At 36.6% G+C, this 144,179-nt stretch overlaps 1 protein-coding gene across 2 annotated transcripts; it reads left to right on the top strand.

Moving 5' to 3' along the window:
• The first annotated feature begins 74,287 nt into the window (after window positions 1-74,287).
• On the top strand, window positions 74,288-140,399 carry PHF6 (PHD finger protein 6). Of its 2 annotated transcripts, none has more exons than XM_077145911.1 (11): window positions 74,288-74,461; window positions 78,695-78,878; window positions 79,112-79,213; window positions 92,830-92,963; window positions 93,222-93,265; window positions 116,398-116,564; window positions 116,735-116,878; window positions 117,805-117,909; window positions 120,621-120,754; window positions 136,783-136,915; window positions 137,235-140,399. In XM_077145911.1, the coding sequence occupies exons 2-10, from the start codon at window positions 78,741-78,743 to the stop codon at window positions 136,913-136,915; spliced, it is 1,101 nt and encodes a 366-aa protein (XP_077002026.1). In that variant the 5' UTR covers window positions 74,288-74,461; window positions 78,695-78,740; the 3' UTR covers window positions 137,235-140,399. The 2 variants fall into 2 exon arrangements, with proteins under 2 accessions (XP_077002026.1, XP_077002025.1); XM_077145910.1 differs by having other exon boundaries at window positions 116,395-116,564.
• Window positions 140,400-144,179: the final 3,780 nt, after the last annotated feature.

The following is a 144,179-nucleotide window of genomic DNA, read 5'->3' as shown; positions in this document are numbered from 1 at the left end:
TAAGCCTCTAGCCAATTCAATTAATGGGACGCATTGTGGAAGGCACCCCCCTTAGCTGGCTGCAGATGTAACCAGCAACAGCTGAGCTTCACATACCATTGGCTCATGTCCACAGCACCATCACCTAGCCAAGCTGACACCTGAACCTAACTACCACAAGTGGTATTTACCACAGTTTACCTACATCTTCCTCCTGCTGTTCCCTCAATACTGCACAGTGTTCTACTGGACTTGAGTTTTGAAATAGTTGAGTCAGACAGTTCTGCCTGTTTAATAGTTGTTCTGGCAGAGCAACTGAATCTTGGAACTCCCTACTCTGCCATTTTCCTATAGTCTAGCATAATATTTTCTAAGTTCATCCATGTTGTGGCTGTATCAATACTTCATTAATTTATATGATGTAATATTCCATTGTATGTGCATTATGGTAACTTTCCAGAAACCTACAACCTCCAGATGGGTCCCTGGACCAGATAAGTCCTGAAACTCAGAGGGGCCACCTCTCCAGAACATCAGCTAATTCTACCCCCCTATCCCATATGAGTGACAGCCCCTACCAAATGAAAAAGTTAGAATAGGCATAGCCTAAATACCCCTAAAGACTGGGAGAAAAATCAAAGGAGAAGGTGGAGTTATAAGAGGGAAGATAAGATTTCACAAATGAATATGACTGTTGAATCATACTGATATTTCTTTTAGTCTCCAGTGTCTTGGGACAAACAGAAGGAAAAACCAAAAATTGTGGAATGTAACCCATACTGTTCTAGGTTGCTAGCTGCTGGAATGCAACACACCAGAGATGGATTGGCTTTCAATAAATTTCAGGGACTCATCCTCTCTATGCATATGGGTGGGTCCACTCTCCTGGCCAAGGTTTCCTGGCTTCAGACCTGAGCTTCCATGTTCTCACTCTGCAAACTCCAATTTGTCCCTTTTGTGTCCCCCTTTGTCTAGATTGGCAGTGATTCTGTTTACACCATCAGTCTCTTCAAGCACTCCAAGACTTCTCCATCATTCTCTTCTCAGTTCCTCCAAAATCTTCCCCTTATCCATCCAAAAATCCGTTCCAACATCTGGTATTTTCAAACAGCAGCAGCACTCCACTTCTCAGGTACAAAATCTGTTGTAGTTTGCTAGCTGCCAGAATGCAACACACCAGAGATGGATTGGCTTTTAATAAAAGGAGATTTATTTAGTTAACATATATTTCTTCAGAGGAAAGGCAGCTAACTTTCAACTGAGTTTCTTTCTTACATGGGAAGGTACATGGCGTTCTCTGCTGGCCTTCTCTCCAGGCCTCTGGGTTCCCACGTGCCCTGGGGTGATTCATTTCTGCATCTCCAAAGGCCTGGGCTGAGCTGCAAGTGCTGAGATGAGGTATGCTGAGCTGCTTTAGCTATGCTACGTTGAGCTTTCTCATTTAAGCACCAACCAATTAAATCAAACATCATTCACTTCAGCAGGCATACCTCCTAGCTGATGGCAGATGTAATCAGCAACAGATGAACTTCACATGCCATTGGCTCATGTCCACAGCAACAGAACTAGGTACCTTCATCTAGCCAAGCTGACACCTGAACTACCACATGTCCACCCCTTGTCAACTTGGCAACTACACGCATTACCTTAAACAATATTAAAGTGCAAAAATTTCTCTTCTGGCTGAGGACCTATGAATCTCAAAACAAGTTATCTGGTGCCAATATGCAAAAGAGGGACAGTCACAGGATCCATAAGGAGAAATTGGAAGGAAAACCTGCAGGGCAAACACCACTGGATTTCAAAGTCTGAAAGTCATTTATCCTTCAGCTTTAGAAAGTGGTAGTACCACCCTTTCCAAGGGCCTATGCAGTGGCCCGCCTCTTTCTGAATCAAACTCGGAGGACATTGAGGAGACCACCTTTTTCTCGGCTCCACCCTCTCTAGGTATCAGGGCCACACCTGGGCTCTCTGTCATTTCTGGGGCACATGCTCAACCTCTCCACGTGGTGGCAGCCAGGCTCTCCCCAGTCCCCAAGGAGTGTGCTGTACCTTTTCCAAGGCCTGAGGCGGCACAACTCTTCCACTGCAATGAGGTGGGAGACTCATCCTTTCTATGCATATGGGTGGGTCCGTTCTCTTGGCCGAGGTTTCCTGGCTTCAGACCCGAGCTTCCATGGTTTTCACTCTGCAAACTCCAATTTGTCCCTTTTGTGTCCCCCTTTGTCCAGATTGGCAGTGATTCCATTTACACCAACAGTCTCTTCAAACACTCCAAGACTTCTCCATCATTCTCTTCTCGGTTCCTCCAAAATCTTCCCCTTATCCATCCAAAAATCCGTTCCAACATCTGGTATTTTCAAACCACAGCAGCACCCTACTTCTCAGGTACCAAATCTGTTCTAGTTTGCTAGCTGCCAGAATGCAACACACCAGAGATGGATTGGCTTTTAATAGAAGGGGATTTATTTAGTTAACATATAGTTCTTCAGAGGAAAGACAGCTAACTTTCAACTGAGGTTCTTTCTTACACGGGAAGGCACATGGCATTCTCTGCTGGCCTTCTCTCCAGGCCTCTGGGTTCCAACAACTTTCCCTGGGGTGATTCATTTCTGCATCTCCAAAGGCCTGGGCTGAACTGCAAGTGCTGAGATGAGATATGCTGAGCTGCTTGGGCTGTGCTACGTTGAGCTCTCTCATTTAAGCATCTACCCAATTAAATCAAACATCATTCATTGCAGCAGACATGCCTCCTAGCCGACTGCAGATGTAAGCAGCGACAGATGAGCTTCACATGCCATTGGCTCATGTCCATAGCAATAGAACTAGGCACCTTCACCTAGCCAAATTGACACCTGAACCTAACTACCACACATACCAAACTCTGAAATCTGTTCTATAACTAATTGTTGTGGTATTCTTTGAAAGTTATTGTGCTTTTTGAATATGTTATTTTCACAACAAAAAAAGAATATATTAAATATTCCATTGTATGGATATACATCATAGTTATCCATTCAATAATTGATGTACATTTGGATTATTATTTCCACTTTATATGAACATTCATGTACACATTTTTGAGTGGACATATGTTTTAATTATCTATAGTATATACTTGGGAGTGGAATTGCTGGATCATATGGTAACTCTATGCTTAGCTAGTTGAGGAACTGCCAAGCTGTTTCCCAAAGCATCTGCACCATTTTATTTTACTGGACCAATGTATAAGGGTTCAAATTTCTCCACATCCTCATTAACACTTATTATCTCCTTTCCATTCTAGCCATCCTAGTGGTGGTGAAGTGATATCTCATTTTGGTTTTGATTTGCAATTCCTTGATGTCTAGTTGTGTTGAGCATCTTTCATGTGCTTATTCGACTTTTGTACATCTTCTTTGGGGTCATGTATATTCAGATACATTGTCAATGTTTTAATTGGTTTATTTGCATTTTATTGAGTTGTAAGGGTTCTTTACATATTGCAGATACAATGCCTTTATCAGATATATGGTTAGTCAAAAATTTGTTCCCATTCTGTGGGTTGTCTTTTCACTTTCTTGGTAGTGTTCTTTCAAGCACAAAAATCACTGTGTAATGGATGAGAATTGATCCTTTCTTTACAGATAAATTTTACTACATAAAACTTGCAAAGTTACTGGCAATATTTTCCATATAACTTTCACCTCATTTCCTCTAATGTTAACTTTTCACATTACCATGGTACAGTCATGAAAACTAAGAAATTACATTGGTCTATAACTACCAACTAAACTACGAACTTCTTTTAGCCATTCATCCATAGGATACATTACATTAAATGTATTTAACCAAAAGATTGCCTTCTAAAATCAATTAAATAAATTTTTTTCTGTGTAGTTATAGATATAAATATCACAAATGATATTTATATAGTAATTTTCCTTTGTTTCAGTTTTTCTTTTAGTTTTTAGGGACTGAATTTTTCTCTTTTTGATTTATTTTAAAATTTTGAGTATGTTAAAACATTTATATGAAAATATATGAAGAAGCAAAGAGGAGGTTCAAGTTCCAGGTAAGATGGATTAAGCATTTGGCACCCTTTCTATACCATGGAACACTATAAAATTTAGAAAGAATGTATGGAACAGCTATTTGGGAACTCTGGCAAGTAAGTGGAATAAGGTATTTCAGGGGGAAAAAAGCTATTATAATTAGAAGTACTGCCAAAGCAGCAGTGACTTTACCACTTTTTCTTCTCTGGTAACCACTGCACTGAATTTAACTCAATAGAAACATAGAAGTGAAGCACTATTGTGCAGAGATAGAGCCAGGACAAATGCTCTAGTTTTGGCTTAAAGAAATATAAGGAAACTCTTAAAGCTCACAGAGAACAGGGTATATCCACTGTTTGTTTGTTCGTTTGTTTTTCTCCATTCTCTCAAACCCCAGAACTCAGGAAGTCCTTCGGAAGCAGCAATAGCAGTGACAGTGGCAGCAGTGGATACTGCACAACACAAAACACTGAAGTATGAGATGCTTTTTCTCCACTCGGTGGAGTTGAGGCTCCAAGATGTCCAGTCCAAACCCTATTGTTCTTTTTTTTCTTGGTCCTCCTACTTCTTGGCCCAGACATTGCAGAATTGTGGAAGTGGTTGGTTTATTTCTCTTGCCTCTTCTTAATAATTATCAGCTTTATTGTAATATAAATCACATACCATAAAGTTTGCTCTGTTAAAGTGGACAATTTGGTGGTTTTCAGTATTGTCACAGAGATGTGCATCAAACATAGCTATCTAATTCCAGAACATTTTTATCACCCAAAAAAAGAAACTTTGCATACATTAGCAATCAATCCCCGGTTTTTCTTGCTCCTAGTCTCTGGTAAAGAACTTAAATTCTGTTTCTATGGATTTACCCATTCTGGACACTTCATACAAATAGAATTGTAAAATAATTGACCTTTTGTGTTTGGCTTATTTAACTTAGCATGACTTTGACAAGGTTCAATTATATTGTAGCAGGAATCAATAGTTCATTCCTTTTGGGGCCTAAATTATATTCCATCAATACCACGTTTTTAAGATCTATTCATCAGGTGATGACATTTGGGTTGTTTCCACTTTGGGGCTATTAAGAATAATGTAGCTATGAATATTATATACAAATTTCTGTATAAACATGTTTTCTTTTCTCTTGAATATATACCTAGGAGTGGAATTGCTAGGCTATATGGTAATTCTATGTTTCAGGGGTTTTTTTCAGGAACTGACAGACCGTTTTTCAAAGCAGCTGCACAATTTTATATTCTCACCAGCAATGTCTGAGGTTTCCAGTTTCTCCACATCCTCACCAATAATTGATACAGACATTTTTTTTTTATTTTACTCATTTCAGTGGATTTGAAGTGGTACCTCATTGTGGCTTTGATTTGCATTTCCTTAATGACTAATGATGTTCAACATCTTTGAATGTGCTTATTGGCCATTTGTATATCTTCTTTGGGGACATACTATTAAAATCCTTTGCCCATTGGGTATTTCTCTTTTTATTGCAGAATTGTAAGACTTCCTTATATATTCTAGACAACAAGTCCTTCATCAAATAAGTAACTTGAAAATATCTTCTCATTCTATGAGCTGTCTTTTCACTTTATTCATGGTATCCTTTGAAGCAAAAAAAAATTAATTCCAATGAAATCTGATTTTTTCCATTTATTCAATTTGTGGTTTTGGTGCCATATATAAGAAAGCATTGCCTAATCCAAGGTCATAAAGCTATTCTCCTAGGTTTTCTCATAAGAATTTTATAGTTTTAGCTCTTACATTTAGGCTTCTCACCCATTTTGATTATTTTTGTATTTGATAGGGGATTGCCATCATTCTTTTGTATATGTTTATCTGGTTATTCCAGCACCATTTGATGGAAATACTATTCTTCCACCATTAATTTGTATTGGCACCATTGTCAAAATGGGCAGTTTCTAGCTGGAGGACCAAAAAGGATTGTCATAGGCAATGGAATATACCAGGGATATGGTGGAGAAATAAGAGGTTGGGAAAGTACACCATAAAATGTTTATGAACTGCCAAGTAAAGCCTCAACTTGCACATTCATGTGTCTGATCATTTTTTAATCACACCAAAGACTTCAAGTACTGAAGTAATAGATAGATCCTCCCCTAGGTTTCAGACTGGCCACTGGGTGATACACACATAGGACAAATTTAAATAAGACTAAAAATGCTTTTAAAACTTAACTGACAGGGTGTCCAATTGTAGTTCAGTGGTAGAATTCTTGCCTGCCATGTGGGAGACCTAGGTTCGATTCCTGGTACATGCACTTCTGAAAAAAACAAAGAAACCAACAAAAACAAACAAAAAATTCAACAAATGGTGCTGCAATAACAGGATACTCACAAAGAAAAAGAATGAAATGTGACCTGAAATGTGACCCTGCCATACAGCATACAAAAAAAAAAAAAGACTTAGCTGACATTGTAATCACAGCATGCAGTAGATGGGGTGCAACTTGTGGCCTGAGCCTAACCAGGTCATTTTCTCCTAAAAGAAAGATGTCAACATTTCCCGCTGGATTTAAACAAACAAAAGCCTCAAACATAATATTCAGAATTTTTCAAGATACAGACCCAAATTTCTCAGCATATGGAGTCACAAAAATCTGCTTGCATGGGAAGGACAATCAACAGATGGCAACGCCAAAATGATATCAATGTTGCAATTAACTTACAAAGACTTTAAAGAAACTATTATAAACATGCTCAATAAATCACAGACACTCTTAAAACAAATATTAAGATAGAAAGCATCAACAAATAAATAGAAAATATAAAGAATAACCAAATACAAGATTTCTCTCTTCCTCCGTTTGGTCAAGAAGTTTTTCTCAATCCCTTGAAGCTGAATCCTAGCTCATCCCAAGATTTCTCTCCCACATTGTCAGGGAGGTTTACACCCCCTGAGAGTCATGTCCCACATAGAGTTTAGCATCACTTTTAATGGAATTATCAACATGCAGCTTACCCAGTTGAATTTGGACTTGCCAGCCCCCATAGTTGCAGAAGCCACTCAATAGTCTTAAAAGCAGAATGGAAAAGACAGAGAAAATAGTCAGTGAATGTGAAATTAGATAAATAAAAATTACCCTTTCTCAATCTGAAAAATTGCCAAAAAATGGAAACAAACTGAGTATCCATCAACAAATGAATATACAAACAAAATGTGATATATATGCTCAATGGAATATTCAGACACAAAAAGGTATGACGTTCAGATTCTTGCTACAGCATGGGTGAATCTTGAATACTTTATGTTAAATGAAATAAGTAAGACACAGATAGGCAAATATTGTATGATTCCACTTATGTGAAATATCTAGAATAGGCACATTCATAGACAGAAACTAGATTAGCATTTACCAGTGGCTGGGGAGAGGAGGGAATGAGGAGTTATTACTTAATGTGTTATATATTAGTCAGGGTTCTCCAGAAAAACAGGGCCAATAGTATATATGCATGTGTGTGCATGTTTGTATGTATGTATTTTAAAAGATTTGTTAAAAGGAACTGGCTTATGCAACCATGGGGGCTGGCAAGTCCAAATTCCATTGGGTAAACTGTATGTTGATAACTCCATTAAAGGTGATGCTAAACTCTACTTGGGACATGACTCCCAGGGGTGTAAACCTCCCTGGCAATATGAGAGAGAAATCTTTGGATGAGCTGGGACTCAGCATCAAGGGATTGAAGAAAGGAAGAGAGAAATGGGACAAAATAAGGTGTCAGTGGCCGAGAGATTTCAAACAGAATTAAGAGATTATCCTGGAGGTTATTCTTATGTATCATATAGAAAGCCCCTTTTTAGTTTATGGTATATTGAAGTGGCTAGAGGAAAGTACCTGAAACTATGGAGCTGTGTTCCAGTAGCCACGTTTCTTGAAGATGACTGTATAATGTATAGCTCTTACAACGTGACTGTGTGAATGTGAAAAGCATGTGTCCGATACTCCTTTTGTCTAGGGTATGGAAAGATGAGTAAAAAATATGGACAAAAATTAAATAAAAGGGGGAACAAAAGTTAAAGTAAATTGAGTAGATTGAAATATTAGTGGTCAATGAGAGAGAGTGGTAAGGGGTATGGCATGTATGAGTTTTTTCTTTCTTTTGCTGGAGAGTTGCAAATGTTCAAAAAATGATCATGGTGATGAATACACAACTATGTGATGATATTGTGAGCCATTGATTATGCAACATGTATAGAATGTTTGTATGTCAAGAATCTTTGTATGTTTGTTTACATACAAACAAAATATTTATTTTTAAAAAATTTTTTAAAAAGATGATGCTAAAGTCCTTAGTCTGAATTTCCCAGGAGAAACTGACTGGCTGGAAATTCCAGCATGAACCAATGTTGAAATAAAATCGGAATTTTTTCTTTCTGACCTCTGAATTCCTTAGCTCTTGTTTTTAAGATCATTAATTGACCGGATGATGAGCATCTCCACATACCTTAGGGCAATCTAGTTTGGTGATTTTAGATGCAATCCATGGTAGATGCAGCCAACTGATTACATCTATGGAATAAACTCACAAGTAGGTCAGTGCTTGTGGTAGTTAGGTTCAGGTGTCAACTTGGCTGGGTGAAGGTGCCTAGTTCTGTTGTTGTGGGCATGGCCCAAATGGTATGTGAAGCTCATCTGTTGCTGGTTACATCTGCAGTCGGCTAGGAGGTGTGCCTGCTGCAATGAATGATGTTTTATTTGATTGGCTGGTGCTTAAATGAGAGAGCGCAACATAGCACAGCAAAAGCAGCTCAGCATACCTCATCTGAGCACTCGCAGCTCAGCCCAGGCTTTTGGAGATACAGAAAGAAATCAATCTGGGGAAAGTTATTGGAACCCAGAGACCTGGACAGAAGGCGAGCAGAAATCATCCTGTACCTTCCCACGTAAGAAAGAACCTCAGCTGCCTTTCCTCTGAAGAACTACATGTTTTTAACAAAATAAATCCTCTTTTATTAAAAGCAAATCCATCTCTGGTGCGTTGCATTCTGGCAGCTAGCAAACTAGAACAGTGCTCAAACAAACAGCTGCACACCATAACCTAGCCAAGGTAATATATGAGATTAATCATCACAGGCACAGAGTTTCTGTTTGGGGAGATGAAACATTTCAGAAATAGAAGGTGGTGATGGTTTCACACAATTGCGACTGTAATTAATGCCTCTAAAGTATACTTAAAAGGGTTAAACTGGCAAATTTTATGTTCTCTATATTTTTTATCATTAGCAAACTTGTACGTTTACAAAAAAATCATACAGAAAATTCTGAGTTCCCATAAATACCAGCCTCACACACTCAGATTTCACTACTATTAACAATTTTCACTAGTGTGGTGGATTATTTATAATTAATGAGCCAATATTATTATAATTGTACTATTAACTCTAGTCCATAGTTTACATTGGCATTCGCTGTGTTGTACATTCCTCTGTTTTTTTTTAAAAAAATTATTCTAGTAAAATATATATAACCTAAAATTTACCCCTTTAACCAAATTCAAACAGATAATCCAAGAGTGTTATTGCATTCACAATGCTGTGCCAATGTCACCACTGTTCATTACCATCACCCCAAAGAAAAATGCTGAACCAATTAAGAATTAGCTCTTCATTCCTTATCCCTGCCCAACTCCTGGTAACCAGTATTCTAGTTTCTGACTCTATGAATTTGCCAATTCTAATGATTTCATTTCAGAATAATCATACAATAGTTGTCATTTTGTGCTGGCTTATTTCACTCAATATGATGCCTTCAAGTTTCATCTATGTTGTCACATGTTTCAGAAATTCATTTTTTTAATTGTGAAAAAAACATATATACAAAAAAGCAAGAAATTCTCAAAGCACACTGTGACAATTGGTTATAGAACAAATTTCAGAGTTTGGTATGGATTACAGCTCCACAATTTTAGGTTTTTCATTCTTGTTGCTCCAAAACCTGAAAACAAACCGAAATATCAATATAATGATTCAGCATTCATATTCATTTGTTAAATCCTATCTTCTCTGTTATAACTCCACTTCTCCTTTGATCTTTCTTCCAATCTTTAGTGTTATTTAGGCTATGCCCATTCTAACTTTTTCTGTTGGTTTTTTTTCTTAAGAATCAGTGGTTCACAATATCATCATATAGCTGTGTATTTATCATCATAATTGATTTTTTCTTCTTTTTTGTGAAAAATAAAATATATTTTAAAAAGCAATAAATTTCAAAGTACATCACAACAATTAGTTATAGAACAGATTTCAGAGTTGGTATGGGTTACAATTCCACAATTTTAGGTTTTTACTTGTAGCTGTGCTAAGATACTGGAGACTAAAAAAAAAAATAGCAATATAATGATTCAGTACTCATACGCATTTGTTAAACCCTACCTTCTCTGTATAACTCCACCATCACCTTTGGTCTTCCTCACACTCTTTAGGGGTATGTGGGATTTACCCATTCCAAATTTTTCATGTTGGAAGGGGCTGCCAATAATATGGGGTGGGGAGATGAAATGAGCTGATACTCTGGAGGGGCTGGCCCCTTTGCATTTCAGGACTTATCTGGTCCAGGGACACATCTGGAGGTTGTAGGTTTCTGGAAAGTTACACTAGTGCATGGAACCTTTGTAGAATCTTATATATTGCCATAGGTGCTCTTTAGGATTGGCTGGAATGCTTTTGGTTGGGGGTTGTCAAGTTATGTTAGGTAGCAATGTCTAACTGCAGCTTGCATAAGAGTGACTTCCAGAGTAGCCTCTTGACTCTATTTGAACTCTCTCAGCCACTAATATCTTTTTGTTATAAGAAGCTCATTCATTTTTACCACTGAGTAATATTCCGTTCTGACTATATATCACATTTTAAATGCATTTTATTAAGATACATTCACATAGCATAGAAACCATCTGAAGTATATAATCACAAGTTCACAGTATCATCACATGGTTGTGCATACAGTCCCATGATCAAAGAACATTAGAACATTTTCATTACTCCACAAAATAAATAAAAATAGAAAGGATACCCTAATCCTCCCATAATCCTTATCCACCCATATCACTGACCCACAGTGGTACATTTGCTACTGTTGATGAAAGAGTATTAAGATATTACTGTTAACCATAGTCCACAGTTTGCAATAGGTGCATTTTCCCCTATGTTCCCCTCTCTAATTATCTCCTTTAATCGTGTTTTACATCTGCTCTAGTTCATGAGATAACTTTTTTTCTGTATGTACAGTTAATCACGGACATTGACCACCATAAGATTCACTGTGTTACATGTTCCCATGTTTTAACCTCCAAATTTCCTTCTGGTGACATACATGGCTGTAAAAGTCCCTTTTCCACCACCCTCACACACCACTCAGCACTGTTAGTTATTCTCAGTAATGCGCTACCATCACCTCTGTCCATTTCCAAAAGTTTAATTTCACCCTAGTTAAACATTGTGCACATATTAAGCAATTGTTCTGCATTCTTTAGCCTCATTCTATATCCTAGTAACCTATGTTCTATATTTTATGTCTAAGAGTTTACATATCATAATTAGTTCATATCAGTGAGATCATGAAATATTTGTCCTTTTGTATCTGACTTTTTTCACTTAACATAATATCCTCAAAGCTTCATCCATGTTTTCAGATGCTTCATGACTTCAATCCTTCTTACTGCTGAATAATATTCCATCACGTGTATATACCAAATTTTGTTCATCCACTCATTATTAATGGATACTTGGGTTACTTCCATCTTTTGGCAAGTTTCCAAATATCTGTTTGTATCCCTGCTTTCAGATATTCCAGGTATATCCCGAGTAGCAGGATTATGGGGTTTTAATGCAAACTGTATTTAGCTTCCTGAGAAACTGCCAAAACATCCTCCACAATGGCTGTACCATTTTTACATTCCTATAAGCTGTGAATGAGTGTTCTAATTTCTTCATATCTTCTCCAGCACTTGTAGCTGCTTGTTTGTCTAATAGTGGCCATTCTAGCCAGAAACAAAAGAGCAAATGTTGTGTGGTCTCATTTGAAAATAATTATAATAAAATTGGGGCCTATGTTGTAAACTCTTATAGCAGTCATATTTAGTCCAGAGTGGTAATTGTTATTTCTAGATTTTGAGGGGCTGTGCTATATATGTATAACCTGGTATTTAGAGATAAGAATGAAGCCAATCAGGTTGGGATTAAGGTAATGCAGAATACAGGGGTAAGGAAGATATTGTCTATATTTTAGAACTTCACCTACTTTATGAGCCCTAAGAAAGGTTTGTTTTGCCCAGAACCTAAACTTTCTGTGGCACATAGTCTAGTGCAATCTGTCTGGACAGATCACTTAAACAACCCAAACATGGGGAGCCCAGAATGGGGATGAGGGCTTGTAATCCTGGATACCTTGATATAATGCCTGGATACATCCCAGAGTATGTTAAGCTGATAATCAAAACATATTGGCAGATTCCCTTGAGGAATGGGAGAAAAAATATGGAACTATTAAACTTTATCACTGCAGGAAACCCCTGATACTGTGTCAAACATTAGAGACACCCAAAGCAATAGGCCAAGCCCTTGAACTTGAGGCTTGCTCTTGTGAAGCTTATGCATGTAGCAGAAAATCTTAGCCTACCTATGGTTATGCCTAAGAGCTACTTCCAGAGGACCTCTTTTGTTGCTCAGACATAGCCTCTCTATCTCTAGGCCCAACTCTGCAAATGAAATCATTGCCTTCCCCTCTGTTTTGGACATAACATCTAGGGGTAAAAGTCTCTCTGGCAATATAGGTTATGACTCCTGGGGAGGAACCTGGCCCTGGCACTATGGGGTTGACAATGACATCCTGACCAAAAGGGGAAAAAGAAGTGTAACAAACAATGTAGCAGTAACTGAGAAAGTACAAATAGAGTCAAGAGACTACTCTGGAGGCTAATCTTATGCAAGGTTCAGCTAAACATTGCTACCTATTATAACTTCTGAGCCAATGTCTAATATTCCCTGAAATATCTGATCGTTTCCTTTTCCCCAATGCAGTTACCCTGGTAACTCTTTGGGGACAGCTAGAACAAAGATTAACAGCATAAATATTTGGCAGTGTGGCAGGGTCTTTCTCTAAGGGGATCTAGCCTTTCTTTCATTTAAGGAGCTCTGGGAATTGATTAAGGGGCTGTTCAAGTCTCTGCTGTTTTGTAATTAAAGTTAGAGTTTTCTCACTTAATTTAATATCCATCCTCACACATATTCCCTTGATTTCTGTTTATATAAATTGTAAAATTCTCTTGGAATATACTGCATCTTCTCAGGGGTCATGTTTCATACCTCACGATTTGGGGCCTGTTGGGACTTCAGTCGAGTAATAGGTCTGGAAGTAAAAAGGGTCATGAAAATTATTAAAAGTGCCTTGGGATGACATAACCGTTATTCATAGTACAAATGTAAAAAATTTTCTTCCATGAATTAGAATAAACAATTCATGAATTAGAATACAAACCTATTACAAGAAGTTAATAGTAGGATGGTATATGGTGAAAAATGCACCTATTGCAAACTATGGACTATATTTAACAGAATATTTTAATATTCTTTCATCACAGTAACAAATGTACCACACTAATTCTAAGAGTCAATGATTGGGGACATAAGGGTTATGGAACATTTTGGATTTTCTCAAGGTTTTTTCCCCTAAAGTAATGAAAATGTTCTAAAATTGATTGTGGTGATGAATGCACAGCTATGTGATGACACTGTGATCCATTAATTGTATACTTTGGGTGTATTGTATGGTGTGTGAATATATCTCAATAAAATTGCATTAAAAAAAGAAAAAAAATTTAAAGTGTCTTGGGAGCCAGCTTCCTCAGGGCATTCCATTGCAGTTTCATCTGGTGAAGCAGAATTAACTTCTTCAGACAGAGGAGTGAAGACTGTTTGTTCAGGGGAGGTGGCTACAGGTTTATCATGTTCTGCAGGCTTAATCTGTTTAGGTGAAGGTTGGATAGCAGATTCTTCAGGGAATCCTGGAGGTTGGGAGGCTCATTCCTCAGGGCAAATTGGAGGCCAGATTGCAAGTTCCTCGGGGCACACCATTATAGGTTTGTCTGGCAAAGAGTAAGCAGAATCTAGGGTTGTAATGTCCCCATTGCCATTGTTATCAACCCATATGTCCCCATTCCAATTTTCAGGATCATCCCTTTCCAAAAAAAACCCCTCACTTTAAACAACAGACACCTGCAAGGCTGGTACTTTAGTTTAAATTGTAATTCAGCCACTTAAATAATGAGAACTCTAGGTTTTATTGTCAGAAATCTCAAGACTGTGGCTACATGAAATAAGATTTTCTTTAAAGGCATGCATAGAAACTTCCATGTTCTTCATGAGGCACTTACGCTGGGAATTTGAAGCCTTGAGCTCATCCCTTTGTCTTACAACTGCATCCAGCATATTTGGGAACAACCTGCCATCATCATTATACTTTTTAACTTCACAAAACTCTGTTAAGGTGTCAAAAACACTCTCACCAAGAGCCTTGCCTCTTATAATCACTTAAGTGACAGTATTCAGTGTTGATATTTTGCATATCTCTTTTTCCAACTCACTCCACGGACTGTCAGTGCAATCTTGAATTGGAAAAAGAGTCATTAGTACCTTTGAATCTAATCAGATTAGAGAACCAATTCCCCAAAACCCCAGAACCAATTTAGAAATCTCATCCTTAAGATTCTGTTTCACAGACTCCTAGGAAGATCCAAGACCTGGCGTCATGCAATTGAGAAAGCCTTCTTGACCAAAAGTGGGAAGAAAGAAATGAGACGAAATGCAGTTTCAGTGGCTAAGAAATTTCAAACTGAGTCGAGAGGTTATCCTGGAACTTATTCTTATGCATTGTATAGCTATCCCTTTTTAGTTTGTGGTGTACTGCAGTGGCTTAAAGGAAGTACCTGAAACTGTTGAACTGTGTACCAGTTGCCTTGATTCTTGAAGACGATTGTATAACTAGATAGTTTTTACAATGTGACTGGGTAGTAATACTAGAAGTCAATGATAGGGAGGGTTAAGGGGTATAGGATGAATGGGTTTTCTCTTTTTTCTTTTTATTGCCTTTTCTGGAGTGACGCAAATGTTCTAAAACGATCATGGTGAATAATACACAAGTATGTGCTGATATTGTGAGCCATTGATTGTATACTATGGATGAACTGTGTGTGTGTGAAGATTTTGTAATAAAAACATTTTTTTAAAAAAGAATAAATGGAATTTAAAAAGAAGATTCTGTGTCTCAAAAACCACTCCTGGTGCCAAAGCTGCATTAGTCAGGATTCTCTAGGGAAAAAGCACTAATAGGAAGGAGATATCTGTAAATATTATTAGATTTTTAAAAGATTGTCTCACATGCCTGTGGGGACATGCAAGTCTAAATTCTGTAGGGCAGGCTGCAAGCTAGGAATGCTGATGAAGGTTTTTGGTAAATTTCTCGGGAAAAGCTAGCTAAAGTAGAAATGGAAAATCTCTCTTCTGACAGCTGAAAACATTACTTCTTTTAAAGCCTTCAACTGATTGGATGAGAGGTCTCTCATTGTTGAAGGCAATTTCCTCAGTTGATTGTAGATGTAATCAGCCACAGATTCAAACAACTTACTGATTATTTAAGTCCATGAAATATCGCCACAGTACCAATCAGGCAAGTGTTTAATTGCTCAAACAACCGGACATCATAACCTGGTCAGGTTGACTCATAAACTTAACCGTCACAGAGGATTTAATATTTTTAAGGTGGCAATTCTCCCTAAATTGATCTACAGATTCAATTCCATCTCTATCCAAATTCCACTGGTCTTTTTTGTTTTTTTTTTTTTTTTTTGGCAGAAATTGACAAGCTGAATCTAAAATTCATGTTGAAATGCTAGGGACCGAAAAAGCTATATCATCTTTAAAAAGAACAAATTTGGAGGACTCACACGTATGGATTTCAAAATTTACTGCAAAGCAACAGTAAGCAAGGCAATGTGGTATTGGCAAAAGGATAGACCTATAGATCAATGGAATGAAATTTGGAATCCAGAAATAAACATGTACATTTATGGTTAGTTGACTTTTGTCCAAGTGCCAAGAGCATTCAATGGGAAAATAGTCTTTATAACAAATGATGCTGGGTTAACTGAATATCCATAGACAAAAAAATGAAGTTGGACCTCTACCTCATGCCATATATAAAAATTAACTCAAAATGTGTTGAAGATCTAAATTTAATGGCTAAAGCAATAAACACCTTGGAAGAAAACATAGGATAAAATCTTCATCACCTTGGATTAGGCAATGGTTTCTTACAAATGATATGAAAAGCCCAAGCAATAAAAAGAAAAAAAAATAAATTGGATTTCAACAAAATTAAAAACTTATGTGCTTCAAAGGACACTGTCAAGAAAGTGAATAGGGTGGGCCACGGTGGCTCAGCAGGCAAGAATGCTTGCCTGCCATGCCAGAGAACCTGGGTTCGATTCCCTGTGCCTGCCCATGTTAAAAAAAAAGAAAGTGAATAGATGACCCATAGAATAGGAGAAAATATTTGCTAATTATGCGTCTGATAAGATGTCTAGTATCCAGAATATATAAGGAACTCTTATAACTGTACAATAAAAAGACAAATAACCCAATTAACAACCGGGCAAAGGATCTGAATAGACATTTCTCCTACGAAGATATACAAATGGCCAGTAACCAAAAGAAAAAAGGGGCATCATCATTAGCTATCAAGGGAATGCAAATCAAAACCACAATGAGATCCCACTTTACACCCACTAGCATGGCTAGAATAAAAAAGACAGACAATAGCAAGTACTTACCAGGATGTGGATAAATTGGCATAAAGCTAGACCTTACATATTATCCTCATACATCGCTGTCAGGAATGTAAAATAGTGAATTCTCTTTGGAAAACAGCTTGGCAGTTTCTCAAAAAGTTAAACGTAGGTTTACCATGCAATCCAGTAATTCTACTCCTAATAAATACCCAAGAGAATGAAATCATATGTCTGCACAAACACTTGTACGGGAAAGTGCGTTAACATCATTATTCATAATAGTCAAAGAGTAGAAACAACGCAAATGTCCATCAACTCATGAATGGATAAACAAAATGTGTTCTATCCATACAGGAATCATTGCATTATACATTTTAAAGGGGCGAATTTTATGCATTATACATTTTAAAGGGGCGAATTTTATGGTATGTGAATTATATCTTTAAAAAAAAAAAGGAGTAAAATAAGAAGGAAAAAAAATGTACCACTATCAAGCAAATGAAATTGCCAGTGTTGCCACAGATGATTATGCTCGCCTAAGGTGCTAATTATTTTCTTTATGAAGAGAAGGGCTAGACTCCTGATAAAGCTACCATCTAATTGGGAATGGCTCTGCTCCAGGAGCCTGCAGTACAAGTTTTAATATTGCTCTTCTAATCACTCCTTTAGTCATTTCTCCAGAAACGTGGGCAGGAGGTTTCACTTTCTCCAACGACTTCTGCTAAACACATAATGATGTCTTCTGTCCCATGGTTTATCCAAAAGTTACCAGATGCATAGGTTGTTCTAGAAAGAAGTTTTCTTTCCAGCTGAGCTATAAACATGCCCACAAACTGATCACGTGTTTGATGAAAAGCCGAATATCACCTATACAAGTTGCCGGTTTATGAAAGAAGAGGATTCATGCTCTGCCTATAAAGTGACATGCTCCAGTTTGTAATTTAAATATGATAAATTTGTGATTATAGTATTTGGGTTTACACTGAAGTAGGAGAATATAAATACTTATGTTTATGGTAAAAGATTTTGCCAACTAGTTTCTCGGTCAGTGAAAAGTTCTCCCTTTACTTGCTTGTTGTAAATACTGCTGGGCTTCCTGCCAGTTCAGTAAGTTACCCCGCATTGTCATCTTGTCATCTTAAAGGATCCAGCATACAGTAGATTCTGAACAAATGTGTACTGAGTCAATGAATGATATGGAGCTTTTTACATTTATTTTTTATGGGAAGTACAGAACCATTAATAATGCTTTATAGTGTGATTCGGCCACCAAAAAGATTAGGTACTCTATCGCTTGTATGAGAAATCAGATGTCAAGAATCAGATGGATCGTGGCACGATAGAGGATTTTATGAACATGGGTCATCTTTTTTTTTCCTAGCCTGGAGCATGGTACCAAGGAGTCCAGACCAAAAAGTCAGGCAAGAGCGAGCGATAGACCATATGAGGAGCTAAGGTCCTCGTGTGCTCAATCTCTTTACTTCCTTCTCCAAGCAAATAACCTACTTTTAATGCCAGTTCTGGATTGAAATTTTCATACTGGAGTGTGGTTTCTTGAATTTACCTCAAAGATTGCTTTTGTTTGAGGTTAAATGTTTATTGCCCTCTGTTGCCCCTTGTGGATGCACAGAGGGCACACAGCATAGGTGTGTCCTGATAAACTGATACAGCAAAAATAAATAAATAAATAAACAGAGGTGGAAGAGTCTTAACAACTGGAGCAGCCAATGAACAAGGGCAGGATCGGTGTAAAGCTTCGTTGTTGCTTTGGTTGCTTGCTGTGGATTGTGGTAGCTCCACCCTCTGGGATCCTTGCCTTGACTTTTTGTCTTGCCCTGTTTTCTAGGCTATCAGCCCTGTTTTACTTATTTGTGAGTGTCTTGAAAGGTTTTTAAACGTCAACCTGAACATCACCTACACCAGGACACACACTTGGACAACTATGCCTCCTCTTGGCAATTACCCAGGGAGTTAATAGACTAAACTCACAGTCTTTGTGGCCGGTTCAAACTCTTTTCTCGCTGAAGACTCCTCCTGCATTTGAATTTCTCATCTGAATTTACAGCCTTGCTTGGGTTATTATCCTCTACTCCACATTATAGTCTGGTCCTAGACACCCACCACTACCAAGTCCCAATGCAACTTACTGTCATCTTTCAGGCCTAGTCTATTTCTAGACCCACTTCCCATCAAGTCTTTTTGTGTGTTTCTTCTTTCTGCCAAAAATGCACCTCAAGCATTGGGACACAGTATTTCCATCCTAGCTGGCATACAGCAGCATTATCTGAAGAGTCCAACATGGAAATTATTCAAGAAAAGAAGGGATTGGGGAATGTAGATATGCCCCCAACTCCTTTTTTCCACCTGTCTTTGCAGAACAGCTATTATCACACTTCCAATCAGTGAAGCATCGACACCTAATGGTAATAAAAGGCACTTGACCTAGAATTCTATGAAGTAGAAATTATTAGTACCATTTAAATGTTGAAGGACATGAAGCTCAGAGAGGACAAAATACTTGTAGAAGGTCACACAGAACTAGCTCATGGCAGGGTGAAGATTCAAAACTAGGTCTGCCTCTACAGCCCATGTTTCTTTCACCATATCACACTGCCTCATTTTTGTTATCTGCACATGGGCTTTTGATGCTGCAGTCAGAAATAAGTAATATATATTCCAGTCTGCTCGGGCGCTGAGCTGATGGGATAGGGGTTATGGATATAATTTAACCCTCAGAATAAATATTTAATTTATTTTCATTATCCTTCCTGTAACTATGATCAACACTTTAAACCAACTCCAAACATAAAGATAAGAAATTATCCTGCCTAAAACTATATTTGTACTCTATTTATGGGAACAATGAATTTTTTAGTTATTCAAATCATGGAAAAGATGGTTTCCTTTCTGTCCCTGTTCTGTCTTTGATTCCACCGATCTTTATTAGAATTTTCAAAGACATAGCTTTTTTGTAAATCTTTTTTTTGAAGTAAACCCCCATACTGTATAAAGTACACAGCTCTTAGATGCACAGCTTAGTGAATTTTCACAATGTGAAGATGTTCCTGTAACACCATTGACATAAAAATAAAGGATATGAACGGCATCCTGGAATCCTGTTTCCTGCCTCCTTCCCATCACTAACTGGCCTACATGTAACTATGATGCTGACTTCTATAAGTATTAATTACTTTTGCCTGTTTTTGAACTTTATGGAAAGGAAATCATACAGTGTATTCTTTTGTGTCTGCATTCATTTGTTCAACATTGTATCCATGAAATACATCTATATTGCTGCTTGTAACACAAGTTAAAAATAATATAAATATGTATACACATATATGTATGATATATGTATGTTATTCTTTTGTATAAATATACCACAATGTATTTATCTTTTCTACACTTGATAGTTGAGCAGTTTCTGGTTTGGGGGATATTATGCATAATACTGCTATGAACATTCTTAAATGTATCTTTTAGTGGACAGGTTTCCTTATTTTGGCGGGTTATATACTTAGATGTGGTATTGATGGATCATAGTTTATACAGTTTAGTAGATACTGCCAAACCGTTTTCCAAACTGGTTGTACCAATTTATACTATAATGAACAGAGTAGGAGGGTTGCTGTACATACTTGCAGCACTTGTTATTCTCATGGTTTTTTTTTTTTTTAAGTTTAGACTTTATAGTAGGTTTGTTATAGTATCACATTATAGTCTAAACTTGCGTTTCCCTGATGGCAACTGTTTAAGCACCTCTGCATATGGTAATTGGCCATCTTATTTTTTGAAGCATATGTTCAAGTCTTTTATCCATTAAAAAAAGTAGGAATTCTTTACACTGTACCAATAGAAGTCTATTGTCAGATATATTTATTTCAAATATTATCTCTTACTATATATCTTGCTTTTTCACTTTCTTAATTCGTTATTTTGGTATGCAGAAAAAAGTTCTTATTTTTAATGAAGTCCAATTTATGAATCTTTACCTTTTGGTTATTGCTTTTTATTTCCTGTTTTGAAATCTTTGCCCACCCCCAAAGTAATCAAGATATGGCTTTTATGTTACCTTCTAGAAGTTTTATTATTTTGCCTGTAAATTTACTTCTACAATCCATCTGGATTTAATTTTTGTGTGTTGCATGACGCAAGGGTCAAAGTTCGTTTTTTCCATGTGGATTCCAGATGAGCTACTATTTATTGAAAACATTATTATTTCTCCCACTCAATTACATTGGCACCTTTGTCATAAATCAGGCTGCTGAGTATGTATAGGTCTGTTTCTGGATTCTCTTTTTTGTTCCACTGTTCTATTTGCCTGATCTTGTATAAATATCACACTGCTTTAACTACTATAATCTTTTTTTATATGCTGTATGGCAGGGTCAAATTTCGTTCTTTTCCCATGTGATTATCCCATTATTGCAGCACCATTTGTTGAATTTTTGTTTGCTTGTTTGTTTTACTTGTTTGTTTATTTTGGGGGGAAATGCATGGGCTGGGAATTGAACCCCGGTCTTCCTCATGGCAGATGAGAATTCTACCCTGAACTACCCTTGCATCCCCTGTTACTGTAATTTAAAATAAGTCCTGGACATAGTGTAAGTCTTCTAATATTCTTCTTCAATATTGCCTTGGCTGAATTTGTTCCCTTGCAATTCCGTATAATTTTAGAATCAGCTTCTCAATGTCCATTGGGAAAAATCCTGGTATTTTATTGACTCTATAGAGCAATTTGGGTAGATCTGATGTCATAATATTGTTTCTCCAATCCATGAACAAAGTTTATCCCTCCATTTATTGAGGCGTTCTTTTATGCTTCTCCTTTTAGTTTGTCAACTTTTTTGCTTTATATATTTTGATGCTATACTGTTAGGTACACACAAGTTTAGGATTAATATATTTTATTGATGGGTTGGCACTTTCGCCATTTAAAAATGTCCCTCTTTATCTCTAATATTTCTTCTTGCTTCAACATTTCCTTTTACTGATAGTATAATTAAAGCAGGTTTATTTTGATTAGTATATGAATGGCAGCCTTTTTCCATACTTTTATTTGCAACCCTTCTATTTTCTTATATTTTACCTGTGTCTTTTGTAAGCAATATGTAGCTGATATTTAAAATCCAGTTTGCCAGTCATTAACTGATTTTAAATTTTATTTTGAAACAATTTCAAATTTTAAAAAATTGCAAGAGTAGTGAAAAGAACTACCATATAGCACTCAGATATCTCATTCAAGTTTTGCCAAATCCCCCAATGTTGTACCTTTGTACCAAAAGAGTACAATACAATGTTACTCATTACTCTTAGTCCTCATGTCTCTCATCTTTTTTAAAATGTAATTTTATTGAGATATATATTCACATACCATATAATCACTGAAAGTGTACAGTGGTTCAGAGTATCATTGTATAGCTGTGCATTCATCATCACAATCAATTTTTGAACATTTTCATTATTCCAAAAAAAATAAGGATTAAAATGAAAATAAAAGTGAAAAAGAATGCCCAAAACATCCCATAACCCCCATATCCCCCTATTATTTATTTATTTTTGCTTTTTTGTTTCTTACTCGTCTCTCAATACACCGGATAAAGGGAGTATCACTCAGAAGGTTTTCACAATCACACGGTCATACCTTAAAAGCTCTATAGTTATTCAGTCATCTTCAAGAATCAAGGCTATTGGATTACATTTCAGCAGTTTCAGGTATTTCACTCTAGCAACTCCAATACCCTAAAAACCTGAAGGGAATATCCATATACATAAGAACAACCTACAGAATGAGCTCTCGGCTCTATTTGAAATCTCTCAGCCACTGAAACTTTATTTTGTTTAATTACTCTTCCCCCTTTAGGTTGAGAAGGTTTTCTCACTCCTAGGTTGCCATGAAGATTTACACCCCTGGGAGACATGTCCTGCGTAGGGTGGAGGGCAGTGAGCTCACCTGCGGAGTTGACTTTGAAAGAGAGACAAATCTGAGCAACAAAAGAGGTTCTCAGGGTGACACTTAGGCACAATCACAAGTAAGTTTAGCTTCTCCTTTGCAGGAATAAGTTTCATAAGGAGAATTCACAAGACCAAGGGCCGGTCCCATCAATTAGCAGAGTCCAATGCTTGTGAGACCATCAGGTCTTCGCCAGGTCGGGAAGTTTAATATTTCCAGCTTTTCCTCCAGTCCCTCAAGGGAACTTGACAAATACTTTTTATCTTCTGGGATGTATCAGGGTATCACATAAACCTTTAAAAACCAACAAGATCTAACTCCCTATTCAAGGATCTGTGTAGTTACATTGTTCAAATAAGCTGACCACACAAGTTAAATTAGATAGTGAAGTGTGAAGGTTAGGTTCTTGTGTCAGCTTGACCAGGTGATGTGCCCAGTTGTCTGGTCAGGCAAGCATTGGCCTGACTGTTACTGCAGGGATATTTCCTGGCTGGTTGGTAAACCAGAAGGCTGGTTTATTGAATCATCATTCAGTTGATTGCTACTGTGGCTGATTAGATCTGCGATCAACTAAGGATGTGGCTCCTGCAAACGAGATTGTCCAATCCGTTGAAGACTATTAAGGGAGAAAAGATAGTTTTTCAATTTTCTTCAGTGATAGTCTGTCCTACAGAGTTCACCAAGACCCTTCATTAGAGCTGCCAGCTTCACAGCCTGCCTTATGGATTTTGGACTCTTCCTTTCCCACAATTGCATAAGACACCTTTATAAATTTCAGATCTACAGTTATTCCTGTTGGTTCTGTTTCTCAAGAGAACCCTGACTAATACAGCTTCATACTAGGGGTGGTTCTTGAGAAACAGAATCTTAAAAATGGGATTTACCATTGGTTTTTGACTCTGATTAGTCTCAAAGGCACTAATGACTGTTGCCAGTAATCAAGATGACACTGACAGTCCATGGGGTGAGTTGATAAGAGAGATACACAAAATATCACCATTTGGTTCTGCTAATTGTACGTTTATATGAGACAAAGCTCTAGGTGAGAGTGTTTTTGAGACCGTTATGGAGTTTTGTGGAATTAAGAGGTATAATGATGTTGGCTGATTGTTGTTAGATACACTGGATACAGTGATGAGGGAAAGGGATGAGCTGAAGCCTTAAATTTGCAACTTAAACACTGAATGAAACATGTAAAAGTTTCCATGTGTGCCCTAAAAGAAAATCTTATTTCCTTTGGTCACAGATAAGAGATCTCTGAAAATCAGACACAGAGCCTCATTGTGCAAGTAGCAGATTCACAATGAAAATTTAAATCTCAACCTTGCAAGGTATCTGCTGTTAAAATAAGGGCTTTGATTGGAAAAGAATGGGATCCTGAAACTTGGAATTCAGACATATGGCATGATAGTGATGGTGGTGGGGAGATGGAATCCCTGGAATCTGCTGAGCCTTTGCTAGGTAGACTTGTAATGGACTTCCCTCAGGAAAGAGCTTCCTGGCCTCCAGTCTGCCCAGAGGAGTCTGCCATCCAACCTCTACCTAAAGAGATTAACCCTTCAGTGCCTGCTAAATCTGTAACCACCTTCCCCTCACTCCTCTGTCTGGAGAGACTAATCCTGTTTCAGTAGATGAAACTGCAACGGAATGCCCGGAGATAATTGGCTTCAAAGACCCTTCTGTTTTTTTTTTCATGACCCACCCCCATGACCCCTCTTTTCTTCAAGACCCACTAAACATAGATTCTGTATTAAATGTTGTAGCTTGAGGAGTTAGAAAGAGCATTAACAGTTTGTTTAGATGTTTGACTGAAACATGGATCAAAAGGTGGCTGACATTACTTGAGGTCGAAATGCCAGACCTGCCCTGGTATCATGTAGATGAGTGCATCCAGAGACTTAGAGAGATTGGAATGTTAGAGGGGATCTATCATGGAGGACATGCTCACACAAGCCAGGAATGTCTAGAGGATACATCTTTCACCAGAACCTTGAGAAATAAATTCATGAGACTACCTCCTTCATCCCTGAATGGCTCTGTAGTCACCTTTCACTATAGGTTGGATATTACTATGGGAACTACTGTCACTGAACTACCTCCTTAAACAAAATGGAGATGACCAGATCCTGAGTTGGCAGAAATCATATGGCGACAGTTAATCACCATAGGCAAGGTGTGTGTGGCCACCATAATGGACAGCAGACTCAAAGCAGCAGTCAAAATAATCTGGCTCAGGTGGGCCACAGGTGCCTGCCCATGTAAAAATAAAAATAAATAATAATAATAATCTGGTTCACAGAGACTTGTGGCGCTGGTTAGTAGATCGTGAGGTATCTAGAAGTAAAATAGATGGGCAGTCTACTAAATTTTTTTTTAGCTGTATATGCAGAAGAATACTAGGTCAAGTGAACAGAAACCTAACTTGAGTTACGAAAACGGTGAGTCATGACCGCTTTATCAATTCCCAGACTTGAGACAGTTTATAGACCCCCATAGCCCCTCGAATAAAGGGAGGGCTAGGTGCCCTTGGGGAAGAACCCTGTGACACTGCCCAAAATTTACACTGTTAACCTTCCTTCCAGCCTTCCCCAAGGAAACCTATGACCTTTTACCAGGGTGACTGTGCATTGGGGAAAAAGAAATGATCAGATATTTCAGGGATTTTAGAAACTGGCTTAGAAGTGACACTAATTCTAAGAGAGCCAGAACATCACTCTGGTCCACCAGTAAGAGTATGGGCTTATGGAGATCAGGTGACTGATGGGGTTTTAGCTCAGGTCCATCTCATAGTGGGTCCAGTAGGTCCCCAAATGCATTCTGTCATCATTTCCCCAGTTCCAGAATGCATAATAGGAATCAACATACTCCCCAAGTTGCAGAATCCCCACATTGGTTCTCTGACTTGTGGAATGAGGGCTATTATGGTAGGAAAGGCCAAGTGGAGGCCACTAGAATTGCCCCTCATGAGCTGGGTATTGTCTGATCCACAAGTCATATAGATGGGAGCACATAGCAGCACTCCATCATAAAATGAATGGTATATAAGCAATAGGGCTCAAGCAGGTCCTGAAGGCCCAAGTAAGTTACATGAGGAAGTGGCCCATGTGCCCATGGCCCCCATTCTTGTCACATTACCTTCTCTTTCCCAGACCAAAGTTATGGCTTCTTGGGGAGTTCCTTATGCTCAGTTGACTGAAGAAGAGGAAACTCAGGCCTGGCTTACAGATGATTCTGCACGATATGCAGGTACCACCAAGAAGTGAACAGCTTGGCACCACAACCACTCTAGGATGTCCATAAAGGACACTGGTGAGGGGAAATCCTCCCAGTGGGTGGAACTGTGAGCAGTGCACATGCTTGTTCATTTTGCTTGGAAGGAGAACTGGCCAGAGTTGCATTTAGATACTGACTCATGGGTCATTGCTAATGGTTTGGCTGGATGGTCAGGGACTTGGAAGTAGCATGATTGATAATTGGTGACAAAGGAGTCTGGGGAAGAGGTATGTGGATAGACCTTTCTGAGTAGGCAAAAAACATGAACATATTTGTGTCTCATGTGAATGCTCACCAGAGGGTGATTTCAGCAGAGGAAGGTTTTAATAATCAAGTAGATAAAATGACCTGTCCTGTGGATACTTGTCAGACTCATTCTTCAGCCTCCCCTGCCATTGCCCAGTGGGCTCATGAACAAAGTGGGCGTGGTCGTAGGAATGGAGGTTATACATGGGCTCAGCAACAGGTACTGTCTGGGGTGATTGATCATGACTATTAAGGGGAAATAGAACTGCAATTGCACAATGGAGGTAAAGAAGAGTTTTCCTGGAATACAGGGGAACCCCTAGAGCAATTCTTAGTGCTACCATGCCCTGTGTGCCAGTTTGAAAAGATTATGTACCCTAACTAAAAGCTATGTTTTAATCCTGATCCATCTTGTGGAGGCAGCCATTTATTTTAATTCCTATTCAGTACTATAGGTTGGAAACCTAATTAGATCATCTCCACAGAGCTGTGACTCACCCAATTGTGGGTATTAACCTTGATGAGATGGAAATGTGACTCCACCCATTCCAGGTGGGTCTTGATTCGTTTACTGGAATCCTTTAAAAGAGAAAACACTTTACAAAAAGCTTGAGCACAACAGAGCCTCGAGAACCAAGAGAGCCCACACAGCCAGAGAACTTTGGAGATGAAGAAGAGATATGTCCCCGGGGGAGCTTCATGAAGCAAGAAGCCTGGAGAGAAAGCTAGCAGGCATTGCCATGTTCACCACGTGCCTTTCCAGTTCAGAGAGAAACCCTGAAATTCATCGCCCTTTCTTGAGTGAAGGTAACCTCATGTTGGTGCCTTAATTTGGACATTTTTATAGACTTGCTTAAATTGGGACATTTTCATGGCCTTAGAACTGTAGACTTTCAACTTAATAATTCCCCCCCCTTTAAAAGTTGTTCCATTTCTGGTATATCGCATTCTGGCAGCTAGCAAACTGGAACACCCTATGATTAAAGTCAATGGAAAACTGCAACAATCCGGTCCCAGGCAGGACTACCAATGGCCCAGAAACTTCAGGAATAAAGGTTTGGGTCACCCCACCTGGCAAAGAACCACAGCCAGCTAAAGTGCTTGCTGAGGGTAAAGGGAACCTGGAATTGGTTGTAGAAGAAGGTAGAGATAAATATAAACTATGACCACGTGACCAGTTACAGAAATGAGGACCATGATAATATGAATATTTCCATCCTGTTTTGTTATGAGTATGTTTGTATTTGTACATAAGCAAATATCCTGTTTTCCTCTTATCAAATGACGTAAGTTGTATTGTTCATGTCATAGTATTTAAGTTATAGGATATGAAGTTTTAGAGTGAATGTTACCTAAGCACTTGTGCCCTATTCTCGAGGGATATAGTGCATTTCCAGTCGTACACAGGACAGTTGAGTAATGTTAGGTAAAACATATGTCTGTTATTGTGTTCTATTTGGGAATTAAGCATGTTTCAAGGTGATATGTGCCAAGTTGAGATGCTTAGGTTCTGGTGTCAACTTGGCCAGATGATGTGCCCAGTTGTCTGGTCATGCAAGTCCTGGCCTGACTATTGCTGCAAGGACATTTCATGGCTGGTTGATGAACTGGAAGGCTGGTTTATTAAATCATCAGCCAGTTGATTGCAGCTGTGGCTGATTACATTTGTGATCAACTAAGGGTGTACCTCCAGCAAACGAGGTAATCCAATCTATTGAAGACTATTAAGGAGGAAGAGAGGCTTTTCCCCTGCTTTTTCAGCCAGAAAGCCTCTCCTGTAGAGTCCATCAAGACCCTTCGTCGGAGCTGCCAGCTTCACAGCCTGCCCTGTGGATTGGACTCTACCATTCCGGTGGTTGCATAAGACATCTTTATAAATCTCATATTTGCGGATCTCTCCATTAGTCTTGTTTCTCTAGAAAACACTAATACAGTGAGCTATCGAAAATATAAATTTTTCCCCAAGCAAACATCTCTTCCTTTGTTCCCATAGAGAAGTTGATGTTTTAAAATACAGTCAATACCATCCCTTACCATTTAGTCCGATTTACCTTAGTCCTACCCAGATCAGCTTCATTCATAACTCTAATTGAAGTCTGATCCCTTTTTCCATGTTTTAAACAGTTGCTATAGGGGGTAATACAGACTGTCATAGCAGCAGAACACTAGCTCTAGAGTTTCAGGCGTCACACAAATACCCAAAGTTCCAGGGGATGACTAGGTTATACATAAAGAACTCAGCATCTTAGAATTTAGAAATGTCAGTTACAACTCCAGATAGATAGTACTGCTGTAAGAGCTTACAATCTAACAACCTTTAAATAGTCCTTCACCTGATAGCCTATGCTTTCAAATTCAACTCTCGGAGTTTGCACATTATAGTTAGTGCATGCTAGTGAGGCATTATAATATATGTCTTTTCATTTCTGGCATATTTTATTCAATATACTGTCCTCAAGGTTCATTTACCTAGTTGTATGCCTCACAATTTCATTCCTTCTTGGAGCCACTCAGTAGTCCACTGTATGTGTACACCGCAGTTCCCCCTTCCATCCTCAGTCGATGCACCCTTAGGTCACCTCCATCCATTGCAAGATATGAACACTGCCACCATAAACACCACTGTGCAAATGTCCATTTGTATCCACACTCTCCGTTCCTCCAAGTATACACCTAACTACAGGGCTGCAGGATCAAATGGCAACCCCCACCCCCAGCCTCCTGTTGAGCCACCACACTGCTTTTCAGAGGGGCTGCACCACTCTGCTTCCCTACCAATAGTAAATAGGTACATCTCTCTCTCCACATTTTTTCCAGCACTTGTATCTCTCTATTCATTTTTAAACTATCCAACCTAAGTAAAAAAAAAAAATGTTTCACAGTATAATCATTTAGACATGCCTTCACCACCACAGTTTATATGAGGACATTTCCATTTCTTCCTAAAGAACCGCAAATCACCCCATATCCCCCACTTACTGACATTTAGCTTTGGCATATTGCCTTTGTTACATTCAATGGAAGCATATTACAATGTTACTGTCAACTAAAGACCCTAGTTTGCATTGAATGTGTTCTCTCCATATATCATCCCATTTTCAACACTTTGCAATGTTGGCATTCATTTGTTCTCCCTCATATAAAAACATTCTTATATTAGTACATTTAATCACCATCATTGTCATTTCTAAGCATTGCCAAGTTGTATTGTCCCTGTCTTTCTCTTCTATCTTTCATTCTTGTATCATACATGCCCCCAGCCCTCCTTCCTCAACGTACTCACACTCAGCTTCATTCACTGTAGTTGTAATATTGGGCTACCATCAGATTGCACCCTGCTATCCATTTCTGGATCTGTATAATCTGTCCTGTTCAACATTCTGTACTCTTTCAGCTCAAATGGCCAATCTCTTTCCCTCTTTCTATCTTCTGATAACCTGTGTTCCTGACTTCAACTCTCATTGTACACTCATTAATGTTAGTTCATATCAGTGAGACCATACAGTATTTATCCTTTTGTTTCTGATTTATTTTACTCGGTATTGTGTGCTCGAGGTTCATCCATGTTCTTAAATGCTTCATTACTTTATTCTGTCTTACTGTTGCATAATATTCCTTCATATGCATATACCACAGTGTTTTTTTTAGTCACTTGACTGTTGATAGACATTTGGCCTATTTCTATCTCTTGAAAATCTTGAATAATGCTACTGTAAACATCGGTGTGCAAATGTCTTTTTGTGTCCTTGCCTTTAGTTCCTCCAAATATATGGCTAGTAATGGGATTGCTGGATCATACAGCAGTTTAATACTTAACTTCCTGAGGAAACACCAAACTTCTTTCCAGAGTGGTTGTACCATTTTATATTCCCACCAACCATGAGTAACATTCTCTCCAGTACCTGTAGTTTTTTGTTTTGTTTTGATACTGACCATTCTAGTAGGTTTGAGATGATATCTCATTGTGGTTTTGATTTGCGTTTTCCCTAACAGTCAGTGAGATTGAGCATCTTTTCACATGTTTTTGCACCATTTGCATTTCCTCTTCGGAAAAAATGTCCATGTCTTTTGTCCTTTTTTTTTTTTCACATGGGCAGGAATCAAACCCGGGTCTCTGGCATGGCAGGCGATAATTGTGCCATTGAGCCATCATCACATCGCCCTTTTGTCCATTTTTTAATTGGGTTGTCTTTTTGTTGTAAAATCTTTTTATGTATTCTGGATATTAAGCCCTTATCTGATATGTGGTTTCCTAATATTGTCTCCCATTGCATAAGCTGTCTTTTTATTTTTCTGGCAAAATCCTTTGATACACAAAAGTATTTAATTTTGAGGAGATCCCATTTATCATTTCTTTTTTCATTGTTTGCCATTTGGGTGTAAGGTCTAGGAAACCACTTCCTATCACAAGTTATACAAGAGATTTCCCTACATTTTCTTCTAAAAGTTTTAGTGTCTTAACTCTGTTGCTTAGACCTCTGATCCATTTTGTGTTAATTTTTGTATCAGGTGTGAGATATGAATCCTCTTTCATTCTTTTACATATGGATATCCAGTTCTCCAAGCACCATTTATTGAATAGGCTGCTCTGTCCCAGGTGAGTTGGCTTGACCACCTTATCAAAGATCAGTTGTCCATGGAAGAGAGGGTCTACTTATAAACATTCAATTTGATTCCATTAGTCAGTTTATCTATATTTATGCCAGTAACATGCTGTTTTGACCACTGTAGCTTTGTAATATGCTTTAAAGTCAGGTAGTGTGACTCTTTCTCAAGATATTTTTAGCTATTTGGGGCACCCTGCCCTTCCAAAGAAATTCAGTTTCTGTTTTCTCTATTTCTGCAAAGTAAGTTGTTGGGATTTTAATTGGTATTGCATTGAATCTATAAATCTGTTTGGGTAGAATTGACACCTTAACTACATTTAGTCTTCCAATCCATGAACACCATGTGTTCTTCTATTCATTTAGGTCTTCTTTCATTTCTTTTAGCAATTTCTCGTAGTTTTCATAAAGGTTTATGAAATATGAATAAGGTTTATACATAAAGGTCTTTGGTGGCCTTGGTTAAATTTATTCTTTTGTTTGCTGTTGTAAATGGATTTTTTTTTCTTGAGTTCCTCCTTGGGTTGCTCATTACAAGTGTATAGAAACATTACTGGCTTTTGGATGTTGATGTTGTACCCTGCGACTTTGTTGTACTCATTTATTAGCTCTAGTAGCTTTGCTGTAGATTTTTCAGGATTTTTGACATGCAGTATCATGCCATCTGCAAACAATGATAGTTTTACTTCTTCCTTTCCAATTTTAGATGTCTTATTTCTTTTTTCTTGTCTAATTGCCCTAGCTAGAACTTCCAGCACAATGTTGAATAACTATCATGACAGTGGGCATCCTTGTCTTCTTCATGATCTTAGAGGGAAAGTTTTCAGTTTTTTCCCATTGAATATGATGTTAGCTGTGAATTTTTCATATATGTCCTTTCTCACTTGAGAAAGTTCCCTTCTATTCCTACTGTTTGTGTTTTCGTCAAGAAAGGATGTTGAATTTTCTGCCTTTCCTGCATGAGTCGAAGTGATCATGTGGTTTTTCTGCTTTGATTTATGGATGTGGTGTATTACATTAATTGATTTTCTTGTATTCAACAAGCCTTGCATAACTGGAATAAATCCCACTTGGTTATGGTATATAATTCTTTTAATGTGCTGCTGGATTTGATTTGCAAATATTTTCTTGAGGATTTTTTAGTCTATATTCATTGAAGAGATTGGTCTGTAATTTTCTTTCCTTGTAGTATCTTAGTTTGGCTTTGGCAGTAAGGTGATGTTGGCTTCACAGAATGAGTGAGATAGATAGCATTCCCTCCTCTTCAGTTTTTTTGAAGACCTTGAGAAGGACTGGTACTATTTCTTTCTTGAATGTTTGGTAGAATTCACAGGTGAAGCAATCTGCTGCTGGCCTTTTTTTTCTGAGGGGGGAGCTTCTTGAATCAATCTTTTTGCTTTGATTGGTTTATTGAGGTTTTCTATTTCTTCTCAAGTCAATGTTGATTATTCATGCCTTTCTAGGAAGTTGTTCATTTCATCTACTTTGTCTAGTTTATTAGCCTATAGTTGCTCATAGTATCCTCTAATTATCTCCTTTATTTTTGCGGGGTCAATAGTTATATTCCATTTTCCGTTTCTGATTTTATTTATTTGCATTCTCTTTCTCTCTCTCTCTCTCTCTCTCTCTCTGTCAGCTTAGCTAAGGGGACATCAATTTTATTGATTTTCTCAAAAACCCAACTTGTGGTTTTGTTAATTGTTTGTATTATTTTCATATTTTCAATTTTATTTCTGCTGTGAACTTCATTTTTTTCCCTTCTGTTTGTTTTGGGGTTAATTTGCTGTTCTTTCTCTTATTCCTCCAGGTTAGCAGTTAATTGCTCCATTTTAACTCTTTCTTCTTTTTTTAAAAAAACATTTTTATTGTTAAATATAATATATATGCAGAGAAAAAAAGAAAAAGCAATGATTTTCAAAGTACACTTCAACAAGTAGTTACAGAACAGATTTCAGAGTTTGCTGTGGGTAACCATTTAACTATTTCAGATTTTTCCTTCTACTTGTTCCCAAACACTAAAGGCTAGAATTTTTTTTCATTTTTGTGAAAAATAACATAAATACAAAAAAGCAATAAATTTCAAACTGCAGTGCAGCAATTAGTTGTAAAACATATTTCAGAGCTTAGTATGGGTTAGAATTCTACAATGTTAGGTTTTTACTTCTAGCTGTGGGAGACTAAAAGAAATATCAGTATAATAATTCAGCAATCATACTCGTTTGTTAAACCCTACCTTCTCTGTATAACTCCACCATCACCTTTGATCTTTCTTCTGTCTTATAAGGGTATATGGGTTATGCCAGTTCTAAATTTTTCATGTTGGTAAGGGTGGAGATGATATAGGACAAGGGGATGGAACTAGTTGATGTTCTGGAGAGACTGGCCCTCTGCATTTCAGGACTTATCTGATCCAGGGACCCATCTGGAGTTTGTAGGTTTCTGGAAAGTTATCATAGTGCATGGAACGTTTGTAGAATCTTATATATTGCCCTAGGTGTTCTTTAGGATTCGCTGGAATGGCTTCGGTTGGGGTTTGGCAAATTATGATTGGTAGCAAGGTCTAACTGAAGCTTCTGTAAGAGTAACCGCCAGAAAAACCTGTCGACTGTTTTTTGAACTCTCTCAGCCACTGATACTTTATTTGTTACACTTCTTTCCCCTCTTTCAGTCAGGATGGCATTGTTGATCCCATGGTGCCAGGGCCAGAGTCATCCCTGGGAGTCATCTCCCACACAGCCATGGATATTTTCATCCCTGGATGTCATGTCCCATGTAGGGAGGAGGGCAATGATTTCACTTGCAGAGTTGGGCTTAGAGAGACTGAGGCCACATCTGAGCAACAAAAGAGGTCTTCCAGAAGTAACTTTTAGGCATACCTATAGGTAGGCTAAGCTGCTCCGCTACCAACATAAACTTCACAAAAGCAAGCCTCAAGGTCACGGGCTTGGCCTGTTGATTTGGGTGTCCCTAATGTTTGACACAGTATCAGGGATTTCCCCGGTGGTAAAGTTTAATAGTTTCATATTTTTTTCCCATCCCTCAAGGGACTTTGCCAATACTTTTTGAATACTTGCTTAATATACTCTGGGATGTATCAAGGCATTACATTAAGCTAAACAGCATTAAAGACCCTCATTCTTATTCTGGGCTTCCTGTGTTTGGATTGTTTAAATGGTCTATCCAAACAGGGTGAGTTAGATTATGTGCTACAGAAAATTTAGGTTCTGGGCAAAATAAAGCTTTCTTCCGTTGATTTCAAAGGGTAGATGAGGTTCTAAAATACAGAGAATGTCTCCCTTACCCCTGTATTCTGAAGTACCTTAATCTCGACCTGATCGGCTTTTTTCTTAACTCTAAACACCAGGTTATACATGTATGAAACAGCCTCTCAAAATCCAGAAATAATGATTACCACTGCAGGCTAAATGTGACTTCTATAAGAGCTTACAATCTAAGCACCTGTTTTCTTATGAATAATTTCTAAATAAGATCATACCATAATTCCTCTTCTTTTCTGACTTATATTTTGCCTCACCAAATATCTCACAGGTTCATTCACAATGCTGTATGCCTCACAACTTTCATTTCTTTTTGCAGCAGCACAATATTCAATCATATGGATATGCCATTGTTTTCCAACCTACTTCTCAGTCAATGCATCCTACAGCCACCTCCATTCATTAGGCACTATGTATAATGTCCAAAGTAAACAGTCCATCAACATTCTCAATTTCGATATTTTCATTGTTCCCAAGAGAAAGATAGCCAATAAACACACCCTTATCAAATAGAATATCTAAACCTTCCCTTAACTCTTGTCCCTCTCCCCATTATTTATACTTGTTGTTGCTGTGGTACTGTTGATGTTTTCCTGTTAAACACAGCCCATAGCATGCAATAGCAGTTTCCCCCCATATCCCAAACTTATACACTCTTTATATAAAATTCATACCTTTGAAGTAGTTCATGCAAGAACTTATTTATATTTGTAGTGTTTATCAGTTGGACAGATATACAACCCCTTTCAATTATATTCACCTTAAATATGGTAATATTACTTATAGACCCAATAGTAAACTGCCTTCACTTCTACTTATTCCCTTATATTTGAGTTCAACCTCCTTAGCTAACCAATCACCCATCTTTAACTTCTGTGTATCTCTAGGTCCCTATATTCTGTTTTATAAGCCTCTGATTTTACCTTTACCCTGGTCATAAAAGTGGAATCACATAACATCTATCCTTTTATGTCTGGCTTATTTCACTAGCATTATGTCCTCAAGGCTCATCCATCTTGTCATGTGCTTCAGGATATCAATTCGTCATACTGCTGCATAATATTCCATCATATGCATATACCACGTTTTGTTAATACACTCAACTATTGATGGGCATTTGGATTGTTTCCATCTTTTGGTGATTGTGCATAATGCTGCTAATGGTGTGCAAATGTCTGTTTGTGTCACTGCTTTCAGGTATTCTGGGTATATACCAAGTACTGCTATTGCTGGGTCATAGGGTAACTTTATATTTAGTTTCCTAAGGAATCACCAAATTACCTTCCATAACACTGTACCATTATACATTCCTACAAGCAGTGCATAAGAGTCCCAATTTCTCCACATCCTCTCCAACATTTACATTTACATTCATTAGTTAGTTTCCTGTTTGTTTAATAGCGGCCGTTCTTATAGGTGCGAGGTGGTATCTCGTAGTCTTGATCTGCATTTCCCTTATGGCTAATAAAAATGAGCATCTATTCATGTGCTTTATAGCCATCTGTATTTCTCTTCAGGAAAAAATGCCTATTCATATCTTTAGCCCATTTTATAATTGGACTGTGTGTTCTTTTGTTATTGAGTTTAATGATTTTTTATGTAAACAAGATATTAAACCTTTATCTGATGTGTGATTTCCAAATATTTTCTCTCATTGAGTTGGCTGTCTCTTCACCTTTTTACAAAGTCTTTTGAAGCACAAAAGCATTTGATTTTGATGAGTTCCCATTATCTATTTTTTTTTCTTTTGTTTCTTGTGCTTTGGGTATAAAGTTGAGAAAACTACTTCCTATTACTAGGTCTTGAAGATGTTTCCCTACATTTTCTTCTAGGAGCTTTATTGTACTAGTTCTTATATTTTGGTGTTTGATCCACTTTGAGCTAATTTTTGTATAGAGTTTAAGGTAGGGTCCTCTTTCATTCTTTTGGCTATTGCTATCCAGTTCTCCCACGCCCATTTGTGAGAAGACTATTTTGACCCAGTTCAATGGATTTGGGGACCTTGTCAAAAAGCAGTTGACCATAGATTTGGTGGTCTATTTCTGCACTCTTAATTTAATTTCATTGGTCAATACTTCTTCATGCCAGTACCATACTGTTTTGACCACTATGGCTTTATGGTAAGTTTTAAAATCAGAAAGTGTTAATCCTTCCACTTCATTCTTCTTTTGGGGGATGCTTTTAGCTATTCAGGGTCTCTTTCCCTTTGAGATGAACTTAGTAACTAGCTTTTTCAAGTCTCCAGAAGTAGGTTGTTGGAATTTTGATTGGTACTGTGTTGAATCTGTAGATCAATTTGGATAGAATTGACATCTTAACTATATTTAGTCTTCCTATCCATGAGCAGGGAATATCTTCCCACCTATTTAGATCTTCTTTGATTTCTTTTAGCAGTGTTATGTAGTTTTCCGTGTACAAGTCCTTTACATCCCTAGTTAAGTACATTCCTAGATACTTCATTCTTTTAGTTGCTATTTTGAATGGAATTTTTTCTTAATTGATTCCTCAGTTAAGTTGTTGGATTAGATTTACTAGTAATTTGTTGAAAATTTTTGCTTCTATGTTCATTAGGAAGATTGGGCTGTAGTTTTCCTTTCTTACAGCATCTTTACCTGGTTTTGGTATAAAATTGATGTTAGCTTCATAAAATGAGTTAGGTAGTGTTCCCTTCTCCTTTAAAGTCCAGATAGTCCCAATGATGCTTACACTGTTTCAGAGCATAGAAAATGAACAAATACTGCCAAATTCTTAATGAAACAAGTATAGCATTTATACAGTAACTTGATAAAGATAGCACAAAATTATATGCTATTATCATTTATGAATATAGATTTTTAAAATTCTAAATATAATATTACCAAAAGATACCAATACCACATTAGGGATTTAGTACACCTTGACCAAATGAAGCTTATACCAAGAATGGAAGGATGGTTTAATGTTAGAATGTTACAGCAATTCATCATGTCAATATGTCTAAAAGGAAAAATTACGTGATTCTCTCTGTTTGTGTTAAAAGTGCTTTTGAGGGGCGGGCCGCGGTGGCTCAGCGGGCAAAGTGCTTGCCTGCTATGCCGGAGGACCTCGGTTCGATTCCCGGCCCCAGCCCATGTAACAAAAACGGAGAAACAGAATACAGTAAAACAAGAAAATGTTTAAAGATGTTTCCCTTTCTTCCTTCCTTCCTTCCTTCTATCCTTCCTTCCTTCTCTCTGTCTTTCCTTTAAAAAAAAAAAAGTGCTTTTGAAAAAAATTCAACATCCATCTGTACTGAGCAACAAAAAAGCCAGCAAGATTAGGAATGGATTAATACTTCCTTAGCATGATAAAAATATGTAAATATTGATCTTAAAGCTAACATCTATTTCTATAAACACTAGAGGTATTCTTTTTTAGTTTTTTAATATTTTTATTGAGAAATATCCACATATGTACAGTGCAACCATATTATACAATCAATGGCTCACAATAGCATCACATAGTCGTGTATTCCTCATCATGATCATTTTTGAAACATCTGCATCATTCCAGAAAAAGAAATAGAAAGGAAAAAAAAAGCACACATACATCCCATACCCCTTACCCTTCCCTCGGTAATGATCCATGGTATTTTATGTACCAAATTTTCCCACTTTGTCTCCCCGTTTGGTTTATTTATTTTTTATCCATATTTTTTACTCATCTGTCCATACCCTGGATAAAAGGAGCATCAGACACAAGTTAACTATCAGTGGCAGAGAGAGTTCAAATAGAGTTGAGAGGCTACTCTGGAGGTTGCTCTTATGCAAGCTTCAGGTAGACCTTGCTACCTATCATAACCTGCCACCCCCAACCAAGACCATTCCAGCCAATCCTAAAGAACACCTAGGGCAATACATAAGATTCCACAAGGGTTCCAGGCACTAGAGTAACTTTTCAGAAACCGACAACCTCCAGATGGGTCCCTGGACCAGATAAATCCTGAAATCTATAGGGCCCAGTCTCTCCAGAACATCATATAGTTCCATCGCCCTATCCCATATTAGTGTCAGTTCCTTCCAATGAAAAATGTAGAATGGCTATAGCCCAAACACCCCTAAAGAGAGAGATTGAAAGATCAAAAGTGATGGTGGAGTTATACAGAGAAGACAGGATTTAACAAATGAATATGAATGCTGAATCATTAAATTGATATTTATTTTAGTCTCCAGTATTGTAGGCAGCCAGAAGTAAAAACCTAAAATTGTGAACTTGTAACCCATGTCAAAGTCTGAAATATGTTCTACAACTAACTGTGACGCTGTGCTTTGAAATTCTTAGCTTTTCTATATTATATATGTCATTTTCCACAAAAAAAGTAGGGGAAAAAGTCAATAGTGATGATAAAAAATATTCAAGTCCTCTAGCTTCCCATATTCTGGAGCAGCTAGAAGGAAAAATAAGAGAGCATAGTATGGTAGCCCATGACAAACTCTGGGATCTGTCCTGTAACTACTTGTTGAAGAGTGCTTTGAAAACTATTGCTTTTTTATTTGTTTGCTTTGTGTATATGTCATACTATACAATAAAAACTTTAAAAAGAAAAAAAGAATCAAGGCTGCTGGGACACAGCTCAACAGTTTCAGGAACTTCCCTCTAACCACTCCAATACACCATAAACTAAAGAAGGATATCTATATAATGCATAATAATAACCTCTAGGATAACCTCTCGTCGTTGTTTGAAATCTCTCAGCCACTGACACTTTCTTTTGTCTCATATCTCTCTTGCATGTTTCGGTCAAGAACGTTTTCTCATTCCCATGATGCCCAGTCCCGACTTCTCTCCGGGAGTCGGGGTCCCACATTGCCAGGGAACTAAAGGTCCTTCTTAATGAGATCTGGAAAAGGCAAGGATACCCACTATTTCCACTTCTACTTAACATTATGCTGGAAGTATTAGCCAAAGGAATGAGTTGGGAGAAAATAATTACAGTCATAAGTATTGAAAAAGAAGAAGTAAAATTTTCTCTCTGTTCAGATAACATGTTAATATCTCTGGCACCCCCTTGAAAATCAATAACACTAACTTACAGAATAAAAGAATTCAGTAGTTTCTGGCAATATATAATACAAAATGTAAAAATTTATAGCTTCCATATATACAAATAATATAAGTTAAAGGGTATAAGGAAAGATAAAAACCATTTTCAATGGTAAATGAAGCTAAAATATTTAGGAATAAACTTAATAAAATGATAAAATACTCAGGAATACACCAAAAGAAATTTAGAAAATTACCAAATACTCCTGAAAAAATATAAAAATAGAATTGAATAAAATGAAGTCATTTCTTGCTCTCGGTTAGGATGTTTCAACATCATCGAAATCTTGGTCCTCCCTACATTGATTGATAAATTTTTGCAAATCCAATAAAGTTTCCAATAAGCTTTGTTTGCTGGAATGAGCATATTTTATACCAAAATTCCAATGAAAAATAAGCATGCAGAAATATCTAGGAAAACACTGTAAAGATGAGGATGATATAGGACTAGCTCTGCAAGTTAGTAACATATTCTACAAAGCCTCTATATTTAAAATAATGTGATACTGGTGCATGAATAGACATACAGACCAATAAAAATAATAGAATGTCCAGAAAATAAACCCAGGTACATATGGAAATACATTAGAGAGCAAAAGTGGTTCTCAGATGACTGGGGCTATGATGGGCTTTTAATTAAATAGTGTCAGGGCAAGTGGATTACCATTTAGAAAAAGATAAAATGAGATTTATTCCTCAAATAAAATTTAATTTTTAAACACTCAAAATGGATCAGAGATCTAAATCTAAAAAAGTAATATGGGTGAATTCTTCTGTAATCCAGGGCAAGATTTCTAATTATGACTCAAAATCTAGATACTAGATGAATTTACCTACATAGAATATTTTAAAAACTTTTTATGACAAAAAAATATAATCATCAAAACACCAATGAAAAATTGGTACAAAATATTTGCAACCGTTTTCATAACATCCGTAATATATAAAGAACTTTTAAATTGAGGGGAAAAGACAAAAATGTATAAATATTAGGCAAGAGATGAGAAAATAATTGAAATAATACAAAATTGCCCTTAAAAATATGAAAATGTATTCAACTTCACTTGTAAAAGAGAAATCCAAATTAAAACTATTAATGTGTGCCATTTCTTATCCATCAGACTGACAGAAATTCAAAACTATTTGGAGGTAAAGACCTATTATTTATGAAACTTGCTCTCAAATGATTCAGAAAAAATTCTGTAGGTAGATGTGGAGACGGAAAATGGAGGGAGAAAAGGAGAGAGGAAAGGAGAAAATGAGAGAAATAATATAGTAAAGCAAATGGGGCAAAATGTTAATAGAAGAATATGTAAAGAAAAGGCATGTATGTGATCTTTGTACTATTTTTATTCTTGCAACTTTTCTCCCCATGTTTCCTGCTAAGTATAGCTAAAAAGCTGTGGACATAAAATTTAAACAAACAATATTGATTGTGGTGGTAAATGTAGAGCTATGTGATTATAGCAGGAGCTATTTATTGTACACTTAGGATGGATTATATGATGTGTGAGTATAACTTTTTAAAAAAAGGGATAAATGGATTAATCATTCCAATTAAAAGACAGATGCTGTCATATTGAATAAAATAAAATTAAGCAAACATAGGTAGACTGAAATAGAAGAGAAGAAGGTGGACTGGCTAGGGACCTCAGGACATGAGAACCAACACAGTGGTGAGTTCCCTGGATTTTCTTCTTGCCTCCTTTATATCCTGGACTGGGCATCGGAGAAACCTGCAACCAGGAAATGTTGATGGGTACAAAATAAAAATGCCCCAAGGAAAGTCACCCAGCATTGATGTAACAGCACTTCTCTCCTTGTCCACAGATGTGGTGTCAGCAGAGGCTGAGTGAAGAGCTTTGATTTCGGGCCCCATTGTAAAGAGACAGATTCCTTTCCTTCCCAACCGGAGAGCAGGAGGAGAGTTATTAAAAGGAGGAGGCAGTGCAAGGGTAGGTCAGTGTTAGAAATCTCACCTGCCATGTGGGAGACCTGGGTTTGATTCTTGGACACCGCACTTGCCAAAAAAAAGGGAGGGAGCTGGAGAAAGGGAAATTTTAAATTTGTATATGCAGTCTTGGGCAGACCCTCAAGTGATCCACAAGAGAAACTAACCAAAATCAACACAGTAAAGTTTTTGAGAACTGATATACTGGTTGCAATAGCACGAAAGTTTCGGATTGGCCTCTGAATAGCACATGAAGCTCATTTTGTTAGCTCTGCAAAGGCTCGAAAAATTAAATTGTCGTTTTATCAGGTAAGGTTGAGTTTGGGACCACAAAGCATGTTATCTTCTAAGATTCTTTTTCAAGAGTGAAAGGAAGAACAGTTTAGAAGGGATAAGGGAGGGAGTCATACTTGTGTGAAACACCTTTATTCAAAAAAAAATTAAATCAACAAGGATGCATGAGAAATTATAAAAGTGAATGCAAACAGAAACTAATGAATCCAATTGTATTTCAAGTGAATAACATAATCTCATTGAAAGTAACTAATCCAAGTAGCTTTTGAACACAGTACTTTGTCTATATATCCTCATTTGAGGATTTGCAAGCAAATCTTCAGCCTTTTTTTAGTAGGTTTGTTTTATAGTAGCATGAGCACAACAATTCTCAAACTATTTTATCATATCAGAGTAAATAAATTAATATTATTGGGAACCAGGCTTCTCACTGTTGAAGAAGAGAGAAAAAGTTATAAAATTATGAAGTGGGTGAAGGCAAGAAGTACTTTGTAGGGTTAGATTGAAAATGGAAATATCAGTACACATTCACGTTTTTTCTAAAATCAAGGAAAATTGGAATGTGGACTAGAAAGTATTGAAATATATACGTCTATATATGCATGTATGCATGCATGCATTTATTCTATTCTATAAGGAAGTATTAATTATATAGAAATATGCATATATAACTTGTATATATAATACATATATATAATTGTATAAAACTACTGACTAGGAAATGATCCTAACATGCTGTTTTCAAAATTTTCAAAATATCCAGCAAATTGACAAAATGTTCTTGCTTTCATTCTTTGTATTCTTTTCTTTTTTTTTTTGACTTTTGTGTCTTTTTAATTTTTGAAACCATATATGGTTGCATTCTCCTCCTATGTTAGAAACAATGTAATATATTGGTTAATAGAAACAGTTTTGAAGTCAGGTACACTGTGTGCAAATTGCAGCTTTTCTACTTATTAGCTGTTATCTCAGTCTTGTTAGTTAATCTCCTTTGAACTTGATCTGTAAAATGAGAGTAATAATTATATACATCACAGCATTATTTTGAGGGATCCTTGAGGAAATGTACATAGCATGCCCAACACAGTGCCTGGCATACAAGTAGATGTTCAATATCTGAAATGCAATTATTATGATTGATGGGCACAGGTTGTATATTTATATCTTGCTTCTTCCTCAAATAAGAAAACAATTAGGGCTTAGTGCCTAATTCAGGTACACAGGTCATACAATCACATAGCTTATCTATCGTCACCTCTGTCACCTATTGATACTCATATTGGAAGTCATAACTAAAATGTCAACATATTTGAGATTGTGATACTTGCTATAACTTTTTCCATCAGAGAGGAATTCAGCAAAAGACAAATCTATCAGGGTGTTTTTAGTTACCATGGAGCAATAGTTTGTCACATCTATTGGCTGAATGTCTTCTTCAGAAGATAAAGGATGGCAGCTGTGGAAGCAAAGTAAATGGCAGCTGTAAAGGAGCAGAGTTCGCAGAATTGTGTTTGAGTCTTGGATCTGCCTTTTCTGATTGTGAGACTTTGGGCATGTCACTTAAATTCTTTAAATATCAGTTTCCTCATCTGTAAAATCCAGGCAATATAGGCTATTCATAGGTTTGTGGTGAGGATCAAATGAGAAGAGGTGTGTATGTACCATTGTAAACAGTAAGGTGCTACTGAAGTATATCAGATGGTATTATATGTTGTATGGCACAAACCTCAAAAACAACTGGGGAAAGTGGTTCTGGTGTAATTTGACTTGGTTTTATCAGCTATGATTTTGTCACTCACTGAATGCCAATAATATTCCCTTTAGCTATGCAAAAATGGATGTATAAGGGATAACAATTTAGTTCATGAACTATAGTGTTTTTTCCACTTACTACGGATGTGTCCTTTGTTTAACCTTTCCCCAGGCAGCATTTGAAAATGAATTACCTTTTGGTAAGAAAATAATTACTGTGAAAAAGAAAAAAATGCCATAAACAAATTCTACTAAGATTTTTACTTACCAGTTGTAAAGCAATTTTACTACAAATAAAAATGGATTTAACTAACCACATTCATAGGACATTATTCGCCATTGACAAAAGATGGAAGCAACTCAAATGTCCATCAGCAGATGAGTGGATAAACAAAAATGTAATATATATACACACACACACAAACACACACAATAAACTATTACTTGACCTTAAAAAACAATGAAATTCTGGGCAGACAACGGGAGTTCACTGGCAGAGTTCTCACCCACTATGCCAGAGACCCGGGTTCATTTGTCGGAGCCTGCCCATGCCAAAAAAAAAAGGAGAAAAAAAAACACAATGAAATTCTGATACATGCCACTACATGAATGAACCTTAAAGATATCATGTTGAGTGAAGTCAGACACAAAGGGGCAGATACTGTATGGTTCCATTTATATGAAATATATTCAATGCACTGAGACAGAAAGTAGAGTACAAGTTACCAGGGGTGGGACGGGGGGCAGGGGGAGAGAAAGAATAGCAGGTTAATGCATAATGGATGTAGGGCATCTGTTTGGGGTGGGGGGAAAGTTCTGATAGTGAATTGTGGTGAGGGTAGCACATGATGAGTGTGATTAATCCCAGTGAAGGGTATGCTTGGGGGCAGTTGAGATGGGAAAGTTTATGTTGTATATATGTTCCCACAATCAAAAGAAAGAGCAACTAATGAGGCAATGACAATTAAATGACATGTCTGTACTGGATCTAATAACAGGAGAAAGGCTCAAAAAGACATTACTGAGACATTTGAAAATGTTGGAATATGGACTGTAAGTTTTACATGAATGTTCAATTTCTTAAATTTGAAGCTGTGCTTAAAGTAATTACCTAAGTGTGCTAGCTTGAAAGTACTATGTACCCCATAAAAGCCTTGTTTTAATCCTGATTCAGTCTTGTAGGGGCAGCTGTTTCTTTTAATCACGACTCAATATCATAGGTAGAAACTTCTGATTAGATTATTTCCATGGAGATGTGGCACACCCAGTTGTGGGTGTGAACTTTTGATTAGATGGAGATGTGACTCCACCCATTCCTAGTGGAGCTTGATTAGTTTACTGCAATCCTTTAAAAGAGGAAAGATTTTGGAAAAAACAACAGAAATGACAGAGACCTCAGAAACTTTGGAGAAGAGCTGACAGAGATGCTGACACTTGGAGAACAGAGACATAGATGTCTGGAGATGCTTGGAGCCCAGCAGATGTAGCCATGAGATGATAAGCAAGCCAGAACCTGGAGAGAGTCAAGAGAAGCCAAGAGATGAAAACCAGCCCTGGAGAAGCAAAGTGAGGAACCCCCACAGGAACAGAGGTTGGAAGCAACAGAGCCCAGAAGCAAGGGACCAGCAGATGCCAGCCTCATGACCACCCAGCTGACAGAGGTGCTCCTGACCTGTTTACCTTTCTTGAGTGAAGGTAACCTCTTGTTGGTGCCTTAATTTGGATGCTCACTTTCTTAGAACTGTGAACTTGCAACTTATTAAATTCCCCCTTTTGAAAAACCATTCCAGTTCTGGTATATCACATTCTGGCAGCTTGCAAGCTAACACACTAAGTGAATATCCTTGTTCTTAGAAAATGTACAAGGGAGTATTAAGTGTTCAAGAAGCATAATTTAAACAACCTACTCTTATGTGTTCGGAAATAAATAGATAGATAAATAGCTAAGTGGATAAAATGATTTGGCAAATGTGAAATGAGGCAAAATGTTAAACTGATGGAGCTGAGTATCTACGTGAGGGGTATGTTGGAGTTCTTTATACGGATGTTGTATTTTTTCACAACTGTCCTATAAGTTTGAAATTATTTCAAAATTAAAAGTATAAAGCAAAAAAAGAAAAAACAAACAATTTAACAATCCACTAGGCGTATACTAAGAATAACTGAAAGTAGGGACACAAACAGACATTTGAACAGTTATGTTCATAGTGGCATTATTCACAATTGCCAAAATTTGGAAACAATTCAAGTGTCCATCAACTGATGAACAGATAAACAAAATTTGATATACATGTAGATATATACATATATGATAGAATATTATTCATCTGTAAGAAGAATGAAGTCCTGACAATATGGTTGAACCTTGAGGATATGTTGAGGTGAAATAGGCCAGATACAAAAGGACGAACATTTATGGTCTCACTAATGTGAATTGATTATAATAAACTCTTGTAGTTAAAATCTAGAGCACAGGTTACATAGAGATAGAATGAGGGTACAAAATGGACAGCTGATGCTTAATTGGTACAGAATTTTTAATAAGATTGATTGTAAATGTTTGGAAATGGATAGAGGTGATGGTAGCACATTATTATAAGATATTGGTAAGGTTTGCTTTCTCCCTCAAATCAATGGCATTCTGGTGCTGGGTCCCAGCAATCATTGGAATTCCTTGGCTTATCTCTGCCTTCTGACACATGCTAACATCCTCTCCTTTTTCAGTTTCTGTGACGTCTCTTTATAAGGCCTCCAGTAATCTGCATTAAGACCACTCTCAATCAGTTGGGCCACACTTTAACTAAATTAGCATCTTCAAGAAGTCCTAATTATAATGAGTTTATAATCACAAGAATGCGGATCAAGATTAAGATCATATTTAAATTGGGGTAAATAATTCAATCTACCACACCAATCTATGTCATAGATTAATTTAAACTGCCTGGCTATTTATGTGTATGTATAAGCTTGCTGTCCTATTTAAAGGATATAGTCTAGTTACAATTCATTTGTTTATTTATTATATTTACATTGTGCTTATGCCCTAGGACAGACCATACCCATATCGTTACTGAGATGACTAAAGGCTTTGGAGATATTGTGATGGAATTAATGCATTTTGCATACCTAAAGAATATATCTTTTGGGGGCCCAGAAGGTAGAGTGTGATGGTGTGAAACTGTATGTACCCCAGAAAGACATGTTCCCAAATTTAATCCATTCCTGAGGATGTAAACCCATTGTAAGTAGAATTTTTTTTATGAGGTTACTTCAGTTGAAGTGTGACCCACCTCATTCAGGATGGGTCTTTTTAAAAAATATATATTTTTATTGGCATATCTTCACACACCATAATAGTCCATCCAAAGTATATAATCAGTGGCTCACAATATCATCACATGGTTGTGTATTCATCACCGTGATCATTTTTAGAATATTTGCATCATACCAGAAAAAGAAATAAAAAGAACAAAGAAAACAAACCATATATCCAATACCCCTTTGACCCCTTCCTCTCATTGACCACTTGTATTGCACTCTACCCAATATTTTTTACCTCTTATCCCCAACCCCATCATTTATTTAGTTTTTCTCCTTGCTTTTTAACTCATCTGTCTATACTCAGGGTAAAAGGAACATCAGACCCAAGGTTTACACAATCACACAGTTGCATTGTAAAAGTTATATCATTATACAATTGTCTTCAAGAATCAAGGCCACTGGAACACAGCTCAACAGTCTCATCTAAGGGATGAGTCCCAGCTCATCCCTTAGAGCCATGTCCCATGTTGCCAGGGAGATTTATACCCCTAGAGTCATGTCCCACGTAGGAGGGAGGGCAGTGAGCTCACCTGACAATTTGGCTTAGAGAGAGAGGCCACATCTGAGCAACAAAAGAAGTTCTCTGGGGGTGACTCTTAGGCATAATTATAAGTAGGCTTAACTTCAACTTTGCAGAAATAAGTTTCATAAGGGTGAACCCAAAGATCGAGGGCTCAACCTATTGAATTGGCTGTCCTCATTGCTTGTGAAAATATCAGAAATTCCCCAGATAGGGAAGTTCAATGTTTACTCCTTTCTCCACAATCCACCAAGGGAACTTCGCAAATACTTTTTTATTGTCTGCCCAAATTACTCTGGGATGTATCGGGGCATCACACTAACCTGTATAAACCAACAAGATCTCACTCCTTATTCAAGATTCCATGTAATTATGCTGTTTGAATAAACTGACCACACAATTTAAATTAGTTTATGTGCTATCAAAAATATAAATTTTGCACCAAATAAATATTTCACACAAGACTTGAAATCTTAAAATGAAGACTGTATCATCCTTTACCCTGTATTCTGATTTACCTTAGTCCTATCCAGATCAGCTTCATTCATATCTCTAAGCAAAATCTGATCCCTTTTTCAACTTTCTAAACAGTTCTTCTATGGGGTAGTGCTGACTTTCATAGCTTCAGAGCTCTAACGCTGAGTCTCAGGTGTCACATTAATACCCGAAATTTCTAAGAATGTACAGGTTATATACAAATAGCTCAGTATCTCAGAACTTAGAAATAACAGTTACAACTCTTGAATATATGTGACTGCTGTAAGAGCTTACAATCTATGACCCTTTACAATAGGCCCCAACCTGATAACCCATGCTCTCAACTTCAATTCACTGAGTTTGTATGTTATGGTTAGTCCATATGAGTGAGGCATGATAATATCTGTCTTTTTGTTTCTGCCATTTCATTCAACATACAGTCCTTAAGGTTCATTCACCTAGTTGCATGCCTCACAACTTCATTCTTCTCAGTAGCCTGTTGTATGTATACACCACAGTTCCGCCTTCCATTCCTCAGTTGATGTACCCTTAGATCACCTCCATCCATTGCAATTTGCAAACACTGCTGCCATAGACACCAGTGTACAAATGTCCATCCGTGTCCCCACTCTCAGTTCCTCCAAGTATACACCTAATTATGAGTTGCAGGATCATATGGTAACCCCACCCCTGGCCTCTGTTGCACTGCCACACTGCCCTCCAGAGGGGCTGCATACTTCCCTACCAATAGTGAATAGGAACACAGGATGTGTCTTAATCCTATCATTGGAGTCCTTTATAAACAGAATGACACCTACTAAGTGTCACTGGCAAGATTCATCGCAAATTTGTCTAGCATTACTGCCCATGTTCATTCCTCCAAGTTCCTTTATGGTTAGTCCATATGAGTGGGGCATGATAATATTTGTTCCTTCCACTTCTGTAGGACATGTCTTTTCTCTACAATTCTTCAAACAGAGAAGAAAGAAGCACAATAGGAATTAAGGAATGAGTTATTCCTTCTTTATGCCATCCATCAAGATTGCATCATCAGTCTTTAGCACACAGTATATATCTTTAACATTCTTCCACCTTCTTTGAATGTAAAGTTCATGGGAGTCTTTTAGTTTTCAGCATTTAGTACAAGCCTCATATTATGTACAGCTCTTTCTTGTCACTATTCATAATTAGCTATACCATCCTCTCATGTATTTGGCCTTGTTTATGTGTCCTTACTTTCTTGTTTTCACTTACTAATTCATTGATTCATTCAATCAGTGAACATTAACTGAGTGCCATGGGGGTTAGGCCCTGAGAGCATGTATTAAACATTATAGACCCAGTGTCTGTCCACATAGAGTTTATAGTCTAAGAAGAAAGACAGTTAGGAAGGCATTTATATTGCAGTGTGAAAAGTGCTATGATAAAGGTAAAGCACTGAGTCCTGTGGAAGCTCACAGGGGAGAAACTTAACCTGAATCCAGTCAAGGGTCCATGATGGGGGAAAGCAGAGGGAGGAAGGCAGGGCCATAGAAAGTTTCTGGGAAATGGCATAGGAGATGAATTTTAAAGGATGAGTAATAAGCGTGGGGGAAGAGGGCAAAGAAAGGGTATTCACAGCAAAGGGCTCAGCATGTTCAAAGGCCAGGATGGAAAAGAAAGGTGGATTATTTCAGGAAATATGAATGATGTGGTATAGCAGCATTGTAGGATGAAAGCAGAGTAGTATTTTTGTTGGAGGCAGAAGTAATCTGGATCACAATCATGGAGGACAGTGTGAATTATACTAAGGTGTCGGGCCTTTATCTTGAAGGCTGTAGAAACGGTTTTATTGATTTTAAGCAGGAGAGTAACATAGTGAGATAAATAGTTTCTTAATCAATCTGGAAGCAGGGTGGAGAATAAATTGGGTGAAGACATGAAGAAGAAGTGGAGAGATTGGCAAACAGGATTTTGCCCTGGGTAGAAGGCTAAAAGTTTAAGGGAAAAACCTCTGAAGATCAAAGAAGAGGTTTTGTTTGGTTGTTTTACAGTCTCCTGGTGCTAAGGAGGCAAAAACCAGTATTAAGGACTCCCCAGGGAGAGGGCCCTGGTAAATGTGGCAGGACCGCAAGGATTCTGTTCTAGGAAGAAGGGAGAGCCAAGGCAGCGTAAGCATTCCCAAACTGCAAATCAACCTTTATCAACTCAGTCTTTGGCTAGATTACAATGACTTACCACCCATTCTATCTGTCTCACGGAGAAAAGAATGAATACTTTCTGAAGGAAACAAACATCAATAGGAGTCAGTCTCTACAATTTTTTATACATTGTCCAGGATGTAATAAAAAATTACTAGGTATACTACAACCAAAAAAAAAAAAAAAAAAAAAAAACAAAAAACAAAAAACAAAAACAAAACCTGAAGAACTGACTCACAGGTGATCCAGATTTTAGTTACCAGATAAAGGCTTTAAAATAATGATGATTAATATATTCAAGAAAATATTTTTTTAATGGAGAAAGTCAATGAAAAGACAGAGAATTTTACCAGAGAATTGGAGTCTATAAAAATGAATCAAATGGAGGCTTTAGAACTGAAAAGTAATATCTGCTGTGAAGAATTCACCCCAGAATTTTTCTGCCAAAGGAAAGAAAGAGGGAGCCTATATGTAGCAGCCCCCTTCCTCTCTGGCTCAAGTTTGCCCATGAAACCTTCCCTCCCTCACACTCTGGGGTTGCACATCTATCTGTGCACTACCTAGAGGCCAGGTGGGCTTCTATTAATGTCTCATTTAGAACAGGAAGCCAGAGCTGTGCATTGCTGCCAAAGCAGAGTGCTCTCAGCTCATCCTACGTGAGGCTCCCGCAACCATGAGGAAGGTGCACAAGTGTCCAGGTAAGACACCAAGCCTGCTGGTGCCCCTCCCCTTCATTTCCTCAGAGCCTTTCTGTTCCCTAAATGTAAGGTTAGCTATTGCTATACTTAAGACATCATCATTATTATTATTTGATTTTAAAAACATCACAACTGCCTGTGAATTTACAATTACTTGAATAAAATTTCAATTAAAAGAAGCATCACAGAAAGGGGGAAAATTCAACTTCCCCATGTGGAGAATTCCTGATACTCACACAAGCAGTGGGGACAACCAAAACAACAGGCTGAGTCCTCAATGCTGGGGTTTGTCCATATGAAACTTATCCCTGGAAAGGATAGGCTAAGCTTACTTAAAATTAGGCCTTAAAAAAGAGTTGCCCCCCAAGAGAACCTCTTTTGTTGCCCAGATGTGTCCTCTTTCTCTCAGCCAACATAATAAGCAAACTCACTGCCCTCTCCCTCTCTACGTGGGACACGACTCCCAAGGGTGTAAACCTTCCTGGTAACGTGGGACAGAAATCCTAGAATGAGCTGGGACTTAGCATCAAGGGATTGAGAAAACCTTCTCGACCAAAAGAGGGAAGAGCAAAATGAGACAAAATAAAGTGTCAATGGCTGAGAGATTTCAAACAGAGTTGAGAGGTTATCCTGGAGAATAATATATTCTATTATTAATATTATATATATATATATTAATATATCCTATATTATTCTTATGCATTATATAGATATCACCTTTTTAGTTAAGGTATAATGGAGAGGCTGGAGGGAACTGCCTGAAAATGGAGAGCTGTGCTCCAGTAGCCATGTTTCTTGAAGATGATTATATAATGATATAGCTTTCACAATGTGACTGTGTGGTTGTGAAAACCTTGTGTCTGATGCTCCTTTTACCTGCCTTATTGACAGACGAGTAAAACATATGGATTAAAAATAAATAAATAATAGGGGGAACAAATGTAAAAATAAATTTAGTAGATTGAAAAAAAGAAGAAGCATCAAAAACCAACAGTCAAGGTATTGATCGATAAATAGGGTAGGAAAAATTGGCTGTTTAAGAATAGCAGATGCTCATTTCACCCCAACAAACATAAAAATAAATTCCAGATGGATTAAAAAATTAAGATGTGGGCAGGTCACGGTGGCTTAGCAAGCAGAGTTCTTGCCTGCCATACCAGAGAGCCGGCTTCAATTCCCAGTGCCTGCCCAGGCAAAAAGATAAATAAATAAATAAATAAATAAATAAAATGTAAAAAATAAAAAACTATAGAAGCATATATAATGGCTCTGGAGGATGGCACAACACGAAAGCAATGGAAGGAATTGCTAAGGAAATAATTTTCCGGTTCGTCCCTATATAAATTATCACTTTGTTATATAAAAAAATATGATTGTGAGGCATGCAATTTTGTGAATGAACCTGTGGGACATTTGGTAAGGCAAAATAAGCCAGAAACAAAAGAGAAAATATTGTATGATCTCATTTAGAAAGCACTTATAAGAAAACTGGCACCTAGATTGTAAACTCTTATAGTACTCACATTTAGTCCAGAGCAGGACTTGTTATTTCTGGATTTTGAGAGACTGGTTTATATCTGTATAACCTGGTATTTAGAGATAAGAACAAAGCTGACTGGGTCGGGATTAAGGTAATTCAGAATACAGGGGTAAGGAAGACAGTGTCTGTATTTTAGAACTTCACCTGCTCTTTGAGACCAAAGGAAGAAAGGTTTACTTTGCCTAGAACCTAAATTTTCTGTAGCACATAATCTAACTCAACCTGTCTGGAGAGATCGTTTAAATAATCCAAACACAGGGAGCCCAGAATAAGAATGAGAACCTGTAATCCTGTATAGCTTAATGTAATGCCTGGATACATCCCAGAGTATGTTAAGCAAATGATCAAAAAGTATTGGCAAAGTCTCTTGAGGGATGGGAGAAAAAATATGGAACTATTAAACTTTACCCCTGCGGAAACCACTGATACTGTGTCAAACATTACCAACACCCAAATCAATAGGCTAAGCCCTTTATCTTGAGGCTTGGTCTTATGAAACTTATGTTCGTAGGGGAGAAGCTAAGCTTACCTATAGGTATGCCTAACAGTCATATCCAGAGGACCTTTTGTTGCTCAGATGTGTCTTCTCTCTCTGTAAGCCCAAATCTGTAAGTTAAAATATTGCCTTCCCCCCATGTAGGACATGACACCTAGGGATGAAAGTCTCCCCAGTGACGTGGGAGATAACTCCCAGGGATGACCTGGCCCTGGCACTGGGGGATCAAAAATGCCATCCTGACCAAAAGATGAGGCAGAAGTGTAACAAATAAGAGAGCTCAAATAGAGTCAAAAGGCAACTCTGGAGGTCACTCTTATGCAAGCTTCATTTAGACATTGCTACCTGTCATAACTTGCCAAACCCCAACCAAAACCATTCCAGCCAATCCTAAAGAACAACTAGGGTAATATATAAGATTCTACAAAGGGTATATTCCATGCACTAGGGTAATTTTCCAGAAACCTACAACCTCAAGATGGACCCCTGGACCAGATAAGTCCTGACAGTTAGAGGGCCCAGCCTCTCCAGAGCGTCAGCTAACTCCATCTCCCTACACCATATTATTGACAGCCCCTTTCAACTTGAAAAAGTTAGCATGACCATAGCCCAAATACCCCTAAACAGTAGGAGAAAGACCAAAGGAGATGGTGGAATTATGCAGAGAAGGTAGGGTTTAACAAATAAGTATGCGTGCTGAATCATTATATTGACTCCGGTACATTTTAGTAAGCTAGAGGTAAAAACCTAAAATTGTGGAATTATAATGCACACCAAACTCTGAAATCTGTTCTACAACTAATTGTTGAGATGTGCTTTGAAATTTATTGGTTTTTTGCATATATATTATATTTCACACTAAAAAGCTTAAAAATAAGTATATATATATATGAAACTAAGATCTGAAATTAAGAACTTAATATAAGGGTTTAACAACACAATATACCTGGCAGAAAATAGGCTCAGTGAATTAGAAGACAAATACATAACATTCAAACTGAAGCACAGAGAGAAAAAAAATAGAAAGTAGAGAAAAGAACAATCAGGCATGTGGGACACATTGAAAATGTCTAACATATATGTAATTAAAAGTCCCAAAAGGAGAGAAGAGGGAAAGAATGGGACAGAAGTCATATTTGAAGAGATCACCATGGACATTTTCCAAAGCTGAGTAAAGACATTAAACCACAGATCCAAGAAGCTCTGTGAACCACATAAATGATAAACATACACGCACAAAAAAACATCTACACATGTCATAGTAAAATTTCTGAAGGATTTTTACTATGTAAAAAAAAAGTGATAGCATTACTTTTGTTCAAAAACAAAAGTAAAAAAAAAAAAAAGACAAAGTGCCTACACAAATCCAAAATAAGACTTAAAACTGACCTCTCAGAAGAAACAGAACACAATGAAATGGCATTGTTATAGTGTGATTGAAAACTGCTACAAGATAGAAGTCTATAACCACCAAAAATACTCTTAAAAATGAATGTGCCATAAAGACATGCCAGACAAAATCTGAGTGAATTTACAGTCAGCTAGTCTACTAAGGGAGCTCTTCAGACAGAAGAAAGGAAAACAGCCCTAGATAGACACTTAAAACTGCAGAAAGAAATGAAGAGCAATGGAAAGGTAAATAAGTGGGTAAAAACAGATCAATTTGATTGTACAAAACAATAGCAATGATTTGGAGGTTTGAAATAGATATAGCATCAAATATATATATATATAGCATTAAACTGCATAACAACATGGAGTTGGGTGGTCTCAATCCCTAACTTCAGGGTTGGGCATGTGATATGGATCTAGCCAATATAATTCTATAATGATTGGTTAAGTGAGGGATGTGTGACCAAAGATGGACCCATAAGAGCCAGAAAGCAAGAGCCCTGCAAGTGTAGCTGTAAGTATTGTGATACAGGCTCTCTTTTCCCATTGAGGTTGCTAAGCAGCAGGATACAAGCCTTGAGGATCCAGGGACCATGTTACCATAACAGAAGGATGGCCTATCTTAAATGAAGCCAGAATGCAGGAAAGCACAGACCAAAGATGAAGAGAGATTAATTTCAGATTTGAGTACCTGGATCAAGCTATACCTGTAGCTACCCCTAACAATGGACTTTGCAATTATGCATGTCAATTTACACACTTTTTTCCTTTTTTTTTAAAATTATGAATATATATCCACAACCATAGTAGGAAGTTTGAATACATCTCTTCAATAGCTAATAGATCAAGGGAACAAAATACAGTAAGAAAATAGAATTAAACAACAAAATTAATAAAATTAACCACCAAGAATTATATATATGTATATAATTCTATCCAACAACAGAATGTGTTCTTTTCAAATGAAAATGTAATACTTTATCAAAACTGACCAAATACTGGATCCTAAAGCAAGCCTCAACAAATTTCAAAAGGTTCAAATCATTAAGAAAATGTTCTCTCAGCATAGTAAAATTAAACTAGAAATCCATAACACAAATGTGAATTTCCAACTGTGTGGAAACTATGTATTTCTAAATAAATAGTGGGTAAATTTCAGAGATAAGATTTCAGCGAAAGACTACAATACATACAAAGAAATAGGACATAATGTTTCATCCAACAGAGCACTGTAAAGAATGAAAGAGGACCCGTATCTCACACCCTATACAAAAGTTAACTCAAAATGGATCAAAGATCTAAACATTAGGTCTAAGACCATAAAACAGTTAGAGGAAAATGTAGGGATATATCTTATGAATCTTACAATTGGAGGCGGTTTTATGGACCTTAAACCTAAAGCAAGAGCACTGAAGAAAGAAATAAATAAATGGTAGCTCCTCAAAATTAAACACTTTTGTGCATCAAAGAACTTCATCAAGAAAGTAGAAAGACAGCCTACACAATGGGAGACAATATTTGGAAACGACATATCAGATAAAGGTCTAGTATCCAGAATTTATAAAGAGATTGTTAAACTCAACCACAAAAAGACAGCCAACCCAATTACAAAATGGGAAAAAGACTTGAACAGACACCTCTCAGAAGAGGAAATACAAATGGCCAAAAGGCACATGAAGAGATGCTCAATGTCCCTGGCCATTAGAGAAATGCAAATCAAAACCACAATGAGATATCATCTCATACCCACCAGAATGGCCATTATCAACAAAACAGAAAATGACAAGTGCTGGAGAGGATGTGGAGAAAGAGGCATACTTATCCACTGTTGGTGGGAATGTCAAATGGTGCAACCACTGTGGAAGGCAGTTTGGCGGTTCCTCAAAAAGCTGAATATGGAATTGCCATACGACCCAGCAATACCATTGCTAGGTATCTACTCAAAGGACTTAAGGGCAAAGACACAAACGGACATTTGCACACCAATGTTTATAGCAGCATTATTTACAATTGCAAAGAGATGGAAACAGCCAAAATGTCCATCAACAGACGAGTGGCTACATAAACTGTGGTATATACATACGATGGAATATTATGCAGCTTTAAGACAGAATAAACTTATGAAGCATGTAATGTAATAACATGGATGGACCTAGAGAACATTATGCTGAGTGAGACTAGCCAAAAACTAAAGGACAAATACTGTATGGTCCCACTGATGTGAACCGACATTAGAGAATAAATTTGGAATATGTCATTGGTAACAGAGACCATCAGGAGTTAGAAATAGGGTAAGATAATGGGTAATTGGAGCTGAAGGAATACAGACTGTGCAACAGGACTGAATACAAAAGCTCAAAAATGGACAGCACAATAATACCTAATTGTAATGTAATTATGTTAAAACACTGAATGAAGCTGCATCTGAGCTATAGTTTTTTTTGTTTGTTTGTTTGTGTCTTTTGTTTTTTTCTTTTTCCTTTTTTATATATATATATTTTTTAATTTATTATTATTATTTTTATTTTTTTCTCTATATTAACATTCTATATCTTTTTCTGTTGTTTTGCTAGTTCTTTTCCTAAATCGATGCAAATGTACTAAGAAATGATGATCAAACATCTATGTGATGATATTAAGAATTACTGATTGCATATGTAGAATGGAATGATTTCTAAATGTGTTAATTTCTTTTTTTTATTTAATTAATAAAAAAAAATTCAGACCAGTTTTAAGGCTGCTCTGACTTACGTTTTCCACCGAGACTTTTTGCATCTCCTCTGCATGTACATGCATGACCTGTTGACCAAGGATCGTTGTTGGATGGCTTAGCCCTACCTACTCTGGTCTGTGCTGCACATGCTCATAGGCTCCAGTCAGCCTGGGATACGTAGAGAGTTTTTCAAGCCTCCCCTTGTTTACTCACTTTTTGGAACTTTCTGTTAAGTTCCTGGATATTCCTCTGGTCCACTGCTTGACCTAAGCAGGATTAAGTCAAGGCTTGCAGAGCCATTAGCCTTCTCTCTTTGCTTGCCACCAAAATTGCAACCTTAACTGATTATGCTCCAGATCAAGTAAGCTTCTTCTGCCCATGGCAGCAAAGATGCTGGTTTTTATAGCTTTCTCACCCTCTGAAATGCCACGCCAACATATCTATCTGGGGGCAGCATGGATTGAAACAGTCCTAGGCAAAAATGACATGCTGTCCCTATCTGAAGTTCTGTAGTTTTCATGAAAAATCATTTTTTAACTTTTTGTATGCCTCAGGTGACCAACTTTTTAGAAAGCCAACCCAGGACACAGCCATACCACACCCTCTGAAATAAAACAAAATAATTTCATACATAATAAATAATTATCCAAATGCATTATTACTTTAACATAAAAATATACAAAATAAGTATTTATTTCAAATGATAGATTTTCTCAATCATTGACTTTTCAGTTACATAACAGTTATTATTTAAACAAAATAACAAGACTAGTTAACAGTGGCAATTAGTCCTGATAGGAGGACTCATTAAACAAATAATATGTGAGAGAAAAGCATAACTCTATTTTTATGTTTCTTTCTATCCTCTAAGACAGCAGGTTTTTAAACTGTTTTTAAAACTTTTTATTGGATATTTAAATTTTGTATGATATGCTATTGTGTATTCTTAAGATACATAAGTATAGTACATTTTTAAAAAGCATCCATAGATAAAATAATACTAAACAGATATCACTTATATTTAATAAAAATGACAATGACATGTATCCTTGTCCCAGGATACATTAGTATATTTTTACTCTTTCTGTTTCCTTTTCTAATAATACTTCTCTGAATTGCCTTCAGCTTTTAGGACAGTGTTTTTTTCTTTTATGTATGGAAAAACTGAATACAGTCAACTGTAAAATTCATTTTGTCTTGTAGTGCTGCTTTTATCAAGCCCACATTACAATTGTTCCTGGTGCCAGTCCAAAGTGTTGACATCAAGCTAAATATTCTCCCAATGAAAGTGTTTGAACATGGAATACCTGGGTTTTACTAAGTAAAAACAGCAGGTTTTTAGACTTGTAGGAATTAGTTTCCATCCCTCTAAAAATGCCCATCCACTTTGTATCTTCAGGCTAGTTTTAGTAGAGCAGTTGTTTGTCAATCAGGTCTTTTGCATCTGTAAAATCAGTACATAAGCTATCTATGTGTAAAATGTCCATCCTTTTTAAATACAACAAAACACATTTGATGTCATCAGAACTTAAATCTCTCTTTCTTAGGGCAAGTGTTTTTAAAACTCAGAGGCAATTTTAAATTGTGAACTTGAAATTGGATTCCAAATACATTAGAGTTTTGTATAAAAATTTGAATGTCATTTACTGATGTTATTACTTTAAGATCTGAAGTTGTCTGATTTCCAAAATTACATTTGCTTTGTCAGCTGAATATGAAGCTAGATGAGCAAAGGTTAGTTTATAATTAGACAAGATATCAACTATCTTTTGTTTTGTTTTCTTCAGTTTCATTATAATTGTCATAGAAATCAAGAACATGATTTGAAACTTCATTTTCAAATCAAAGTACCTAAAAGCCAGGAAGAGCATTTTTTTGTTGCTGTGATTCAACATATCACTTGAAATATGGTAGAAAGCATAATTGTTGGTAAGGAATCAGTGCCAATACATCTGATACCAAAATTTCCACTTTTGTTCACCCATAGAGCATTTTGGTTGCTACCTCTGAATCAGGAAATGTAACCGTTTTAGTTTGCAAGCTGCCGGAATGCAATATACCAGAGGTGGAATGGCTTTTAAAAAAGGGGAATTTAATAAGTTACAAGTTTATGGTTCTAAGCCTATAAAAATATCCAAACTAAGGCATCCAGGATAAGATACCTTAATTCAGTGAAGGTCAATGGGTCAGGAACACCTCTGTCAGCTGGATAACCATGTGGCTGGCATCTGCTGGTCCCTTGTTCTTAGGTTCCCTTGCTTTCAGTCTCTGTTCCTGTGGAGGTTCCTCACTTTGCTTCTGCAGGGCTGGCCTTTATCTCTTGGCTTCCCTTGGCTCTCTCCAGGTTCTGGTTTGCTTAATGTCTCATGGCGACATCTGTTGGGCTCCAAGAACCTCCAAACATCCGTGTCTTTGTTCTCCAAGTGTTGGCATCTGTGTCAGCTCTACTGTGAAGTTTCTGTTGGGACTGTCATTTCTGAGATTTCTCCAAAATGTTTCCCCTTCGAAAGACTCTAGTAAACTAATCAGGACCCACCTGGAATGGGTGGAGTCACATCTCCATCTAGTCAAAAGGTGTACCTGGGCAGTGCGATGGTGGCTCAGTGGTAGAATTTTCACCTGTGATGCCAGAGACCCAGGTTTGATTCCTGGTGCCTGCCTATGCAAAAAAAAAAAAAAAAAAAAAAAAAAGGCCCTACCCACAATTGGGCAGGCCACATCTCTGTGGAGATAATTTAATCAAAAGTTTCCAACCTACAGTATTGAATCAGGATTAAAACAAATGGCCTCCCCACAAGATTGAATCAGAATTAAAACATTGTTTTTCTGGGATACATAATAGCTTCAAACCAGCACAGTAACTTTATTTAGTTTCATAAATCAATCAAGGGAATGATACAATAATTCATGTTTGTTCATGTGGTATGCCTAGGATAATTCAGTAGTGACTGTTTTCTACTGAGTACTAGCGTGTTTTTGGAAAATAAAAAAAACGTTTTGATTGATTATAAGTTGTGGTGGTTTGAGAGTGATTTGAACAGTGTATAAAAAAGTATTTGCAAAGTCCCCTTGGAGGAATGGGGGAAAAGGGGGAAAATTCAACTTCCCCATTTGGAGAATTCCTGATATTCTCTCAAGCAGAGGGGACAACCAAATCAATAGGCTGAGCCTTTAGTCTTGGGATTTGCCCATATGAAACTTATGCCTGCAAAGGATAAGCTAAACTAACTTAAAATTGAGCCAACGAGTCATCCCCCAGAGAACACCTTTTGTTGCTCAGATGTGGCCTCTCTCTCTCAGCCAACATGGCAAGCGAACTCACCGTCCTCCCATTCTCTACGTGGGACATGACTCCCAGGGGTGTGGACCTCCCTGCAATGTGGGACAGAAATCCTAGAATCAGCTGAGACTCAGCATCAAGGGATTGAGAAAACCTTCTCAATCCAAAGGGGGAAAAGAGAAATGAGACAAAATAAAATGTCAGTGGCTGAGAGATTTCAGAGTCGAGAGGTTATCATGGAGGTTATTCTTATGCATTATATAGATATCCCCTTTTTAGTTTATGGTGTATTTTAGAGTGGCTAGAAGAAAGTACCTGAGACTGTAGAGCTCTGTTCCAGTAGCCATATTTCTTGAAGATGATTATATAATGTTAAAGCTTTTGCAATGTGACTGTGTGATTGTAAAAACCTTGTGTATGATGCTCCTTTTATCTATGGAATGGACAGATGAGTAAAAAATATGGATAAGAAATAAACAAATAATAGGGGGAACAAAGGTTAAAATAAATTGAGTATATTGAAATACTAGTGGTCAATGAGAGGGAGGGGTAAGAGGTATAGCATGTATGAGTTTTTTTCTTTTTTCCTTTTTATTTTTTTGCTGGAGAGATGCAAATATTCAAAAAGCAATCATGATGATGACTACACAACTATATGATGATATTGTGAGCTACTGGTTGTAATCATGTCAAGAATCTATGTCATTGTATATTTGTTTGTTGTTTACAATAAAAATATTTAAAAGGAAAGTTACCTACCATGCAGAAAACATCAATAAATTATAGATACATTTTTTTAAAAAGCTGTGCTGGTCTGAAAGTGTTGTATACCCCAGGAAAGCCATGGCCTTTAATCCTGATTCAATATTATAAGATGGAAACTTTTAATAGATTGTTTCCATGGAGATGTAACACACCCAATTGTGGGTGTAACTTTTTAATTAGATGGAGATGAGACTCTGCCAATTCAAGGTGGGTCTTGATTAGTTTAACAGGGTCCTTTAAAAGAGGGAACATTTTGGAGAGAGCCAGAGCTGAAAGAGACATACTTATGTGAAGAAACTTGAAGTGCTGACAGAGAGCACACACCTAGACACAGACATTTTGGAGATGCAGAGCCTGGCAGATGTCACCATGTGCCATCCCATGAGATGCTAAGTAAACCAGAACCCAGAGTTGTGTCCTGAAGGAGCTAATTGAAAGCCCACAGATGCTTAGAGAGGAAACCACTGGCATTAGAGGCTGGGAGTGACAGAACTGGGAACAAGGACCAGCAGATGCCAGCCATGTGCCTTCCAATGTGACAGACGTCAGCCTTTCTTGAGTCAAGGTATCTTTCTCCGGATGTCTTAGTTTGGACATTTTTGTGGTCTTTAAACTGTAAACTTGTAACTTAATAAATTCCCTGGGCAGTGCAAAGGTAGCTCAGTGATAGAATTCTTGACTGCCATGCTGGAGACTTGAGTTTGATTCCAGGACCCTGCACATCACCTCCCCCCCAAAAAAACCCCATATATATATATATTTATAAATAAATAAATTCCTTTTATAAAAGCCAACCCATTTCTGGTATATTGCATTCTAGCAGCATTTAGCAAACCAATACATAAGCATTTGCATGTCTCATTTGGACTTGTGAGATTCAGTTTCCATATGTGCTTTTACATCCCTACCCCAACCATGCTCAATCCCAAATTCTTTTCTGCTTATTGTCCAGTGTACATTCTCGTCTATCTGTCTTCGGAACAATATAGTCACTTAGCCTTCTTTTTGTGACCTCTGGATCCTGCTGGGCTTGGTATTGCAATCATTCTCATTTTCTTTATCTGAACATTTAGAAAACATGGTCACAATGCTCATAATGTTAAAATTAAACTAGCATTATCTCCATACAGCTCACTGTAGTTAATCCACAGGCAAAGTCAAGAACAGAATTTTACAGGTCATGATTAAAATGCACTTAAATTGGACACCTAAGTTACATTCCCCACAGTGATGCAACAATGGATGATGCATTATTGAGAACCACAAATCATGGTAGCCAACATCAGCAGTCAGGGTTAAAAACAGTGACAATGTTATGGAGGGGGGATAATCTATGCCATATCCATTTAACAGCAAAAACAGTGTTGCTTTCAGCCCCTACTGTTTTGACCATTTTATGGGTTTGGTACTTGTTCTAGTTTGCTAGCTGCCAGAGTGCAGTATACCAGAAATGGAATAGCTTTTAAAAGAGGAATTTAATAAGTTGCTAGTTTACAGTTCTAAGGCCGAGAAGATGACCCAATTAAAACAAGTCTATAGAAATGTCCAATCTAAGGCATCCAGGGAAAGATACCTTGATTCAAGAAGGCCAGTGAAGTTCAGGGTTTCTCTCTGAAGTGGAAGGGCTCTTGGTGAACACAGAGTTCCTCTCTCATCTGGAAGGGCACATGACAAACACAGCATCATCTGCTAGCTTCTTCTCCTGGCTTCCTGTTTCATGAAACTCCCAGGGAGGCATTTTCCTTCTTCATTTCCAAAGGTTGCTGGCTAGTGGACTCTGCTTCTCACGGCTATGTCATTCTGCTCTGCTTTCTCTGAATCTCTCATTCTCCAAAATGTTTCCACTTGTATAGGATTCCAGCAAACTAATCAGGACCCACCCAAATGGATGGAGACACGCCTCCACCTAATCCAGTTTACAACCACTCTTGATTAAATCACATCTCCAGGGAGATGATCTAATTACAGTTTCAAACAGACAATACTGAATAGGGATTAGAAGAAACAGCTGCCTTCACAGAATGGGATTAGGATTAAAACATGGCTTTTCTAGGATACATACATCATTTCAAACCAACACAATACTTTTCCTCCAACTTTGAATATCCATTGCCAAAAAAAAAAACATTGTTTTTTCCATCCCGTGGAGCAGTTTTCAGGACATTCAGTGCTAAAACTGAGACAGTCACAATAATGGGTCACCCTATTATGACTTTGATTACCTTCCAGAGCACTAGAATGATTGTTTTTGATAGTTTGCCCCAGATTAAGAGTTGATTTTGGGGGAGAGGATTTGTTAACCTCCTTACTTCATCATGGCCAAGGGAATCTCCCATACTATGTATTTTATGTAATATTTTGTGTATGTGTCTCTCTCACTAAAATGTAATCTCCATGATAGTAGGAATTTTTATATGTTTTGTTCACTGCTACATCCCCTGTGCTTGGCCCATAGTAGATACTCAATAAATATTTGTTGATAAATAAATGAATTAATGACACTGGCGTAAGTGTGGAGAATAGATTGGAGAGGGCAAAACTGAATTGGGATAGGCCAGTCAATAAGCTCGTGGAGATATCCAGATTAGAGATGGGAGACATAGTGAAAAGTCGACTGATTTGAGAAATAGTTAGGAGGCCAAATTACCATGATTAATGATGGCGTGAGGTAGAGGGAGGTGTCAAGAATGATTCCTTTGTCTCTGGTCGGCAGGTGAACAGAGGTGCCGTTCAATGAGATAGGAAACAGGGGACCAGTACCAGTTTTGGTGGGAGAAGATCATAGATTCTGTTTTAGACATGTTAAGTTTGAGATGCCTCTGAGATCTAAGCAATTTCAAATAGGCTGTTGGATATATGGACCTAGAATTTAGAAGAGTGATGTTGACTAGAGTGGTATGGGCTGGAGACATGAACAACTGTGCCATACACCCCAGTGGGTGGCAAATAAAGTGATGGGTATGGATGATGATCCAGGAAAAGAAAAGAGAGGTCCTAAGATTAAGCTGCAATTGTACTCTGCATGCACTCAATTTTCACTTGGATTTTAAAAATTGCTTGATTGTAAATTGGAGCTTAGGTTAGGATTTTACATTATAAATATTTTAGAGATTTTGAAATGCCACAATCAGAAAAGGTTTCCAGATTTTCCCCTACTTTTCCTTTTAGGCCTATTTTTAGGGATAAGGCGTGTTTCATGGCAGTTTGTTGTCCATTTTTGTTTGTTTTTATGTTTGTTTTTTTATTGAGGAAGACTATGGAGGGTTAAGGTTCTGACTTTTTACATTTTTATCAAGGCTTCCTGTGTGCTCAGCACTGTGCTAGGTGCCATGGATAAGATAAGAGATACATATTGTGCTTATCCTTGAAGAATTTTCAAATTATTAGAAGGAAAAGGGGTATATTAAAATTGGAAGAGACTTTCAAGATCATCTTGTCTGATTCCTTTTTTTTTTTTTTCCTTTGGGTGCATGGTCTGGGAATTGAACCCTGGTCTCCCACATGGATGGCGAGCATTCTACCACTGAACCACCCGTGCACATGGATTTCTTTATGTTTTACAGAACATGAAAGCGTGGCCCAGAAAGATAAGTGGCTTTCCAAGGTCAAAATGATGTGATAAGGATCTGACTGGAATTCAGGAGTCCTGACCTCTAGCCCAACCAAATGCGCTACTCTCACTAAAGTATTCATTCATTCAACAAATATTTATTGTGTCCACTATGTGAAGCTTCTGCTTGGTACTCATGATAAATCATGCTACTTTTTTTTTTTTTTTATCAGTATTAGCCTCTGTTGACTAATAATAGCATTCAGAATGCCCTGGGTATTCAGTAAATATGTTGACTGATAGCTAGGTGTGGCTTACCACTGGATTAGCCACTTTCAATTTATAATCATTTCTTCTTTTAACACCTGAGGGAAGAAGAAATAAACAGTGAATTAACACATGAAGCAAGAAGAGAAAAATATATGGTATATAGTGCATAATGGTGTTAAGTTGCATATTGCATGACTCTAAGTGCAGCAGGGAGGTTCAGAAGCCAATGCCTAGAGCATAAGACTGAAATCTTTGATAGTAAATAGTCTTCCAGTAGTTGTAAACCACCAGTTCCCTCACATGTTTATTTGAAAAAGCCCAACAAACATTTATTGAGTATCTATTGCTTGGCAAGTGCTGCACTTGATGTTTAATTCTATAAGAAAGAATAAGACATGGTTTCTTCCCCCAAGAAGCTCACCATCCAGTGGGAAAGATAGATACATATAATTTCAATATACTGCGATAATTGATGAAATGATGACTTAGAGGTCTGGCCAGGGCACTATGGACGCAAAGAGAAGAGCCCAGTCAAAGGGTGAGGTCAAGCTTCTGGAAAGCCAAGCGTTAACCCTGACCAAAATGTTGAAGGCTGCTAGGTCTTAGCCAGGACAAGAAAGTTGTAAAGGGAGTTTTAGGAAGTAAGAAAATGAACAAAGAAACAGAGACCTGTTTTCTTATTTTCTTCTGTCTCTCTATTCCACCATCAGGGGGGAAAATGCAGACAATTAATAGAGCTAGTATTAGCGAAATAAGAAAAAAAATGAATCCAGCCCACCACAGAAGTCTTGAATAACTAACAAGAACTTCCAGAGACATCTTTCTAAAAGCTCTAGAAAACAGTGAAAGGATTGCCATATCAGGTTGAGTGCCCAGTCAGGAAATCAAAGCAAGAGGCTCTCCTGGAGCCTTGACTAGCCCCTCCTCCACCCTTCACTGGCTTAGCACTGAGCTGACCTGCATTCCCAGTGCAGGTAGGTACCTGGTCTCAGTTTCAGACAGAGCAGAATAACACTCGTGCACATACTGGAAACATGTATATCTGGTCAAGTCTGGTGGCCTGAGGGACTAGCAGTCCCAGAACTTGGCCTTCATATAGAAGGCAGCTCACAAGACCTCTGCTACAGAATACTATGGGAGACAAGTCAAGTGGCTGCCTGGGGCAAGGGACTGTTGGCTGTAGGACATACGATGCAGTGCCCAGATCGTGAGGAAATTGTTTCTAGGGAACAAGGAACATTCACACCCATGCAAATGAGGGAATTGTTAGGGCCACATGCAAAATGCCCAAGACAGGGCACAGAGAAAGGACCAAGGAAGCCCCTAGCTTTGCTCTATAGCTATTCTCCAAACTCATTTTATGGATATGCCCTGAAGAAGGGTACTTGCACAGGTCAATCTGTAAAGACTGAGATAAGTATTTTCTTTTTCTCCTCCTCCTCCTCCTCCTACACCTCCCCCTTCTTTTTTGTGAGCTGCTGGCATTCAAGGAAAGTTCTCTCATAACACTGGGTGGATACAAGCTTAAGGAATACATGCCTCAGATTCTAAGTTCTACTGATAACACTAAAATATTAAACATTCCAAATACTTTTTAAAAAATGGTCCTAAATATGCTCAAAGAGCTCAGGGAAAACATGGACAAAGAACAAAAAGAAATGAAAACAACAGATAAGCACAAAGAGACGATCGATAGATAGATGGAAATTATGAAAAGGAAACAAACAGAGCTGAAGAACAGAGTAACAGAAAATTAAAATTCTCTACAGGGATTCAACAACAGATTGGAGCTGGCAGATGAAAGAATCAGTGAACTTGAAGATAAGTCAATTAAAATCATCCAGTCTGAGGAGCAGAAGGAGGAAAGAATGAAGAAAAGAGCCTGAGGAACATGTGGGAAGCCATCAAGTGTCCCAATATATGCATTGTGGGAGTCCCAGAAAGAGAGGGGAAAAAAGAAGGGGCAGAAAGAATATTCAAAGAAATAACAACTAAAATCTTCCCAAATTTAATAAAAGACATGAATATACACATCCAAATGCTCAACGACTCCAAACAGGATAAATCCAAATATTCACACTGCATCATGTTATAAACAAGCTATCAAGTGCCAGAGATAAGCAGAGTTCTGAAAGCTGCAAAAGAGGTGCAGCCTGACACATACTTACTGAGGGAGCCTCAGTAACATTAAGCGCTGATTTCTACTGGAAACCATGGAGGCAAGAAGGCATATTCAAAGTGCTGAAAGCAAATAAATAAATAAATAAATAAATAAATGCCAACCAAGAATTCTGTATCTGGCAAACCTATCTTTCAAAAATGAAGGCGAGATTAAGACATTTTCAGAGAAACAATAGCTGAACGACTTTGTTTCTACTAGACAGGCCCTACAAGAAATGCTAAAGAGAGTTCTGCAGGTTGAAAGGAAAGGACACAAGACAATTGACTGAAGCCACATGAAAAAATAAAGATATTTTGTAGCGATAATGACTGGGTAAGTAAAAATACCAGCGCTATTATACTTTTGATATGTAACACAATTTTTCTTCTTAAAGGATCTAAAAGGCAGATGCACAAAATGTAATGATAAAGCAATGGTTCTGGAATCATCATGTAGAAATATGTAAATTGTGACAAGAACTACATAAGGGTTGGGGGATGGTGGGCTACAGGAAGGTAGTTATGTTTGTTACTGAAGTTAAGTTGATATAAAAACAAACACCACTGTTATAGATTTAGGATGTTAAATTTAAACCCTAGGGTAACCACGAAGAAAGTATCAGAGAATATGCAAACTCATAGAGACAAAGTATAGTACAGGTTTCCGGGGTGGGGGGCAGGGGCAATGGGGTGTCAATGCACAATGAATGTAAGTTTTCCATTTGGGGTAAAGGGAAAGTTTTAGCAATGGATGGTGGTGAGGGTACTGCCACATTGTGAGTGTGATTCATCCCATTGAATTGCTTGCTTGAGAGGAGGTTGTGGGGGAAAATTTATGTTGGGTATATGTTTCCACATTTAAAAGAAAGAATAGGAAACTAAAGAAATAATGACAATTAATTATGATAAATGATACTGGATGGCATTTAAGAATGGAGGAGAAAAGTTCAAAAGGGCATTATTGGAACATGAGAAAAAAATTGGAATATAGACTGTAAGCTTTATATCACAGTTAAATTTCTTGAACTTGATAACTGCAACTTAAGGTGATTACAAGGAGTGAATATCCTTGGAATATCCTTGTTTGTAGGAAATCTACATGGAAGTATTATATGTTCAAAGAGTACGATGTGTGCAACCTGCTCTTGAATGTTCAGAAAACAGATAGATGATAGATAGACAAACAGATAGATAGATAGAATGATATGGCAAAGATGGCAAAATATTAAAATTGGTGGATATAGATATCTGGGAGTGTGGCATATGTTAAATTTCTCTGTATGGAGTTTGTATTATTTTTATAACTGTCCTGTAAATTTAAAACTATTTCTAAATAAAAAGTTAACAAAAAATATTCCTAATAAAAAAGATTCCAGAGAGTGTAAAGGTAGTTCAGTGGTAGAGTTCTTGCTTGCCATGTGGGAGACCTGGGTTTGATTCCCGGCCCCGCACTTTCAAAAAAAAAAAAGAAATTCAAAAAATGGTGCTGTGATAACAGGATAGCCATATGGAAAAAGGATGAAATGTGACCCCCATCATACACCATACAAAAAAAAAAAGTTTCCATATTGTGGCTTATTATATTTATTGAGTTTTATGGGCCAGGAACGGTATTTAGTGCTATATCCAGATTATCTCCTTCACTAACAAAAACACTTGAGAAAGGTACTCCTAGCATCCCTAGTTTACTTATTAGGAAATTAAGGCACTAAGAAATTAACATGAGGCCAGGATACGTGTCCAAGCCACTTGGTCCTTTGCTTCCTAGTATAGATTATGTCTCAATATGAAATCTTATCTGTATGCAATCCCGCTAGCCTTTAAACTTATTAAAATACTTGAGATTACTGTACATCTTGACTGATTACATTTTTTTAGATTTTTTATTGCTAAAACAACATACAATATATGTTATATTATACAATAAAAAACTAAAAAAAAACAACATACAAACACAAACATTCTTAACATACAAACATTTCAACATGGTATACAATCAATGGCTCATAATGTCATCACATAGTTGTGTATTCATCACCATGATAATTTTTTAGAACATGTGCACACTCCAGAAAAGGAAATAAAAAGAAAAAAGAAAGCATTCATACATACCATACCCCTTACCCCCCCTCACATTGACCCCTCATATTTCCATCTACCCAATTTAGTTTAAACTTTGTTCCCCATTATTTGTTTATTTACTTTTTATCCATATTTTAAAAATATTTTATTATAAACAATGGACATACCAACATTCTTGACATGCAAATATTCTGACATACAAACATTTATTTATTTTTTATCCATATTTTAAAAATAATATTGACTGATTACATTCTTAACCAACAGCCAAAACAGGATCAAAGAAACCAAGATGCTCATCACCTGAAACCCACTGGCAAAACCAGTTGTAAGTGTGTGTCCTCACTAAAATATATGTCTAAGAATGACATTGATCAGAATGAAGTCTCTCAAGCATTTAAATGTAAGCAATAAAATGTCCAAATGATAACTTTTGTTTTGTTTGCAGCTTTGGATTGTTGTAGGCCAGTGGTCCTCAGACATGTGTACCTGACAGTCTTTCCTGGGGAGCTTGATAAAAATGTAGTTGCTGGGCTCCATTTCACAGCTAAGTCAGACCCACTAGATAGGGCTTTGGCCGCTGGATTAATAATAAATTCCTGAGATGATTTCATTCCATTCCCATTCCACTTCTCCCCCTTTTACATTCCATTCTCTTCCCCATTCTCCATCTTCTACTCTCTCTTCCTTTCCCCATGCTCTATGTGCTTTCTTCTTTAAATATTTATTGACTGCTTACTATGGGGCTAGGCAGAGTTCTATGGGCTGGGGATATGGCAGTGAACATGACAAAACCAAGTCTCTGCCCTCATAGAGCTTCATTCTAGTGGGAAGAAAGATAAGCACAAACAAATAAACAAGAATGGGCACGCAAAGGTAGTTCAGTAGTAGACTTCTCGGCTGCCATGAGGGGAGACGGGAGTTCGATTCCTAGCCCATATACTTCTCCCAAACAAACAAACAAGCAAATAAGCAAACAAAAACAAATAAAAAAATTCAACAAATGGTGCTGCAATAACAGGATACTCACATGGAAAAATAATGAAATGTGACCCTGCCATATAGCATACAAAAAAAAAAAAAACAATAAAATGAAATAAACAAGAAACAGCGCGGGGTGGTGATAAAGAACTTGGGCTCTGGAGTCAGAGGCTTGAAACTTTTTCCTTCCTCTGCCTAGCTGTGTGTCCTTGGGCAAGTTATATAATTGCTTATCAGTTTCTTCCTCCATAAAAAGTTACTTACTTTTTTAGTTACTTCAAGGTTGCCATTGATAAATTACATTAGGTTACTTCTGTGTTTACCGAACAGTCAACAACCAACTAGGCACCTCCAAGTGTCTCTAAAGCATTTTGTCCTGCACCAGGTGCTAGTTTCCTGAGAAGTTTCTATATCATCCCCAGCTGCAAACTGCTAAACAAGTTAAAAAGTATCAACAACAAAGTGCAACAAAGCCCCCAGATTCTGGACAGAGTGAAGAATGTTATAAAGCCTTACCAAAAAAACCCTACCGAACCTTAAAGAACAAACAACAGCAAAAATTGAGAACAGCAAAAGGGCCAATTCAAGGGGAACATTACAAAAAGAAAAACTGTCCTTCATTTTGTTAGGGCAGGAAGATTCGAGTATATTATCTTTTCTCATGCCCCATTACAACCTTGTAAGTACTATTATTCTAGAGTTCTGTTATGCAAATTAAGGCTCAGAGAATGCAAATGAGTAGCTCCAGGTTACTCTACTAGTTAGTGACAGGCCAGGAACTCAAACCCAGATCTTCTGACTCTTGTGGTGCCGCTCATATAATAAATAGCACTTTGTTTTTGTTCTCAGAAACATTTAAAATGTTTAATCCACCCGCTTTAAAAATAAGGAATAAAGGCGGGCCACAGTGGCTCAGTAGGCAGAGGTCTCGCCTGCCATGCCCGGGTTTGATTCTCGGTGCCTGCCCGTGTAAAAAAAAATAATAATAATAAATAATGAATAAGAAATGTAAAATGTATTCGATGTACAAAATGCAAATAACTTCAGCTCCACATATAACATTTACCTCTTTTTGCACTTGTCATGGTTACAGTTTCAATTGTTTCAATTGTTTCAATTGGTTACAATTGTTTATGAGATTATTTGACTAAGGTCTGTCTCCATCACTACACCAAATTGGACCGTGTCTATTTTCATCTAACACATAGTAAGTGATCCATACGTGTTTGATGAATGAATGAATGATTCTAGACAGAAGGGAGATCAATGGGCATGTAGGTGAATTTAGCCTTTGATTGAGGCAGGAGTGGAAATGCGAAGAGCATTATATACAGCAACACTCAAGATGGGAAAAGGGATTACTTTTTTAGCTGCTGACGATGATGAATCTGCTTATGCTAGACTAGATAATTTCAGGTCAAGGGCAGCAGGGGTGATGCCCTGCAGTATTAATTCTCTAAGAAAGAATGTAGGGTAATTTCTTTATATGTGATCTTTGACAGATTTGCAGCAGATTTACCTTGGGAGTTTAAGAAGTTGGATTCCTGGACTGAGACCAGTAATATCTCCAGGGAGTGGCACTCTCTCCCCCCCCCCCAAATCTGCATTTTTAACAAGCTCCCCAGGTAATGCTTACTTCTAAAATTTAAGACCTGCGGGGCTAGAACAGCAGTAGACCCACTGATGGTCTAAGACTTTGTCTAGGGAAATGTCTGAATTATAAAGTGAGAGGAAGAAGGGAAAACCTACAAAAGAGACAAAGATAGCAACCAGACAGCCAGAGTCTGGGCATTGTCGTTATGAGCCAAGGAAGATGAGAGTTTAAGAACAAGTAGATGGCCAAAAGTGTCCAAAGTAAGAGATGTCGAGAATGAGGATGGAGAAGAGTTCTGGAATATGATAAAAAGATCATGTGCAGCCTTTGAGCAAATTTGTATTAAAGTTGGGGAGACAGAATTCAACCTGTCCTTCAAGACCCAACTCAAAATAATGCCTCCCCAGTGATATCATTTCATAGTTCCCTCTGGCACTGCGCATCAATCCTTGTGGTATGTAATTCTATTACAGCAGTTAACCTACCGTACTGAAATTCTGTTAACCTGTTTTTTTCCTTACTTGTTAGACTGAAAATTCCTTGAAGGCAGGAACTGTGTGTTATTCCTTTTCAAATCTCCAGTGTTTGGTAAAATACTTGGCTTATGGAAGGCGTCTCCAAATGTCTGCTGAATGAGTGATTGGTGAGCAACTGGAGGCAGAAAGCACAGTCTGGCAGAGAAGGTAGATGAATTCTAAACATTTGAAGGCAAACAAGAGCATGACAATTGATACTGCTGGAGGGAGGGTTTAAGTAGGGAATCAGTTTCTCCAGAGCATAGAAGGGATGTAATTGAAAGCACAGGTTTAGCTTTAGAAAGCAGGAAGGACAACTCTTTCTTTGAGTTTTGAAGGAAGCACAAAACGTATGGATTTACAGGATAAAGTAATTAATGCAGATGATTATTTTCTAAATAAGTCAGCAAGTTAAGGCTTTTGCTGAGAATGAGGTACAAAATGTGGGATCTGGAGCCTGAAGAAGAAAAACAGGAAGAGTATTGGTGGGGAGTGTACTAGTGCATAAGTGAGATTAATAGATCCCATGCTACCCCCTCAAGTATTGCCAAGAGCATGTTATTACAATCTGAATCCTTTCCTTAGTATAACAGGCTGTGTCTATCAGTCATACTAATTGGGACTGGCAACCAGATCTGGGGTTTGAAACTAACTGGAGTCACTGATCACACCCTCTCCTGAACTCTGCACTTCTTTCCTATCATTTGTCTTTTTCTTACTAGATTATAAGCAGTTGAGGATAAGGGTTTTCTTACTTGCTGTTGTGTTGTACCTTAGCATAGTGCTTTATATGTAATAGGCAGAGGAGGTCTCTACTAAGCACACACATCTAACAGCATTTATCACATCATACTGTATTTGTTTGCTTGTGTGTCTCCCCTTTTAGACCATGAGTTTAAGGACAGAGATTGAATGGTATCGCTTGTGTTTGGAACTTTTTAAGTTTGCAAATGGTCATTGAATCAAATTTTGTTGAAACGAATGCATGGATGAAAGAATGAATAAAAGCTAGCAAGAAAGTGGAGGGTTTTTTTTGGGGGGGGGGGGAAGGGGTACCTAAAATGATGATACACTGCACAGGCACTGCATTTTGTCACTTACACACCCATCAGCCTCATCCTAACATCAGTGAGTAATGGTGCTGGAGGACTCGTGTCTGGAATCGGTTCTCAAATACACTGTAAATGTTTGGAATACACATTCTAGACCTTCTTATGCAAGTCTCTAGCTATTCCATTTCAGAGCACAGGGCCTGGGTGAAAGGGCCTAAGGGCTCTATATGTAAATGACTGATTTGTCCACCTTTATTAGGTACCTGTTTGCATGGGAAGCAGTGTTATGCCAATATGGTCTCTGTTTTCTTGGGGATTACAATTGACATTGAAGGGAAAAATGTAAAGAATGATGAAACAGTACAGAAACAGTATTGGATGGATTAAAACGGGGGAATTCCACCACCTACTAGAGGAAAAATAGCTACTTAAAGGGTATCTTTAAGTTTTCATTTGTTTGCTAGGGCTTTTATTTCCTTTCCTTTCCTTTTTTTTTTTTTTTAAGACTGACTTGCAGTCTGTGAGGCTAGTAGAAAAAAACAAAAGCTGCTGCTTACACAGGACATACTATGTGTTAGGCATTACTCTAAATGAATTAGACAACAACCCTACGAGATGGATACCATTATAATCTCCATTTTGGATGTGAAACGGGCAGAGAGAGGTAAAGTAAGTTGCTCAAGGTCATAGAGCTAGGAAGTGGGGGACCTGGGATTAAATCCAAGCAGTCTGGCTCCATACACCAAAGGGGTCAGCGCTCGTTAGCGTGGGGTTTACTTGTGTGGATCATAAGGAAAATCACTTATTTTTCCTGAGGGCCCAGAGTGTGTGTGTGTGTGTGCGCGCGCCAGAGACTCTAATACACGCTTTATTTGCATTATCTCATTTCTTCCCCACAATAATTCTATGAGGTACTATTTTTCTCCCCATTTTAAAGTCGAAAAAAAATTGAGGTAAAGAGGTTAAAATGACTCGCCCAAGAATTTAAATCCAGGCAGTCTGACTCCACTATGAGCTTCTCAGTCGTTTCTGATAGTAAAATGAGAACGGAGGTCTTCCTGACCTCAAAGGGATGCCACGAGAGTACAATGAAATAATAGATGTGAAAAGGCCGCGGTGAACAAGTGCAAGGAATACGGCCTACCCCTTGAACCTCTGTTGAAAACCGGTTACCCAGGGCCCCTGTCCAAAGGCTTCTAGTCCTAACCCTGGTCCTTCTGCCCCCAACCCACGGCGACAGCTTTGAATCTCTTTCTCTAGCTCCTTAGATGCTGCCTCAAACACCCGGTGGAGCGGCGGAGCGGAGAATGGAAGGTACGCGCTCAAGCAAGAGGCGGGGCCTGTCGTCCCGATCCGTACAGGGAGCGGCCACTACACATGCGCCGTGGCCCTGCGGCTTCGCAGCCCAGTCACTGCGGCCAATCCAGGCCCGCGGCGCGCTCGGACGTAGGAACGCCGTTGAGAGTCGTGTGCGTGCGAGGGGGGCGACGTAAGGGCGCTTCGCGAGCCCGTCTCCTCGAATGAAAGGAAACAACCTCAGGCGACAGAGCCCAGCTCTCAGGCGCTGTCGGAGAACCCGGACCGACTCCTTTCTCTTTCGCCTCATTGGCGCTTGTCTCCTGCCGTCCGCCTTGGGCCCCGCGGGTGAGTGCCCACGAAACCCTGAGGACCCCCATTCTCTGCCAAGCGAGAGAAGAAGAGGATGGCGGTGGCCAGGCCGCCGCCCCTGTCTGTTGTTAAGGGGGACTCCTGGTGGTCTCGCTTTATTGTCAGGGACCCCAGAAGCGCCGCTCGTTGGCTCATTGAAGGCGCTTGGGGAAGAGGCTGCTGAGAAAGTGCTTTGGGGTGCTAAGGGAGAGATTAAGCTTAAACCCAGACTTCGGGGGAGGGGGCACAACATTTCGGAGGATAAAAAAGGGAATTTTTAGCCTTTGAGGTTGCTTAGGACATATTTGGGAAGGAGGGAAAGTCCCGGTTTGTTAAGAGTAAGAGGAAAAATTGTTAGGATGGCAAAAGGGGTTAGCCTTACGGAATGAGGAAAAACTCCGGGGTGGGGGGAGTTAGGGGTGAAACTGAGATATGAGGCGAAGCTTTCAAGAAGACTGTTAAACGGGGTGAATTCGGGGTTGGGGGTTGCGGTTTAAAGAGAAAGTGATAGGGTGGTATTTTCCTGGATTCGGGAGGAATTGGAAAAGGACGATTAAGGGACCCTGATTTTAGAACTGGAAGGAACCTGCTAAAGTGTTTCAGAGGGAGATAGTTTTGCGAGTTTATCTAGCGCTTGATTAGTGGAAGAAACATTGTTGCAGTCCGGTACGTATTGAGAAATAAATAACGGAGAGGGTCCGACACGTTATGTGTATCGTCTTGTATTATATGGACGAACAGCACGGTATTCTTTTGAAATTTCTGTTCGTTGCAGTATTTTGCGTAGAAGTTAATTATGCTTCTACTTTGAAATTTTTTTTATTTTCATGAGCTTACTACGTCATATTAGGTCGTATGCGTACCGTTCAAATTATTTCTCGACCCTTGGGTTTGAAACAACTGGAAAATTCCTTCAGTTTCCTTTTGAATAACCGCAAAAAAAGCAGTGCGAAGCATGTAATAATATCGTGCAACCAAATTCAGGTGCCCTTCCGGTACATCTTCCTCGTTTATCTCTCTGCATACTGTAACTTTCCTGACGGAAATACTACTTCTTTGGGGGATCACGTTTATTGTATTTTGATCTATACATTTCAGCTTGCTTGTGTGTGGAATTTTTAAGTCTTCCCGAAATGCGGGGGTGGGGGTGGGGGGTGTTGTTTATTTGTTTTGTTTTGTTTTTCTGTGAAAATATTCTTTCAGATACCAGGCATTGAATGAGCTCTCCAGTCGGTTCGTGAATGATCTCCCTGATGTTTCTGGTTATTTCTACCTTGGTGCTTCACGGCATCTTGAAAAATCAGAAACACATTGATTGCTTCAGCCTAACCAAGCTGGCTCTTATATGTTTCTCAAACATTTGAATTGTGGGTTTTTTTTTTTTTTGCTGTTATCTTTGTTTCTTTATTTCTGCTTTATAACATTATGGATACTGTTGTTTCCTTTAAGAAAAAGGTTTCATTGTTGAGTGAAAGCATCAAACTTTGATCTCCGCATGCCCTGAAAAACCTTTTAGACTAAAATTAAAATGCCATTTAGCTGTGGATCATTATGAAACCCTTAATATTGGTCCTTGGAATGCCCTTATTCTACTTAACTAGAGACCACAAATGTGACAGCATTAGATAAAAATCTGTTTTTATGATAAAGACATTTTTGCTCAGAGTCATTGTTTCCATGATGTTCTCTACTTCATGTTTTACAAGGAGACTGCAAAAAGATTTAGCAAGATATGCACAGATGCATTATTTGAATTTTAGTGGAAAAATCCATTTAGTCATTGCACATTGGGGAAAGTTTTAAATTGGTTTGGTGTAGATTTTTGTGTGACTTGTTTACACTGTGTATTAAATTTAAACTGATTATAGAAAAAATACACTGAAATGCTTTTGAAGGTAAATAAAGTGCACCTTTTTTCTATTTTGGATTTTGGTCTTCGATTTCTAGAAAAGCAGATTCTCAAAATTAGGATGAGGAAATTTACTTGTTTACAAATTGAAAGAGGCAGAACTCAAAATGGATAGAATTTTTTGGATACCATTTTAAGAATTCATTGTAAGAATAATAAGTTATTTTCCATTTTGGAGGTTTTCTTTCTCGTAATCCATTTTCTTAGGCAATGGTGGGATTGCATAGCAATTACACATTAAAGATGTCTGTACAAATCAGATTTATAACATGCCATCCTTTCAACTGACCAGAATGACCGGACAGAAATGCTGAATAGATACAGTGGTTTTCGAATGGTTACTGTTCATTGCGTAGTAGTAAAGAAAGCATATTTAGAACTCAAGTAGCAAATTTTGGTGCTATTCATGAATTTTGGTATTTTTGCATAGTTAATTCTAAAGATTTTGGCAGCTATACTCTTGATAAAGCAGCCAAAGACGTACTTGCCTGAGCAATTGCAAGCACACTTCCCCTTTTGTTTCTTTTGTTTCTCTATGTCCTTTTTTTTCTTTAATCCTGAAAGTATTTGCTGCCTGTTTTCCATCAGTTTATAGCCAGTGCTATGAATACAGTACTATTGTAAAGTACCGTTTGGAAGACTGAGGTATTTAAAATGGTAGGTAACATTAAGTTTGTTAAACCCATCTAAACAGAGACTGTCAAGACCTTTGAAATTTCAAGTTAGGAAGAAAATCTTAAATATAAATTGGTGAGAAAACATATTTCTTTATGGCTTCGCTTTTAATTTTAAGTATTCAAATTTTTCATATTGGGAAACGCTGAATGGTTTGTACTATTACCCTCCTGGCACCCAGCTGCTACTGTTCTTATGGGTGAACAAGTGCTTCTCAGAAAGCTGCAATGTAGTGTTATTGAGTAAGTTTTTTAAGCATGTTATTATGAAAATGTCTAAACATACAGAAAAAATGGAAAGAATTTAGTAAGTTAATTTTAAGTCAAAAATTTTGTTGATTGTGATGTGTGTTGTGGCAACTTAGGTCCTGACCTTGGTTAGTGGTTGATTTGGGAAAACTATACAAATCAAACCACCAATTTTAAGGTTTTTTAGTATTTTTCTGAAGAATCCATGTTGAGACTGATGATCTAAATTCAACATCTTCCATGTTAGCGCTTTCCTTCCAATTTTTTCTTCTCTGACTATCCCGCATGTAATTATAATTTGACTTAATTTAAGGCTTATTAAAATTTTTTTCCTTTCTTAACACTGACCACCGTCAGTTTGCAACTTTAATTAGTAAGCAAACTTTTGGAGTAAATCTCAACATTAATTTTTGGAGTAAATCTCAATGTCATATAATATAGTTTTTTAGTATATAATAAGGTCTTAAAATCTGTACTTCAAAATTGGTAAAGCTTAATTCTTTCTTTACATGGAAAGTAATAGAATAGGAAAAACTAATTTATTAAAGATATATACATGAATTTTTAAAAATTGGAAATAATTTAGGCTTTAAAATAAGTGTCTTAAAGTCATGGTTAAGAAAAGTAAATTCATTTCACTTTTAATTTATCAATATGTGAACGTCAAGAAATTGTGCAGTTATAGAATTCTGTTCATTCTGACTATTGCATAATTTTTTTTACTAGTTTTTGCTCTGTTCTTAAGATATCTAATTTTTTGCCTCCTTGAAGGGGCACCTAATAGTTTGTACTAACTATATCAGCAGATGATGGTGTAATATCACACATTTGCCCTTTTTTTTTTTAATCTGTCCACATAGAAATAGTTCTGATTGTTTCTCATTTTTCTTAATTTGGGACCAATTTTATTTTCTCAATTACTCTAAACTCATTTAGTCATCTTTATATATATTTTTTCTTATTATGAAGACATCTTAGGTTTTGATATTGATTTGTCTATACTAAATAGCCATTATAAAATTCATGTATTGATGTGACTGTGTGATTGTGAAAACCTTGTGTCTGATGCTCCTTTTATCCATGGTTTGGACAGATGAGTAAAAGAATATGTATGGAGTATGGGATGTAGGAGTTTTTTCTTTTTATTTCTTTTTCTGGAGTGATGTAAATGTTCTAAAACGGATCGTGGTGATGAATACCCAGCTATGTGATGATATCGTGAGCCATTGATTTTACCCCATGTATGGACTCTTATGTGTATGAAGATCTGTCAATAAAAATATTTTTTTAAATGCATGTATTAAAACTTAGGTCAGATATTAAACAATTTACATGAATAAGTATAAAGTTATTTTAAAACAAAGTTAACTATTTTGTTGCCCTTCTTATTCTCTGTAGCAATTTTCGAGGCTTACAGTGGCATTCTAAAGGCAATTTAAAAATCATGTCAAGCTCAGTTGAACAGAAAAAAGGGCCTACAAGACAGCGCAAATGTGGCTTTTGTAAGTCAAATAGAGACAAGGAATGTGGACAGTTACTAATATCTGAAAACCAGAAGGTGGCAGCACACCATAAATGTATGGTAAGTATATGGACAGCAACCAAAAGACCGTAAACCATTCACTAGGATCTTAATACCAGACAAGTATTCCTGAATGCTTATAAAAAACTCAGTTAATTTTTAAAGAAATGGTTTATTGCTAATTCTATGTCATTTTAACTAGAGTATTTCTTTCTAAATTTAACATTTTATTCTCTGTTTTACTGTAATTTTTTATGTATGAACCTTAATTTTTTTTAAAATGTAATTTATAGCTCTTTTCATCTGCTTTGGTCTCATCACACTCTGATAATGAAAGTCTTGGTGGATTTTCTATTGAAGATGTCCAAAAGGAAATAAAGAGAGGCACAAAGCTGGTAAGTTGATATTTCTGCCTATTGAGAATAAAAATTATTTTAAGCGCATCAAGGAAGAAATTGCTTATTTTTGAGTACATTACATTATTAACCATTTGTAATTTTAAATTGCGGTCTTTTTTCTGAAGCAGTAAACTGCAAGGCTGGGTTTAACTTTTTAACTACTCAAGAAAAAAATGTGCATCGATATTCATATTATTCAAAAATTTTTTTCAGAAATAATTAAAATCTTCTTGGTGACTGTTTACTTAAAAAACAAGCAGATTGCTGAGAGTGTATCATGCATTAAAGTCCTCATTCAAGTATATTTTTTCATAATTTATCATTCATTAAAGTCCTCGCTCAAGTATATTTTTTTGTAATTAAATTCTGATAGGTTTCATCTTCCATCATAAAGTAATGTTCATGACCAATGTGATGACAGTACCGTTTCAGCAGGAAAATGTTAGCACTTGGTGAACAAAGTATTTCATTGTGGTCCAGCTATGACTTTGGATAACTTTTGGTACATTTTACAAGAGTTTTTCTGAAACGATTCTAGGGTAATGTTCCTGTTCTCTTCTATACCTGTAACCAGATTGGCAAAATAGTATATTATTCTATTGGGAAAGTACTGTTGTTCTCAATTAGTATTTCTGACGCATTATGGTTTCCTTTGAAACAATTAATTTAAAAGTTTATTTTCATTTTGTTATTTTTTCATTTGAACTCTTTATTGAAATAAATCCATAAATTCACCTTCAGTAACTTCACTATCAAGTGTTTCATTATTTTCAAGATGAGTTTGGCAGAACATGTATCTGTGTTCTTAGGCCCTGTGTTCTCATATTACACAAAGAATCCGTGATGGTAGGTTTTGGATGAAATGTTGATGGGGAAAGGGGGGCTATTTTGATGATCAGGCAACAGTATATTTTGAAAAGTAGTTCTCTAGTATTAGAAAAAATGCAATATGAAGAAATGTAAGTTTAAGATAACATTTGAGATTTGCTTTAGAATAAGAAATAGCCCCAAACCCTCCTATCAGTATTGGTATAAATGGGAATTCAGAGGCCAGACTGTTTTTGCTGTAGTAAGACCTTAACTTTGAAAATGTTTGTTACCCCCACCTCCAAACAGTAGATAACAATGGAAAGCTTCATTTTTTAAAAATGTGATTTTTATTGATGGTTTTAGTTTTCTTCATATTATCATGGATTGCTGATTTTTCAGAACCAGAGCAATATGTTTTTATTTCCTAGTCCTTAAATACAAATTCAAATAAAAAGAAAGAATGCTGTTTACTTGAGAGTAGTTGTACTGGAAACCTTATTTACCACAGTATTTATCCTTTGGCATTATGAATATTTCTGGGAAATGCTTCTACCTCCTAACTTGTTAGCATTTTTGGCACTTGGCATGGCTGCTCTAGTTGGAACAGGAGCAGTTTTGATCCCTAATGTTAGAATATTATTAACAAAGGCAATATCTAATTTTACATAAAGCAGAAGCTTATACATCTGGCAGTATTACTGAATTCAACAGACATTTAATTTATTTGGACCTGTGTGTGAAAAAGGCATCAGAACTTCATATAAGTTTCACTATTAAAAAGTTTCATTTAATTTTTAATGTTATAGTGTGGAAAGTTAAAGTTTTCCCAAGCATAATTAAATAAATAAATGATTAAATTTGTTCCTTGATCTAGGGAGTGATAATTTGGAGATTTAAAAGCATAAGCTATAGGAAAGAACTTGGGTTTGAATCCTAGCTCTGTCACTTATTACCTGTTGACCCTGGACAAATTAGTTACTTCTTTACACTATGTTTTCCTCACCTGTAAAAGGGATAGTGACAGTAGATACCTCACAGGATTATTGCCAGGATTAAAAGAGATGACATATAGGATTTAGCGTGGTGCTTGGCGCCTAAGTTGGGCCTTGATAAATCATAACCACCATTGTAGTAATTGTTTTTCTTCGTAAATAATAATAATAGTAAGATCCTGCTGATATCATTGTAGGCTAATGAAAAGTATGCTGGGCTGGGAAGCCATGAAGCCTGTTTTATTATTTTTTAATGATAACTCTGCCACTGATACATCATTATGTGACCTTGGACAAGTCATTAACTTATTTGTCTTTTCTCCAACTGTATAATAAAGATAAATTGCTGCTTACTAAACGTTGATGCTGTATAACTAAAAAGTATTATAAAAGAGTTCACTTAGAAAAGGTGTTTCAGAAGCTGTTTTGAGGCTGTGGACATCTTTAGAAGAATAGTGGCAGAACAGAAGAACTTTGGCTTGATATATCATTTTGTTCCCTTTCCTTCCCCCAAAATGTCAGAATTCAAATGATTTATATTGGGAATAGGAGGGTAGCATTGAATGTTCAACTTTGAAATCATTTTTAGGTCTCCTTTTTTACCTTTAGCTTTGCTTCTCCCATTATATTGTTTTTACGTGAAGTGCCGTCAAGTGAACACTCCAGATTTTAGTTTCCTCTTTACTCTTTCCTGCGTAGATTTGTTGATACCATGAAAAGGCCATAAATCAAATTGAGGGGAAAATGAATAGCTTTAGGAACTGATAAACCAGATATAAACTAGATAATTGTGTTCCCCAATTGACTCTTTAAGGCATTGTATCCTGTGAGCCTGTTTGCTCTGGATTTCTAGGTAAAAAGTAGGTCATGAATACCTACTGAAAAATAATCAAAACCAGGAGTACTAGTCCTAAGTCCTTTCAAGACAGATTCTAGTCTGGACCTTGTATTGACTCCACAGGTGCTCACTTGCCCCAGAGAAAAGTATGAAGAGAAGAGGCTGGGGCTTGAGGTGAAAGCATATAGGTGGCCAAATGGATCAGTCTTGTGAGAATGGGAGGTCTCAATGTACAGAAGTACACTTGTGTGGTTTGTGTTCTTGCTACCATAAGCAATTTGCTGAGATTTTCATGTCAGTACAAGGATCAGGGAGGCAAGCCATTCTGCATGAACATGCTCATCCCTTTTACTTCATCTTTAAGAACATAGCACCAAGATGGACCAGGAAATTTAGCCAGAGTACTGAGGCTTTTATGATTTTAATGGCACGATTCTGCAGTTTAGAAAGGTGAATGTTTTTTTCAGAATGCTTTCCTGTTCCTATTGAAGCCATCTGGAGGTATTGCATCTGTACCATCTACTCTTATTCCCCAGCGATCTAACCAAGAAATGGAAATTTCTGAGTAAAATTATAAGTTGTCATCACTTTTTTGAATTTGTTTAAGGGGACACTTGAGAGGAGAACATTTGAACAACATATTCTTTCTGGATAAAGCTAGATAGTGAGATCATTAAGGAAACCTAAATCGGATGGTTACTGTTCTAGTTGTATCTGTGTCAGATATAGCATAGACTCCAAGAATGGATGGAGTTCGGAAGGTCTTTTTGTTCAACTTCCTTACCCCTAGGCAAGATAACCTATAAGCAGTCCAAGATAAGATTTTATCTGCCCTGTTTGCAAAACTACCCAAGTATCCTGAAACAGGACTAGCATTACATAATACTCTTCAGAATTGAGAAGGTCATCCTCATATATAACTCAAGTATCTCTCTTAATTTTAAACTATTTTTTCTAGGTCTTTCTCCTTCCATTCAGGAAATTGTTTTTGTTTTATTCTTATTAATAAAAAATCCTTCATATACTTGATGACTGTCATTAGGTCACTCGTAAAATTTTCCTTTTTCAAACTAAGTAATTTTATTCACGTCTTATGAAATCTTTAGAACATTTTTCTTGCTTCCTTTTTTAGCAGTAAAAATAGTTAACATTTATTGGACATTAATGTGTACTAGGTACTGGGCTAAGTACTTTAAATACATGATCCTATTTAATCCTCACAATAATATTATAAGGTGGAAGGTATTCATTCTCACTTTACAGATGAGGAAACTGAGGCACAGGTACGTTACTGTGGTCACAAACCTAGTAAGTGGCAGAGCTGAAATTTGAATGCAAAACAAGTTGACTGCAAAACCAGAATTCCTAATCACTAGGCTATAGTTGACTGTCTTTTAAGCTGTCCAACCAAAAGAATTTAGGACATAATTAGACTCCTATTAATATATTGTTAGTAGCATTAACTTATTAGTTTTTAGGACAAAAACCCTATATGCATCCTATGTAAAAATGTTGTAAATCTCTGTCACCCTGAAGATATATTTTGTTGCCTCCGAAAGTGAAAAGACCAAGTCTACATACCTTTACTTTGTTTTTTACTCAGTGCCAGTGGTGTGGTTGGCACCGCAAACAAGGTATCTAATTTTGAGAGGTTTTTTTTATCTGGATACTGGGCAAGCCATGAATCTGCATGTGAGACAATTAACAGTATAGCCTTTTGAGTCTTCTGTTTGGGAGGAATATTTCCTATTTAGGTAGTTAATTCTGTTTCCTAGGGATGGTAAGATTGAAAAAATAAAAATGGGATGAGTCAGGAAATAGGTTAGCCATACCAAAAATGGGTCATTGAGACAGGCAGTAATGGATTAAAAATTTGAGTAAGGTGGGACAATTGAAGGGTCTTGAAATATTAGACAGAAATTTCAGCTCTCAGAGGAGGAGATGAATAAGGGTAATGGAAGATTTTTCAGGAGACAAGTGATATACAGTAGTCACTGTGGAGAGTGAAATATAATGACGGCAGCATATTTGTCTGCTCTGCATAGATGTCCTGCAGGAATCTTCAGCTTGGCCTGTCTAAACCATTATTCATCATCTCCTCACCCTGAAACCTGATTCTCTCTCTCTCTTTTTTTAATTTTTAAAATTTTAAAAAATATAACAACAAACACAAACATTCTTAACGTATTGATCATTTTGTTCTACATATATAATCAGTAATTCACAATATCACATAGTTGCGTATTCATCATCATGATCATTTCTTAGAACATTTGCACCAATTCAGAAAAAGAAATAAAAAGAAAACAGAAAAAAAATTCATACATACCATACCCCTTATCCCTCCTTTCATTGATCACTAGCATTTCAATCTACTAAATTTATTTTAACATTTGTTCCCCCTGTTATTTATTTTTATTCCATATGTTTTACTTGTCTGTTGAAAAGGTAGATAAAAGGAGCATCAGACACAAGGTTTTCACAATCACACAGTCACATTGTGAAAGCTATATTATTAATCAACCATCTTCAAGAAACATGGCTACTGGAACACAGCTCTACATTTTCAGGCAGTTCCCTCCAGCCTCTCTCTTACGTCTTGACTAACAGGGTGATATCTATTTAATGTGTAAGAATAACCTCCAGGATAACCTCTTGACTCTGGAATCTCTCAGCCATCGACACTTTATTTTTTCTCAATTTGCTCTTCCCCGTTTTGGTCTAGAAGGTTTTCTCAGTCCCTTGATGCTGAGTCCCAGTTCATTCTAGGATTTCTGTCCCACGTTGCCAGGAAGGTCCACACCCTGGGAGTAATGTCCTATGTAGAGAGGGGGAAGGCAGTGAGTTTGCTTGTGTTGGCTGGAGAGAGAGGCCACATCTGAGCAACAAAAGAGGTTCTCTTGGGGGTGACTCTTAGGCCTAATTTTAAGTAGTCTTGACCTATCTTTTGTGGGGTTAAGTTTCATATGAACCCCAAGACTGGGGACTCAGCCTATTGCTTTGGTTGTCTGCACTGCTTGTGAGAATATCAAGAATTCTCCACTTGGGGGAGTTGAATTTTCCCCCTTTTCTCACCAGTTCCCCAAGGGGACTTTGCAAATACTTTTTTACTCACTGTTCAAATCATTCTGGGGTGAAACCTGATTCTCTTGCTGAATCTTTTACCTTCAACTCTTCCTTCCACATCAGTTGCATTGATTCTAATTTCTGTTATTTCTTTGCCTTTATTTCTTTCTTAATGCTACCCTATATCCAGTCTTCCTCTTCCAATCCTTCATACTGACTGCTGGTGATTGCTTGATTTCTGCTTTTACAACATAAACAGTGAATCCTAATGTAAACTATGGACTATAGTTAATAGTACAATTAAAATAATATTTTCTCATTAGTTGTAACAAAAGCACCACACTAATGCAAAATGTTAAAAATGGACAAGAGTATAAGGGAACTCTGTATTTTCTGCATGATCTTTCTATAAACCTACAACTTCTTTAATAAAAAAATAAATAAGCCAATGTCTTTACCTTTAATGATTCTCTGACTCAAAACCTTTAATGATTTCCATACTGCATGCAAGATAATAACCAAGGGTTTCATTCTGCCATTCAGAAGTTGTATCTTAACCCCACTTTTCCATCCTTTCCGTGTTTTCTCCCTCTCTCTCCATTCCGGGATATGTTACAACTCTAGTCTTACTAATTTCCCGTAAGTTTCCCTAACGCTTAGCCCCACTGTTGTGCCTCTACTGGTCTTGTTTATTTCTGCTTGCAGTTACATTTTCATTCCAGATGTTTCTCAAAAGTTTTGTCAGTTTTTGAGGTCCAACTGAAACTTCAGATGTCACATCTGTTACAGAATTTAACACAGTGTGCATTGTGTTTGTTACACACGTGCAAGCCTTTCTTCCCTACTATATTGTGAACTCTGGAAAAAGAGAGACTGTATTCTCTTTGACTAGTATAGGACTAAGTGGAGGTAATGAGTAGAAAACAGCACAGTGCTTGATGTCCCACTTGTGTTCAGTAGTGTTCTAATAACTGAGTGGGCACTCATTAATCAGTTGCTGAATTTGAAGGACAGAAGCACTTCAACTGGATAATGGTGAAAAACCTTAATAATGGGCTAAATGTAAATTGACTCGGGAAGGAATGGTATAGCATAAAATTCCTCTGTTTTGATTAATTGGTGGTTTAGTGTTGTTTGCAGCTCTAGCAGTTTGAAGAGGAAAGAGAGATCTAGAGGGAAAAATCAGGTAGGTTATTCAGGTTGATGAGGAGCTTTGTATGCCTGAAATGTGATGGTTTTCATGTTTCCTAAACCTGCATTCCCCCAGTATGGTGTTATTTTGTTCCTTCAGCATTATATTTGTCAAGGCCTCATGGTATAGTGTCTAGAAGTGAGCTTTGTCTCTGTCCATTTATCGAATTCTTATGGGGTGTCTGCTTTGTATCAAGCACAGTGCTAGACAGTTTGGACACAAACTTGAATAAATATGGTCTAACCTTAGAAGAATGTAAAGAATGCCTCAGGAGAGTTTGGAGAGGACAATAATTAATTCTACCTGGGAAGTCAGAATTTTTCATAGAAAGTGATATTTGAAATGTGTTCCACCAGGAAAGTGATGCTGTAGAAGCCAAAGGGGGAAGTTTCAAGGAGGAGAAAGTGGTCAGAAGTATTAAATACCTGTGCTATATAAAGTAGTGTGTGGCTCATTTAGCTATTCCATAAGGACAAATTGAAAACATACAGTATATACTGTAAAATGTGACCACTTTGCTTTTTGCATACAGAGAAACAGAATATGACAGGTGGCTACCAACTCCTTAGAGCAGTGGTTCTTAACCAGCTGTACTAAATCAAAAGTTGGTGAGAGGGGAATTCCAGTCAGGTGTCTTTTGAAAAAGGTTCCCAAGTGATTTTTTGATGAACACCCTTGATTAAGGACCAGACCATTGCCTTAGGGCAAGGTTTGGGAAACATTTTCTGTGAACGGCCAGATAATAAATATTTTAGGCTTTGCAAGTCATATGGTCTCTGTTGCCATAGTAGACAGTGCACAAAGAAATGAGCATAGTTGTGTTCCCAAAAAGCTTTATTTATAGAAGCAGCTGATGGGCTGTATTAGGCCCATAGGACCCCTGCCTTAGGGTATTTGGAGGACAAGTAGACAGGTAAATTTTCTTCTGGAAGATTTGTTCAGTGGCCTCATTGTCATCCAGGTAACTAAGTGTACATGCATTGTGAGTGTGTTTATATAACTGTGAATTTTTTTCAAAAGCTGGGCATATGTGCATAGATTAATTAGAATGTATGTAGATATTTTATCTGTCATTTATATTAAAATGAACTTTGCTTTACTTTGGAGGACAGGTTAAGGAAAGTGAATGGAAGGCCAAAGAGAAACTTGAAGTCTAATGGTGGAAAAAATCAGGTTCTTGGCTGTTACTGAATTTTTTTTTTTTAATCCACACATATTTTTCTCCTTTGCCTTCACTTAATACTTTTTATTGTAATTGGAAATACTGTAAATTTGTGTCACTGTTTAAATCCTTCTCATTTATTTATGCTAATGTAGGATGACCAAAACCAATCATATAAAATAATTTATGTCTGGTATTGGGGTATGTCTTGGTAGTTATTTGAGCATGGGTGTGTATTTGGATTCTTTACAGAATAAATACAGCGAGCAGCATGGCAGTTTAGAGTTCTCTCATCTGGAAAAACCCATATTGAAAAGAGCCTAAACATAAATGTGTAAACTCAGAAAATGCCTGTCTGAATCTTTCAGATAAAAAAAGAAACTTTAAAGTTAATATAGGAACTTATGTTCCTCAGTGAGGATTCATAAAGTAGCTGAGTGGAATTGGGGTATGTGATATTTGAAGCAAAGTCCAGAGATTAGGGCAAAGAAAATTTGAAAGGCCTCTTTTATTTCCCTACAATTTCCAAAAAACTTCTGAAATTATTCAGTAACTCAGCTTAGATTTTGTCAGTCACTCTAGTAAATACTTAACAAATACTTTCCAGTGGCCTTGTTTTATAGAAGCACCTACAATTTAAGGCCCTAATCTATTTTTCAAGTGATCTGACACTTTTCAATGAGTTGGAAAGCTTTCAGATTTCATTTTTGCTTCCTGTTTTCTATTTAGACCTTATGTTTTGTTTTGTTTTTATGAGGCCTCCTTCAAAATGCTGTATACTAAAAATATATAGTAGTTATATGCCTAACCAGTAAACCATTCTGAGTTTGTGTTGTACCCTCCAATGTAGCAGCATTCTTTTAAAAAGTTTTTAATACATTGAATGACTCTAAAGTCAATCAGATAATTCAGAGGCCACTCTGTTCTATAACTATGTTGGAAACGTGAGGTGTTAGTTACTATAAGTGAAACAATAAACTTGAGTTAAGAAACATTTATGAGACAGCACAGAAGACTTGCCTCAACTGCATTGTTTTGCTTCCTGGATTTTACTGGAGATGGTGTTATCTGTTATTAAAAGCAGTACAACAAAACAAACAACAGTAAGGTGACCTGCTCTCACTTTGCTCTTTGATTCATATCTCCCGAGATAATAGCCTTACATTCCCTGTTCCCTACTCCAAGCTTTTGCAATTTCTTCTTTGCCTACAGACTCGAGAACATGGATTCTTTTTGTACTTTCCTTTGCATCCTCTGTACAATTGCAGCAGTTCTTTTGGAACAGATGTCTTGAGTGTAGAAACTGCTCCTCTGTGAGAATTTCTATCTATCAGTAGTCGTGATCACTTACTGACATGCACGGTAGATAAACAGCAATTAAGCTGGACAAAGCTAAGTCGTAGAGAACCCTTCATCTCTTGGTTCCAGATGGCTCTGTCTAGCTATCAAATCCTAGCTTTTTCCCAAAAGCCTTTTCATTGTGCCTGTCCTAGAAGTTGGCAGTCTCATTTTAGTTGCACCTTATATTTATCTGTGGTCTTAGTTTTTTCCCTGCGCTTTCCCCATAGCTACTGAGAAAGCAGTATTTTTCCTTTTGTTCCTCAAGCCTTCTTCCTTTTGCAAATTGAGTTTCAGTCCTGACCTAGTTCAGTTGACCGAGGAACAGGTATGTCCCAGCCTCTGCCTCCTACCAGACTGTAACTAACATACTCCTTTTAGTTCTTGTTGTCTCATCTCAAGCATGACTTAGTTCCTCTTTCACCTTTGGATCAGCTCCTTGAGACTCTGTTTATGTGGCACAACATAACCTTAAGATAGTATAGCTTCTAACCATACTAAAGAGATGCTGTGGCCTCTTTTACCATTCTCCCCAATTTGGAGGCATTAATTAATTATTAAGATTACTAGGCCTCTTCAGTAGCAAAATACATAAAGAAGTAAAAGTAAAGGAAAAATCATTATCAACAAAGAATTTTTCATCTCTATTTAAATCCAGAACTTAAAGTCAGGATATGAGCAGGTTAAGCTGAGAATTAGTAGAGGCAGGAAATTAGCCCTTAGAATATTTGATATGTGGGTCAGGCCTCTTAATAGAGGAGGGGGGCTACCATTGTTCTTGAAAAACTGTTTCTGTCAGGTTAACTTTCACTGCCCCTCATTTGAGAGAGCCATGGGTGCAGTGCAGGCTGATGTTAAATAGCAGCTGACGGTCATTCTGCTAGGGCCTAGTAGGGACTGTGGCAAATTGGAGAGCAAACCTATCCTGTAAAGGGGAATACCATTACTCAAGTCCAACCAAATGGTGGCTTGCTGTGTTAGGGGGCCCGTTTTCCACTTATTCTGCTTTTTTTCAAGAGAAGTCCTCTTTGTTTTATTTCCCATGATATTTTTAAAAACTGCCTTAGCCACCTCTCTGTTACCCAAGTTCTTTAAGTTTTCTTTTTATCTTTTCCTGATTCTCTATCTTCTTTCCAGCAGGACTGATACAAGTCTTTCTTTCCAGATATTCCTTGTTTATTCCTGTCTCTGCTCATTCTGTGCCACTTCAACTGGATTGTTCTCCCTAATTTCACCTTTCTGAATCCTAGATCAGACTAAGAAGATAATTATGTTAAATCAGCAGGTATTTAAAATATGATTGAGAAAAAAATACACCATAAGATATTGAACACTTCAATAGCAAAATAAGATCACAATCATATTAAGGACTACTTTGTAAGGTACAATGTTAGTCTTCCCAAAAAATTGGTCTAGAAATAATTGATGAATAAAAACTACACATGTATAAAGATAATTTAGCCATATAAGAAAGTAAAATTATAAGATCTAAAATCAGCCATATATATATTAAGTCTCTTGGGAGTTAAGGGAAAAAGGATTATTCCAGGAGTTGGAATATATTATTACATACTTAAATAGATCAGTTATTTTTCCCTTTTTGCATTCATAGGTATGAAACAGATATAAATTTTGTATTTTAGGTTTATTATGAAACCTAAAGCAAAATTCCCGCTTCTAACCTTGAAAAAACTTTTCCATTCTGAAAACGTTTTTCTTGGTAAATATTCTTCTTTTCTTCTTGCGAGAAACTGACAAATAAATGAAGTAAGTATTTTCTCCACTTACAAAAAATTATTGTCCTAAATCGCAAATGAATTTGCAAAATGAATTTATTTAAATTTATTTAAACCAGTATCTTTGAACAGATTTGAATTTATAACCAACTAAAGAACTTTTTGATATATTTGGACTTTTGGTTGCCTTCTCATTCTCACCACACTGAGAGATGAATACGTAAAGCATTTGCTAGAGTATTGACAAAGTGGTTTTTAAAATAATTTTTTACATATAAAAGTATTTTTGCCTTTTTTAGCAAACTTAGAAAATATAGAAAGCTATGAAGAAGAAAATAAAAATTATTTCTAATCCTACCACCCAGAGATAGCCACTCAGCATTTTGCTGTATTTACTTCTACCTACTTTTTAAAATATATTATAAACATAATTGGGATCATAACACATACGTAGTTGTGTTTCCTGCTTCATTTTTTCACTTAGCATTAATAATAAACCTTTTCCCAAACTGTTAACATTTGTGTGTGTGTATGGTGGGGAAGTAATATGGGAACTTTGTACCTTCTGTGAAATTTTTCTATAAACATAGAGCAGTTCTACAAATAGCTTATTTTAAAAATAACTAAAAATAATAAAATAGTGACTGTAGATTATTCCTTCATAAGGGCATGCCAAAATTTGTTTAAACATTTTTCAGTTTTTGTTTTCCATAGGTTATTTTATGTTGTGGGCTATTCTAAATAATTCTGTAATGGCTATGATTGATTAGATTTATAGGAGTTACTAGGTCAGAGACTATGAAAACTCTTTGATAAAATATGGCCAGTAGCTTTCCAGAGAGTGCATACCAATTTCCAGCAGTATATGAAAGTATCCATCTGTATCTTTGCCAATGTTGAACCCAATACAGTATTTTTAGTAGTACCTCCCCTCTCATTTTTGTTTGCTAGTTAAATTCAATAATTTCTTTTTTAAATGTACCTGATTAAGCTACAGTACAAATGTTCCACCTCCTCAAGAATTTATAAGTCATCCAAAAGCAGGTTTCCCTGCTTGATAATTTGGCAAGGTATTTTCTTTTTACAGTAATACTTTAAAGTTTCTATATTTATTTCAGGAAATAGCTGTTTCTTGAATGTTAATAATGAGCACTGGCCTCCTGTTCATTTATGCTAATGTTCATATATTCTGGGAAAAACCCATATTGAAAATGTTTCTGCTTCTTACTTATAGATGAATATATATATTCTTAATGATAGATTGAATGAGAGTGTGAATGTGTTTGACTTGCGTAGAGAAACGTAGGACACTTTATTGGAATTTATATTAGCCTCATGGTATGCCAAAATTGCTTTGGGGTCAAATAATCCAAAAGTTAGGATGACAAGTGTTCTTTATATTAAAAGTAAGAAAAAGGAGTGAAAACAGTTCAGGACAAGATATCTAGTAACCAAGAAATAAAAGAGTTGTTTAGTGTTTTGAACAGTTTTGAATTTATGTTGGCATACATTTATAGTTTAGGCTACTCAGTACAGATAGTTATACACTATGATACATTAATTAAAACCACTGAGAATATTTTTTGTGTAATTTTTTTAAAGAATTTTTTTCTAAATCTAGAGCATGAGATAGTTAATCAATATGAATTACTCAATAAAGTCAGAAGGTAAGGTAAATGAAAACATGCTAATCATTTTTCCCCATTTACCTGAATTCATAAGGCGAGAGGTAAATAATATAAATTAAATTGAAGTAGATGAGCATATTTTCAAAATATAATCAACTTGACATCATAACATATTTTTAGAGCTTGAAGTATTAAATAAATACCTAATTCCTTTATTCTCTTTCCTTACCTTGCTTTTAAACTGATTTTACCAGATTCTCAAATAGTATGTGAGATTTTTTCCCCCAAGATTCTCTTTAAGTGGAAATATGAAGGAGAAAAATTTGTTCTGATATGAGATATTTTCCCCAGTTACTCATAGCTTTTATAGATCTGGGTTGCAAAGGTCTAACTCTTTTGTAATGTTATATACAGTTCACATTCCTGATTTGCATTATTTCACATTTTTCCTTGACCACAACAAAACAATAGGCGTTAATAGTATTGCATTAATTTTGTCATTGTTTAACATGGGGAAAAATACCTCTAATGTAAATAGTGGACTATAGTTAATTGTACAGTTTTAATATTCTTATGTCACCACACTAATGTAAAGTATCAACAATAGGGTGTATATGGGAACCCTGTATTTTTTACATGATTTTTCTGTAAGCCCACAACCTCTATAATTAAATAAATTTTAAAAAATACTCTTTAGTAGAATTTTGTTTGAATAATTTCCATGAGAGAAAACAAGAAAAATAGCCTTATCCATTTTGTTTTTGTTGACAGAATTTGATATGCCTCTAACCTGCCATCATGGCTTTAGCAAAGTCATATGCTAATAATATTATTTTGCTGTTTTGCTGTAGATGTGTTCTTTGTGCCATTGTCCTGGAGCAACAATTGGTTGTGATGTGAAAACATGTCACAGGACATACCACTACCACTGTGCATTGCATGACAAAGCTCAAATACGAGAGAAACCTTCACAAGGAATTTACATGTAATTACCTAACTTCTTTTTAAGGTTGTTTTTTTTTTAAGTCATACTTTCTTTAGGTATTTGTAAAAAATTTCCCTATTTCAAAGCATTTCATCATCATCACACGATGTTTTTGATAAGGAATGTAATGCTTTGAGACATGGTGTAGAAATCCAGCTGGTGAATGGGGTGAAATGTAATGCCCATTTTCTTAATTTGAGAAATAAATTTGATTTATTTTACTTACTTGATAATTTTTAATTTCTTCATTTTTTATAGGGTTTATTGCCGAAAACACAAGAAAACTGCACATAACTCTGAAGGTAAACGTTACTCAGCCACTTAATCAGTTTCAAGAAGAAATTAGCTTAAAATATGAGTGAATTATATTGCATTAATTTTTACCTTAATATGTATCTCAGTGTTAAATATATTTAGAAGAATTGAGAAAAGCATTAGGATAAAACTAATGTACATAGTGAAAAGATCTGAATTTGTAAGAAAACTTTTGCCTCAAGTTCTTGTAAAGAAAACATTGGAGATATATTTATCCTTAGGAAGAAATGATGGTGGTGGTGAATTTCTGTGTTCAGGTAAGTGTATTGGTAGACCTGTAAAGATAATAATTGGGATCCTTGCTATGTTCAAATATTATAGGTAATGTGAACTCAAGAATACTAGTATTCTTGAGCCTGTGATTACCAGGCTTCCTGTTGCGTTTTATTTACATTATAGTGCCTTTTTAAAAAATAATACAGGCATATCCACAAGTAGCCAATTTTAAAGTAAACTTTAAAAATTATTTTATAGTCTCCTACTTAAGTTTCTACAAAACCTGGTTAGTCATGTTTTTATGTAGTTAGGTAAATTGTTCTTGGTCTTTAAAAGGGATGGGAAAGTTCTCAGATTGAATTCTGATTTGTTTCCAGCTGTTTCAAACAGATGGTTTTAGAACTTTTACTAGCAATATAAAAAGGCTTAGATTCACTCTGAGATTGTTATATCCCTCCATTTACATTAGTGATCTTTAAAGTTTTTGTTAGCTTCTGAGAACATGTCATTTAGAATTAGAATTGTTTGATCACTGTTGTCTTAGGAAGTTGTTCCTTTTATGAAGACTTTACCTTTGTCAGCATTAGCATATTGAAATTGCGGCCTTTTTATGATGCCTTAGATCCTGTCCTTTATAATTCAAAATGGTATTATTTACACTTAGTTCTGGATTTCAGATTAGTCTAAATAAAGAACAGAATGTATTTGAGGAGGTAGGTGAAGTTCAACTAATAAACATTTATAGTGCTTTCCTTCAGCTTTTTCCATGCTTAATTCTAAAATTGAATTGAAAGACCTTTTGTTAAAAGGCTAAGAGTAGACCTTTCCCACCTTTCTTTACTTTAGATTTTAAGTGTATTTATTCAAAACTCTTTAAAATTGTAGTGATCATATATGTTAAGCCAAAGATTGAGACTTAGGCACTGATGAATACAAGTATATGAGCGTACTGGGGCAGGATATTTGAGATGTAGGGCTGTTCCATATAATTTGAGGAGGGCAACACTGATATGTATAATCCCCCCACCAATATTCCCTAGATTTCTAAAGCTACTGGTACCATCTAGTGGTAGAGAAAAGTAACTGCAGACTATAATAAAATAATTTTGACCACTTTTTTGCTTTGAGAGGCTTATGATCTGAAGTTCATACTTTTCAAGGCAACTTTTCTTTGTGTAGCTGGCTGGATTACTACAATGCAAATTTGTGATTCAACTGATTTGAATTTTGGAGTTCAGTATATACTTTTGTAGTACATTGGGACCCCTTATATTATTAGTATATATAATGTGTTTATACTCATGTTGTAGAACTTGAAGAATAAATATTATAGAGTTTATATTTATTGAATTTTGATTTTTATCACATTCATCTAGTTTGGATTGATACTGAGTTGTCAGTAACAGAACTTTCAATTACTTCATTGTTCTCTAATGGGAAAGATGTTTATAGGATTGTATTTCAGGAACTACCTATGCTTGAGAATTTTACTGCATTAGTCTCTAGAGGAAGCAGGAATCGATACCTGTGACAGTTTCTTGATCATTTACCATCTGTGCCTCCACACCGACTTTGCTAATAGTTAAAATGATAAATACTGTATAATTCAATCTATCATGTTAGTTTGGTATACCATGAACTGTGTTGAAAAATATTGAATTTGATAAGAATTACATAATATAACAGTTTAATTTCCCCGTCTTCTTGAAGTAAAATATTATTGAATAGTAAATACCTAAAATCCATGTCATTAGTTTTATTTCAGAAAAAATGGACAGTGAGTTTGCAGAAGTAATTTTTTTTCCTTTAATCTGTGGTCCAAGGTATTTATCCATTTGGAAGCAATTTTTAACTGTCACTGTGTCACTAGATTATTAGAATTTCATTCCCTGGAACTATATATACTTATGTGTTAGTCATGATGACTTTACATAGGCTGCCTATGAAATGATTTGCAATGCTCAGAGAAGCACTCCTGATCAAAATAACTCCCTTTTGATAGTAACAGCTAACTGTGGGCAAGATCTTTCTGGAATTATACAAAGATTTGTAGATTCATTTCATTCACTATGCACCAGGCCTGTTAAGTATTTGGGGATATAGGGAAAATCTAGATACTTCTATGCTCCCAAAGAGCTTTAAGTCTAATTTGAGAGATATACATTAAATAAATAATTGCTCAGTTGATTGGCTACAATTGTGATACATAGTATGAATGAGAAACATAGGACACTATGAGAGTGTGGTTGGGAGACCTACATATTTTGGGGGGTTCAAGGTAGGACTTACACAAGGAAGTTTTGCTTAAAGTAAATCTTAAAGGATGAAAGGGGGGGATAGAAAGATCAAAAGTGATGGTGGAGTTATACAAAGAAGGTAGGGTTTAACAAATGAATGCGATTGCTGAATCATTAAATTGGTATTTCTTTTAGTCTCCAGTATCTTAGAGTAGCTAGGAGTAAAAACCTAAAATTGTGGAATTGTAACCCATACCAAACTCTGAAATCTGTTCTACAACTAATTGTTAAGCTGTGCTTTGAAATTTATTGCTTTTTTGTATATATGTGATTTTTCACACACACACACACAAAGAAGTCTATAGTAGTGATGAAAAAATATTCCTTTTAGCCTCCTATGTTCTGGAGCATCTAGAAGGAAAGAACTGAGAGGATCATATGGTAGCCCATGACAGACTCTGAGATCTGTCCTGTAACTACTTGTTGAAGAGTGCTTGGAAAGCATTTGCTTTTTTTTGCTTTCATTTTGTATATATGTTATATTATACAATAAAAAAATTTTTTTTAAAAGAGCAGACTAACAATCATATGGGCTAACTATAATATAAAAACTTGGTGAACTGAAGTTGAGAGCATGGGTTACCAGGTTGGGACCTATTATAAAGGGTTCTAGATTATAAACTGTTACAGCAGTCACGTATATTCAGGAGTTGTAACTTATTTCTAAATTCTGAGATACTGAGCTGTTTGTATATAACCTGGTCTTCCCAGAAACTTTGGGTATTTATGTGTCACCTGGGACTCAGAATTAGAGTTCTGACTGTGAAAGTCAGCAGCATCCCATACAGGAACTGCTTAAGAAGTTGAAAAAAGGATCAGACTTTGACTAGAGATATGAAGGAAGCTGATCTGGATAGGACCAAGGTAGAGCAGAATACAGGGTAGGGATGGTATCATTCATATTTTAAAACTTCAATTTCTGTGTAAGACCAAAGGGAGAGATATTTATTTGGTGCAAAATTTCTATTTTAGGTAGTGCATTACCTAATTTAATTTATATGGTCAGTTTAGTTGAACATCATATGTACATGGAATCTTAAATAGGCCATGAGGTTTTGTTGGTTTGTCCAGGTTAGTGTAATGCCCTGATATATCCCAGAATAATTTGGTCAGTGAATAAAGAAGTATTTGTAAGGTTCCCTTGGGGGACTGGGGAGAACGGAATATATATTCACTTGCCCCACTTGGAGAATTTCTGATATTCTCTCTAGCACCCAGGACAACCAAATCAATAGGTCGAGTCCTCGATCTTGGGGTTCACTCCTATGAAATTTATTCCTACAAAAGATGGGCTAAGCCCACTTGAAATTAGGCCTATGAGTCACCCCCAGAGAACCTCTTTTATGCTCATATGTGGCCTCTCTCTCTCTAAGCCCAATTTGGCAGGTGAACTCATTGCCCTCCCCACTACATGTGACATGACTCCCAGGGGTGTAAATCTCCCTGGCAGCATGGGACAGAACTCCTGGGGTGAGCCAAGACCAGGCATCAAGGGATTGAGAAAGCCTTCCTGACCAAAAGGGGAAAGAGAAATGAGACAAAATAAAGTTTCAGTGACTGAGAGATTTCAGAGTTGAGAGGCTATCCGGAAGGTTATTCTTATGCATTATATAGATACCACCTTTTTAGTTTATGGCATATTGGAGTAGCTGGAGGGAAGTACCTGAAACTATTGAGCTGTATTCCAGTAGCCTTGATTCTTGAAGACAATTGTATAAAGATGTAATTTTTACAATGTGACTGTGTGGTTGTGAAAACCTTGTGTCTGTTGTTCCTTTTGTCCAGGGTATGAACAGATTCCTGGCAGAATATTTTGGATAGAAAATAGATAAATAGTGGGGGGGGGGGGTGAGGGATTGAATAAATTAGGTAGCTGGAAATACTAGTGGTTGGTGTGTATGAGTTTTTTTTTTGTTTGTTTCTTTTTCTGAAGTGATACAAATGTTCTAAAGGGTGATCACAGTAATGAATACACGGCTGTGTGGTGATATTGTGAGCCACTGATTGTACACCATATATAGAGTGTATGTGTGTGAAGATTTGTCAGTAAAAATATTAAAGAAGAACAGGTGAAAGAGGGTTGGAGGAGATCCTGTGTTGAAGGAACAGGATCCTTGGCGACTCTGAAGCAGGAAGGAACTTGAAACTTCACGAATTGATAGAAAACTATGAAAGTAAAGGATGGAGTGACATACAATGAGGTTTGGGAAAGAATGCATGGGCCAGATCATGGTAATTATTTTGGATATTATCCTGAGGTAATGAGAGTTTTAAGCAGGGAAGAGTGGCCTATGGCAGGAATCCTGGTGGAGGATTGGATTAGAATTATGAATATGGGAATGAGCCAGAAGTTTATGGATTTGAGAGTTTTTAGAAGTATAGCTTACAGGACTTGAGGAAATAGGGGTGAAGAAGGAGGAGGTATTGGAAATAACTCCCAAGTTCCTGGCATAAGAATATGAGTGATTGATGATGCCATTTACTTAGAGGACATTGGAACTGGTGTATGCTTATGGGAAGAGTTGATGAGTTAAGTTTTAAAAGATCAAATTTGTTGATATACCTGTGAGTTTTCCAAGTAGGAATATCAGATGAGCAGTTAGATTATATTGTTCTTGATCTCAGATTAGAGACCTTGAATAGAGACAGATGTGAATATAGATAATGGAATCTCTATAAGTGGAGAAAACATCCTAGGGAAGAGAGTTCAGTAGAGGACAGGGCCCAGGGCTATGCCTTGAAGAACTTTAGCAATTAATGGCTGAGTATACATGGATGAACCTGCAAAGAGAGAGGAGGCATGGCCAGAGAGGTAGGATGAAAGTCAGTTTAATATTAAATCCTGGAAGTCAAGAGAAACAGTCTTTGAAAGAGCCGAATAGTCATCTTGGCATACTTTTAGAAAGGTTTAAAAATGAATTTATGCTTTAAAATAGGCAACGCATTGATTGTATACTTTGGATGAGTGTGTGCTGAATGAATATAACTCAAATAAAATTGCATTTAAAAAATGGGCAGGAATAGCCAGAATAAAGTCTTAGAACTTATTTTGTGTTTTTTCCCTTTGGCTTACCTGTCTAAATGATAACTGTATTCACTTTTTTTTTTTTAGCAGTGTTTTAGAATGTCAAACATTGGTAATAGCAGGTAATTCTAGCTTGTTCTGATGTGTCTCCATTTTGTAGTACTACTTTGATAAAACGGCTTGTCATCAACCCCTAGGTAGTGCTCTAGGCTCCATCTAAGTCTCTATAAAAGTTTGTCTTATTAAGTTTATTTTCTCAGAAACTTAAGGCCTCCAGATTGAGCTAGACCAGAAACCCAGAGGTGCCAGTTTCTCTAAGAACACCAGGTTCATTCCTCTACCTCAGAAGGTCAGTACTCCTTTCCAGCATGAAGAAGTTAAAATGGTCATTGCCCAGATATCCCTGAAGATTGAGAGAAAGATCAAATGAAAGGAGGAAGGTGTAACTGAAAAATTAGGATTTAACAAACAGCTATGACTACTGACTCATTATATAGATATTTCTTTTTAGAGACTGGTGTTTTAGTATAGACAAAAAGAAATACCTGAAGTTGCTGAGCTATAATCTAGTAGCTCTGATATTTGATAATGATTGTATGATTATATTGCAAAAAAGGAAAAAAAAAACCCCTCAGTTACCTGTGTTTATGTGGATCTACTTCTGGATGTTTTGCTTTATTCCACTGATATATATATATAATTATCTCTGGTAATATTACACTGTCCTGGTTAACCTACCTCCATTATAAGTCTTAAAATTGAGTAGGTTGCAATACTAGTGATCAATAAGAGGGAGAGCTAAGGGTGTGGGATATATGGGGTTTTCTTCTGTCTTTTTATTTATTTTTTCTGGAGTAATGCAAATGTTCTAAAAATGATCATGGTGATCAATACACAAATTTGTGATGATATTGTGAACTGTTGACTGTACTTTGGATGAATTGTATGGTTTGTGAAGATATCTTAACAAAAATACATAAAAATGAAAAGAAAACGGTTTTTTTTGTTATTAAACATTTGAGTACCTACAAGGAACTGTGATGAGGTATGAAAGGTGGTTTTTCTACCCCTCAAGAGAAAGATTAATTTCTCTTGTATGCATTCATCTTGTCTTTTCATACCATGCATTTTTATACTTTATTAATGCTAAGAGAAAACAGATTCTATGAACTTCACTCTAAAATAATACTCTATAGTAGATTATATGTGTCATAAACATTTTGAATGATGACGTTGGCTTTTTTTTGACATTGGCTTTAAAAAAAACTTTATATTGTGAAATATACATGCAGAAAAATTATAGATTTCAAAGTGCATTTTAATAAGTAGTTATAGAACAAACTTCAGAGTATGCTATGGGTTATGGTTCCACAATTTCAGATATTTCCTTCTAGTTGCTCTAATACACTGGAGACTAAAAAGATATCAATATAATGATTCAGTAGTGATACTCATTTGTTAAATCCTATCTTCATGTTACAACTCCTCCCACTCATTTGATGCTTCTCTCAATCTTTAGGAATACTTGGGCAATGACCATTCTAACTTCTTCATGTTGAGAAAGGGTGTCGACATTATGCAGTAGAGGAATGCAACCGGTTGATGTTCTTGGAAAGACTGGTACTTCTGGGTTTCATGGCTTATCTGGCATAGGGATAATCTGGAGATTTTAGGTTTCTGAAAAATAAACTGAGTGAAACTATTATAGAGTCTCAGAGCCCAGTGCTTTGTTGGGGCTTGGCACACTGTGGCAATTTACAATATCTAGCTGAAACTTGCATAAGAGTAATCTCCAGAATAGACCCTCGACTCTACTTGAAATCTCTTAGAAACAGAAACCTTATTTTGTTGCATTTCTTTTCCCCCTTTTGGTGAAGAAGGCATTGTCAATCCCACGATGCCAGAGCCAGACTCATCCCTGGGAGTCATGACCAACATTGCCAGGGAGACTTTCACCCCTGGAAGTCATGTCCCAAGTAGGGGGAAGGTAATGAGTTTAATTGCAGAGTTGGGTTTAGAGAGAAAGAGGCCACATCTGGACAACAAAAGAGGTCCTCTGGAAGTGATTCTTAGGCATGACTGTAGGTAGGTTTAACTTCTCCATTACAGAAATGAATTTCATAACAGCAAACCTCAAGATCAAGAACTTGGCCTATCAACTTGGAAGTCCCTAATGCTTGAGAGGCTTTCAGGAATTTCCCAGGTGGGGAATTTTAATAGATCCATATATTTTTTTGTCTAGTCCTCAAGGGAATTTACAAATATTTTTTTACTCTCTGCCCAGAGTACTCTGGAGTATATCAGGGTATTGCATTAAGTAATGCAGAATTACAAGATTTCATTCCCCATTCTAGGCTCTGTGTGTTTATATTGTTTAAATGAAATGTCCAGACAGGGTACACTAGATAGTGTGCTACAGAAAATTTAAATCTTGAACTAATGAAGATCTCTTCCTTTGGTCTCACACAGAAGGTGAGGTTTTAGAATACAGACACTATCATCCTTTACACTATATTCTTATTTACCTTAGTCCCAACTAGATCAACTTCATTCATCTCTCTAATTGAAGTCTCATCTTTTTTTCGGCTTCTTTAACTGTTGCTATATGGAGTAATGCTGACTTTAAGAACCCCAGAACTCTAAATCTGAGTGTTAGTTGTTACACAGGTACCCAAAGGGCCAGGGAAATACCAAGTTATACGTATTGAGCACAACATCTCAGAATTTAGAATAACACTTAAAACTCAGGAATAAATATGACTGCTTTAAGAACTTAGAATCTAGGCCCTAATTTTCTTTTAAGTATTTTCTATAAGAGACCATAAAATATTTGTCCTTTTGTGTCTGGCTTATTTTGCATAACATAATCTCTTCAGGGTTGATTCACCTTGTTGCATGCCTCATGACTTCATTCCTTTCAGAAGCTGCATAATATTTCACTGTGTGTATATACCACAGGTCTCCCTTCCACCCACCAGTCATTGTACCCTTCGGCCACCTCCATCCATTGTCTGTCATGAATAATGCCACCATAAATATCAGTGTGCACATGTCTGTCCAAGTCCCTGCTTTCAGTTCTTCTGAGTATATTCCTAGTAACTGGATTGCCTAATCATATAGTGACCCTATATCCAACTTCCTGTGGATCTGCAACATTATTCTCCATAGGGGCTGCACCTTTCTGCTGCCTAGCCACCATTCAATAGGTATACCTCTCTCTCCACATTTTCTCTAGCACTTGAATCGTTCTGATTATTTATTTATTCTTTTGAATCTTCAGATTTTGTTGAGGTACATTTACATTGCATATATTCTATCCTGTATAAACCATCAATATCTCACAGTTTGCTCACTTAGTTGTACAATCATCACCCTCAATTTTAGACAATTTTCTTTGCTCCAAAGAGAAAAATAACGGATAGAACCACACCAAAGAGAAAATCCAAAACTGTCCTTACCTCTACCCCCCACCCCCATTATTTACCCTTAGTGTTGTGATACTAGTGAGGTATTCCTGTTAAATATAGTCCATAGCATGCAATAGACAATTTTTCCCATATACCTCTTTATTATTATCTCTTTGTACAAGTTTCATACCTTTGAAGTAGTTCATGGTGCTAATAGGGGGCTTTAATGGCTTTAAAAAACCCCTTTTGGTTATATTCACCTTCAGAACGGCATTATTGCCTATAATCTCATAAGAACTACAATCACCTCTATCCATTCCCGTATATTTAAATTCAACCTTGTTAACAAGCCTGTACGTATTAGGTAACTGTTCCCCCTTCTCTAAATTCTGTCTATCTCTATTCTACATTTTATGAATTTGAGTTTAAATTTACTAGGGAGTTCAAATTAGTGAAATCATACATTACATATCATTTTGTGTCTGGTTTATTTCACTCAGCATTATGTCCTCAAGTTCATCTGTGTTGTCATATGCTTCAGGACTTCAATTCTTACAGCTGCGTAATATTCCATATATATATATATACCTCATGTGCTATATACATCTTTTGTATATATATACCACATTATTTACGGTGCCATCTTTTGCCAATTGTAAATAATGCCACTGTGAACATCTCTGTGCAAATGTCTGTGCATGTCACTGTTTTGAGCTCTTCTGGGTATATGCTGAGTAGTGGTATCGCCGGGTCATAGGACAACTTGATATTTAGTTTTCTGAGAAATTGCCGAACTGTATTCCATAGTGGCTGTACCATTATACATTCCCACCAGCAGTGAATAAGTATTCCAATTTCTCTGCATCCTCTCCATCATTTGTAGTTTGTTTTTTGTTTAACAGCACTGTTTAATGGCAGCCAGCCATTCTTATAGGTATGAGGTAATATCTCATTGTGGGTTTGATTTACATTTCCATTATAGCTAATGAAGAAGAACATCTTTTCATACGCTTTTTAGCCATTTGTAGTTCCCCTTTGAAAAATGTCTATCCATATCTTTTGTCTATTTTATAATTCGGTTGGTTGTTCTTTTGTTGTTGAGTTGTATGATTTCTTTTATATATACTGAATAGTGAACCCTTATGGGGTATACAGTTTCCAAATATTTTCTCCCATTTAGTTGGTTACCTCTTAACCTTTTTGACAAGGTCCTCTGAGACACAGAAGTATTTGGTTTGGAATAGTTCCCATTATCTTTTTTTTTCTTTTGTTGCTTGTGCTTTGGGTATAAAGTCTAAGAAGGTACCTCCTATTCCAAGGTCTTAAAGATGTTTCCCTATATTTTTTCTAGAAGTTTTATGGTACTGGCTCTTATATTTAGGTCCTTGATCTATTTTGAGTTAATTTTTGTATAGGGTGTGAGGTAGGGAGTCTCTTTCATTCCTTTGGCTATGGATATCCAGTTTTCCCAGTCCCATTTATTGGAAAGACTATTCAGTCCCAGTTAGGGGATTTAGGGGTCTTGTAGAAAATCACTTGGTCAAAGATCTATCTGGGAGCCTATTTCCAAACTCTCGAATTTGAGTCCATTGATCAATATGTCTGTCTTTCTGCCAGTACCATGCTGTTTGAACCGTTGTGGCTTTATAATAAACTTTAAAGTCAGGAAGTGTAAGTCTTCTCAGTTTCTTCTTCCATTTAAGGATGTTTTTGGCTATTCAAGGGCCCTTTCTCTTCCAAATAAATTTAATAACCAGCTTTTCCAGGGGGTACAAGGGTAGTTCAGTGGTAGAATTCTCACCTGGCATGCAGGAGACCCAGGTTCAATTCCTGGCCCATGCGCTTCCCCAAAAACAAACAAGAAAAACAAACAAACACCAAAAAAATTCAACAAATGGTGCTCCAATAACAGGATACTCACATGAAAAAAGAATGAAATGTGATCTCTGCTATACAGCATACCAAAAAAAAAAAAAAAAACAACTAGCTTTTCCAAGTCTTCAGAGTAGGTTGTTGGAATTGAATCTGTAAATCAATTTGGGTAGAACTGACATCTTAACAACATTTAGCCTTCCTGTCCATGAACATGGAATATCTTTTCACCTATTTAGATCTTTTGATTTCTTTTAGTAATGTTTTGTAGTTTTCTGTGTACAGGTCCTTCACATCCCTGGTTAAGTTTATTCCTAGATACTGGATTCTTTTGGTTGCTATTGTGAATGGAATTTTATTCTTAACTGCTACCTCAGTTAGGTCACTACTTGTGTATAGAAACATTACTGATTAATCTTGTACCCCACTACTTTGCTGAATTTGATTATTAGCTCAAGTAGTTTTGTTGTAGATTACTCAGGATTTTCCAAATATAGGATCATGTTATCTGCAAGTAATGAAAGTTTTACTACTTCCTTTCTGATTTGGATGCATTTTATTTCTTTTTTTCTTGCTTGCTTGATCAAGCTAGAACTTCTAGCACAATATTGATAATAGTGGTGATAGTGGGCATCCTTATTTGATATCCAATCTTAGGGGGATGGCTTTCAGTTTCTCACCATTTGAGTATGATGCTGGTTGTGGGTTTTTCATATATGCCCTTTATCACATTGAGAAAGTTTCCTTCAGTTCCTATCTTTTGAAGTGTTTGTATCAGAAAAGGATGCTAAATTTCGTTGAATGCTCTTTTAGTATCAATCGAGATGATCATGTGATTTTCCCTTTCTATTTGTTAATGTGTTGTATTACGTTGATTTTCTTTTGTTGACCCACCCTTGCATGCTGGTACAAATCCCACTTGGTCATGGTGTATAATTTTTTAAATGTGCCATTCAATTTGATTTGCATATTTTATTGAGAATTTTTACATCTATATTCATTAGGGAAATTTTGGTCTGTAGTTTTCCTTTCTTGTAGAATCTTTATCTGGTTTTGGTATTAGAGTGATGTTAGCTCCATAAAATGAGTTAGGTAGTGTTCCTTTTTCCTTAAATTTTTGAAACAGTTTGAGCAGAATGGTGTTAGTTCTTTTTCGAATGTTTGGTGAAATTCCCCTCTAATGCCATCTGGCCCTGGGTTTTTCTTTGTAGGAAGTTTTTTGATGACTGATTCAATCTTTTTATTTGTGGTTGGTTTATTTGAAGTTTTCTATTTCTTCTCGCGTTAATAAGGTTGTCCATGTGTTTCTAGGAAATTGTCCGTTTCATCCTAGTTGTCTAGTTTGTTGGCATATAGTTGCTCATAGTATCCTCTTACAATTTTTCAGATTTCTTCAGGATCCATGGTAATGACCCCCCTCTCACTTCTGATTTTATTATTTTGCATCATCCCTCTTTTTTTCCTCTTTTTTTCCTTTGTCACCTTAGCCAATTGACAAATCAATTTTACTGATTTTTTTCATTGATTTTTAATTGATTCTCTATTTTTTTCTCCAATTAATTTATTTCTGCTTTAATCTTTCTTATTTCTCTTGTATTTGCTTTGGGATTAATTTTGTTGTTCTTTCTCTGGTTCCTCCAGGTGAGCATTAAAGTCCTCAGTTTTTGCTCTTTCCTCTTTTTTTTTTTCTTTTACTTTGGTATATTTTAAATTGTGAAATTAATTCCATGAACTATACATTAGTCAAATATATAATATGCTGGAGAAAATCTACCATCTCATCGGCATTTCTTCTGTTTTGGGGAGAAAACAATAAAATCATAAATATGCAAAATATCACTTATACTGTGTAATTTCATATTTTGATTATCTATTACCTGATATAGGTCTTTGGTTTCTCAGTCAAGAGCTGTCCATGCTCTTGAGCAGAATCTTTTTTTTCTTTGAGAAATAGCCACACACATACAGCCCAACCATATTATACAATCAGTGACTTATGATATCATCACATAGTTTTGTATTCTTCACCCTGATCATTTTTAGAACATTTCCATCATTCTGGAAAAAGAATAAGAAGAAAAAAAATAGAGCTCATACATCCCATACCCCTTATCCCTCCCTCTCATTGAACCACAGTATTTCAGTCTACCCAATTTTTACCTTTTATCTCCCCCTATTATTTATTTATTTATTTACTCATCTGTCCATACCCTTGAAAAAAGGAGCATCAATACAAAGTTTTCACAATCACACAGTCACATTGTAAAAGCTGTATAGTTATACAGTCTTCTTAAAGAATCTAGGCTACTGGAACATGGTTCAATACTTTCAGGTACTTCCCTCTAGCCACTACAAATACAGCATAAACTGAAAATGAATATCTATATAATGTGTAAGAATAATCTCTAGGATAACCTCCTAACTCTGTTTGAAATCTCTCAGCTACTGAAACTTTATTTTGTCTCATTTCTCTCTTCCCCTTTTTGGTCAAGAAGGCTTTCTCATTCCTATGATGCCAGGTCCTGGCTCATCCCCAGAAGTCAGGTTGCATGTTGCCAGGGAGATTTACACCCCCTGAGGGTCATGTCCCACGTAGGGGGCAGGGCAGTGAGCTTATCTGCTGATTTGGCTTAGAAAGAGAGGCCACACCTGAGCAACAAAAGAGGCTGTTGCTCACAAAAATTGGTGACTCTTAGGCATAATTATCAGTAGGCTTAGCTATTCCTTTGCAGGAATAAGCTTCATAGTGGCAAGCCCCAATATTGAGGGCTTGGCCTATTGAATTGGTTGTCCCCACTGCTTGCGAGAATATCAGAAATTCCCCAGGTGGGAAAGTTTAATATTTCCTCCTTTCTCCCCAGTCCTCCAAGGGGACTTCGCAAATACTTTTTTATTCTCTGCCCAAATTACTCTGGGATGTATCAGGAATCACGCTAACCTATATATATGAACAAGATCTCACACCCTATTCAAAATTCCATGTAATTATGGTGTCCAGTTAAACTGACCATATCAGTTAAATTAGGTAATGCACTACCCAAAATATAAATTTTGCACCAAATAAACATCTCTCGCTTTGATCTCTTACAAAAGTTAAAGTTTTAAAATACGGGTGATATCACCCTTTACCCTGTATTCTAATCTACCTTAGTCCTATACAGATCAGCTTCATTCATATCTCTAGTCAAAGTCTGACCCCTTTTTCAACTTTGTAAACAGTCTCTGTATGGGGTAGTGCTGATTTTCATTGTTTCAGAGCTCTGATTCTGAGTCTCAGGTGTCACACAAATGCTCAAAACTTCCGGGAACGAACATGTTGGATACAAACAGCTCAGTATCTCAGAATTTAGAAGTAACAGTTACTACTCCTGAATATACATGACTGCTGTAAGAGCTTACAATCTAGGACCCTTTATCTTAGTAAGTTTATTTTAAAAATTGTTTTTCCTTCAGTAGTTTAATATTTTGTTTTTCCATTGGTGTTCATTGAAGGTCTCCTTTGGCACTTTGGCACTTGATTTGTCAGTAATTCCCTTCCAAAACAAGGACAGGACCTCATGCATGTGGTGCAACGGTTAAAAGCTAGGGAGAAAGGCAGTTTATCAGAGTGCTGTTCATTGTCTTTCCAGCAGGTGGCTCTCTCGGGCCACCTCTTCTCAGGCGCACCTCTCTCTGTCAGCTGGCTGAGCAGGATCGAGACCAGGTGCAAATCCAGTCAAGGCTGGTCTGTGTGTATGCTAAAAGTGGCCATCCCAGAGTAGGGGGTGGACAGTGTGTACCTGGGCTTGTGAGCACAATGAGTGTGGTGATTCCTGGGCTCCTGTGTGGAATGCTTTTGGGTTCTGGGGCTGAGAGTTTCAAGTTCCCCTGCCCACAGCCAGTTTGGAAGTTCCTGGCATTACAGTGTAGCCTGCTCCCTTGTCCCTGCCTCTCTGCCTGTTCATGCCATGAGTGCTCCAGGCCTCTGTGGAAAAAGAATAGAAGTAGTGGAACCCACAATGCCTCATTAGGACCCAGAATGCTTCTTTAGCCTGCTGCTTGTCAGTTCGGCTCTGTTCTGTGTACCCCCCTCTTACCGAGGTGCCCAAAACCAGGCACCCTTGGCAACGTGCCTCAGGGGTAGGTGGTAGGAACTGTCCCCTGGCAGATTGAGAGGGAAAATCTCCCAAACTGGTATAAAGTTGGGAGCGCAGGAGCACACTGCTTCTTCAGCACCTGCCCTGGCCTGTGCATTGCAGCCTGGCCCAGGTGCAGTCAGACTGTATAAACTCACTTGGTCTCAATCATAATTTTTCCGCTTTTTCATCCAGGTCCTTCCTATGTAATGTAGAGGTCCCTCTCTGGTCCCTTGTACCCTGGAAACACTGTCCCAGTCATTTTCTGTCCTTTCTTTTTTCTGTGGTGTAGGGATGAACTCAGCCTATCTTATTCTGCTATCTGCCCAGAAGTCCGAAAGCTGGTTCTTTTAAAATCATTTTCGTTAAGAAATTGAAGCCTTTGTATTTAATAGTTTATTTCGAACAAATAATCTATGGTGAGAAAGAAGAAGCTATGTAAACCTAGGTATTAAGTATTGACAACAAGACTGTGTGAAATGTAAGTCATGATCAAAAACACAACCTCAGCTCAGTTTAGGTTCTTGGAGTAAGGAACCAAAGTTGTGGTTTATTAGTTTTTCTTAAATTACCCAATATATAACATTTTGCATGGACTTGGTGTTCAAGAAATGTGTGTGACCTATTCAATTTATTTGGCTTGAAACTAAGCACAGTAATGTGTCATTTATTTTTGATTGATGCTTCCTTCTCTTACGGCTTCTCTTGTGCCAGATGTTAGTAGAGCAGGATGAATTAATAAAACACCATTTCAGTTTGGGGAACCAGGAGAGAATACAATATAGTGATAGTTGTGTGACTAACTAATTAAGATACAGTGGTGGAACAAAGATTAAAATATATAGGGTAGATGGAAATACTAGTGGTCAATGAGAAGGAGGGGTAAGGGATATGGTATGTATGAGTTTTTTCTTTTTTTTTAATTTTTCTGAAGTAATGCAATTGTTCTAAAAAATGATTGTGTTGATGAATATCATATTATGTGATGATATTGTGAGCCATTGATTGTATACCATACATGGAATGTTTATATGTTAGTATAACATATAGACATGTTACTGCGGTGGTACCTGGAATATTTAGAGTAAAGGGGGCATCATTTCTGCATCTTACTCTTAAGCCTTTCAGAAAAAACGTATATGTGGAAGGAGAATGAATGCCAAAGCAAACGTGGTAACATGTTAACATTTGTGAAATCTGAATGAAGGATGTGTATAGGAATTCTTTGTACTATTTTTACACCCTTTTTTTCCCATTTCTTTCTTTCTTTCTTCAGTGCTCTTGCTTTAGGTGTAAGGTCTATAAAACCACCTCCAATTATAAGATTTATAAGATATCTCCCTACATTTTCCTCTAACTGTTTTTATGGTCTTAGACCTAATGTTTAGATCTTAGATCCATTTTGAGTTAACTTTTCTATAGGGTGTGAGATACGGTCCTCTTTCATTCTTTTGCGTATGGATATCCAGTTCTCTAGGCACCATTTATTAAAGAGACTGTTCTGTCCCAGGTGAGTTGGCTTGACTGCCTTATCAAAGATCAAATGTCCATAGATGAGAGGGTCTATATCTGAGCACTCTATTCGATTCCATTGGTCAATATATCTATCTTTATGCCAGTACCATGTGTTTTGACCACTGTGGCTTCATAATATGCCTTAAAGTCAGGCAGTGTGAGACCTCCAGCTTCGTTTTTTTCCCTCAAGATACTTTTAGCAATTTGGGGCACCGTGCCCTTCCAGATAAATTTGCTTATTGGTTTTTTTCTGAGAAGTAAGTTGTTGGGATTTTGATTGGTATTGCGTTTAATCTGTAAATCAATTTAGGTAGAATTGACATCTTAACTATATTCAGTCTTCCAATCCATGAACACGGTATGCCCTTCCATCTATTTAGGTCTTCTGTGATTTCTTTTAACAGTTTCTTGTAGTTTTCTTTGTATAGGTCTTTTGTCTCTTTAGTTAAATTTATTCCTAAGTATTTTATTCTTTTAGTTGCAATTGTAAATGGAATTCGTTTCTTGATTTCCCCCTCAGATTGTTCATTACTAGTGTATAGAAACACTACAGATTTTTGAATGTTGATCTTGTAACCTGCCACTTTGCTATATTCATTTATTAGCTCTAGTAGTTTTGCTGTGGATTTTTCAGGATTTTCGACATATAGTATCATATCATCTGCAAACAGTGATAGTTTTACTTCTTCCTTTCCAATTTTGATGCCTTGTATTTCTTTTTCTTGTCTAATTGCTCTGGCTAGAACTTCCAACACAATGTTGAATAACTTTGGTGATAGTGGACATCCTTGTCTTGTTCCTGATCTTAGGGGGAAAGTTTTCTGTTTTTCCCCATTAAGGATGATATTAGCTGTGGGTTTATCATATATTCCCTTTATCATTTTAAGGAAGTTCCCTTGTATTCCTATCCTTTGAAGTGTTTTCAGCAGGAAAGGATGTTGAATTTTGTCAAATGGCCTTCTCTGCATCAATTGAGATGATCATGTGATTTTCTGCTTTGATTTGTTGATATGGTGTATTACATTAATTGATTTTCTTATGTTGAACCATCCTTGCATACCTGGAATGAATCCTACTTGGTCATGATGTATAATTCTTTTAATGTGTTGCTGGATTCGATTTGCTAGAATTTTGTTGAGGATTTTTGCATCTATATTCATTAGAGAGATTGGTCTGTAGTTTTCTTTTTTTGTGATATCTTTGCCTGTTTTTGGTATGAGGGTGATGTTGGCTTCATAGAATGAATTAGGTAGCTTTCCCTCCACTTCAATTTTTTTGAAGAGTTTGAACAGGGTTGGTACTAATTCTTTCTGGAATGTTTGGTAGAATTCACATGTGAAGCCGTCTGGTCCTGGACTTTTCTTTTTGGGAAGCTTTTTAATGACTGATTCAATTTCTTTACTTCTGATTGGTTTGTTGAGGTCATCTATTTCTTCTTGAGTCAAAGTTGGTTGTTCATCCCTTTCTAGGAAGTTGTCTGTTTCATCTACATTGTTGTATTTATTAGCATAAAGTTGTTCATAGTATCCTGTCATTATCTCCTTTATTTCTGTGGGGTCAGTGGTTATGTCTCCTCTTCCATTTCTGATCTTATTTATTTGCGTCCTCTCTCTTCTTCTTTTTGTCAATCTTGCTAAGGGCCCATCAATCTTATTGAATTTCTCATGGAACCAACTTCTGGTTTTATTGATTTTCTCAATTGTTTTCATTTCTCAGTTTCATTTATTTCTGCTCTAATCTTTGTTGTTTCTTTTGTTTTGCTTGCTTTGGGGTAAGTTTGCTGTTCTTTCTCCAGTTCTTCCAAGTGGACAGTTAATTCCTGAATTTTTGCCCTTTCTTCTTTTTTGATATAGGCATTTAGAGCAATAAAGTTCCCTCTTAGCACTGCCTTTGCTGCATCCCATAAGTTTTGATATGTTGTGTTTTCATTTTCATTCACCTCGAGATATTTACTGATTTCTCTTGTAATTTCTTCCTTGACCCACTGGTTGTTTAAGATTGTGTTGTTGAGCCTCCACATATTTGTAAATTTTCTGGCACTCTGCCTATTATTGATTTCCAACTTCATTCCTTTATTTTTACACCCTTTAAATAAGTCTGAAATTACTTTAAAAGATAGTTAGTGGTAGTTGCTGGAATTACAGTGACCATAAATCCCAAGTTTTGGGAGATGATGTAAAGGAATCCTTTGTGCCTATCCTTGGAGGCTCTAGTCTTGATTTTATTCAAACCGGTGGATTCTCTAATGGATAATTTGAAACTTAATATTGTAAAATCATATAACTCAATTTATGTTTCAGAAAATAATCATTGTAGTTGTATTTGAAGACTATTGAAAGTGTGTTACAATTTACATAGTCTTTTGAAGGCTTTTCCTGCTTCTGTATTCATTTCGTTTTTCTTTCCCTTATTCTTTTTCTCTAAAATATGCTGTAATTTCCAGTACTCTTACTTTTATCAAATAAAATTTAATAAGGTTTTATGTGGTATTAGCCTCTTTTCAAATCCTTAAGTTTAGTAGCATTGGATAGATTTCAGAAAATACTGGGGGCTGGCCATGGTGGCTCAGCAGGCAAGAATGCTTGCCTGCCATGCCAGAGGACCCGGGTTTGATTCCCGGTGCCTGCCTATGTTAAAAAAAAAAAATACTGGGAAAGCAGTATAGTATACTGGTTAAGACGATGGTCTTTGAAATCGCATCTGTATTTGAATCTGAGCTCTCCTACTTACTAGTCACATGATCTTGGGAAAGTTATTTAATATCTCTCAGAAACTTTGATACTGCATCTATAAAATGGGGATAAAAAATACGTAACTCATAGGATTATTTTAAGGGTTAAATCAAATAATGCAAGTAAAGCTCTTAGCAGTGTTCTTGGCAGATAGTAAGTGCTTGTAGATACTGTGTGCTGGAACATCATTATTATTCCTTTGAAACTCTGTGTACCTTATTGCCTTTCATCTTTTCATGTGATCTTCCTTGGAAGATAATAGAATTTAAATTGGATTTGTGGTTTAATTAGGAGAATTTTAATGATGTATTCTTTGCATGTAGATATAACTCTATTTTCTATCTTTCGTTAACCAAATTTACTTAACACCTATGTGCAAAGTACTGTGCTGGGCATTATACCTTGTCTTTGATTTAGCACACTTTTTAAACTTTCATTCCAGGAAATTTCAAACACACACAAAAGTAGAACAGCATAATGAACGCCATGTACCCATCACTCAGCTTCAGCAACCATTAGCTCTTAGCCAGTCTTGTTTCATCTTTAGCCCCACCCACTTCCTCTTTCCTCCGTCTGAATTATTTTCAAGTAAATCCCAGATATATCTTCTCATTTTAGCATACTTGATGCATATGTATAAAATAAATTATTTAATCTGATACTTTTACTGAAAAGCAGAGTTCACTAGTGACACAAAGCATGTGGAACAAATGCATATCACATTTACACCAAAAGAAAGTCACGGCAAGTGGCCTGCAGATTTCCTTTTGTAACAACCATAAAGCTTCAAAATAGAGGTGGTAATGCTTACTCCAACCTTGTTCCTCTTTCTTTTGCCTTATTGAGTGCCTACTGGGTGTGGGGTGCCTTGGGGAAATTTAGCCAAGGATTCTCTTGTGGACAAAAAGTTTACAGTCTATGTAAGGTTTGATGGGTAATAACAATTGGATGGAATTTTATAGTTTCAAAACATTTTTCACATTTTCCTAAAGCAGCCTTGTAAGGAAGATGTTATTATCATTAGTCCTACTTGATACCTGAGGAGACTTTGCTTTTTAAATATGAAGTAACTTCACCATGTTAAGACCCAGTAAGTGGCATCTTCAGGCTTTCTATCCAGAAGTCTTCTACTTCTTACTGTTAACTGATAGGAGAACTCAGGAGGGGAAAGGAAACAACATAAACCAAGAAGATGTAAAATAAGGAAAACATTGATTTAGGAAGGAGAAGAGACTAGGTAAAGGGATAGGACTTGGAAGAGGAGAGTTGGATTCCTGGTAAGGTAGTGTGTTGTGAAGGACCCCTGCCCCATGGGGGCCATTCCAGGGGCAAACAGAAAAATAACAACAGAGGAAAAGCTAGCCTGCCTTTTTGAAGGTGATATAGACATCTGGGACTGAACTCATGGAGATTAATAACATTTGGTGGCACAGGGAGGACAACCTTATTTTGTCCCTTACCTTATCAGCTTGAATTTCCTTGTTGAATTTAATCATATGCTTTTCATGATGTTTTGAGGAACCATCTAGACCAGACTGTCCAGTAGAACTTTGTGCAGTGCTGGAACTATTCTGTGTCTGTGCTGTCCAATACAGTTGTCACTAACCACAAGTGGCTAATAAGCCCTGAAATGTGGTTAGTTCATATAACTAAGAAACTGAAGTTTTAATTTTATTCAATTATAAGTGCTGTAAATTTTTTTAAAACATAACAACGTACAAATACAAACATTCTTACCATATGATCATTGCATTCTTGGTATATAAGCAATAACTCACAATATCATCACATAGTTGTATATTCATCACCACGATCACCTCTCAGAACATTTGCATCAATCCAGAAAAAGAAATAAAAAGAAAAAAATTCATACATACCATACCCCATCCCTCCCTCTCACCGATCACCAGCATTTCAATCTACTAAATTACTTTAACATTTGTTCCCCTATTATTTATTTATTTTTAATCCATATGTTTTACTCATCTGTTGATAAGGTAGATAAAGGGAGCATCAGAGAAATGATCATGATGATGAATATACAACTGTGATGATTTCATGAGTTATTGATTATATAACAAGAACGGAATGATCATATTGTAAGAATGTTTGTGTTTGTATGTAGTTATGTTTCATAAAAACATGATTATGGTGAAGAATACACAACTGTCATGATATTGTGGGTCATTGATTGTATACCATGTATGAACTGTATGTTTGTGAAAATTTGTCAATAAAAACAGTAAAAACAAAAAAAACATCAGACACAAGGTTTTCACAATCACGCAGTCGCATTGTGAAAGCTATATCATTATACAATCATCTTCAAGAAACATGGCTCCTGGAACGCAGCTCTACATTTTCAGGCAGTTCCCTCCAGCCTCTCCATTACATCTTGAATAACAAGGTGACATCTACTTAATGCATAAGAATAACCTCCAGGATAACCTCTCAACTCTGTTTGGAATCTCTCAGCCATTGACACTTTGTTTTGTCTCATTTCTCTCTTCCCCCTTTTGGTCGAGAAGGTTTTCTCAATCCCTTGATGCTGAATCCCAGCTCATTCTAGGATTTCTGTCCCATGTTGCCAGGAAGGTCCACACCCCTGGGAGTCATGTCCCACATAGAGAAGGGGAGGGCAGTGAGTTTGCTTGTTGTGTTGGCTGAGAGAGAGAGAGGCCACATCTGAGCAACGAAAGAGGTTCTCTTGGGATGACTCTTAGGCCTAATTTTAAGTAGACTTAGCCTATCGTTTGTGGGGTTAAGTTTCATATGAACAAACCCCAAGATTAAGGGCTCAGCCTATTGCTTTGGTTGTCCCCACTGCTTGTGAGAATATCAAGAATTCTCTACCTGGGGAAGTTGAATTTTCCCCCTTTCTTGCCATTCAAGTACTTTGCAAGTACTTTTTTATTCACTGTTCAAATCACTCTGGGATTTATCGGGGCATCACTCTGGACAAACCTACAAAATCGCATGCCCTACTCAAGGTTCCATGTACCTATGGTGTTCAGTTAAGCTTTCTACATAAGTTATATTAGGAAATGAACTAGTCAAAGTATAAATGTTGTACCAAATAAACATTTTTTGCTTGTCTCACACATAAAGTTTTAAAATATGAATTACTGTCTATTTTCAACACCCTACAGTATTGACAGTCCTTTGTTCTTCCTCATGCAAAAACATTTTTAAATTTGTACGTTTAATCACTATCATTATACACTCTAGGCATTCCTACATTATACCATCTCAGTCTTTATCATCTATCTTTCCTTCTGATTTCATTTATGCCCCCAGGCCTCCTCCCTCTATCACTCTCACATTCAGCTTCATTCAGGGTTCTAACATTATTGTATTACAGTTAAGTAGTATTGTGCTATCCATTTCTGAATTTTTACGATCAGTCCTGTTGCACAATCTGTATTCCTTCAGCTCCGTTTACCCACTATCTACCCTATTTCTATCTCCTGATAAGTGGCGTAAATGTTTAAGAGCATCTAGTGGCTACTACATTGGACAGCACAGAGATACCTACTTTATTTTCATCTTAGTTTCCCAAGTTATAGTAAGTTTATTTTCCAGGTAACTGTTCTGATTTCACCAACCGTGTGAAGTAAAACTCCTTAAAACCTATGATTAAAAAATAATAAAAGAGGAAATTCTAAATATTAGAGTTTGAAAATGTTTGCTGGATTATGTGCACAGACAAGATCACAAAACTCATTTCTACAGAATTACAGGATCGAATAAAATTGCATGTACAATAAAATTATTTTTGTAGCTGTTTTTTGTTAGATGTATGTGAAATATTAAGTTTTTATATTGAACATATCAGAGGCTATTTATCCTCATTCTGAGGAGAAATATATGTTCTAAGGACCCATGAACTAACGCTAATTTTAAGATTGGTCCATATAACCTTTTGTTAATTTTTAAGCAGCAGAATTAGAAGAAAGTTTTAATGAACATGAACTGGAGCCCTCGTCACCTAAAAGTAAAAAGAAAAGTCGCAAAGGAAGGCCAAGAAAAACTAACTTTAAAGGGCTATCGGAAGATACCAGGTCCACATCCTCCCATGGAACAGATGAAATGGAAAGTAGTTCCTATGTAAGTATAAAAATGTTGGGTTTCTTATCTTTTGTAGCACCATGAGTATTTGATTTAGACTGTTGTTATGGGTAAAGTTTATCATTAGACATAATTAAATAAGCTTGAGGTACTGATAGCATACTTTCATGGAAGTTTTTTAAGTTTATTTTTTTCTTTTACATTTGCAGAGAGATAGATCTCCACACAGAAGCAGCCCTAGTGACACCAGACCTAAATGTGGATTTTGCCATGTAGGTGAGGAAGAAAATGAAGCAAGAGGAAAACTGCATATATTTAATGCCAAGAAGGCAGCTGCACATTATAAGTGCATGGTAAGTATAGTTCTTTTTATGTGCTTTTAAAAACTCAAGTTATTTTGAAAATCATTCAGCTAATGACCAGATTTTAGCTCGTTTTCCCCATATGAATGTTTAAAAGTTATGAAGAGCATAACTTAATCCCAAACCTTGATAAACTTTAGATTTTTAAAAATATAGCCTTTGTGCTTTAGTAGGATTTGAAGTAATCCTAATTATGGCATTACCGTATTCCAGATAATTAACTATTTTATAACTAAATATTTCAGCTTTTAAACATGTTATGAAGGATATTTTAGGCCTCCACTATACCCTAATAAATGTCTCTGTTGTTATACTTAAAACAGTTTTACAATTGTTTACTTATGTTCCTGTCTCCCCTAATAGATTCTTAAATTCCTTGTGGACAAGAACTGTATGTTATCTTTGTATCCTTAGATCTAGGCCTGACATTTAGTAGGTACACATAACTATATAATAGAGGTTCTTAACTAGAGGTGCATATTCTAAAATATACACACTCAACCCCCCACCCATTAGATCCCAGTCATGCTTACTTTGGGGAAAAAAAGAAAAACCCAGGTGACTGATCTGCATCTCTGGTTGAAATTTGCCAATTTAAACCATTTTTTTTAAAGTTGTAGAACTGTAAAACAGTGGAGAGATGACACAGTGACATTGTTAAATCTTCTTTGAAACAAGGAATTTAATGTTAGCTCTATCTACTCTTGCAATCATAGTTTTATTTCATTATCCTTATTTTCGGTTGTATTTTAATCAGATGTGAATATATTTAAAATATTTAAGTTGATACTTGATTATTAAGGAAAACAAATCTTTCTTAGGAAATTAAAGTAATATAACACATTTGTTATTAGGATGTTTAATCTTTTTCTCACAGGGATTCTGAATGTTAATGTTCTTGCATTTTTCTCCTCTAGTTGTTTTCTTCTGGCACAGTCCAGCTTACAACAACATCAAGAGCAGAATTTGGAGATTTTGATATTAAAACTGTACTTCAGGAGATTAAGCGAGGAAAAAGAATGGTCTGTGGTTTTGTATTTAGGTTATACAACATTACTCTTGTGATGTTCTGCTTTAAATTTAGAATACATCACAAATGTATCCAGTCATCAAAAAATTTAACATAAAGTGGCTTATTTGGAATATGATAAAGGATCTTGATGTTATTAACCACTTATTTCCTTTTTCTATGTAACCTTATTACTTAAGAGAATTATAATGTAACGATTTACATTTCAGGTTATTTAAGACTCTTCTAATAAAATAAATGAATATGTGAATATAACATACCTTATTAAATTTAAAATCATATTTAATTTTTTAAGCTTGCTTATAGAAAAATTACACAACCCTAATATGGCATTGAGAATTTCCCCATGATTTTTTGTTTTGTTTTGTTGTGTTTTGTTTTAAGTAAAAGGAAAGGATGTTTTTTAGGACCTTCTCTTCAGTTAAGGTACAAATATGTATTTATAGCTCTTAAAATATTTTTGACAGCTTTAAAATTTCTTTTATACAACTTGCCTTTGTCTCATGTTTTTAAATATACTAAATTACTACTACTTAGTAGCTTTAAAAATATTGCTGTCTTTTTGAACACTTCTTTACAGTTTATAAATATTATAAAATATCAGTAGAATGCAAAGTCTTTTCTTTAAGGCAGTAATTTGCTCTAATTTCTCTTTACCTTTTTATTTTGAAATAAGTTCAAACTTATAGGACCGTTAGAAAAATAATATAAAACCCATACAAAGAACTCTACAGTATCCAGATCCAGTAACTTTTAACATTTTACTACATTTGCTGTATGATTCTACCTGTCTAATTTGATCTATTATTATATGTTTTCTAAACATGTGAGGACAGGTTGTGTACATCATACTTCTTGAACTCTTAATACTTCCATGTACATTTCTTAAGAATAAGGAGATTTACTTATGTGAAGAAATATAACATTGATATTGAGCTTACAGTCTATATTCCAATTTTCTTATATGTCCCCAAAGTGTCCTTTTGAGCCTTTTATCCTCCATTATTAGATCCAGCCCAGGATCATGCATTTAATAAATTTATAATATATTTAATAATTTAATAAATTGTTAATATCCCTTTAGTTGCCTTTTATTGTTGTCACTGAAGTATTATAAAGCAGATCTCAGGCTTCATATCATTTCACCTCTACATATTTCAGTATGCATCACCAAAAATTAGCCTTTTCTTACCTAACCTAAATGCCATTACACCTTATAAATTAGCAATAATTCCTGTCATTCAATACCCAATTCATGTTTGTATTTTCCCACTTGTCTCAAAACTATATTTTTGAAGTTGATTTGTATAAATCACAATCCAAATGAGAATCACACATTATATTTGGTTTTTATATATCTCTTAAGTATTCTAGGGCCATCTCCTCCCTGTTTTTAATTTATTTTTGTATGCCATTGACTTGTTGAAGAGAATGGGTTAATTGTCCTAGGGAACATTCCACCTTTTTAATTTGTCTCTTCACTTTTCCATGATGCCATGTAACTTGTTCCTCTATCTCCCATATTTCCTTAAAGTTGATGTTAGTTCTAAAGACTTAATTAGATTCAGTTTTAATATGGGGAGCTAAGAATACTTCACAGGTTGGGTCTATATTATCCATATTTTATCACATCACACAGGTCAAATGTTTGATCCTTGAATTCAGGTGATGAGTCTGATCCCTCTGTGGTATAGTTCCCCATTATTCTTTCTTCTGTTGGTTTCAAATATTAATGATGTTTATCTGAATCCATTAGAAATTATCCCTTTCTTTGCTGAACTGCAGTTTGAACGGTGCGAAAAAACATTAAAATGCAAAAATGGTTCCATTAAGAATTTGACTAAGATACCAAGGAGGCTAGGTATCTTAGTCAAATTGAGGAAAATTTGAGGCTAGGTATCGTAGTCAAATTGAGGAAAATAGTCCATCAATATGCTCTTCCCCACACCCCCAAAATGAAAGGGCATCGGGAGTTCAGTAAACTTGGGAACTGTTTTGCTATATTCTCCTCCCTGGAGAAAAGGTTGAAAACTTCTACAATAAGGCAATCTGCTTAACCTAGCATTTCTCAAAGTGACCAAGATACTTTTTTTTTTTTTTTAAGATCAGGCTCCTTTTAATCTCAGACATTCTTTAGGCAGGGCAGATCTAGGTCAAATTGGAGAGACTTGAAGATTTTAACCCCTTTAGTCTCCCTCTGCCCTTTCCTGTACTTGGTAGCAATCCCTCTCTAAGGAGATTACTTCCCTGTTTTCTATTTCTTTCCCTTGTCATAATAGGAAAGGATCTGCTCTCAGAGTGGGGGCGGGGATGGGGGGTGTCCAGGGAAACAACAACCACTGTGATAATAATCATTCTTCTTTGTGTTTGGCCGTATTAAAGAGTGTCTTATCTATGTTTATGTATCAGATCACTGATGGTTAGTACAGTTTTTCTAGCAAGCAGGCAGTTGAGCAGATTGTAAATAATGGAAATATCAGGGCATGACTTAATATTAGAAATTTTATCAATGTAGTATGGTTTAAATTTAAGCTTTTACTAAATATGCTAGATATAAATTTGATATATTCTTTTTCAGTAGAAAATGAGGCTGTTTTCTTTAGTATACTGGAATGTTTGGTGAAATATGGCTAAATATAATAAATAAGAATTGCATAAACTTTGAAATACTGTTTATGATTATTCCTCTCTTCCCTTAAACAGAAATGTACCCTTTGTAGCCAGCCTGGTGCTACTATTGGATGTGAAATAAAAGCCTGTGTTAAGACTTACCATTACCACTGTGGAGTACAAGATAAAGCTAAATACATTGAAAATATGTCACGAGGAATTTACAAGTAAGAAACAACACTTGTCCATTTTCCTAAACATGTTTTAAAAAGATGTCATGGGGGGCCACGGTGGCTCAGCAGGCAGGAATGCTTGCCTGCCATGCCAGAGGACCTGGGTTCGATTCCCAGTGCCTGCCCATGTAAAAAAAGATGTCATGGGGGAGTGCAAGGGTAGTTCAGTGGTAGAATTCTCACCTGCCATGCAGGTGACCTGGGTTCGATTCCCAGCCCATGCATTTCCCCCCAAAAACAAGAAAAGCAAAAATATGATTCAACAAGTGGTGCTGCAGTAATGGTATACTCACATGGAAAAAGAATGAAATGTGACCTCGGCCACAAAGCATACAAAAAGAAAAAAAAGATGTCATGGGTTACTTGATAGGGCATCCTAAGGACATTAGGTAAGGAATGAGTACTGTAGTTGGCATTTTCCTCTGACTACATATTTCTGGATTAGTATTCATTTAATCAGTATTTATTATGCTCACTATATGCCATGCATTCGCTATGCTAGTTGCTGGGCATACAACAGTGACCAAACCAGACAGACCTTGTCCTCGTGGAGCTCACATTCTTGTACGAAAGACAAATATTAATTGAATGACCATACAAATAAATATACAGTTACAAAAATGATAGGTTACAAAGTGGTTATGCAACAGTAAAACAAGAACTAACCTAGTTTGTAGTGGTGTGGTGTGGGTAGGGAGGATATTTAAGGAATTTCCTCAAGGAAATAATGCTTAAGGTGAGTTATGAAGGATGAAGAAGATGAATGTGGGTGGGGGCAGTTTTCTAGGTACGGGGAAGAGTATATACAAAACCCTAAGGTGGGAGAGAAGCAAGGATGGAAATGGAGAGATGAGTTAGGAGGCTATTGCTTATGGTCCAGATGAGAGTTGTTTATAGCTTAGAATAGGAAGTGATTGTGAAGACAGAAGTTGCAAAATTCTCTTGGAAAAATGACAAAAGAATTTGGAGATTTGGAAATAAATTACCCTGTCTTCTATAGGTCTTTCACTCATATGTGCTGCTTCAGGCTAATGGTTTCAGTGTATATCTGTAATGGTTCTGTTTACTTGGTAAGAAAAAAGAATAAGTTGGTCGAGTTCCCCAAACTTATTTTCTTTAATGTTTTTTTTCTTTTTTTTAAATTTTTAACTTTTTTTATTGTATAGTATAACATATATACAAAGCAAAGAAATAAAAAAACAATAGCTTTCAAAGCACTCTTCAGCAAGTACTTACAGGACAGATCCCAGAGCTTGTCATGGGCACGATCCCCTCATATATTTCCTTCTAGCTGCTCCAAAATATAGGAGGTTAGAGGCTCCTCTCACTTTTTTTTTATTGTATAGTGTAACATATATACGAAGGAAAGAAATTAAAAAAGCAATAGTTTTCAAAGTACTCTTCAAAAAGTAGTTACAGGATAGATCCCAGAGTTTGTCATGGGCTACCATATGACCCTCTCATATTTTTCCTTCTAGCTGTTACAGAATATAAGAGGTTAGAGGCCTTAAATACTTTTTTATCATCACAATTGACTTTTTTTCTTTCTTCTTTTGTGAAAAATAACATATATACAAAAAAGCTATACATTTCAAAGCACAGCACCACACTTGGTTGTAGAACATATTTCAAACTTTACCATGGGTTACAGTTTCACAATTTTAGGTTTTTACTTCCAGCTGCTCTAAAATACTGAAGACTAAAAGAGATATCAATTTAATGATTCAGCATTCATATTCATTTGTTAAGTCCTATCTTCTATGTATAATTCCATCATCACCTTTGATCTTTCCATACCTCTTATTGTGGTTGTTCGGGCTATGGCAATTCTAAATTTTTGATATTGGAAGGAACTGTCACTAATATGAGGTAAGGAGATGGAACTATCTGATGTTCTGGAGAGGCTGGACTAGGTCTCAGGACTTATCTGGACCAGGGACCCAGAGGTGGTAGGTTTCTTGAAAGTGTCCTCTGGAGCATGGAACCCTTGTGGAATCTTATATATTGCCCTAGATGTTCTTTAGGATTGGCTGGAATGGTCCTGGTTGGGGGTTGGCAGGTTATGATAGGTAGCAAAGTCTACCTGAAGCTTGCATAAGAGCAACCTCCAGAGTAGCCCCTCGACTCTATTTGAACTCTTTCTGCCACTGATACTTAATTAATTATACTTCTTTCCCCCATTTAGTCAGGATGGAATTGTTGATCCCATGGTACCAGGTCTGGATTCATTCCTGGGAGTCCTCTCCCACGTCGCCAGGGAGACAGACTTTCACCCCTAGATGTCATGTCCCACGTAGAGGGGGAGGGCAATGATTTCACTTGTAGAGTTGGGCTTAGAGAGACTGAGGCCACATCTGAGCAACAACAGAGGTCCTCTAGAAGTAACTCTTAGGCATGCCTACAGGCAGTCTAAGCTTCTCTGCTACCTACGTAAGCTTCACAAGAGTAAGCCTCATGATTGAGGGCATGGCCTATTGATTTGGGTGTCCCTAAAGTTTGACACAGTATCAGGGGATTCCCTGATGGTGAGATTTAATAGTTCCATAATTTTTCTCCCCTCCTTCAGGGGACTTTGCCAATACTTTGTGATTATCTGGTTAATATAATCAAAGATGTTTCCAGGCATTACAATAGTCTATACAGGATTAAAGGACCTCTTTCTCATTCTGTGCTTTCTGTGTTTCAGTTGTTCAAATGAGCTGTACAGATAGGTTGAATTAGATTATGCACTACAGAAAATTGTAGTTCCAGGTCAAATGAATCTTTCTTCCTTTGGTCTCAAAGGGTGTGTTTGGTTCTAAAATACAGACACTGTCTTCCTTACCCGTATGTTCTGAATTACTTTAACTCCAACCTGTTCAGTTTCATTCTTATCTCTAAATATCAGGTTATATATATATATAACAGCCTCTCAAAATCCAGAAATAAGAATCACCACTACAAACTTAATGTGTCTGCTCTAAAAGCTTACAATCTAGGCTACTATTTTGTTTTAAGCATTTTCTAAAGATGACCATACCATTGTTGTTTTTTTGTTTCTGGCTTATTTTGTCTCGCCAATGTCTCACATGTTCATTCACATCGTTGCATACCTCACGACATTGTTCCTTTTTGTGGCAGCACAGCCTTCGTTCATAAGTATACACCATCGTTCACCATTCTACATCTCCTTCAGTGCGTCCTTCATTCATCAGGCATCATGTAGAGGGCCCAAAGTCCACAGTCCATCAACATTCTCAATTTTAGATAATTTCATTGTTCCCATGGGAAAGAAAACCAATAAGCACACCCTCACCAAATAGGAGATCTAAACCTCCTCTTAACTCTTGTCCCTCACCCCATTATTAACCTCTGCTGTTGCCGTGGTAGTGCTGATGGTTTCCTTTTGAACATAGCTCATAGCATGCAATAGCAGTTCTCCTCCAGAATCATATCTTGAAGTAATTCTTACAAGAACTCATTCATATTTCTAGTGTGAGTCAGTGGGATATGTAGGTCTGTACAACCCCTTTCAATCTTGTTCATCTTCAATATGGTAATATTACTTCTCGACCCACTAGAGAATCACCTCTGTTCCTATCTATTCTCCTACATTGGAGTTCAACCTCCTTAGCTAACGGTTCATCCATCTCTAGTTTCTATGTATCTCTAAGTCCCGTGTATTCTGTATTATAAGTCTCTGATTATACCTTTATGCTGGTCGTGAAAGTGGAATCATACAGTATCTGTCCTTTTGTGTCTGACTAATTTTGCTCCACATTATGTCAAGGCTCATCCATCTTGTCATGTGCTTCAGGATGTCATTTTGTCTTACTGCTGCATAATATTCTATCGTATGTATATACCACATTTTGTTGATCCACTTGTCTGTTTATGGGCATTTGGTTTGTTTCCATCTTTTGGCGATTGTGAATTCTGTTGCTATGAACATCGATGTGCAAATGTCTGTCTGTGTCATTGCTTTCAGCTCTTCTGGGTATATACCAAGTAGTGCTATTGCTGGGTCATAGGGCAGCTTGATATTTAGTTTCCTAAGGAACCACCAAACAGTCTTCCATAGTGGCTGCATGATTGTACATTCCCACCAGCAGTGCATAAGTGTCCCAGTTTCTCCACATCCTCTCCAACATTTATAGTTTCTTGATTGTTTAGTGGCAACCATTCTTATAGGTATGAGGTGGTATCTCATTGTAGTCTTGATCTGTATTTCCCTTATAGCCAGTGAAAATGAGCATCTCATCGTGTGCTTTTGAGCCATCTGTATTTGCTCTTCTGGAAAATACCTGTTCATATCTTTAGCCCATTTTATAATTTGGTTGTTTGTTCTTTTGTTGTTGAGTTGTATGATTTCTTTGTATATACAGGAGATCAAACCTTTGTCTGATATGTGATTTCCAAATATTTTCTCCCATTGAATTGGCTGCCTCTTCACCTTTTTGACAAAGTCTTTTGAGGGGCAGTCTGCCAATCTGTATCTTTTAATTGGTAAGTTTAGTCTGTTAATATTCAAAATTATTACTGAAAAGGCCTTTCTTGATTCCACCATCTTATCTTCTTTATTTGTCAGATCTATATATTCTTTTCCCTCTTTCTCTTTTTATTCTGTAAATTACCCTTAGTGGTACTCTTCAATTCTGTGCCCTCCTCCAGACCTCCCTCTCCTCTTTTTTTTTTTTCAGCTGGCAGGGCTCCTTTTAGTCTTTCTTATAGAGCCATTCTCTTGTTAACAAATTCTTTCAGGACTTGTTTGTCTGTGAAAGCTTTAATCCCTCCCTCAATTTTAAAGGACAGTTTGGCTGGGTACAGAATTCTTGGCTGAAACTCTTTCTCTTTCGGGATCTTAAATATATCATACCACTGCCTTTTGGCCTCTAGGTTGCTAGTTGAGTAGTCTGAACTCAGTCTTATTTGATTTCCCTTGTATGTAGTAGATTGTTTTTCTCTTGCCCCTTTCAGGATTTTCTGCTTCTCTTCAACATTTGACAAGCTGAATTGTATGTACTTTGGAGAAGGCCTTTTTGGATTTATTCTGTTTGGAGTTCTTTGGGCTTCTTTGACTTGTGTATTTATGTCCTTTGTGAGGGTTGGGAAGTTTTCCCTCATTATATCCTCAACTACTCTTCCTAGTCCTTTACTCCTCTCTTCTCCTTCTGGGACACCAATGATTCTTATATTTGCGTGCTTTGTTTTGCCTATCATTTCTCTGAGTTCCCACTGAATTTTTTCCATCTTTTTTGCCACTTGCTGTTTTGAGTCTTTGAAGTCAATTATCCCGTCCTCTATATCACTTATTCTTTCTCTTGTCTCTTCAAATCTGGTGTTGTGTACCTCTAGTATGTTTTTTATTTGATCAACAGAGTCTTTAATCTCTGTGATTTCTGCTATTTTCCTATTTATTCTTTCAAATTCCTCTTTGTGCTCTTCTGCTATCTTCTTGATCTCTTTTATGTCATTTGCTGTCCCACTTATTTTGTTAAGTAGAGTTGTATGAACATCTTTGATTACTTGTTCCAATGTCTGTGTCTCCTCAGGTGTTTTAATTTGGTCATTAGGCAGGGCTATATCTGTCTGTATTGTGATATGCTTAGTGATCTTCTGCTGTCTTTGTCGCATGTAGATATCTTGATTGATTTACTTTGGAAGTTGATTTCTTTCAGTTGTCTAAGGCTTTGGGTTTGCAGAATGGTTGTACAGCAGGGAGCAGGACACAGGGTGAAGCAATCAGTATGGTGATTTGTTTCAGGGCAGGTGTGGGTGCAGGTTGGGGATGTTACACTGCTGCTTGTGAACGTGGGCACCCAGCGGCCAGCGAGGATGTAGCTATGTGGGTGCACTGGTCTGGGGTACATAACCCTGGTGTGCACTGGTCTAAGGCATGGGGCCCTTTCTGCGCATGCATAGAGCTGTGGCAGCAGGTCGGTGTTACGCCTTTGTGGATTGGGGGCATATGTGACCTGGCTGTGCACGTCGGCATTTTCTCAGAGCTGGGAAGTGAGGCTGAGGGCTGTGTGCATGCGCAGTTCTAGGTCTGCTGTAACATGTTGTTCCCAGAACTGAATGACATGATTGGGGGCCCACGCACATGCATGGGCCTGGGAGTGCCGTAAATGGATGTGCTGAGCTCAGGGAGGGTGGGGTGAGGCTGTGTGATGCTATGGGCAGGGGCGGGAGTAGCCTAGCTATGGAGGTTAGTGAGTGCAACCTTTATGTGCTGACAACAGCCTTCAGGGAACAGGGAGGGGGAGGTAGTGCTTGGGAGGGGTACAGGAGAGATGGGTTGGGCTGCACTTGGGTGGGGGTGGGGGACAGGTACGTTCACTAGGAGCCGATGGGGTGGGGGTACCTGGAGCACAGGGAATGGGAGCAGATGACGGGGGTTCAGGTATGTGGGGTGTGAGGTGAGTCACTGTTCAAGGGGCTGCGCCGGTGAAGGTAGTGCACCCAAGGAACGCGGCCTGGCTTACTTCCTAGTACTGTGTACCCATCAGCGCATTCCTGCGGGCTCCGTCGCTCCGCACCACCACGCCAGGCTCCAGCTCAGCCTCTGCAACCAGGGCTGCCATATATGGTGCAGAAGACTTTCCCAGGTCAGCCGCACTTCTGAATTGCTGCCTCAGTCACCTTCCTGTCCCTTCTCTGACTTTTCCATGGAACAGGGCTAATTTCAAGCTGCTCTAGTCAGCCATCTCTTGACGTTTTTTTAAATTTGAGGTATAACATATATACAAAAAAAGAGAAAACAATAATATTCAAAGTACACTTCAACAAGGGGGGCAGAATTTATTAAGTTGCAAGTTTACAGTTCTAAGGCTATGAAAATGTCCAAACTAAAGCAAAGCTATAGAAATGTCCCATCTAAGGCATCCAGGAAAATAACCCTGGTTCAGGAAGGCCCATGATGTTTAGCATTTCTCTCTTGACTGAAAAGGCACATGGTGAACATGGCAACTTCTGCCAGCTTTCTCTCCAGGCTTCTTGTTTCAAGAAGCTCCCCCATAAGTGTTTTCCTTCTTCATCTCCAAAGATCTCTGGCTTCATGGGCTCTGGAGCTTTTTTCAAATTGGTTCCTTCTTAAAGGGCTCCAGTAAGCAACCCCACCTTGAATGGGTAGAGACACATGTCCATGGAAACCTTAATCAAAAATTAATACCCACAATTGGGTGGATCACATCTCCAATGGATAATCAGAAAGCTCCCATGGATCAACAATTCCATCCTGACCAAAAGGGGGAGAAGAAGTGTAATAAAGTATCAGTAGCAGAGAGAGTTCAAATAGTCTAGAGGCTATTCTGGAGGTTGCTCTTATGCTAGCTGCAGGTAGACCTTGCTACCTAACATAACCTGCCAACCCCCAACCAGGGCCATTCCAGCCAATCCTAAAGCAATATATAAGATTCCACAAGGGTTCCAGGCACTAGAGTAACTTTCCAGAAACCTACAACCTCCAGATAGATCGCTGGACCAGATAAATACTGAAACCTAGAGGACCCATTCCGGAATATCAGACAGTTCCATCTCCCTACCCCATATTAGTGACAGGCCCCTCCAATATCAAAAATTTAAAATGGCCACAGCCCAAACATCCCTCAAGAGAGGTATGGAAAGATCAAAGGTGATGGTGAAGTTATACAGTGAAGATAGGATATAACAAATGAGTATGAATGCTGAATCATTAAATTCCTATCTCCTTTAGTCTCCAGTGTATTAGAACAGCTAGAAATAAAAACCTAAAGTTGTGGAATTGTAACCCATGTCAAACTCTGAAATAAATTTTGCAACTAATTGTGGTGCAGTGCTTTGAAATTTATTGCTTTTTTGTATATATGTTCTTTTTCACAAAAAAAGAAGGAAAAAAGTTGATTGTGATGATAAAAAAAGTATTTACACCTTCTAGTCTCCTATATTCTGGAGCAGCTAGATGGAAAAAAATCTGAGAGGATCGTATATATGGTAGCCCATGACAAACTCTGGGAGTGTCCTCTAGCTACTTGTTGAAGAGTACTTTGAAAACTATTGCTTTTTATTTCTTTGCTTTGTATATATGTTATACTATACAGTAAAAAAAGTTTTTTTAAACAATTTCTAATTTTAGTTTTAATTCAATCACATTTTAATTATTTGGGCTCTATGAGTTAAATTTATGATGTTACATAGTTTTTTAAAAATATTTTTATTGACAAAACAACATATAAACACAAACATTCTTGACATGCAAGCTTTCCCTACGTGATGTACAATCAATGGCTCACAATTTTTTCACATAGTTGTATCTTCACCACCATGATCATTTTTTAGAACTTTTGCATCACTCCGGAAAAGGAAGTAAAAAGAAAAAGAAAAAACTCATACATACCATACCCTTACCCCTCCCTCTCATTGACCACTAGTATTTCATCTACCCAATATATTTTAACCTTTGTTTCCCCATTATTTGTTTATTTTTTTATCCATATTTTTTACTCATCTGTCCATACCCTAGATAAAGGGAACACCAGACACAAGGTTTTCACAATAACACAGTCACACTGTAAATGTTATATCTTCATACCTTCATCTTCAAGAAATAAGGCTACTGGAACACAGCTCTACAGTTTCAGGTACTCCGTTTAGCCACTCAAATATACCATAAACTGAAAAAGAATTATCTATATAATGCATAAAAATAGCTTCCAAGATAACTTCTCAACTCTGTTTGAAATCTCTCAGCCACTGACACTTTATTTTGTCTCATTTCTCCCTTCCCCTTTTGGTCAAGAAAGTTTTCCCAATCACTTGATGTCGAGTCCCAGCTCACCCTGGGATTTCTGTCCCATACCAGGGATATTCACACTCCTGCCACCCAGCAATATGGAATGAGGGTTAAAGGACATGGCTTTTCTGGGGTACACGAGATTCAAACCGGCACAATTGCATAAGAGTAGCCTCCAGAATACCCTCTCAAACTCTCTTAGCCACTGATATCTTGTTTTGTTACCTTTCTTTTCCCCGTTTTGGTCAAGAAGGCATTATCATTCTCACGGTACAAGGCCAGTTCATCCCTGGGATTCCTGTCCCATGTTGTCAGGGAGACTTTCATCCCCGGATGGCATGTCCCCCATAGAGGGGACGATTATTATTTTCCTTGCAGAGTTGGGCTTAGAGAATGAGAGGCCACCTCTGTGCAACTAAAGAGGATTCCTGGAAGCAACTCTTAGGCCTCATTATAGATATTTTTAGCTTCTTCTCTACAGAAATAAATTTCAAAAGGGCAAGCCTCAAAATCAAGGGCTTGGCCTATTTTCTTGGGAGTCCCTAATGTGTGAGTGAGCGCCAGGGGTTTCCCAGATGGGAAAGTTTGACAGTTCCATATTTTTTCTCCAGTCTCTCAAGGGACTCCCCAAACGCTTATTTTGCCTTTGAGAGTTGTTCGTCACTCTCACGTCCCTAGTAAGAAATAAACCAATGACCTTAGAGTCTAGTATATTCTGTGAATAAAGCAGTTTATACAAGTGGTCACCAAGTCATTTGGGTGACTGCATAATGTGCTAATTATATATAATAAATTTTCCCAAACTGTGTTTAGTAATAAAAGCACTAGAAGAGTAAATGTGATATAATTTTCTATCTGTAATGATTAGGTTCACCTTATATAGCAAAATAAAAAATAGTTCCTTAAACAAGATAGAACTTCATTTCTCACCTAAAAGCAGTCCAGAGGACAGCAGTCCAGATGTGGTAGGCAGCTTTTCAGTGTCATCAGGGGCCCAGATTACCATCTTTTCTGCTCTCCTATCCTTGGGGCTCTTGCATACTCAATGGCACCTCATAGTTCAAGGTGCCTGCAATAAGAGGAAGCAGGAGAAAAGAAAAATAGGATAAAAGCGCCTGTCCTCCTAACTGAATTGGTCTTCATCAATCTTCCTGAAAGTTTCATATACACTTTACTCAGTATCTTATTTGTCAGAATTTAGTCATATGTCTAAGGGAGACTGGGAAATGTAGTCTTAGCAGAGACATTGCTACCCAAATGAAACTTGGTTTCATACTTCTTAGGTATGGGGAAGAAATGGATACTGGGATAGTCAACTTGCAGTCTATTGCATAAAGACAAGAAAATTTTTAAGGCTGTTGAAAGAGGAAATCTCTCCATTCTAGATATCAAAACCAGTCTCAGAGTAGTTAAAATAGTGTAGTACTGGCACAATATTAAAGATGGCAGGAACAGAATAGCAAGTCTGGGAATAGACCCATGAAAATCTTTGTCGGAATTTTATGATTGCAGAGACATATTTTAAATCTGGAGGCAGGATAGATTATTCAGTAAATGATATCTATACAATTGGCTCTCCATTTAGAAAAAATACTTTGGATATTCACCTCAGGCTGTACCCAAAAATAAATTCTAGATGGATTGAAATTTAAACATAAAAATAAAATTATTAGTGGGTAATGTAGGAAAATGTTCTATAATCTTGAGTATAGAAGGCCTTTCTAAGCATGACAGAAACTAGATTTTTATTTAATTACATAAAGAAAACTTAAAATTGTTGAGAAAAACACAACCCAATTTAAAAATGGCATAGAACTTAAATGGGCAATTTACAGAAAAAGAAATAGCCATGGGTAGTAAGCATGTGAAAAAAAGTTCATCGTCACGTACTAATAATGAAGGAAATATAAATTAAAACTAGAAGCTATCAATTTTTATTTTTTTTATTGTATAGTATAGCATGTACAAAGCAAAGAAATAAAAAAAAGCAATAGTTTTCAAAGCACTCTTCAACAAGTAGTTACAGGACAGATCCCAGAGTTTGTCATGGGCTACCATATGATCCTCTCCTATTTTTCCTTCTAGCCGCTCCAGAATATAGGAGGCTAGAGGGCTTAAATTTTTTTTATTATCACAATCAACTTTTTTCTTTCTTCTTTTGTGAAAAATAACTTATATACAAAAAATCTACAAATTTCAAAGTACGGCACCACGATTAGTTGAAGAACATATTTCAGAGTTTGACATGGGTTGCAATTCTACAATTTTAGCTTTTTACTTCTAGCTGCTCTAAGATACTGGAGACTAAAAGAGAGATCAATTTAATGATTCAGCAATCATATTCACTTGTTAAATTTTATCCTCTCTGTATAACTCCACCATCACCTTAGATCATTCTGTCCCTCTTTTTAGGAGTGTTTGGGCTATGGCCAATCTAATTTTTTCATGTTGGAAGGGGCTGTCAATAATATGGGGTAGGGAGATGGAACTGTGTGATACTCTGGAGAGCCTGGGCTAAGTTTCAGGACTTATCTGGACCAGGGACCCATCTGGAGGTTGTAGGTTTCTGGAAAGTTACTCTAGTGCCTGGAACCCTTGTGGAATCTTATAAATTGCCCTAGGTGTTCTTTAGGATCGGCTGGAATGGTCCTGGTTGGGGGTTGGCAGGTTATGATAGGAAGCACGGTTTAAGCTTGTTTAAGAGCAACCTTCAGAGTAGCCTCTAGACTCTATTTGAACTCTCTCTGCTGCTGATACTTTATTAATTACACTTCTTTCCCCCATTTAGTCAGGATGGAATTGTTGATCCCATGGTACCCGGTCTGGATTCATTCCTGGGAGTCTTCTCCCACGTCGCCAGGGAGACAGACTTTCACCCCTAGATGTCATGTCCCATGTAAGGGGAGGGCAATGATTTCACTTGTAGAGTTGGGCTTAGAGAGACTGAGGCCACATCTGAGCAACAACAGAGGTCCTCCAGAAGTAATTCTTAGGCATACTTATAGGTAGTCTAAGCTTCTCTGCTACCTACGTAAGCTTCACAAGAGTAAGCCTCAGGATCAAGGGCATGGCGTATTGATTTGGGTGTCCCTAAAGTTTGGCACAGTATCAGGGGATTCCCTGATGGTAAGGTTTAATAGTTCCATATTCTTTCTCCCATCCCTCAGGGGACTTTGCCAATACTTTTTGATTGTCTGAAGCTATCAATTTTTGCCTATCAGATGGGCAAAGATTAATAGTGTTCATACTGTTTCATGTTGGCTAGGTTATGGGAACATGGACAGTCTCATTTAACGTTAAGGTAGGATGTAAATTGAAAAAAATGTTCTAGAGAGCAATTTATCATTGGAAACAAAAACCTTAAACAAAACAGTGTATATTTTTTGCTCTACTAAGACTAGTACTTCTGGGAATTTGTCTTAGGGCAGCAAACAGACAATAGTACATAGATGTGTGTCTAAGATGTTTCATTATATTATTGTTAATAATAGCTGCAGTACCCTGTAGAGCATCTTCCTAGACTTGTCTATCCTTTTACACTGAGAATATTACCACAGGTGGCATCAGTATACTCAAGAAGGGTATAAGATAGGAACTGCAGCTTGCCAGTGGGACAGCATCAAATATCCCTCCTCTATGGGAGTCCTTGCAGCAGTCAGTATAGCAGTACAGCTCAGGTTCCAATAAGATATGATCCACATCAGGTGGTCATGAGATCCACTCTGGCTTAAAAGACATAAATCCCATAAGAGACTGTACCTCCTGTAAAGTAGATATTAGGCATAGTTTTCAGGTTCCCCATAAGGGCCACGTTAGTCATATTGAACTGAGATAGGCCCAAAGATGTGGCTTCCTGTTATATTCTCCCAATCCAGACACAATCTACCAATCAGGGATAAGTAGCATAGTGTAGTAAAATAGTTGAGTACCAATTTTTTTAAGTTGCCAGGGGAACAGAGCTAGAGAGGTAACCAAAGGTCAGATTCTCTTGCAGAATGGGAAAAGATTTTTTTGGTTAGCCTTTTACCCACAATAGCAAAAAGAAAAACAAAATAAAATCTGGATGCCCATCAGGAGATTTGATAAATAAATTTTAGTGCATGCATATAGTAGAATACTATGCAGCAATTAAAGAATGAAGTAGATCCAGGTATAAAGTCATGGAAAGGTATTTCTGTGATAGAACAAGTTATAATGCAATATGTATAGTAATCCTATTGTAGCAAATAGAAAGTACATATATGTGTGTATGTTTTTGTGTACGTAGAAAACTTTCTAGAAGTATATCAAATTTAACAGTGATTACTTCTCATTAGTTGCATAGAGGTGGAGGAGAAGAGTCAACGACTTTAATTCTACCACCTTGAGATAACACTTTCAAATCTTTAGAAATAATTACTTCTTGACTTTTGTGTGACTATATATTTGTAAAAACAAGCTGTTTTATAATCTTTTTCCCACTTAATTTAACATTTTTCTATGATGTTAAAAATAGTTCTCCATCACCATTTTAATGTTTCCTTAGCATTTCAGTATATGGGTGTATCAATTTATTTAATCGATTCCTTTTTTTAGACATTTAGGTTGCTTTTGCTATTTAGCTATTATAAAAACCATGTTCCAGTGACCATCCTTATACAGAAAATAGTTGCATTAGGACCCATGATTATTTGAATTGCTCTTTTTATGTTTTTTGGAAATTTGTTTCTAATATTTGATTACAATTATGTGGATTTCAGAATTTTTTCATAGAGAGCATTGAATTCAAATAAGAATCCATATGCAAATAATTTGAGGAGAGAAGAGTAGGCAAATAGGAGGAAATGCAAGGAGGAATCTTTCTGAATGAAGTGGCTTCCCTATCTCCGTAAATGTGAATTTCCTTACTTAATTTGCCATTGTGGATACAGAATATATATTCATATTATAAAGAGGAGTGGAGGGAGGATTATATACTGATACTATTTATCCGGTTTTATTGTCTTTATTGTATTTTAAACTATTTAAATATTTATACTATACAAAATTGTGTGTCCATCTCCCACCATAAAAATGTAAGTTCTGTGAAAGCAGGGATCTCGTGTGCCTGATTGACATCTGTGATCTTGGTGCCTGGTCTGATGAATGGCATATAATGTGCCTATGAGAAATATTCCAGAATGAAAAAATAATCCCATTAAAAGATTATATTTGTTCTCACAAAGATCCATCTTTTAAAAATAAAAGGTTCTGTTATAAAAATCTTCAACTGCATACAAAAAAATGGAATAATTTAACAAATCCCCATATCAGCAATTACCAAGATACTTGTTTTATCTTGTTTTTTTCCTAATGTATGTTAAAGTGGAATCCCAGACCTCATATCATTTTATCCCTATATACTTCAATATGCATTTCTTTAAAATATGGGTGTTTCTTATATAATCACTATACTGCGAGCATGCTTTGTAAAATTAGCAATAATTTCTTAGTATCATCTCTAAAACAGTCAACTTTCTTTCACGTTTCCCCATTTGTCTTAAAAATGCCTATTTCGAGTTGATTTGTTCAAATCTGGGTATATACAGGGTCCATACATTGCATTCGATAAATAGATCTCTTAACATTCTATTAATATGAAGCAGTCCCCACCTCATCCCTTCCTTGTTGAAGAACCCCAATAAGTTGTTCTGTAGAAGTCCCACATTCTAGATTTGTCTAATTGTTTTTCATGATGCCGCTTTACTTGTTCCTCTGTCCCCCGTATTTCCTAGTAAACTATAAGTTTGCTCAAATGCTGAATTAGATTCAGGTTATACTTTTTATTTTAGGAAGACTACTTCATAGGTGGTACTGTATAGGAATCTCACATTTAATATTTCAACTCTATCTTAAGAACAAAAAAGTGGTTTCCAGTGTTCAGCATTTGAAGAGTACAAACTCTCCGTAGCTCTTTTAAAGTTATTGAAAGTGTTTTAAGAATAAAGAGAAACAGAATGAACAAACCTAAGTTGGAAGTCCGTTGTTATTGTTGTCCCCTCCAACCCATCCCTGCCTTTTATTTGATTAAAAATGTTAGAAACCTCTCAAATTAGACAGTTCAGAGCATTTATTTATGCTGACCCGCAGAACATTTTCTAAGCATTCTACTTTGTTATCTTGTACATAACAAAATTTGCTTCTAATATTTGATTACAATTATGTACTGCTCTTCTTTGGTTAGGATGGGCGTAGTTAACCATAAAATATGTATTAGTGTATACATTAAAGCAACCTAAACCCTTATCCTAAATCACCTATATCCTTATTTTCATTAGAAACTGAATGAGTTTCACATGTGCAGTATATATATATTATTGGAACAGCATGATGTCTAGAGATTACTTGCTCATTTCAAAGAGGAAAACCTACCTTTACAATGGAGAAATCAGGCAGTTGCCACCACCTAGCATCACTAATAGTGGTACGGTCTAAAATTCCTGTCTCCTGAAGTATGCATGATCATCTTCAAAGTCTCCTCGACTGAAAGAGAAAAGTTGAAACTGAAGCTAACAAAGCCCTTTGACCTTACTTTCAGTTTATAAGAAATATGTGGTGAGAGGGAAACAAGTAAAAAAGTACCATGAGGAAACATTCAGACGGATCCAAAGTATTGTTGACAAGATCAAGAACTGACCTGATCTCTTCCCAAAAAGTCAGTGTCATGAGAAAAATTGGCGGGACTAGTCAAGATTGAGATTCATAGCCAAATGCAGTGCCAGAAAAGCTGTTATGTGACTCACAAAAACATTCTAATGAAGGCCAGGACACTAATAATGAAAGGCATTTGAGGAGTTTGAACAACTTTTTTTGTGTGTGAAATATGAGTGGAAAGAAGCAGTATATGTTCAGTATGTTTTATTTCCCAAAATGTGATTTAAATTAAGAATAAATATCAAAATTAAAGACATTTCATTATTTTATCTACATACCTGAACGTTGATGTTTTCATGCTATATAAAAACTTTGTTTTTAATCTCATTGGGAAAAATGAGGACTTGCCTTATTTGGGGCATATGTGATAATTTAACGTCATCCTGAACCAGAGATTGTATTTCAGATGAACTTGCATTATCTCAATAGTAGGATGCTTCCCTGTCTTCTAAATAGAAATGCCCTTGTAAGTCATTGTGGAGTGTGGCTGAGGAAACCTATATTTAAAAGGGGCACCAAACCTCATCCTCTAGTGATAATGAAATGTATTCTTATTAACCATGACCAAACATTTTGAAATTTTTGTCTTTCACCATTGTAGACTATATTGTAAAAATCATAGTGGAAATGATGAAAGAGATGAAGAAGATGAGGAACGAGAGAGCAAAAGCCGGGGAAAAGTAGAAACTGATCAGCAACAACAACTAAATCAGCAACAACTTAATGGAAACTAGGTATGAAAGTTAATCATATCAGATTACTTGTCAGGATATAGTACACACTGATATGTGTTGATGTAATGGTATGCAGTAAGATTTTTTAATGCTATGTTTAGTTAAGAGCATGTTACTAGAATGCAGAGGATTGTGTTGCTTACATATTTGTTTTTTTTTTTTAGCTAGCTGATTTTTCTAACAGTACAAAAAGCCTATCTGCTTTATCAATAAGTAGTTGCAATGCAAATCAACAAAATATTCTCACTTCTCAATAACATATATTCATTGTTTTCCCTCAAGCATCATATTTTACATTTTTTTATCATCTCTTAAACAGGTTCATGGGACAGAGTTAGAAAACTGAGAATGAATAAGACATCCATAACTACTTTTCTTCTTTCACTGTTTTCTAAAATCAAAATGGGTTTGTAACTTTTTACTGCCCAACTCTTAAATCCTTCATTGAACTGCCTAAAAAATGTCCTGTTTGTTTTATGAGCCTTCACTAGATGGCAGAATTTGACATGTTGATACTACATAGCAGTAGTTTGCAGTTCTGGAAAGCAATTGAAACACTATTAACCCTGTGTACAGCGTCAACAGTTAAAGCAGATTGAAATGAATTAAGCTATATTTCTGGACTGAACAAAGTTCTGTTTAGAATGTTTTTAAGTTTGTTTAGTGATTTACATTCAAGAGAAAGCATATGCAGATTTTTCTTTACAGTGCAAACGTGCTTCCAGTGACAGCATAAAGTAACTCGTGATTTTTTTTTACACTCAAGTCATGGAGGCTAGAAATGAAGAGAACTTCTTTTTCTCTTGGCTTTTTTTAGCACGTGCTAAAAATCTCTTCCAAGAAGTGCGCAAAAGCTTTTTATTTGGTTCCTGTTAAAGTTGTTCTCACTGACCAGCATGAACTCAGGCAACTGGTGATTATAAGCAGTGAGTTCCAGTGCTTATGCCAAAATTCTCTTGACAATACACGTCTTCTCTTTCCATGTCATACAAAGAGCTTCTGGCAAAATGATTGAATCCTTTAAAGTTTAACCTAAGAATTTAACAACAGTAAATTAAAACTATATAAGATTTAAAGGGTTACCACTCACTAAGGACTTTAGCCACCACGTCTTGAAACCCTTTCCTCTCAAGTGCCCTGTTCTGTGGAACACTTCACATATTGGCCCAAAGTATGTAAGGAGGTCTCATGTGCTATAGGAGTGAAAAACAGTCTTTTCATAAAACAGTATTTATTTTTAATTTTGTGACCACTATTTTAGAAACTTTATTTAATATTTTTAATGTTTTCATTCATTGCTTTGGTTATCTATTAAATAGGCTTTTACGCCCTAATTTTCTTCTAATAGGGCATGGTGTTGTTTTATTGATAGATCTTCAGTATCATTGCTCAAAGCCTAAGAACCCAGCTTTTTAGAAATGATTTTCACACTGGCATTTCTAGCTAGTGATATTTTCTTCCACTTACCTGCTGAAGCACATTTATATATTTCCTTATGGCAAAACCAAAAAAAAAAAAAAAAAACAAAAAAAAAAACAAAAAAAAAAACTTTAGTTGTGGTCTGCCTAATATTGCCATAGCACCTCAGTATCAAGGGTAGGGTTTCTGATTTCTGAATTATTAGTTAACCTACCACATTAAAGCAAATTAGCAGACATGAAATTACATGTTAACTTAACTATACATTGAGGGTTTCTGCAGCTATTAGAAAAACATTTCTAAAATGTAATAGGTGGAAATTACACTGTGCTTAATGACTGATTTTTAAAAAAACTGCTAGTCCCTTAAAGTCATGTTTGTCAAGTGTGTATGCACACATTTACTTAAATCAAGGGACTCGGTGATTCCTTTTTTAAACCATCTTTTATTGTTACTTTTAAAAGGAAACTAGCTTTAGTAGTGGGTTGTCCTATATGTTTTCTCTTTTTGCTCTAAATATACCATTGTTTTGTGTGTGTGTGTATGTGATTAATTTTCAAAATTCATCATGACTTGAAGTGCAAGGACAGATCTAGATGTTTGTTTACCAAGCTATGTGACTTTCCCCAAAGGATCTGTACTTTATTTCCTTACAACAGCTTGAAAACCATTATTTTAAATATTTTATCACTGTGTCTAAATCCTTTTTACATTGTATGCCATATGCTTACCCCTGGAATGAGAGCACCTTCATTTTTTGACAACTACTGTAATGATTTTTTTAGGAAAAATGGAAGGTGCCGGGGTAATAATGGCCAGTCAATAATTAATATAAAAGACTTCTAAAACTATATAACTGTCAGTTGATGGATTTGTTACATAGTGAAATACATGACTTTGTATGGGTTTCTTCAACCCTTTCTCTGCCACTGGCCACCAGAATAGCACTTTATCTTTTGGTTGGCTAGATAGGTGGCTGGCTACCTATTTCTCTCACTGTGGTGTGATTGGCTGAACAATCTTTCATTAAAAACTGAAATGTAAATTGAAGTCACATGAAAAATCATGTTTGGGTTGTGAACCTCCAATATTTTGATTCTCTATCCATTTTTTTTGTCACATGCTGAGTAAAAGTGCCTTACAATGTAAAAATTGTACAGTACTTATGTTCCCAAGTAGTATCATCATCTTCTGGGTAGTAATTACATTGTGGTATTAATATTTAGAAAAATGTACCTCAGCAGTGTATTTACTGTACATCTCTTAAGTCCTTAACTGTAGTTTTAATAAGCATGACATTATTTGATGAGTATATAACATTTACATCATTTCAAAAAATACTGCCATTTCTGTCTTTTATGCATATTTTAGCTTGAAATTTTGAAGCGTCCTTTCCTTTTTCCTTTTTTTCTTTCTTTTTTTGTTATTGATACTAAACAGTGTAATCTTTGCAAGCGTATATTGAAGATTATTCTGGAGCATTTATTGCCTTACCAGAAATGTTAGTAAGAAACGTTCTTTAGTGTAGAAAGATAGACTTGAGTTTCTATACTTTAATAAAAGCTCTTTGTTCCTGGGGTAGGGGGGCTGTGAATTTTACTTTCATCTCACTTTATTAAAAACCCACAACTGAAGTAAATTTTATTTCAAAGATCAGCAATTTTAGAATTCCAGATAGTACTTGCTCAGGAGTACTTGCTACTCAAGATATTAAGAGAATAACAAGATATATAGATCTACTGTTGAATCAGAATCTATGTACTTGAACAAATGTGTGACTCTTAAATACTGCAAAGCAAAATAAAAAGTATCCTGGAGTGTTGTTGCTTTTTTAAAAAGCACTTAAGTTAGACCAAGGTATACAGTTTTGTTCTAACAGACATTTAGGTTAATTGTAAAAATAAGGAATGCATTATGGGTCAAAATCAAACATTCCTCTCATGTTATGTATATTTTGTTACTGTTGTATTGGCTTTATTTTCAAAATTGTAGTTTGTAGTATTAGTTTTCTTTTATTGGTATTCTTGCATATACTATTCATTCAATAAATGAGTTATGACTTTCATATTTGTATGTCTTTTTTGTAAAAACATATAATGAAATATTTGATACTAGAAATTGTGTTCCTTTTAGTCTTGCTTTATTTCAAGGTGAAATGCCCGGTTTGTTTAATAACTTGTTGTTAGACAAGTATCAGAGAAAGAAGAATGTAAATTTGAGTTCAGTTCAAAGTTTCACAATACAAAGCTGGAGAGATACAGCTGACTTTTAAGAATAGTAGAACCAACTACATTATGTCCTTGTTCTTTTTCTTACATGGTTTAGATATCTATAGCTTAAATCAGGTCCCCTGGAACCTAGTTAGAAAGTGATTTTGAGAATAAGCTAACCAAAATGCCTAGAACAATTTATCTGATTGGTAATGGGGGTAGGCCTAATATCCTTGTATCAAAGAAATTCTACCTTTTACGTTTAAATTTGCCCCATTACCATGGATAGTTTATTTGTTCTACCACTCATATATTCAGGTGTTCATTATCTAGGGCAGAATTCAAAGTTTTAATAGAATATGCTCATTCCTTACACCCAATTCCTAACCTGCATTCCTATTGAGAGAAAAAAGGTCAGCGGGTTCTGATTAATGTTCTAACTTTAGAATACAGGATTTGCTTAAGTGCAAATGTTACCTGGTAGTGCCTGGGGTATGTGTGTATGAGTGTGTGTTTGAAACCCAATATTTAGTTTCATTTTAATTACCACAGTAAAAATGTGGAGATGGAGAGTCGTGAAGTTTTCTTTGACTAATTGAAACTACTGACAGCTGTTTTTCTTTAGCTGCAGTCATCAGTAACTGCTGAGATCATTCCAAAGCATAAACCTGGTAGAATTTCATAGAAAAAATATCTGGCAGTAAATGGCCAGTCCTCCCCCGTTTTTTTTCAGAGAAAGCTCCAAATCCTATTACATTTATGTCTTTGAATCCTCAGTTGTGTGGACAAGGTGCTGCTTTATTTATCAACCAGTGTTATATAATTTTGCCTTATTCAGATAATAAAGTAATGGACATTAAAGATGGAAGGCAGAGATTTATTCTTGGTTTTTATTCAGAAGGTGAAAACTATAAAATGCCAGTTACTAAGAAAGTTAATGATGGCACTTTAAAGTGTTACACTGTAGCAGACATATTCTGTAAAAGATCCATGTACTGAAGTCAATCAACCAGACCTTGGTCCTTGTCATAAATAGCCAAATTATACCTTTGCCTATACCTCTCTCTCACTGTAAGTGTTTTTATGTTGGGGTGAAGGCAGTGACGGGGAGATATGGATGCAGCAGATGGGCAAGGAGTTAACTAGGTCTGTTGTGTGAATGCTAAAGAATATAATAAAGAGGCATATATAAAAAAATATTGTTGGAGGGGGATAACCTTTGAAATAGGACTTGAGGACTAGATATTTATGGGAGAATTGAGGGGCAGAAATATATTGTATTTTAATATGGACATTGGATTTAGAGCTGTCATTTTGATTCTATATGGTGATTTATACAAAAGGGTAAGATTTTCTAAGTATTTCTTTGAGTCAAAATTATTTACAGATTGCTTTATTTATAAAAGCAACATATAGCCATAAAAAACAATGAAGTACTTGATACATGCTACAATCTCGATGAACCTCAAAGATATTGTACTAAGAAGCTAGACACAAAAGGTCATATAATTCCATTTATATGAAATATCCAGAATAGGAAGTCCACAGAAACAGAAAGCAGATGAGTGGTTAAGAGGCAGGGGATGGGGGGAATGGGGAGTGGCTGTTAATGGGTTTCTTTCTGAGGTGATGAAAAGGTTTTGGAATTTAATGGTGATGATGTTTGCACAACATTGTGAATATACTAAAAACCACAAACTGTATACTTTAAAAGCGTGAATTTTTATATTATGTGAATTTTAAACCTCAATGAAAAAAGTAATACATGGTCATTCCAGAAAATTAAAATATTGTAAAAGTAGATAAAGAAAATGTTAAAATCCCCCCATCTGTACGGTCCCACTCCCCAGAAGTATTTGATATGTTTGTATCCTTCTAAATGCTTCTGCACATATAAAATATGTACACATCTCTTTTTCGAGCATAAGTAGGATGGATCATACTATACCTATAGTTCCATAGCTTGCTTTTTTTTTCATTTGAACAACATTACAAGGTGTCAGTACATCTAGATTTCTAACACTTTAACAGCTCCATGGTACTTCATTGTATGAATTAACTGGAATTCTTCCTATGCAAGTAATTTCCTAGGCTAAATTTCCAGAGGTGGAACTGCTAAGTTAAGGGCATGTACATTTAACGTTTTGATAAAAATTGCCATCCAAAAAATCTGTACCAATTTAAAAATCCAACTACAGGAATAGAGTTTGCTTGCCTCTCTACTCCAGAAGAGTGCTTTTTAATGAAAAGAGCTATATAGTACACATGAAAAAAAAATCATATTCATTATATAGAAATTTCTGTGGGGTTTTGTTTTTGTTTTGAAGCCCATATAAACTGTATCTCAAAGTGTAATATGATCCTAGGTATAGGCCCAAAGGAATTGAAAACAAGCACTCGAATATATATATACACGCATATTCATAGCAGTACTATTCACAATAGCCAAAAGGTAGAAACAAAACAACCCAAATGTCTATCAACATATGAATGGATTAACAAATCGTATATATGTGCAGTGGAATATTATTCAGCCATAAAAAAAATACATGTGACTGTGAATGAACCTCAAAAACATGCTAAGTGAAAGAAGCCGGATATAAAAATGTCAGCCATTATAGGATTCCATTTATATGAGAATCCATTTACCCAGATAGGTAAATCCATGGAAACAGAAAACAGATTGGTTTGGAAGGAATGTGGAGTGACTGCCTTATGGAATCAGGGCTTCCATTTGGGGCAATGAAAATATTATGAAACTAGATAGAGGCAATGGTTGCAAAAATATTGTGAATGGACTAAACACCGCTGAATCTTACACTTTAAAGTGGAATGGTTAGGTTAAAGGTTTTGTTTCACAGGTATTATTAACAATAGTAGTTGGTGAATCATTTCCCTTTCTCCTGCCTTCTGAAAAGTAACAGATTGCTCATTGCCACATGTAGCTGCTTCTCTGTGTGTGCAGGGTCATATGTGGCTCTGTTCACTTTACTTGAGGGTGCCATATACTGTTCTGCTGAAGAGCTCCTATGACCTTTATCTTTTGTGTGAAAGTCCTCATTCCCCAAAACTATGACTGTCTAACAACCAGTCAGTAATGTAAAAATAAGGTAAAACTGTTTGAACTTTTCCTTTTTCCACTAGTTGTTTTGTCCTTATATGGATAAAGCCTAAGACTAATCAGAAAATTTGACCTGATTTACATAATAGTGCTTTTTGCTCATTTGCTAGAAAATGATTTTGTTCATTTAGTAATATCAAGAAACATTTTCCCGAATGTCTGAAAACAAATTGTTGGTAAAAACATGGATACTCAATTATGCTGGCCAGTCAACATGAAAGTCTCTAAATAAAGAATAAACTAAATGCAGTAAGGATGAATTGATACCACATCATAAAAATTAAGTTTTTTCTAATTTCACAATCACATTTTGAGCTAATTAGGTACTTATAATGTTGGCCAAATAACTATTTTCTTTTGAAAGACTTAAGTCAGATGTGTAACTTTACGAAAAAAAATTTAATGGTGCCATTAACCCAAATTTTTATTCCCTTCCCCTTTTCTCATGTTTATTAAATAATGAAATCTTTAAGCAGCAAAATAGGATGACTACATTACAGAACTCTTTTACAAC

The sequence above is a fragment of the Tamandua tetradactyla genome, chromosome X (genome assembly GCF_023851605.1).
Source record: "Tamandua tetradactyla isolate mTamTet1 chromosome X, mTamTet1.pri, whole genome shotgun sequence".
NCBI classification, from domain to species: domain Eukaryota; kingdom Metazoa; phylum Chordata; class Mammalia; order Pilosa; family Myrmecophagidae; genus Tamandua; species Tamandua tetradactyla.
This window is presented reverse-complemented; position numbering and strand designations above follow the sequence as displayed.

Coding starts and splice junctions, on each gene's coding strand:
- PHF6 (XM_077145910.1), top strand. CDS start 78,741: ATGTCAAGCTCAGTTGAACAGAAAAAAGGGCCTACAAGACAGCGCAAA. Junction 92,964..93,221: donor CCTTCACAAGGAATTTACAT/GTAATTACCTAA, acceptor CATTTTTTATAG/GGTTTATTGCCGAAAACACA. Junction 93,266..116,394: donor AACTGCACATAACTCTGAAG/GTAAACGTTACT, acceptor TTAATTTTTAAG/CAGCAGAATTAGAAGAAAGT.